This window comes from Squalius cephalus (genome assembly GCF_949319135.1).
Source record: "Squalius cephalus genome assembly, chromosome: 12".
NCBI classification, from domain to species: Eukaryota; Metazoa; Chordata; class Actinopteri; order Cypriniformes; family Leuciscidae; genus Squalius; species Squalius cephalus.
Genome location: NC_137133.1, coordinates 10,659,510 through 10,803,688, shown reverse-complemented (window position 1 = coordinate 10,803,688; position 144,179 = coordinate 10,659,510). Strand labels below are relative to the sequence as shown.

General features: G+C 38.1%; 2 protein-coding genes across 4 annotated transcripts; one reads left to right on the top strand and one right to left on the bottom strand.

The window, feature by feature from the left end:
• Positions 1–24,496: 24,496 nt before the first annotated feature.
• On the top strand, positions 24,497–46,739 carry esr2a (estrogen receptor 2a). 2 transcript variants are annotated; one of them, XM_079888133.1, is made up of 11 exons: positions 24,497–24,674; positions 27,893–28,041; positions 30,423–30,925; positions 31,035–31,201; positions 32,367–32,483; positions 34,364–34,687; positions 35,758–35,896; positions 42,708–42,841; positions 44,631–44,814; positions 45,344–45,540; positions 45,722–46,739. In XM_079888133.1, the coding sequence occupies exons 3-10, from the start codon at positions 30,525–30,527 to the stop codon at positions 45,528–45,530; spliced, it is 1,653 nt and encodes a 550-aa protein (XP_079744259.1). In that variant the 5' UTR covers positions 24,497–24,674; positions 27,893–28,041; positions 30,423–30,524; the 3' UTR covers positions 45,531–45,540; positions 45,722–46,739. The 2 variants fall into 2 exon arrangements, with proteins under 2 accessions (XP_079744259.1, XP_079744260.1); XM_079888134.1 differs by lacking the exon at positions 27,893–28,041.
• syne2a (spectrin repeat containing, nuclear envelope 2a) lies at positions 46,628–143,004 on the bottom strand. 2 transcript variants are annotated; one of them, XM_079888131.1, is made up of 101 exons: positions 142,929–143,004; positions 136,721–136,844; positions 133,507–133,568; positions 132,626–132,721; positions 132,419–132,496; positions 132,220–132,312; positions 130,471–130,661; positions 130,163–130,362; positions 129,148–129,248; positions 128,905–128,994; positions 128,662–128,775; positions 128,430–128,567; positions 127,676–127,840; positions 127,475–127,587; positions 127,057–127,225; positions 126,430–126,526; positions 126,129–126,322; positions 125,695–125,865; positions 123,538–123,675; positions 123,329–123,430; positions 122,425–122,601; positions 122,180–122,338; positions 119,789–122,092; positions 119,513–119,647; positions 117,344–117,525; positions 116,949–117,027; positions 116,438–116,541; positions 115,874–116,012; positions 115,652–115,803; positions 114,340–114,493; positions 113,424–114,028; positions 112,555–112,710; positions 112,289–112,439; positions 112,001–112,159; positions 109,516–109,683; positions 109,178–109,279; positions 108,810–109,013; positions 107,671–108,141; positions 107,033–107,266; positions 103,846–105,540; positions 102,181–102,372; positions 101,647–101,802; positions 100,726–100,967; positions 98,071–100,120; positions 96,751–97,085; positions 96,216–96,360; positions 95,747–95,947; positions 95,336–95,595; positions 95,097–95,247; positions 94,844–94,987; positions 94,312–94,452; positions 93,088–93,270; positions 92,849–92,986; positions 92,548–92,733; positions 91,646–91,768; positions 91,380–91,562; positions 90,014–90,103; positions 89,750–89,836; positions 89,094–89,159; positions 87,985–88,563; positions 87,669–87,875; positions 86,725–86,817; positions 86,194–86,397; positions 85,932–86,093; positions 85,526–85,651; positions 83,811–84,001; positions 83,485–83,608; positions 83,194–83,376; positions 82,912–83,058; positions 81,170–81,349; positions 80,923–81,078; positions 80,632–80,787; positions 79,480–79,650; positions 79,148–79,266; positions 78,659–78,863; positions 77,026–77,208; positions 76,789–76,902; positions 76,503–76,657; positions 75,994–76,141; positions 75,322–75,416; positions 73,953–74,184; positions 73,639–73,833; positions 69,583–69,708; positions 67,908–68,063; positions 65,616–65,777; positions 61,475–61,641; positions 59,059–59,221; positions 58,535–58,722; positions 57,987–58,137; positions 55,596–55,778; positions 55,347–55,484; positions 55,024–55,218; positions 54,424–54,649; positions 51,354–51,451; positions 51,018–51,144; positions 50,073–50,275; positions 49,272–49,466; positions 49,058–49,186; positions 48,742–48,933; positions 47,638–47,687; positions 46,628–47,432 (listed from the first exon to the last, which is right to left on the bottom strand). In XM_079888131.1, the coding sequence occupies exons 2-101, from the start codon at positions 136,806–136,808 to the stop codon at positions 47,225–47,227; spliced, it is 22,185 nt and encodes a 7,394-aa protein (XP_079744257.1). In that variant the 5' UTR covers positions 136,809–136,844; positions 142,929–143,004; the 3' UTR covers positions 46,628–47,224. The 2 variants fall into 2 exon arrangements, with proteins under 2 accessions (XP_079744257.1, XP_079744258.1); XM_079888132.1 differs by having other exon boundaries at positions 46,629–47,432; positions 75,994–76,137; positions 76,499–76,657.
• Positions 143,005–144,179: the final 1,175 nt, after the last annotated feature.

Genomic DNA, 144,179 nt, shown 5'->3' with positions numbered 1-144,179 from the left:
AAATCATTCTATTATGCTTATTTGCTATATCTTGATTTGCTGCCTAATATACATTTCTTATTGGCCAGCAACCATATCACCCTGTAGCCCAAGACTGGTTGCCCACTGAAGGGTTGAGCCTGGTTAGTACCTGGATGGGAGACCTCCTAGGAAAACCAGGTTGCTGCTGGAAGAGGTGTTAGTGAGGCCAGTAGGGGGCGCTCACCCTGTGGTCTGTGTGGGTCCTAACGCCCCAGTATAGTGATGTGGACACTATACTGTCAAAGAGCACCATCCTTCGGATGAGACGTTAAACCGAGGTCCTGACTCTCTGTGGTCACAAAAAATCCCAGGATGTCTTTCGAAAGAGTAGGGGTGTAACCCCGGCATCCTGGCCAAATTTGCCCAGTGTCCTCTGTCCATCATGGCCTCCTAATCATCCCCATATACTAATTGGCTTCATCACTCTGTCTCTCCTCCACCAATAAGCTGGTGTGTGGTGGGCGTTCTAGTGCAATATGGCTGCCATCGCATCATTTGATATAACATTATAAATGTCTTTATTTTCAATCAATTTAATGCGTTCTTGCTAAATAAATGTATGAATTTCTTTTTAAAAAATGTACTGACCCCAAGCAGTAGAGTTTGAACAGTAATATATCTAAACTTTATAAATAATTATAGAATATATTTACATGTTATATATTTCATATATAGCCATATCATGAAAATACTTATCATCTTATCAGTGTATCAATGCATCCTTAATCTCAGTGACATGGAACGCAAACAACTGCATTGTGTTTAACATCTAAACATCACGTTGATTGATTTCTGCATGTTCTTTTGAGCAGGACAGGTGGACAAGAAGTCCATATTGACCTTGAGCCATGTTGTCTAAGACCCACTAATACTAGTCACAACTTTGTAAAAGGAAGGGAATTTGTGTGTATGGCCTACGCTGTCTCACAGTGACCTTATGGGGTGACAAGTGACCTCTCCCTCTGCACAGATCTTCTGAGACGCACCGTTGAAGTGTAACGGCGCAGTGAGCCCAGCTTGAACTTTGACCCCTGGGTCCCCAGGAGCCTTTGCTCTGTCGTAGACGATTCAGCTCACACAACTCACAGGGACTGTGGCTATCAATCAAACAGTGGACGGGGACGGGAACAGAACCGATGTACATCAAGAAGCCGTTTTAACATGTCAGGTTTTAGGCCAGGACAGCATATGGTCTTTTTATTCCTGATGATAGACATAGAACACATCTGTTTGTTCAACACAGCAAGACACGTCCCTTAAGATCTGACAGGCGGGTGGAAGTCTTGAATAAGCCCAAGCCCACGCCTCAAGGGACAGGTTTCTTAACTGGGGGAAGGGGTGATTCTGTTCATCCTTATAAAGCTTTCATGAAAACCCCCAAGAACAGAGGGTCATGCTATTGATTGAACCTATGAGAGGAAGCAGTTGTGACCTATAATTCTTACTGAAGATGGGAGCTGAGAACGGCAAGCAGGATGACACCAAGTTGAAAGGGTACATGCATACGCTGTTGACTTCCCTGTGAAATGTAGATGGGCAGCTGGGATAGTGGAGACGAAATGGTGATCCCCACGTTACGTCTGGGACAGTTGGAATGTTTTCAAAATGGAGATGTATTTGTCCATCTTGGTCTATTTAAATCCTTTATGTGTGTTTAACACCATGTACACATGCTTTAGGGTCGCCGAATGCTTTTCCTGACAGTTAAATGTTGACGTCGGATTCTTGAAATCCTCTAGTGCTCTTCTGTGATATCAGTGGATTAATTGTAATTGAATGCACTGTATGGCTTTAGCTTTACACATTAATAGGTGTCTGTAAAAACAATGTCTTTAAAAGCGTTTTAAAAAATAAAAGTCATAAAAGTGGTTCTTACAACTCCTAGATCATGTTATCTTACTGACGCCAAACTTATGGAGCATACAACATATTTGTAATAAACAGACCAAAAAGTCTGTTTTTAGGTAAACTACTCCTTTAATGAATATCTGAATATATTTAGCCTAATGACATCTAAATACTATGTCTTGACATACTATGTCTACCAAAGAAAGTTAAATACATAAGATATTAGATTGATATTGAGATGCAAAAGTGAAACAAAAAAGGTATAGCACAAAAATAGTACAAATGGAGTGAAGAATAGAGAAGACAGATGCAGAGCAGCCTTCTGATGGTGTACTCAGTCAGAAACCTGATCTTATTGTCTCCATTGAGCTCTGTATGGAGGTCAGAGGCTGCTTTCACAGATGTCCTGCCCTTTGACCTCTGCTGGGCTCATGGTTAGAGCTGCTTTCCTGAAAAGCCGTTGTTAGCGATGACTGGGGGGTCACCTTTGCCACAGTACTTAACCTGCAACAGCTAGTAAAATTTATATCCACTTTTAACTGGTCGTAGAATCACTGATGGTGGCTCTTTAACAGTGACTACTCAGCTCAGTTTCCACTTTTACAAATTGCTTTTACTTAAGAAAAAAAACGAACCAATCAAGTAACTTTGAGATAATGTTTCATGCCATAATCATATGCGGCTTGAACAGTGAATATTTTTTGACGCTCATGTTAACAATTGAGAATGTTCTCATTAGAAAGGATGAGTGTCAGAGTCTTAACATGTGACTTTTATATAGCAGTTTGATAATCAATACAGTTATACCCTTATGTTTTAGATGCAATATTTCCAGTTACTTTGTCTATTTGTCCTCCGCCAGTTTGAAATGAAGCCAAAGCTGTTGCTCATAACACACAGTACACTTATAGAAATTAAAGTTCTGAAAGGGGGGTTTCGCAGTGAAAAAAAAAATATTTTTAAGTGAGTGTAGGTGGTGTTCCTTCTTGAAATAATCCATACTTTTGAATGAATTGGTTGAGTGAATGATTCAATGACTCAATCAACCATGGCTACATCTGAATATGCCTACTTCCTCACTCTATAGTAGGCATAAATAAGTACATGAAAAGAGTAGTATGTCAGAAATCATTTTATTCGTAAAACAATAGTTTGAATAGTACTCATATTGCCTTTTACTTCCAAAGTGCATCCGATGGATACCTTACTATCCCACGAGGCGATGGGAGAGGATTTGTGAATGTTAGTGAACTAGGTCACATGATAATTATAACATGATGTAGTACATCTGGATTACATACGTACACACATTCATACTACTTAACACACATTTTGAACAGCTGCTAAGCAATTACTTATTCAAAAGAAGTACTTACACGGAGAGTGATTTCAGACGCAACCACTTATTTCATTCTGAATTAATCAGTGTTTTTGAACGAATCACAAACACTCACTCATAAAGACAGTCAATCTACAGTTGCCAATGTAACCTGCAGATATGGTCACTGCAAAATGCCCACCACTAATGCACAGTCTGGAAAATACAAACCTGGAAAAGTGGAGTGATACAAACAGTGAAAAGTTCCTGTGCAGTTGGAGCCGACCAACCAGATATGATATTGCCTATATGTACATGGCTCAATATATAATTGACTGATGTGTTCCACCAAGTGTGGGCTGTGATAGACAGGAAGATGTTCGCACCTTCTTGATAAATGGCTATGTCTGCACAGAGTTGCCAGCACAGAGATCTAATAGCGTTACTGCTGTGAAATACAGAGCTTGTGCAGGACTCTAAACTAATTTTACATGCCTCCTACTGACAAGCCCAACACCGGCCATTTGCCATTCAATCCGTCATAAGGGTACAAAGGATACAAACCTTGTATTTTTGTTGCTTATAAGATTATATTTGTCTTGATTTGTGGACGAGTCTTATTTTGATTCAATAACACTTCAGAACAGCATGCCAAGTGTCAATGTAATAAGGACACAAACCACAATGATTGTTCTATATAGCTAGAACAGATGAAATTGGTGTGTAGCGTTGGTGATGTTGTTTAGACAGCAGCATACTGTGTGTGTGACAGAATCTGAAGTGTAATACGTATCATTTTGCACCTCCAAGCAGTTTCACGGTCTGCCATTGGCTTACTGAGAGCTTCTTGCTTGCATTAGCAATATTAAAGCTCCATTCAGAGCGATGTTTCTTATTATCTAAATAATTCTATTTTTACTGCATTATAGGCAAAAAGAAAAAAATCTTGGTGAGGCATTAGACACAATGGACTCATATGGACCATGAGACCATATGAAATCACTCTCATACTATGATGTGGGAACTCTCAGCTGATGTCATTGAGTTTTATGACAACTTGAGTGTGAAGCCAAAGCTCTCAACAGTGGCGTCGGCGTGTGTTGAGGTTAAGACTTTGAAGGGCTGAGTATGGATGGAGACACTCTTGTTTCCTTCTTTTAAACGGATAGTTCAACTAAACATGAAGTATTTGTCCATGCAGTGAAAGTCTGTGTATTTTCGGAACCCACTGACTTTCCTGTAATGGACAAAAGCAGTTGAAATTATTCAAATGATTTTCTTTTATGTTCTACAGAAGAAAGTAAGTCAGGTTCGGAAGTCAAATGCAAGTCTGGAACAAAATGAGGGTGAGTAAATGTGGACAGAATCTTCATTTTTGGGTCAACTATCCCTTTAAGTTCCAGGAAACACTATTCTCCTGTAGATGGTCTTGCTTAGATTATATTGGAAATGTGTGTGGGATACTTGATAATGCAGACTCACTCAGAGAGTCTCATGAGATTTAACCAGGCATCCTCAAAAACACTGAGGTTTTGAATTGGCAAAGGAGACTAAAAAAACATTACATGCATAGTTTTATAATTGCTTTTGATACTGAAAGGATTGTAAACTTTCAACTGCCGATCTCAAGTAGACAAGGTTGCAAGGAAATGATCTTCACCTACAAACCTCAGGCAAGCGCTGGCATAATATTAGTCGATTTCCATGACAACTCTTTTAAGAGCACATTCAAAGAAATCGAAGTGAAAGTTAAACAGAGATCCTTTGAGGGTTGAGTGTCATGTACCACTTAAGATAATTTAGGGTTGAGTTCACTCGTTTATGTGAATTGGATTCGCAAACGCCTCATTGAAACCTTGCAACCATTATTATATCCTCCTAGTATATTAGTCGAGGTTCAGTTGGCTTGGTGATTACTGGCTGGTAAAGTGACAAATGGAGATCTATAGACCTTATGCGCCAAAGAAACAAGCACGCTGCCATCTTTAGGATTTTGTGTTTGAACTTCTGTTTTTGCGGTAGTTCTGTATATTTCTATGGCATCGCTGTCAATTAGCTGGTGAAGTGGATTTACTTATTGTAGAGTTAATGAGAGTTATTATGAGCATTGTAATGTTTGAAGCGGATGTTATAACAGATTTCCAAAAAATCATAAATCCTTAAGATCTTACCTTTATGCTGTGGAAATACAAACCAGAAAAAAGCGGTGGGACAACATAAGGTCTATACTGTAGGCTCTTATGTAAGTGCTTGTTAAACTCCCACAAGCATGATAGAAATCATAGGAACTAAGCTTTCACTTTTAGGGCCCTAGTTTCAGTCCGACGCAGTTATCATTTTCCCATCCTGCGCCACGTTGTTTAAATAGCAAATGCATTTGCGCCTATTTGTGCACCCATGGGTGTGCTGGTCTGAAAATTGTTGGCGCGCTGCTATTTTGAGGCAACTGAAATTGACTGCGCTATTGTCAACTGAAACCTGGTCTAAAGTCAATGGGGCAATATTTTTTTTGTAATTTAAAGAGCACGTTATAATGTGCGCCTATAGGCGGGTCCACAATGCGCGTACACTGCTTATTACACACACACTCTGCTTGTTACACAAACAGGGACGCGCAGCAGCACACAAACTAGCCAAATATTAAAAATAAAAGGATTACAATGTAAAAGATTAATATTGTGTAAAGATATGATGGAATCCGGCTTGTCCGGTAGATGGTCTGTTTGCACGCTTTAACCTCTTATACACACACACAGCTTTAACCTCGCGCACGAGCATATCCGTTTCCTCTCTGAAGAAGCGTTGTTTTTCCGCTTGAAAATTCCATCATGTAAATAGCAATCCACCATGGCGTGAGCGCAACTGGCTTTTAAAGGGAATGGGAGATGAGACTCAGGTCAGTTTATTTCACGTTACACCCAAAACACACCCATTACTCATTAATAAATAGGGATAACCCTTTTAGACCATGCGCCACACACCAACCATTTTTCCCGTCGTTAAACTAGCAAAAGTGGATTCGGAGTGCACTTGCGCCCTGCGCTTTAGACCACGCACTTAGACTGTTAAAATAGGGCCCTTAGACTCAATCTGTCAGGGTTTTGGGTTGAGGAGATGAGGCGAGGACTCAAGTGCAGGAAACAAGGGCTTCTTTATTAATAAAATAAAACAAACAAAAACAAGACAGACTTTACTTTACTTTACTTTACTTTACTTTACTTTACTTTACTTTACATTACTTTACTTTACTTTACTTTACTTTACTTTACTTTACTTTACTTTACTTTACTTTACTTTACTTTACTTTACTTTACAACAGACAGGAGGAACATACAAGGTAGAATTACGACGACGAACCAGCACAGGACTGAAAACACAAGGAGTATAAATAGGGAGAGAAAATAAAGCAGTTAACAAGGGAGGAAATGAATCAATAATCAGGTAACAAGATAGGCGGGGCAAGACAATCGACAGGAGGGCACATGGCACAAGGAAACATACATGACAAGCCATGTGCTCACACCAAACATGACCCGAGCGAACTCGAAACCGCACGCTCACACGACAAAGCACGCGGAGCATGAATGTCGGAATCCCGACACAGAACTGAAGCCAAACTAGACCGAAGTGCCAGGATCCAAACACCACGCCCCGCACATAGTCGAAACCGTGTGCTCAGACGAAGACAAGACAAAAACAGAAGTGTCAGAGTTCTGTCACAAAACCAAGAAATGAACTAGACAGAAGTGACAGAACCCTGATACTATCAATGTGAGGTAAGAGGACTCCTTGAGTGTTTATAGGGCAACACCTTGGCACTCAGAAACACTTCCAGGTAGGGTGAAGGTCTCTATTTGACTGAATCACTGTTCATAAGCACATCATTTATACAGCTTTCACTTAGCAATATTTCTTCTAAATCAAACAAAAGTATGATTGCCTGTTTTCTATGTTGTTTGATATTCATGAAGGAATTTTTAAGGGAGTGTGGGATGGCTTTTTTACAAAGCTGAACTGTCTAGGCATGTATTTCCATGTGTACTCATGTCATTTTATAAATAAGGATGTCCTGGATGATAAAATCATAGAGAATCTAGTTTAAAATGCATGTGCAAATATTTGATTTAATTACTCAAAAATGTCAAGTGTAAAAATAAGTGGCAATGATATATATTTTTATATAATCTAAAATAACAAACTACATTAGCATCATGTCATTAATCAATATGTGAAATACACTTTATACACCACTTATTTCAAAATCTTTATATCCCAATCACATTACCCACTCTCTCTCTTCACCCACCTTTTCTCTACATTTCCTTCTTCAGAACTTCATGACTTACAGGACATGAAACTACTAAATCATTTATTCCTCCCATTGCAAGTTTCCACAACCATTTAACAGATGCTTTCATCCAAAGCAAATTACAGTTTGCAGATTGCAGGAACAGTCCCTCAAGAGCGCTCTGCTTAAGGGCACATTCATAATCTCAGAAACTCTCTAGTTACAGGGTCACCTCTTCTTTGGACACCATCTAGGACCATAACCATCACCCCCATAGAGAGAAAGTGAATAATTTATGCCCCAGATTCTGCTGTATCATGACCCATTGGATGCCATGAATTTTGATGTTGTTGAAAAACACGGAGCTTATGCAACAACTGAAGTTTGATTTTTTATCCCTCAGAGGCAATATAATTCCTCTCGGGTGGAGTATTGTAGAAATGCTGATGGTGAAATCATGCAACGGCATGCCTGGCCTGTAAAGACTCTTATGCCAGCATATGAGCAATGATTAGGAAAGAGAGTAACATCAGCATTCGCTGATTCTTTTACCAGACCTGCTCTTATCATTCGATTTTAAAGCAGATAAGGCCTTTGCACCTAAGCTTAAGACATTACTAATGATGAGTCATCAATCCTGTTATCTATAGCCAATCTTCAAATCACTCATCCATCAAGAGCTCTCTTCAAGTAGGACAAGGTTCTTTTAAACTCTTACTGTTTGCTTATAAGCTTAAAACATTATTTTTAAAGGGACAGTCAACCCAAAAATGAAAATGCTGTCATCATTTGCTCACCCTCGTGTCGTTCCAGACCTTCTGTGGAGCACAAAAGTAAAGATATTTTGAAGAATGTTTCAGCTGTTTTTGCCCATATTATGAAAGTCAATGGGACCCAAAACCTTTATGTTCTTATTGGAGTTTGAAAGTTTTGGACCCTATTGACTTAATATGAACAAAAATAGCATTAACATTCTTGAGAAAATCTTCTTTTGTCTTGCGCAGAAGAAAGAAAGGAATGCACATTTGGAATGACATGAGGGTGAGTAAATGATGAAAAATTTTCGATTAAATTTTTTTTTAAACACCCTTTCAAGTGTTTCATGAAGGTTTTATAATGTTGATGGAGCCAGGCTACAGTGCCAATGGCTGCTATACTACTGTATATAGATAGATAGTCAAACCACAGTAAAAGAAGCACTAAACTTTCAGTTTCTTTCCAGATTTACCACAGTGGTGCCATGTGCTTCTTATTAAGCCTCAGAAAATGTGGGGCCACTCAATCAAAAACAGCCAATTTGTGCTTTTTGCTAGTATGTGTTAGTCATGTTTAAGGTATAGCATACAGTGCAAACTGATCAGATCAAGCCTTAGCCCCAAGGGTTGTGGTTTTGTATATGACGGCAAGTGTGGGTGCAGCGGCTGCGGTCGAGGCTGACGCGTGCCGGCCCTGTGCAGGGTGTGTAGGCATTGTGCTGGCACACCCTCTCTCACACGTCAGCTCGGCCTGTCTCTACAGGAGCAGGATAGCACCCTACGGCTGTACTCAAACCTCCTTTCACTCAGATGGCTACAGCGCAGTCCTGTCTCCCCTCAGGTGGACAACAGCTTGTTTCCCATAGCTTGTTCCTGCTTAACTGATAACCTTCTGCCTCAAAATGAACTTAATTAGCATAATAGTTTACTACTGTTCAGTGAAGGGGTGGGGCTGTTAAAATGACTGGTTCCTCATTAAAATCATTTGCTTAGAGCTCTTTGTGAAGTTCCTCCCTAAGGAAGCATGTCCCAGATACACTACAAAACAACTGTGAATTTAGCAGTTTGTTGTGTCCTTATGCCCTCTTCAGTTCATTCGGAGATTGCAGTTAAACACCATGTGTGAGCCATGTGCATCTATCTATCTATCTATCTATCTATCTATAGATAGCCATTGATCCAGTCTTCAGTGTCAAAAGATCAGAAATTATTCATTATGCTGATTTGGTGCACGCATACATAAAAATGACTTTAAAAAAAAAATCTTGCATAATTTCTCATTCTACAATAATGTTAGTATCTACTATTAGCATAATATCTTTTTGGTATCCAATAATAAAGTCAAGTCAAGTCAATCAACCTTTAGTTATATAGCACTTACAGATTGTTTCAAAGAAGCTTTACAGTGGTAAACAGGAAAATAATGATTCAATTATGCAAAAAGAATTCGATTCTGCCGTAGTGCAGCTCTAAAAAGACCATAGTAAACAGTTATCATTCAGTTGAAATCAGTTCAGTGTTAATTGTGTTGAAGTGTTGAAGTTCAATTATGGAATGAGTTCAGTTCATCTATAAAGCAGCTCTGGAGAAAACCGTGTATGATATCATCATCCAGCTCAGTTTAGTTCTCATCCAATAGTTTCAGTGCATTCAAGTCAATAATATTGTAGAAAATTAAGTGTATCCATCAAAGCAAGCCAGAGGCGACAGGAAAAAAAAACCTTGGGGTTCTCCTCAAGCTAGACGAAAGAATGGTTATGATTCCAGGATGCATCACAAGTCAGATTATGATAATAAAATATTTTTGGAATTATGTACTATAAATTAAATTTCTGTTCTTTAAGGAAATTTTCTTGATTGCAAATGAAAATAATTAAGGAAAGCAGGGCAAACAATTTTTTGTTGATTTATTCAGAGAATATTTCGCCTAATGTTTATATTTATCTCAAACATCTTTGGCATGTCCACAGTCATTACCCGCCATCAAGCAGATCAGTAACTTAACTGAGTCAGTCACAATCAAAGAAATGCACTTAAAGGCTAAATCAGTAATTTAGTGGAAATATTATGGTGTCAGAAGAGGGCGCTATTGTGCTGATCAAACACTGGTCTATTCATGCGCTTGAATATACTGTAGTAGGTTGTGAAGGAAATTACGTTTATAACTAATTTTAATGATAATTTGATGAGATAGCAATAATAATCCAATGGGGTGGTATCTTATTCAAATAATGGCTCAGTAGTCTGAGCTAAATTTTGTAAATAACCAAAGAAAACAAGTGGAAAATGTGCGTATTTGTGGCCAGAATGTCTATCCATCCAAAAGTAATAACCTCTGATTATTTCATGAACATAACTCTGAAACAACATGTCTAAGCCTGGTTATAGTCTCATGGCGTCTCCTTTCACTGCTACACAGATTATTCACAACTCCACCCATCATTGCAGCCTGCCATACTATAATGGAATTGAATTTGTAAAATGGAAATGTTACTGTGATGAAAACAAAACATAAAATACAGATGCGCTTATTAAGGATCCCTTTATGGGTCCATGTTGAGTTTAACATCAGATGGAACTGCAGAGCATTTTTAAAACCCTTGTTAATATACTGCTCATTTTACAAGCACTTAATCTGTCAAGCAGCAATAAATCAAAAGATTGAGATATGTACTGCATTTATCCCTCTACAAACAGATAAAACAAACAATAAAATGGAATGGAAAAACATGAAACTTAAAAAACATACTGTCAGTATTATATTCATTGTCATATATTGTTCCCCAGTAACTTTAGATGAGCAATCATGTCTTCCTATATCTTTTCAGAAACAGAGTGTATTTTACTGTGAAAATATAATCCCCATTAAAACAGGCAATTTATTGAAACTAAGCAAACAGAATAAAAATAATAAAATAACAATAAATTAAATACTGTCTCCTGCTGCATCATCCTTAATTGCCCTTCACCATGTTCTTCCACACTCATGTGGAACCAAGAGAGATTTGCTGCCTTTAGTTCTTTCTAAAGAAAATTATAAATCGTAATCTGAGACCGCAAAGCCATTATGGCTTTCATTGTATTTATTTATCTGTGTTTTGTGGCTTTAATGGTTTTCCAGAATCAAAAACCTACTCCCACATCACAGCATGTTCCCGCAGAGAATGTGAATCATGGCATGGCAATAAATCCAGCTGTCTCATTGCAAGAAATCAGGCCCATAGACCAACTCAAGCCTCCTTCACAATATTGCTTCATGTTTTTCTCTCTGTCATTATCCCTTTTTTGACAGAGCTTTTCTGATTATAATCATAAAAAGAAAACAACTGTCTCACTCTTTCCATGCATGTGAGAGCCAAAATATCCGATCATATTGTGCATGAAAAAAGAGCACTGCTTCTCATTGCAAAATGAGCTAAATGCATTACAGTAAGAATAAAATGGCATTCACAACTCATTTTACTTCTGTAATGCCACGTGTTTTATTAATAAGGAAAAAATATATTTAGGAAGGACTTCATTTTATCCATTGGGATCAGTGTGGATAGTACTGTTACATGCCAGATCTGAATGCAGTTGATTGTGAAGCACTATTGGCCTATTGAAACACATGGCACTCATTTTTAGGATTCTTTTTTGATTGGGTCGTGGAAGCAAAAGGTCAATTTCACCCCAAGATAATTTAAATTATCCTATAATGGTGGATTATTTTATCAAATCTATTGTTATTTGCCATTTGTTGTTGTAATAATGAATATTTATTCAAACTAAATTCTAAAGCTAATATATATATATATTCAGGACCTCAGACCAGCTCTTTGTCTGTTATGGTGGGAAGCTGAAGGGAAAGGCTCTCTCCAAGCAAAGGTTGTCTGACTGGATAGTGGACGCCATTGCTTTGGCATACCAGCAGCAAGGTCGACCATGCCACCTTGGTGTGAAGGCACACTCCACCCGGAGTGTGGCTTCTTCTTGGGCTCTAGCGCATGGCGCCTCGCTAACAGACATCTGCAGAGCTGCTGGCTGGGCGAAACCCAACACATTCACGAGATTCTACAATCTCCAAGTGGAGCCAGTGTCCACTCGTGTATTCGCTTCAACTAGCCGGTACTTGGATCTGCTCAGGTGTCTTCGCTTGCTCACCATTCCAATCCTCGGACTGGATACGTGCGATATTCTCCTCAGGTGAGCTTCACCGAGAAGCCCTGAGTTCCTCCAGCGGCGTTGACATCAACGCCAGAGTTATGCCACCGGCAGCTTTCGCGTTGGCTAGGTGCCTCCATGTGCATGGTTCCCCCCATTGCGACCCCCACATGTGTATTTCCACTGTAAGCCTCTCTGAGCATGTGTCTTTCCCTTGGCAAGCCACCTTGCCACCCCTGGGGTTGAAACATTCCACCCTGCGGGCTGGACACCCCAGTGTTTCTCCATATGCAGCCCGTCATATGTGTATTCTGTAACCCCCCCCCCCCCCCCCCCCCCCTTCGGGCAGGCACTATTTGCATATTTCCACTGAGATATGCTTCCCAGTGTACCTTGGTATTCCTGTGTTAAGTAGGAGTCTTTCGTCCGTGCCAGTCTCACGACAGGGAGCTCAGACTTACGCAGGGCACTGGAAGACAGCCGAGGTGGCGTGATTAGACTGGGAATTGGTGATTAGGTTCCCTGAGTAGGGAACGGAGACGTTACGTCTCCCTGCCACTTCTGCTGTACTGCTGGAACGCTTGAGTTCAGTCTCGGCTCCTCAGCGAAGAAATATATCTGCATGTTGCCAGCGTACTTCCTTATATACCCACAAGGTGGGGCGGAGTTACACTATGCAAATTCCGCAGACCCATTGGTTTGTTTTGTAATACTCGAAGGTGAGAGGCTTTCTAAGCAAAACTCCATTCGTCGTCACGACGTAACGTCTCCGTTCCCTACTCAGGGAACGAGGGTTACATACGTAACGAGACGTTTTGTCTCAAGATGCACATTAGCAATTTTTTTTTTTTTTTTTTCTAATAAGGCAGGTTTATAAAAGCTACTTAGATGTCCTAATTGAACTAAGGACTAATGCTGGCTAATCTAAGCCCTGTCTGTGGAACCAGGCCTATATGTTTATGTTAAAAAAATTTATTCCCAGCTTTATGCATCTGGTTAATCTCTCTACAAAAGTGACAATGCTACTGAAAAAAAACTGCTGCTGAATGAGTGTATTCAGATGCTGATGATTACTTCATGTTTGAAGGGCTTTGGTCTGTAATTGTCTCTGGTAAGACTGTCTGTTGAAACTGGCCAGCAAAAATCTCTATAAAACTCCAGGGATTGTGCAGCCTGGACTGTAGCCCTCTGAAATGTCTTAATTTTCTTTTTCGGTTCTTTTCCCTGTTCTCTTTTTCTCATGAAGGATTTACAATGTTTTCCATTTTACTTTTGTCACTACTTGTAAGCTGTTTCACATTAAACACATTCCTAATTTCTAGTGTGATAAATAATAATATAGAGTGTTTGGGTAGATTCTGTGGTTAATCATGGTTACCGAGTTATAATTCTATGTACTTTGCAACTCATCAGCTTCCCAGAAAGCAATTATTTAACCAGAGGAATCTTATCTATTCATGCCTATATGAAGATATGGTCAGAAGTCACAGTCAGTATATCAACTATAGTGTTTTCAGCAGCTATTCAGTGAAATTTCATAAACTGACTGCGATCTTTTATACAAGATTTAAATAGGCTAATTCATATGTCTGAGGCCTGTAAATTGGCTTTTCGGACTCTGCAGTCCTCTTTTCACTGAAGAACAGAATTTTATTGCATTACTGAATTTCAAAGTTCCTGTCATACAAGTGAAAATTAAATGTAATAAAATACAATAAAAAATGTATTGCATTACTGAATTCACAACTCTGACAGATTGCAAAGTTTCTGTTATACAAGTGAAAATTAAACAAGTAAAAATGAAATGTAATAAAATACAATAAAAATGAAGTCATAAGGCTCACTCAAAGGAAAAAAAATGACTAGAGCTAGAGAGCCTTTGTTTCAATTGACTGTAAATGTAATGACCTGCTGGAATAGCTGTTAAAAGTGTGTGGCTTCACTGCTGCCATTCAACATGTATTCAGTATCATCTTATTTTAGTCAGCTTGAAATTGTAACAAATAATAGAATACCTCTGAACTTTTAATTATCTCAATGTTTTGTGTTTATGTAAAAAAAAACAAAAAAACATTTTAGCATGTTGCATCTTTGCATGTTGTATGTCATGCTGTGTAGGTGCTTCAGAAATCTAATTTACTTCATGTGCATGTTTCAAGACCATATTTGCACATCAAGTGAGGTACAAAGTAAACTGAGTGAGCTTGGGTTTTGACATGCTTGACATGGCTGTGTGTGCCCATTTTCTTTATCTTTGTTACTTATTTTAATATTTCAGCAGCATGGGCATAGAACTTTCCTGAAAATGTTGAAATTAGTGCTGGTCATTATCTAAAATTAATTAAAACTGCTAAAGATAAATAAATAAATTGGACTGATTCTACTAAAACCCGAACTGATGACTGATCCCTTATAGAAACATAAAAAGCACATCACATTGTTGTAATGTGATTGGGTAAGGTTGTTGAGTGTCACTACTTGTCATTTTGATATTCCATTGGTCTAATTTTCAGTCGTCCTCACATTTTTCCCCGTTTTTACTCTAAAGCAAAGGTTTATAATAAAGAACAATGTGCAAATCAAAACCTACTTATGTAAAATTATAGTATTTTATCATTTAATATTCAGAGAAAGAAGAATAAGTTATGTTTATTCTTTAATTTGAATATTTATTCATGACACTATAAATAAGTGTTTCTTTTGACATCCATATAGATTATTGTGAGTTGCCCAGATTTTATTTTATTTTATTTCATTTTATTATTTTATTTTCTAGATATTGTGCTAGATATATATATTTTTTATTTTGCTAGAAATGTTTTGGGTGTAGAAATAAGAGCAGCTTCGTGTAAAACATATTTTTTTTGTTCAAAGAGATCTATAGCTCAGTAGATAAGAGATGGTGGAATACTGGCATTGTTTAATTGTTAAACACAATCTAAATTAGTTAAGAGAGTTTGGCATTTGATGGTTTGACCAACAACCATACGGTTAGACTGAAAAATATTAGCCTACTTGAGTGCGTATCTTATCTGCAGCGCTCAACAAATCCGTATCCCACCATCATTTCATCTTTACCATCTGCTGCACAGGTCACAAGAGCCCCGGAGCCGGAAAACAGCTGACAAGAAAAGAAGAAGTATCAGATTCCAGAGAATGATTGATTTGTAAAGAAGAGGAAGATCCCAGACCCGCTGCCACAAACAACCGTGAAGAACATTGGTTCAGTGACACAAGGCCTCTTGAACAAGGAATTAAAACCTCCTGACTTGTGCTGCCAGGGTCATGCCAATGCCATGGGTTCAAGATGACCCACAAGGGCATCAGAGGTCAAAATGAAGCTTTGTAGAAGTGAGAGAGGAAGTTGTTGATGTTGTGGCACATTTTCTGCACGTTTATTTAAGGAAGGCATTTTTCTGCCCACTGGCATTTTCTCCCTCTGACCCTGCAATTTATGTTTTGGCTTTTATGCTAACAGGAAAATTGATTATATAATTTTTATTGCCACATAAAAGTAGCCTACCCTTACCACTTGAATAAATGCTGATAATTGACGGCAGCGTTATCATGCTGGCAGATATTGTGTTTTGCGTTATTTTTGCAATAATAATATCCAAATAAAATTTATGCAAGAGCTAGTTCTGGTCCTCAAATTTATTTGGTTCAATGGAGTTTGGCACAAGGACTTTTTACTGTAGCCTATCACTTCGCTTGTCTATGTTTACACCATCCAGACAGCCAGTCTGCAATTTACTGATGATGATTAATTTAACTGATTTGTTCAAACAAACTGATTCATGCAGAAACGCCACTAATGTGTGTTGCTCAGAGATGTCCGGCTGCTGTGGCTTTGTTTGTAACTTTTGGCGGAACAAAAGTAAAATAATGTGTGGAATGAAATAACTGTGAATAAAATAACTGAAATGTGTCTCAATTACTCAATAACTTCTTATTTATTTTACTGTTGTATAACTGATTTGTTTAAACAAACATGCACGCCACTAATATGTGTCACACCTGTATTCGTGTCTTCAGTGTAAAAATTGCTTTTGAGACACCATAGTTTCCTTTGCTGCCAGTCATGTCGTTTTTGGTATAGGCAGGCAAATTGAATACTGGGCTGTTCTCCTTATTATAGAGCTTGTTCCCCCTTTTCCCTCCATTTTCCACCTTGCTTCAGAGTTCATGATAGTGATTACTGAAGTAGTCTTCATAGAGGAGGAAGAGGTCTCCATCACTGAATGATGATTATTACTAAGGCAGACCTGTCTCAGTTAGGTACATCACTATTATTCAAGTTGGCCCAATCTTTTCCTTATTCTTCCATCTCATTTCATCAGCAGGGCCCATTTCTTGCAGTAATAATGAGATCTGAAGAGGAGAGAACAGCGCTCCGGGGGTGCAGAATCTCTTCCTCCAGATTACTAAAGCATAGCGCGCTGAGGACGACACATGGAGCACGAGCTCAGGTGTTGCTAACCTGTGGTTTATCTATGCTTGCATTGCTGTTTAGTGTCCAGCTGTATATATGTTTTAATAAGCTAAATGTTATGGCCATCATTTTTAACACCACAAGCATGTATCATTTAACACCGTTTAGCCGGTGTATGCTATAGCAGTGCCTCTCAAACCTGTCCTTGGAACCCCCCCACCATTGCACATTTTGGATGTCTCCGTCATCAGACAAACCCAATTCAAGTCTTGCAATCTGTACTAATGAACTAAGTTGAATCAGGTGTGTTAGATGAGGGAGACATTCAAAATGTGTAGTCCCAGGACAGGTGATGGGTTGAACAAAAAAAAATCATAATATTTGAACTCTGCTCAAATGACTTTAGATGATTTTTCTGGAGTATAAAAGATTGAATCAGTAAAATGACCCAATCTTCTCACCATTAATCAGAATTGATTGCACATTCCACATTGTCTAGCCTTTTTATTTATTTACCATTTACATTATCTATTAAACGCTGTTGCTGTTGCAGTGGGGTTTCTAATAATCTACTGAAATAGTGACAGCAAATTTGACTCCTTTCTCTCTTCTGTCTGTGGGAAGTCATGGAAACGCATTGGATCCTTTTCACTTTTCCCGGATTCTCAGAAATCGTCATAGTTGGGTAAACTTCTATAGTGGTGAATGGAATCAACAACAAATATAATTTATGCGTTCCCACTTGCCCCAATAGCAAAAGAGGAAATAATATAAAGAGATTGATTACATTGGTCAGAAGAGATAAAGATTGTCGTTTTATTAGAAACCAGTGTTTGAGTAACGCAATACAAGTGATGTGAGTTATGTAATCAGATTACTTTTTTCAAGTAAATTCTAAAGTAACACATTACCTTTAAATTTACAACAAAAAAATCTGAGTAACTTTTTCAAATTAGTAAAGCAAATTACTTTTCACATTTATTGACTGACAGCTCTCCTAGTTCCCATGCTGAATGAAATCAGGTGCAGAGGTGTTGTGTGTGCTGTGAACATGATAACTTTTGTAGTTCTAGACTTAAAGGGACACTCCACCCATTTGCATTAAGCTTTGCATTGTTAGAAACCCAGTCATACTATTGAATGGTCGTGCAACACTCTCTCATTTTCCCCTGAGACGGGAGAAATCGTCATTTTGCGTCATTGTAGGAGGAAGTGTAAGAGGGGGGGATTTCTGTTGAGACTACAAGCACTAGTTCCTCATCTTTCCCAGGGGGCGGGACCCGCTCACGCTACAGACCTATTACAGATCAGTGGGTGGGACTTTACTCTCTGAAACTGAAAGCAATATCCTCCATCTTGTTTGAAGCTAAGCTAACAGGCGCTGTGGAGACAGATGTAAAGTAATGACAATAGCGGAGGAGAGTGCTCAATATGATATAGAAGAAGAGGATTTCGGAAGTCTGATGCTTGAATCAGGTGTTTGTGGCTACCTTTACAAGCCGCATTATAGCGAAGAGCAGCCGAGGCAGAAGACCTGCCTGCCGCGGACGAGGAGCCCGGACTGGCTCGAGTTAGGGCGGACTGGTGGCGCCGGTGATCTCACTATGCAACTACGAACCGCTACGAACACAGAGATAGAGTCCGTCTGCGGCAAAGAATTTCAACGATGACAATTTCTCCTGGACGAAATCTCTGAATCAGACGAGGACATGGACGTTTGTGTTGAGAACTATCCTAGTTTCGCACCGCATATGTTCTGACTGAACATCCAGGTACCATGCAATAATTCACCTTTTCGAAAGAAATACAAACGAGGAGTAATGCACTAATGAGTTCGCCAACTAACTAGACATTTTGTGTGAATGTGAAATGAATTTCAAGCTCTGGTGGTAGCTAGCCTTGTAGACGGATGAGTGATTTCTCTTATAGGCAGATATGCGCTGTTCTGGATTAGTGGGAGTGGCTTGCGGAGCTGTGCAATGTGGTGCATTGTGGGAGTTGTTGTCTTTCATACAAATGCGTCCTGAAGTTATTTTTTGTCTTTCCTCGGTCACGAAGGCACCAAATTCAAAATTTATTTTACATTTCGACTGCATATATGACCCACTTTAAATAAAAAACAATGTTCAAATGGGTGGAATGCCCCTTTAATCTGATCGTGGCAAGCAGGACGAGGCCGAGAGCCGTGGGAAAGGCCAGTAGCGCAAGTGCTAATTGAGCGTCTCGAGTCTCACAGAGGATAAAAGGAGGAGTGACGACCAGGCCGAGGACCAGGCCTAGACTTAAGTTGTGTTTTTGTTTTAGTTTAAGCGCCAGTTGTCTGTGAGGACCTGCCGCTTCACTTTCGTTTTGTTGTTTGTTTATTTTATTATTAAAACTGTTTAACGCTTGCCGGTTCCCGCCTCCTTCCCTTAGCTTTAACTTCATTACAGTGAGCATGCATTTACTCATTTGCACAAAAACAGATTCAGTATTCCTCAATATGAATAAAAACAGTGAAATGCAAACTCAGAATATTATGCAAACTTGCAATAATTAAATATGTTAAATAATACAAATATATTTTGTTTTTAATCTCACTTTATTAACTAATGTCTTTGCTGCTGTCCTTCGATGATCCAATTTAACCATACGAGTAAGCAAAAACTATGTTTTGTTTGAGCTGCACCCTCTACTGTACAGGAGTGAATTAGCATTTAGAAATTAAACTTGGTGGGAAAGGGCCTTTACATTTTTCAAAAAATATAATAACAAAAAAACAAACAAATGGAACGATGCCCATGGTGACGAGCAGACTGAGGGGCAGCCCACGAGTGCTCTTGAAGCACAAAGGGGCAAGCTCTTGATTGCCTCAGCCTGCTTCTGAACTGCGGAGAACTGCTGGGCCCAGTCTTCGACAGTGTCGCCAAAAAGGCCACCTTGTGAGATGAGAACATCGAGAAGGCACACTTGGCGATATCTCGCACCTGTGCCAGGTTTAGCCAGGGGGGCGCTTCTTGACCACCAGGGTGGACATCATCTGGCTGAGGGCCAACGCTTTGACTTAATCTCAGTCAACATGCGCAGCTTAAGTGTTTTGGCCTTCCATAGTTTCAGGGTGGCCATCACATACAGGGTAGAGGCGGCCTGCATGTAGCACTGCCACCCCACCACCGAGGGTAGTGAGAGAGAAAATACTTTTTCTGCAGATGTAGGCATGTTTGGCTTGCCATATTGGCGCCAATATGCTTCCATACTGCCAAAGTTCATTCTTCACGCACTCAGCGTTAACTAGTTTTCTGTAATGTTATGCCAAGGTAGTAAAACAAAGTGTAGTTTTATAAATGTACATATAAATGTGCATATATATACTGTAATATATACTGATTGGCTTCATCACTCTTTCTCCTCTCCACCAATAAGCTGGTGTGTGGTGGGCGTTCTGACGCAATATGGCTGCCGTTGCATCATCCAGGTGGATCCTGCACGTTGGTGGTGGTTGAGGAGACCCCCCCCCCCTTCTATATAAACAAATTATTATTTTATTTATTTTTTATAACCAGACACCAGCTTCTGGCAGCATTTCTGAGGAATTTTAGTCTATTCCTCATGAGCAATCAGTAATATTCTTGGGTTTGCGTGCTGCAACTTCCTTCTTCAAATCCCACTAGAGATTTTCAATGGGGTTCAAGTCAGATGACTGTGATGCCACTGTAGAATCTTCCAGGACTTCTTCTGCAACCAAGCCTTGGTGGAATTTGAGGTATGTTTGGGACCATTGTCCTGTTGGAAGGTCCAATGACGCCCAAGCTTCAGCTTCCTCACTGACGCCATGACGTTTTCTCCTAGGATTTCCTGGTACTTCAATAAATCCATCTTGCCTTCCACATGCTGCAAGTTTCCAATACCAGAGGATGCAAAGCAGCCGCAGAGCATCACCAAGCCACCACCATGCTTAACTGTAGACAGAGTGTTCTTTTCAGCATATGCTTCATTCTTCTTCCTCCAGACATACTGCTGATCCATAGGGCCGGAAAGTTCCAGTTTTGTTTCATCGCTCCACAGAACAGAATCCCAAAACTTCTGTGGCTTATTTACATGATTTTGAGCAAATGTAAGCCAACTTTTCTGGTGCTTTTGGGTCAGTAGTGGTGTACGTCCTGGAGTTCTAGCATGCGTTTAATACGGGCCAGTGCAGCTGAAACCTCAGTGTCTGGTTGCAGCCGTTGATAGCTTCCTTTTTCTGTCCTGTCCAGGTAGTGTAACCACTGTCCTTTTAAATTTGAACTTGCAAACTATGCTTCCAACTGTGTCTCTAGGAACATTTAGTGCCTCATTTAGATCTCTTTGTATCCTGTTCCTTGTTTGTGAGGGGCAATGAAATCTTCTCTAAACTTTTTGGACCATTCTTTTGACTTAGCCATATTTCTAACATGCAGTCAAAAGTGACACTCAACAAACCTAGCCAGTTCAGATATTTCAGCTAATGAACCCCTTGATTAGTTGCATCAGGTGTTCTTGAGACAACACCTTTTTTGCAGATTTGTGCTGTGCAGTTTTATTCAGGGGGTTGAATAATTTTGAAACTGCGGAAGTCATTAAAAGTTGCATTTTCAGTTAAATTTGGGGAAACCACTTGAAACATTTGCTGTGTTGAGATATTTCAATTACTTTTGTTTGATTTGTTCATTGTGTGTGTGTGTGTGTGTGTGTGTGTGTGTATGTGTGTGTGTGTGTGTGTGTGTGTGTGTGTGTGTGTTAATAACTGTGGAAAAATGCACTATCACAGTCTGCGAAAAGGGTCCATATATGATTTTTTTTTTTTTTAACAAAATGGTAAATGCACTTTTTTTTTTATTTGCAATGGCCTCACCTTTACCTCTATAGAAGTTTATCTTACTTCCTTGTTGTCAGTCTGGAAATGTGAAAAGGAAATCTTTTACAGAGGACATTTAAATAAGTGAGATGGCCAGAGGTTAGTTGTGAATATTAATAATTTGGGACACAACAAATGTGTTAGGCTCCCTTGGCTGGCAAAGTGGCTGTAATCACTAGACATGTACTAGCAGAAAGCTGGGGCTTGAGAGATGCAAGGGGTAACAGGGGCAATCATCTCAGCAGGTTACATGGCTGTTATCTGACATACTGAATGCAGGTGCACAAGGAAAATGGGAGAAAAGCATTTCGTCTGAGCTTCTGCTTAAAGCCCTGGTCTCCTGTGGCGATGACTCTACCTTGTTACATTTACAGAGCCATTACAGTGCATTATGAGCCCTTGTTAAAGGGCACAATTTACTACCATTCACTTCTATTCCCTGAGGTCCAAAAACTATGACTGTAAATAGGCCAACAACATTAGACCTGCTTCTCCATTTAAATTATTTGTTTGTCTTCCATTTGTGCTGCAAAATGTGCTTTTATTCTTTTTTCATTGTCTTTGGCTGTAGGTTAAACGTTTTGGACAAGTTTTCAAAAAAACTGCATTATCTTCAGTTACATAAATAAAATGACAGGCCTGGGTTTTATTGGATTGAAACCTTTGTAAATTGTGCTGAAATTGCAGATTCTTCATATCATTCGTACATTGGTTTTGAGAGTTTGAGTATATCTAGTAGTTTGTGGCAAGCTTTGCCTCACCGCAGCAAATCACACTGGATTGCTTGTGTATTTGATTAATGAGTTGGTATTATAAGTCAAATATGATACATTTTTCTTGTGAGATTCAGTATATAACCTGCTTATTATTGTTATTATTATTATTATTATTATATCCAGTGAATGTAGATAAAGAGAGGGTGCACGTAATCTGCAATTTTATCTTAATAATTGAATTGTGTTTTCAGCCATTATTGTCAGCATGCATTTGCATAGTTTGCTTTTTAATAACTAATTGATCAGCTGTGAGATCAGATTTTATGAATTTATGCTTTTTGCAAGTTCTCCATAAAATATTATTTGCAATAAAAACTTTTACTGTAATACAAATGTTACACATTATTTTAAGGTGGTTAGAGTGTACTTATATGTTTAAGTATATAATATTAATTAACAACATGTAGTAGCAGTTAGCAGTGGAGTTAGAGTTAGTTGCATGTATTTATGCATAATTTACTGTTATTAGTATAACATGTAACATGGGCACTGTAAAAAAAAGTGTTACCCAAGTAATTTTAAGAGTAGCCTACACCAGTGGTTCCCAAACCTGTCCTGAAGGCACCCCAACACTGCACATTTTCTTTGTCTCCCTAATCAAACACACCTGATTTAACTCATCAGCTCATTAACCCATGTGATAATGAGCTGATGAGTTGAATCAGGTGTGTTTGATTAGGGAGACAAAGAAAACGTGCAGTGTTGGGGTGCCTTCAGGACAGGTTTGGGAACCACTGGCCTACACATTTCCTTGTCAAATTGCCAAAACATGAAAAATAATTTTCTGTATAATCTGTGGTGTTGTACTTGGATTGTAAATCTGGATGAGAAGTCATTAGTGAGTCTGCAGTTCATGTTAATGTAGCCATCATTTAAAATATTAAACTCAACATTTCTTATGTTTCTGATTTGTTGCTCAAGAAACATTTATTATTATTATTATTATTATTATTATTAATAGTAGTAGTAGTGGTATTAGTATTATTATTATCAATGTTGAAAATGAAAACAGTTGTGCTGCTATATGTTTTGAGGATTATTTGATGAATAGAAAGTTAAACAAACAGCATTTATTTACATTCATTAAATTGATTTATTACATTTATTAAAACATTTATTAGATATCTTTTGTTACATTATAAATGTCTTCACTGTCACATTCCATCCATTTATGAATAACGCATTCTTGATGAATAAAAGTATTAATTTCTCTCTTTTTTAATCTTTCCACAAATTTCCACAAAAATGCTAAGCAAAAACTGTTATCAACATTGATGATGATAATAATAACAAATGTTTCTTGAGTAGCAAATCAGCATATTAGAATGATTTCTGAAGGATCATGTGATTCTGAAGACTGAAGAAATTATGTTGACATCACAGACATAAATTACATTTTTACATTTATTAAAGTAGAAAACAAGCAATTTATTTTTGTATTTTTGATTAAATAAATGCAGCCTTGGTGAGCATAAGAGGCAAAAAAAATAATAATAATAATTCTAATGTTTCCAAACTTTTGGCAGGATTTGATCAAATTTGATGTTTTGTGGTATTAGTTTGTTTGTTTCACTCAAAAACATTCTGTCCTGTTTGATAAATGTACTACTTTCCTTTTACATTACAAGTGTAGCCTTTAATATTTTTATCAGGCTTTGATAGGTTTCTTCCCAAGTACCGGCATTTCTGAATGGGCAGAGGCTGGGATTTAGTGAGTTTGAAGTGAAAGTATTTGATGAGCGTATACTATGTGCGGAGAGCATTCACTCTCATTTTTGACATAGGTGGATTTTAGAGGCTTATATATATATATATATATATATATATATATATATATATATATATATATATATATATATATATATATTGTTCAAAATGTGCTGCATAAAAGGAAAGATCCAGCTGTTAAGTGTAGAAAACAACTGAACAATGATCATTTTCATCAGGTTCATACAGAGTAGCCTACATACAGTGAGCGCTTGAAAAGCAGATGTTCAGCAGGAGGAGGTGATTCAGGCGGGTGTGGTCAATGACGTACAGACTAATAAGTACGAGCGTTCAGTGACAGACTGAGCAGAGCACACTTTAACATGTATCCTGACAGCTCATCAAAAGACTGGCCGTTTCCCCTCCCACAGGCTTTTACCAGCGATCAAATCAAGCAATTTTTTTCTCGTCTGGGATAATTATCGACTTCAAGCCTTACAGTGGACCATCTGCTGACATCGATTGCAACAGGTAGAGGCTCACAGTCTTCCAGCGTCCGTTTGTAGCATTGTGGGTAAACTTTCGTCCTACATCAATCGGATTTAATTTCATTCAGCGCGTGTGCTCGATTATAGTACATTTGTTTACGTGTGCACTTTTCAGACTAAAATGGCGTAAACAGGATAATGAATGGAATTATGCAGAACGTCAAATTTATTTACTTTAACTCGGTATGTGGATGAAAGGTTTAACGCTCAGAGACCCAAGCCTTGATACTGTTTTAGGAAACCACTCGTAGGCTATTAAAATAATGATGTATATTTTGTTATCATTAGGCTATATTTCAGTGTTATTTTATACAGAAAGTGGTTAACACTACATTAAAGTAGTTGTCTGTATGACATATGCTACTAAATGTATGAAAGAAACTAGACTGTTTTTAAATTTGTCTAGTTGATAAACGAGGACTGTTTTAAACTGAACTGTGATAATTGATCATATTAAAAACATTGACACAATAAAGATGATCAAGTCCTTCATCTGAATTATCTGACAGTACATCTTAAAACATGAATAGTTAATTCATCAAAATAATAATTAAAAAAAAAACTCTAGTGATTGTAACTGTATATAATGTAGTATATTTAATACCATTACTTAAAATTATGTTATTATTATTATTATTATGAAGCAAAAATGACAGAACAGTATAGAAAACTGCTGGAAATAGTTTACCTATGATTTACTGAATGGGCCCCATTAATGATGACCTGCTGCATTTTTGCTACACCTAGAAAAATATACTCAAATTAATTTATAGTTGATTGCTATAAGTTGATAAACCTCTGGTCAAATAGACTACTTATAAATTACTTGTAAAACTAAAAGTCAGCAATGATGTCAGTGAGCTGTGACCTTGTTGTGACCTCAGCAAGCGGTGACATTTAATATGCAAAATTCTGATAAAACTTTTGTTGTACAGTAATACAACTTTAGTCAACTTTAGTTTTTAGTCTGTGGCAAAGACATCAGTGACAATAATGCATCTACTTTTATTCAGGATGTGATTTTAACTATTCAAACTTGAACGGCTGAAGACTGTCAGTTGGATTAATAACAGCCAGATTGTGCCAGATAGGCTCTTTGCAGTTTCCTTTTATCCGCTCTCAGTTAAATAGGCCATTTCAGCTTTCCCTTTAAACTGGACAACATTTTTTCACGTGAACTCCTGCAGTAGGGAATAAACGTAAAATGACTAAAATTAAAATGCTGAAATCTTTTTTTTTTTTTTTTTTTTTTATGATTAATAAAATAAATACCTAACATACATTCATGAAATACATGATATAAATATACATTCTTCTGTGTTGCCAGTATATCAACAATTATCTTACAGATGGACAAAATCCTGATACTGAACAATATACTGTAAATTGGTACAGAGAAATATAGATATATAGATGGGGCTGCTGCCTCTCTGCTGAGATTTCCAGTAATTACGATTATAGTTTGTAGCATTCACTGAAGAAATATGGAATACATAAAAATTACCACCAGCTGCATCATTTTGCGCAGTGACTATGGTCTAGTCAAAGCAGATCTACCTTATGGACATCTATATGAAATGAAATGCACAAAACGTCTGCATAAAATATTCTTAAATATAAATACGGCATAGTATGTTTTTTGATTTATGTATCTGGCAAATGATTTTATCCAAAGCACCTTTGCATTCAAATGATTAGTTATATCAGTTAATCCCTGGGAATCGAACCTACAGTATAACCTGCTGTTGCTAACATCATGTTTTACTGCTTAAACTACAGGAACACTTATTAAAGCAATAAGCCATGTGAAGCCAAGTTTTACAGAGAATTTAGAAAAGCTAAGGGACGATGTTCGGCACGACGCGGAGCGTCTCAGCTGTTCTAAATTCACTGTAAACCACAGCTTCACGGGGCTTATTGCTTTTATAAAACGGCTTGACCATAAAAATATTTCTTTTAATGAGGTCACAGGTGTATCATTGTAGAGTAATTTAAAATGGTTTCAAACATGGCTCAACCAATCAGAATTATGTACCGGAGCTATCGGTTTTATAAAATAAATTATAGTGCTCCATTTTTATGTGCACTATATTATTAGAAAAGGTTGATAGTCTTAAGGGTTTGCATTAGGCTCAATGGTGGTCTTTCCCAGGGTTCCCACCACTCCTGCACAGGGCATGGTTTCCGTCGCTCCTTCTTTCCCTTATCCGTTTTCCGCCAGAGAAGGGAGTGAGGGAAGCTGGAGAAGGGAGATCACACCGCGGCCTTGGGCTTTTGTTTTTGGTATGCACTGCTGGCCGGTGGCCGGGTGCTCTTTTGCCTCAAGAGCACGCATCATGCCAGACTGGTTGTCAGTAGAGAGTTGATGCAGGCAGATTCAGTCTGTGCTTTCCAAGTCTCCTCCTTCTCTCTGTCTTCCATTCTAACTTACATGGAGTACATTAAAAAATACCTAACTAAAGAGATACCACTACCTGCAGTGTAAAAAATTTCACGTTAATTTTACACACACAGAAGAAAAAAAAAAACAACTTTGTTGTTTCCATTGTTGCGGGATTGCATATTAATGCCTGTATCACACACACACAAAAAAACTAATGTACATTATAGATAACAAAATATAAAACAAACACAACTATTTAAATAAAATACAATCATGTAATGTCACACCTTTTACTGTTTTACATGTTATAATATTCATGTAATTCAGTTTTTTTTACTTCCAAAAATGTACGTTTGTCAATATTTTACAGTAAAATTACATACAATGCAATGTGAAACCATTTACAGTTTTTCTCTGTGTACAATCACGTAACTTACAGTTAACCAATTAACAGGTTTTTACTGAAGCAATTTATACAATTTAGTCTTTTTCTGTAAAATTACACAAAAAAGTACATTGTGTGATGTGAATAAAGTATATCATTTGACATATTTATGACTTGTCATGTTGATGGAAAAAGAGGTAATGAGTGCATTTAGTTTTGGATCAGTTATTTAATTTTAAAACATACTATAATAATCATTATTTATTTATTAGTAATTGTAATAATACTAATAAAACATTAAAGGGATAGATCAAATATTGTTTTAATTATTTATAAAAATAGTAAAAAAAAAAAAAAAAAAAAAAAAGTTTGCTGTTCACAAAATAGGTTGATTTCTATATCATCACATAATTTCCTTTCTGTCATTGTGCAGGTACTTGTGCTCAGTCTGTGCAGGGTATGTTTTGGCCAGTTGCCTGTCTGCACTGAAACGAGGGTTCAAAAGTCCTCGGCTGACTCACGTTGGCAGAGACAGTGTGGCTAACTGCCTCTCTCGCAAGTACAGTCTACAATACTGTGTAGGTAAGAGTCACTTTAACAGACTTCTGTGTTAAAATTAAGAACTAACATGTGATATTAGAAAGACATCACTGCAAAGAGCTGAGAGAAATAGAAATGTATCTTTATTATGCCTTGATTCATTTAAATGGATATTTTGTGTGGGAGAAATGTACGTTCCTGAGGCAGATCTTTAGGCCTCTTTGAATGCAACCTACTGTAGATTCATACCATTACAGAGCTGTATGCAATAGGCTGAGTTAAGTATAACCCTCCGGGGTCTAAGGTGTTTTTGGTGTCCTTGAGATGTTTAGACATGCCCTGACATTTGTGCTTGTAGATGTTTGTATTTTTAAGAGAATAATGTTTATGCATGGTTATTGAAAAAACTAAAAATTAAAGTTTCTGAAATAAGGCCACTAAACACAAACTAAATGTGAACTGGCCTAAAATAGGCAGATATGCAAGACACACAGCTGCTTTTTCAGTGTTCACAAGCTAAACGTTTAAAACAAACATCTGCTATTAAATTGTAGTGAGACCAGCTTTATGAGCGTTCTGGAAGAGGGTGGTGCTAGCAATGTCGAGGTCAATCCAGGGAATGCATGAACAGATAAAATGTATATCTTGAATGCAACATAATTCATCTTGGATAGAAGCATCTGCCAAATACATTTGAATGTATATGAATGTGTAGACGGATCACATTTTACATTTGTATGAGAGTGAGTTAAATCTATATATATAAAGTGGAATTTAATTACATTTTTCAGTTTTTTTGGTGGAACAGTGTGTAATAGTCTAATCCTCCTCAATCTAGTCTTGTCACTCATTCTGCACTATGAATGACTTGCCAGTAATCATTAACTTAAGGATGCATCCTGTCTTGGCCCTCCGCTGTGCAACAACTCCTTTTTTTCTGGCTCAAACTAGGGGTGTAACCCTCATGTCATAATTCGATACATATCACGATACTAAACTCACAATACGATATTATTACGACACTCTAAGACATATAGTAAAAGGTTAACAATTTTTTTGACTGTTAATTAAAATGCTAAATTTGGTATTACATTGGGGGTGGAAATGAATAGGTTTGGACTTGGTGCTGGTAACCCAATGCACAGGACAATAGTGACACCAGAATAAAAATATTCATGATTCTGAAGCTGAAAACAGAATTATTTTGGACGAATATGCTTGCACTCTGTCACTGACTAGATATATTTAAAATAATGTAGGCCACTTTTTACTGGTAACGTAAGACATTTGGCATTATCATACATTATATTCAACGTTATACATAGTAGTTTAATGTAGTACTGAAACTAAAACTCTGTAAACTTGAATTTTTTCTCACACAGTAATTTTTATTTTGGTTGAACTATACACAATATATATTGTCACTATCCACGAAACATATTGTTGCATTTTTGTATTGCGATATATTGTGATACGATACATTGTTACACTCCTAGTTCAAACGTTTGGGGAGAGTATGATTTTTTTGGAAAGTATTTTACACTTTTATTCAGCAAGGATTATTAAATTGATAAAAAGTGACAGTAAAGACATTTACATTGTTCTAAAAAACTATTTCAAATAAATGCTATTCTATTCATCAAGGAATCCTGATCAAAATTAGCATATTAGAATGATTTCCTGAGGACCACGTGACACTGAAGACTGGGGTAATGATGCTGAAAATTCAGGAATTTTAAGGAATAAATTAAATTTTAAATATATTAAAATAGAAAACAGTTATTTTAAATTGCTGTAACATTTCACAATATTACTGTTTTACTGTATTAGTGATTAGTGAATACTGCATTCCTGCTTTGCTAAAACACACAATATATGAATGGCTATGAAATGAAACACAGTCACCTAACTATTCAGTACTATATATATCTAAGCGGTGGCAACAACAATGAACCTATATCTTCTAGTGTGGAAGCTTTTTGATGCCAAAGACCCCTAAATATAACAAGGGACCCTTTCCCCAAATAGACTGTATTTAATTGTATATAAACTCATTTACACTGTGTGTGAAAACAGTGTGATATATACAAATACTGAAAAGTATTTAAAAAGCCTTAGCTACCAGAGAACTTGATAGACATTTTGTGAATACGTTAGAAGTATGTAAGGTTATACCATATTTGGCCATTGATTTAAAAGTTTAAAAGTTCTTCTGTTTCCATTCATTTTGAACCTCTAATTGCATTTGCTTCCAAATGCCATCTTATTATTGATTATTTGAATGTGCTTATTTTCTAGAGATAGAAAGTGAAGAGCTGCAAAGATCCGCTCGCTTGAACAAATTGAAAATGAATAATATGTGCATTTTTTTCCAGTTCAGTTTCTCAACTTAAACTGAAATCTTCTTGTCGATTATGCAATAGGCTATGTCGCGTTTCAGTATTGATGACTAAGGAGTTCAACATGACATACATCAACAGTCCCCTGTTGATGATGCGACAGTGCTGAACTCATCTACCTTCACCATGTCCGAGTATCCCGAGGGAGAAAGCCCTCTGCTTCAGCTGCAGGAAGTGGACTCCAGCAGGGTGGGAGGTCACATCCTCTCTCCTCTCTTTAACTCCTCCTCTCCATCCCTGCCGGTGGAGAGCCATCCCGTCTGCATCCCATCACCCTACACAGACCTCGGCCATGACTTCACCACTCTGCCCTTCTACAGTCCCGCTCTGCTGGGTTACGGCACATCGCCCCTGTCCGAGTGCTCAACAGTGAGGCAGTCGCTAAGCCCCACCCTCTTTTGGCCACCTCATAGCCAAGTTTCGTCACTTGCATTGCATCAACAACAGACTCGACTACAACAAAACCATCCAACTGGTGGGACTTGGTCGGAACTTACACCACATGATCACAGCGAAGAGGAATACAGGTATGCGGAAGCACAAATCTTTTTTTATTTCAGAAGGTCACGTAAAACTGGCTGTCTGTCTAACTAGGTTTAAAGCTGCTCAGATGCATGTGTCCACTCCCCTTTATAGAAAACCGCTGGTGAAGAGGGTAGCAGACGCAGAGGAGACTTCTACCTCTTTGAGAGGTAAAGCTGACATGCACTACTGTGCCGTCTGCAGTGATTACGCCTCTGGGTACCATTATGGCGTGTGGTCGTGTGAAGGATGCAAAGCCTTCTTCAAGAGGAGTATACAAGGTATCACTCTCTCAAAAGTACATTGCACTGATATTCAAATTTTGGCCGATATTAGTAATCTGATGATCATTTTCACATTATTGACAATATCTAATAAATGGCTGGTATAAAAATTAATTTGTCAAGTCAAGTCACCTATTTATATAGCACTTTTTACAATGCAGATCGTTTCAAGCAGCTTTACAGGGATAACAGGAAAATAATGCAACAAAGTTTGTTTCGGCTGTACAGCAGATTTAGAAAAATAGAAGAAGATAGTGTTAGCGTCATTCATTTATCTAAATTAATTAAAAATAAAACACTAAAAACTAACATCAATAATTTTCATGTTATGGTCGATAACAGATAAATGGCTAATAGAAATAAAATTTCAATTAGTCAAAATTAATTAAAAATCATACACTTAAAAACTAAGCTAAAAATATTTTAAATGCAAATTTGTGTGTAAAAATCAGGCAATCCAAAATTATAATCGACAGTATAAAAAAATGGGTATTCATTTTAAGATTTGCTAAAGATTACAGTTAACAGGGTTATTAAATTAATAATGTTTTTAAAGACTAAGTGAGCGATGATAGGTAATCCAAGTGTAAATATATGTATTGTGTGGTATATACTGGTAAATTTAAACAATACTCCATCCCTTCTATGAAGATTAAAGTTTGAAAATCTCCCACATGCATTTATAGAATGTTCAGCATTCAAGATGTAACTGAGAGTGATGATTGCGTCATCGTGAATTTGCATTCTGATTTGTGTTTTGACCTGGGTTTTTTTTCATCTATTTGCATGCTGAATTGTGAGTGGTCTTGTCTTACTTGCATATATTTAACCATACATAGCCATCTTCACAGTGCATACAGACGCCTTCACAGCCATCTTTTCCATCAGAAATGCTAATTTAGCCAATCTTATTACATGGTCAAGCATGACCTTCTGTGGTCAAATATTTTTATATAATGACTTCTAAAATGTATTATTTTTCCATTGTCCCAGACAACCAATCGTGTACACAGCTGTGCTATCTTCATGTCTCTAGAAGACAACTCTGCTTTACTTTGGGGTCCTTTAAACATAGTAGCAGTTTTTTTATTCTCAGACTTGTTACGATTTGAACACGCATCTGTTCAGTGGCTAATAGGGAACATCTGATTCATTTTCTCAGGACACAATGACTACATCTGCCCTGCCACCAACCAGTGCACCATCGACAAGAACCGCCGCAAAAGCTGCCAGGCCTGCCGACTCCGGAAGTGTTATGAAGTTGGAATGATGAAATGTGGTGGGACGCTGTCTCCTTTGTTCTAACAACACCCTTTTTACACCCACACAATTACCAAATACTTAATGAGAGATTGCTGAGTGCTGAATGTCCAAAGTCATTGACTTTATGTTCCGAGATTAAGCAGCTATCGTGCCGTGAAGTTGTGATATGCATCAGCATTTTAATGATAATGTGATAGAGCCCTGATTATTTATAGATGTTGGTCAAACGTTGCACCAAAACAACCCAGATACAATACTCAAAATTCATCTCATCATACATAATTCTTTGTTTTAAGATTTCAAATAATATGATTTCACACAATTTTGAACCAGACAACAGTAAAACAGATCTGGTAGATCAAGATACAACTTCTTAGGTCTTGCATTTTGTCTTTTGAGCTGTTTGTGAGTATCTTGGAGGGCTTTTCCTCCAAAGAACAGTGCTAGCTGAATAAAGTCTGTGTTGCTGTGGAGACTGTTACTGTCTAGCCTCATCCAATCTTGTAATTGCTGTTTCAGGGCAGTCCACTTTCACAGCTTCGCTTCAAGGTTAGAAGAGACTAGTGAGATAAGTACTCTTATCTCACTGGTTGATGTGTTTGGCTTGAGCTCTTTAGACTAGAATCATACATCAAATACACAGTTTTGTCATTTGTTTTTGCAGCTTTCTGGCTTTGCCTTCTGCTCGGCCATATTTTTGGTTGCAACTTTTTCATTTTTGTTGCCCCCCATTTTTCAAAAAAAATTTTGAAGGCCCCCTCAAAATATTACCAGTTTTTCTGCTGTAATTCTGCTTGTTTTCAAACTTTTTTTTAACAGCAACTGAGAATATTTGTATATTAAATAAAATAAAAACAATAGTTACTGAGGGAAAATAAAAAAAGAAATAGCATTTTAATTTTGATAATTTTAATATTATATTAAAAATAATGTATCAATTTAAATACTTTTAAGTAATCCTGCAGCCCCCTGATTGAGATCCTCTGGTTTAAGCCAAATCTGGAATTAAAGAGGAAGTGTATTATTTCTGCACTGCTAGTGACACCAAACGTAACTGCAAAGGCAATGAATGTTCCTGAACACTCCCTCTGTCTACCATTGGTCGGACAAACACACAGTCCCGCCCACATTCACACCATTGGTTGCGGCAGTGTTGCTGTACTGGTCAGGATTATCAAACAAACATAGCAATGTTTTGCCAGAGTGTTTGCACTTTGGGGAAATCAACATACGAATGAAAGATTATACATAGTAGATTGTACTTGCAACTATTTAAAGCAACACTAAGGAACATTTTTTACCTTAAAATAATGTTTCTAAAATCGTATCAGTGGTTCATCAAGTCGTAACAGGGTGAAAGGCACTTCTGGATTCGCTTTACAGCCATATATCTGCTATAACCACACCATGCAAGTATGCCAAACCGGGTCGCGTTTCTGTATTTCGAATGAGACATAGGAAAACTACAAATTTGACTTGCTTTACGTCAAGCGTTACAATAGTCATTATTTAGTTTTTCTTCGTTTCTGATGTCGCAATACATCATACTTTCATGAAATCATGCAACATACTCTACCTTGTCTGTGGACATCGTTCACTCCAAAGCCGGTGCTAGATAAACAGCGAGCGTGCGTGCGACAGTAGGCTGCGGGTGGCGAAATTATTTACTACAGCGGTAATGGACAATTCCGCTTCCAACCTGTAGGGCGACCGAAGAGGAAAAGTTCCTTAGTGTTGCTTTAATATAAAAACAATTACACACTTCCCTTTATTATCATATCAGTTGCTATTAAATGGATAATTACTTGTATATTTAGTCAGCTGTCCAGTATAATCCTTTCAACCAGCATAGACGAGGCGGAAGTGAATGGTGCAATTACGTTGTGTTTTTTACAGGGTTACGGCGAGATCGTGGCAGCTACCAACAAAGAGGAGCACAGCAGAAGCGACCGGCACGATTCTCTGGCAGGATGAGAACCGGTGGCCCGAGATCTCAAGAGATAAAAAGTGTCCCGTGTCCCCTCAGTGGAAATGAGGTGGTTAACATGGCGTTGAGCCCTGAGGAACTAATCGCTCGCATCATGGATGCAGAGCCACCTGAGATTTACCTCATGAAAGACATGAAGAAGCCATTTACTGAGGCCAACGTCATGATGTCACTCACCAACCTGGCTGACAAAGAGCTCGTTCACATGATCAGCTGGGCCAAGAAGGTCCCAGGTGAGTGTATAACCAGATAACAGAAGAAAAACTGATTCAGTTATATCTATACTCAGTGTGTTACCGTATTTCTGTTGGTTCATAGAACTTTTCCAATAACACAAACTGCAAATCCACATGGAATTGAGGTATTTGGTCATAGCGTGTGTCAGTTTGTAGACCAAACCTGGAAGGCTTATTCACTATGGATTCCCTCTGGAATATCTAATGGGTTTTAGAATAGTTTTGGATTTATGTGTACACAACAGTAATGGATGTGGTAATATTACTTGAAGAGAATTTGTCATTTATCATTTATATTAAAAATAAATTGCATTACATCATACCCTGTTCAAGCATGAATTTTCAAACTGTTTTGTGCTTTTGAAATGTTTCTAAAAGTTGCTGCATGACGTATACAACAGTTGTCCACTGAATTTCACATCATTTGTCAAGCACATAAACCTGCATCTTTGTTCTGCTTTTAGCAGTTTGAACATTGCTTGCTTGAACACAGGGTTGTGTGGGTAATAAAACAAAATTCAGTTCTTGTATACATGGGTTAGAAACACTTGTTTTAGAGTTAGTGCACTATGTGCAGTACAAGGATGTGAGCTTATGTGCTAAACAAATGACGTGGAATTCATGTGTCAGCCGTTTTAATCCTCATGTTGTCTCTTGTTTGCAACTTATGTTTTTAAAGCACACAATTTTATATTATATTTGATTACGGTATGACTATGATTCATGCTGTCGAACAAAGTGTCTGCTCATGTAATGTTAGCCACAGACAATACTGAACTCATCAAAACTCACTATAATAAAAAGCAACTTTAGAAATTCATGGCTCAAAATTGTTAATTGTCTTTCAGGTTTTAGGACTTCAAAAAGATCTTTATATTGAACTTTGAAGAAACCTTTCTGTAGTGGATGCATTAAATGAATTAAAATTAATCGTTTCTGAAGTAGATGGATTTCTGAATTGAAGTGAACTACTGTAAACTATGGATTGTGTTTGATCGCTATTGGTTGAATGAGGCTGTTGTTGGTTGTGTGTGCAGTTGGTAACAAGTGCTTATTTCTCCCCTCAGGTTTTGTGGAGCTCAGTCTTTTTGACCAGGTCCATTTGTTAGAGTGCTGCTGGTTAGAGGTGCTGATGCTTGGACTGATGTGGCGCTCTGTTAATCACCCTGGAAAGCTCATTTTCTCTCCAGACCTCAGTCTCAGCAGGTAACTACTGTGAGCTAATTGTGTTTATCCTTCCCATTGCCTAATTTATGAACAGGCACATCCATCTCTCCGTGCTTGAATTCATTTCTCCGTTCTCACATGCTTTAGGTGGTCAGTATTTTTATGCAGATATCCATTTGTTCCCTTTCAGTCGCTCACATTCAACGTAGTCGATGTGTCGACTGATTGGGATCACGCCAGGGAGCCAGTCATCTTTGAGTACTGTTGAAACAAACCAATGGAAATGGCGTGCGTGATTTGCATCACACACTCCGCCCCCGCGGTGTGGGTATAAATACAGAAGTGTTAGTACAATACTAGTTGCCTTTTGTTGCAGATCGTTTGATGTCTCTGAAGAGTGCTGTTGTTTACAACGAGCGAGTGTGTCGGTGTTCTTCTGGAAGACTCTCCCAGTGCTGGTGGTGTCTACAGCGCGAGTGCAGTGGTGATCGTGAGCTTTGAGCTCTCAACTGCTGTTTTAACAGCAACAAATTTCTAAATGTTTGTGTTTGTTGACAGCTGGTTAGAGGGCGGAAAGGTGAGTGCTTCACTGTTTCAGTTCACTGTTCAGTGTTGCCGTGGTCATTCCCCTGTATGCTCTGGCACTGGTGATGGGTCCTATTTCCTGAAAGAGCAACACGGGTGTGTTTGCATCTTTTTCAAGATGTCATTCCACCAGTGCGTTTCTGGATGCGGTCGTTCCCTGTTCCTCTCTGACAGTCACAATTGTTGCATCACGTGTTTGGGCTTACAGCACACTGAAGCAGCTTTTGCGGACGGTTCATGTTCCCATTGCTGGAATATGACTGACGCGGTGTTGATCAAGACTCGTCCGTGAAGCTTGAGTCCCCATTACCATGCCCCACCCCTGGGTCAAATGCTCCTAAAAATTTGTGACTTTAGTCACACCTAAGTGTTGAGCAGTGCTCCTGTCTTGTTTGCGCACATCACAGTCTACTGGCGAAGGACGTGATGCAGCCGCTCCCTCCAGCTGATATGAAGGCCGGCTTCTATAAGCCCGTACTTCATTGTACCCTAGAGAGGTGGGTCACAACCATCTTGGTCCTGTGTTAATTGAGACAGGCCCTTTTTTGAAAGCCTCAGTTCAATTTGTTACACAGAGATGCATTTCCAAATGCTCCGTACTCTATCCTTCCGCACCACAGGCCATCCTGTGTTCGTGCGTTCGAAAGATGTGAAGTATCAGTACAAAGTCCTACCCTTCAAGTGCTTATAGCCAGTTGGGTCCTCAGGTCAACTGGGAAAGAGTAAACTCGTCCACGGGCTGAGGATCTCTTTTCTAGTTTGGAGATGGATTCGGTCCACCACATCTCTGAAAAAGAGTGTGTGGATGGTTAGTGCTGTATAGAAGTGAGAAAGGGTCCCACTGAAACTCTTCAGAGGCTCCTGGGGCATATGGTATACGCAGCTGCTCGGCTTCCTCCATATGAAGACCGCTTCAGCACTGACTTCACGGCCGAGTCCCGAGGTGGCCGTGGCAGAGCGGCACGCTCCGTGTGAAAGCCCCCTGGCCTGCCGCCAAACCCTCAGTCCGTAACAGACCTTTTGTTTCTCCGGGCCAATGGTCCCTAGAACGAGTGCCCATCAATACCGGCTGAGGGGCCACGTACAAAGGGCATGCAGTAACGGAGGTCTGGATGGCCCTCCGACTGCATTGGCATCCATTGCCTCGAGTTGCTTGCAGTTCATCTCGCTTTGAGACACCGCTACTCAGCGAATTTGTACTGGTCTGAAAAGACAACATTGCGACCGTTGCGCTACGCTTCCCTCGCAGGTCCCGCCACCTCCTCCTCAGAGTCAGAAGCTTCTGAGGTCGCTTCGTTCCACTTATTACTTCTGGCCTGCTCAATCGTGCCGCTGACAAGCCTCATGACAGCCTATGGATCAGGGAGAGTGGAGTCTCCGTCCCCAGGCGGTCCAGCTGTTTGGGACCACTTCGGGGCCGCACAGTTACATCTGTTGCCCCTCCGGACTCGTCCCTCCGCCAGTTGTTTTTTCTCCTGTCATCCCTTGCACAGAAAAAACTCTGGCCACAGCTGGCCCCAATGCATTCCCCAGTGAGCCTTCTTGCACACAACTGTGCTAAAGTTAGGGAGGAGATGGAGCAGGTATTGCTAGTTGCCCCTTATTGGCCCAACCAGACCTCTCTTCTCGACAGCCCTTCCTGACTCCTTCCTTTGAGTACAGTCTCAGGGATGGGGCATGATGGCTCCTGTGTTTAGACTGAGGCACGCTCCCCTTTAGAAGTGTAACCTATTCGTTGAATTGAGTCTTCTCCCCGTGAGGAGATCCCGAAGGTGTTCGATCACTTCAGTGCTTCTTTCATGCTAATGGGTTGGAGTGAGGGCTGTCTCCTCCACCTCAAAATGTTGTTGCCTCTGTATAGAGCTGGTAAGTCCCGCCCCTTCCGCAAAACCCCGCTGGACCTCAAAGTTGAAAAACCGTCAATGCAAGTGAATGGGAGAAAATAATTATTTTCTGGTCCCGTTTGAATTGTGCCATGAATGTGAACATATGTTGTCTGTGAATTTTTTTATATAACTTTTCGTGTAAAGAATGATACAATTTAGCGGGTAGAAGTTTGATACGGTTAGACTTTGTGTGAGAGCACTTTGTGGACTACAACTCTCGACGCATTTGAAACGTCAACACCACTAGCACACGGATTAGCTCACGGATCCCGCTAAACATGGCTGTGTCTTTGGTGCACTTCACCGCCTTCTTTCAGGGAGAGGACAAAATCGTTGAAGTTGGTGAAAACCACGGGTAAGTCAACTTTATGGGGTGACGTCACATAGGCGACATGTAGTCTTTCTCGTTATGTCTTTTCCACAACTGCTAGCCGAAGAATCATACCATATACTGTCAAACACGTAACATGAAAAGTTATATAAAAAATTCACAGACAACATATGTTCACATTCATGGCACAATTCAAACGGGACCAGAAAAGAATTATTTTCTCCCATTCACTTGCATTGACGGTTTTTCAACTTTGAGGTCCAGCGGGGTTTTACGGAAGGGGCGGGACTTACCAGCTCTATTGACACACATCATGATGCAGTCAGGTTCCTGAGGGGAGCAAGGAGACCGAATTTGTCTTGCGCCTCCCTTGAGCCCTGCAGGCAGTGAGTTAAAAATACTGTTTTTAGAGAAACAGTCCTCCTGCTTGCTTGGTCTCTATCTAGAGGGTAGGGACTTGCACGCATTTTCGGTCAACAAATCATGCCTGGAATTCAGGCTGGCTAACTCTCATGAAATCTGAGACCCCGGCCTAGATATGTGCCCAAGGTTTCTACCTCTCTTACGGGACCAGGTGGTGAGCCTGCAAGCACTGCCCCAGAGGAGGCAGACCCAGTCCTGGTTTTTCTCTGTCTATCCGCTCCATTGCGGTTATACATGCTCAGAATGCAAAGCCTGGACCTCAGACTAGCTCTTGTCTGTTAAGGAGACCAGCAGAAGGGAAGGCTGTTTCCAAGCAGAGGTTGGCCCACTACATGTGGTTGCCTTCATCTTGGTGAGAAAGTTTTCCCAAGATGCACGTGCCCACCTGGGTGGTGAGCTCCTCCTAAGTGAGAGTATTGCTCCCTTCTAGGCGTTGACACAGAGTGCCTCGCTGAACAGATGTTAAATAGAGTTGGGGGCTGGGCGACACCCATCACGTTCGCTTTCCATGGGCTTTCTTCACATGAAGCCAGTTTCACTGTAAGCCCGGTTCGAAGTGTCGGCTTGCTGCGCCATTCCCCTCCTATGGACTGGATACGTGTTCAATTCTTGCTCCAGTAGAGTTCCCCTTATTAGCCGAACCCTGTCGAGTTCCTCCATACCCTTCGGCAACGGACGTGGCGGAACGTCCGCAGCCAGGCCTATCACTCGAATGGACTGGTGGAACCTGTGTTAGGCTGGGTCCATATGTTGTGATCCCTATGGTGATCACATATGTGTATTCTTCCACGGTACGGCTCCCTGTGGCGAGCCCGTGTCTTCGTCACTGTCCGGTTGAGTCTCCCCCCTGTCTTAGGCTGGAGCCACCCCAGTGACATTCCATATGTTGTACTGCCCAGTCCAAATGTGTTTTCTCCACGTTACCTCCCTTCGGGCAGGATGTGGCTTCCTTCCATTGATAGGGCACGCTTCCCAGTGGTCCTGTGGAACAGCATTGACTTCCCTGGCCTAATCCCTGTCCCATCTCTGCCTCAAAAGAATGCGGGAGGATCAGGAAGCTTCTGTCTAGGCGCTGGAAGATGGCAACACTAGTGGCTTTTTTATAGAGATCCCAATCAGTCGACACGTCGACTCCGTTGAACGTGAGCGACTGAAAGGGAATGTCTCGGTTACGTATGTAACCTAGTCCCGTCGCCACTATTGCTGGACCACCGCGGACTCCGAGTTACGCTCGGCTCCTCAGCGAAAAAGCAACTAGTGCGTGCATCCAATTCCGTATTTATACCCACGCCGCGGGGGTGGAGTGTGTGATGCAAATCACGCACGCCAATTCCACTGGCTTGTTTCAATAGTACTCGAAGATGACTGGATCCCTGACGTGATCCCAATTAGTCGACACGTCGACTACGTCTCTGTTCCCTCCTTCAGGGAACAAGGGTTACATACGTAACCGAGACGTTCTGTATGCCAGTGTAGTATGAAATCATTTATGGGTGATTTAAGTAAATGATTATGTGTTCTGATGTACAGACACCAGTTTCTTGTCATGTCAAGGTTAAAACACATTAGCCATGGTTAGTCAAAGTTAGCATGCCGACCTATATAATCATTCATTAGCGTGATGCTGTTTTTTTTTCTGGATCTATTAATTTTGCCGGTAATGTATGCAAAAAATGCAGTTCATACATACAGTGAAAACATCTCTTCTATGACGAGCATGTTTTTAATCTCTGTATTAAAATGAATTTTGATATATTTTGGGGAACATAAAATAAAAAAATGCCAGGTTTATACAGCCCTCAAGATATAATAATAAAGAAAAAAGCCTCATTAAAAGAACTAAATTCCTTTGGCATAATCTTGTATTAGGATCATTATTTCTAAAAATATGTAATAATAATAATAAAATCACTTTTAGCACTTTTGCTAAAATATGATCAATTTTTAGCGCAATTTTCCACCGGACAAATTGCGATTGTTAACTCATGATTTCTGTTCTGTGCATCTGTGCGCACCAATCTTGCACTTCTATCTACTCCTCAACCAGACCACCTAGAGACTTCGGGTTTTCGGCATTATGTTAAGGAAGGTCTAATCTCGGGAACGCACAAAAAAAATCCAGGAAAAGATTTACTATCTCTTAGTGTTGTGATCCCATGAGGTGAGAAAATTGCGCTAAAACACTCACTGAGTTTTTATTACTTGTTTAAAACTTTTGTCTGCCAAGTCATATAGTGTGGGACCAACATGCAGAAATAACAACATTTTTATTTTACTTTTTTAAAATTATAATCATTGAGATAATTACTCTTACATACATTCAAGTTGAAACGAAAATATGTTATTACTTTTTAATATATTTGTTACGCCACAATTTATTAGCAATAAATATTAATGAATAATAATATTAATATTCATTACATTTAAAATAGTCTTTAGAATGGTACAAACGTTTTTCAAATACATTTGAAACCATCATCAGTACAAAGAGGGTATGCTTCTGATAACTTTGCATGTTAAGGTTTTTACTTTTAAAATGTAATATAAATTGTAACGTGTGTATGTGTGTGGGTGGGTGTTTTCACACTGCAGATGCTTAGTATAAAGAACTGTGTATTCATAACATAAGCTTTGTAGAATAAAGTGAAACATCTCAAAAATACAGCTGTGAAACAAAATCAGTGTTTTGGCCAGATGTGTTCAGATGTGTCACAGCGAGTGTGAGGCTTGGTGTGGTGGGAAATAGAGAGCTGCCAGTACAATTGTGGGAAGACAGAAACTGATCCTTCCATGGCTTCTCTGTTATCATGCCCCCTCTACTCCGCTGCCCTTTGTACCCCCCTAACATGGTGTGTACCCATGTTGTAATGCCAGAAAAAAAATGTGGCCAGGGTTACAGATGCTCTGCAGACTTTATACTGAACTACTCTTCCAATCCGTTCTAGTCATGGGTGGTTTCGCTGTAAATATGCATCTGACGCCAGCCATTCACTGTATTTTCATGGGCTTGGATAAGGAATTCATTGTATCATAGCCAACTGGGTCCATTAGTTGAACTTGGTGAATGATGACAACATCAAAAAAATGTGCCAACAAACAGTGTGATTTTTTTCTTTTTCTTTTTTTTTTTCTGACTACATCTGCCAATTATGACACTCAGTATTATTTGACACAAATACAAATTCCCTAAAATAATAGTTACATATAGAAGTGAGGTACAATGACTCAATTATTTAGCACCCCTGATGTTTAGGTTGTGAATAAGTCTTGTTTAATGCGAAACAGAAGTAGCTGTTTAGGTTGTGAATAAGTCTTGTTTAATGCGAAACAGAAGTAGCTGTAGGCTATCTTTGTTCTCTCTGTTCTCACAAGTTTTAATGAAGACTGTGTTAGCACCATTCTGGTCTCATTCACTGCTGCAGGTCCAATTGTAGCACCTCTTAGCATCTTAGGGTACTTTGATTTTCCATTAGCCATTTCGCTTTATATAGAATTCAGCATTCGTGCTTTCAGTAGGGGCCAGGTTTGGAATACGGCTAGTTAAGTTTGAGATTGATGCTAGGTCCTGTGTTTCTGATGAGGTAAGTTTATTTGTGAGTCTGATGAAGGTCTTTATGCTCGGCAGGGACGAAGGCAGCTGTGTGCAGGGGTTTGTGGAGATCTTCGATATGCTGCTGGCAGCCACATCCAGGTTCAGAGAACTCAAGTTACAGAGAGAGGAGTACGTGTGTCTCAAAGCCATGATCCTCCTTAACTCCAGTAAGTGTTCTTCTTATTAAAGGGCTTTTGAAATGTGCATGCATTTACAATACATCTATTACTAAAACAAATGTATTTTTATTAGATAATGAATGTGCATGTTTTGTTGACCTTCCCCATAGGACAGAAAAATCACAGAGGATCTCATTGTAATATCTCAGGTGGCTCTGCTAGAAGTAAATTGAGACTAGCATAAGTTTTCACTATACTTATATATATATAAAAAATTGCCTTTTTTTAGTCACATGACTTCTAATACCTCATAGCATCCATAAATATGTAATCCCAATATTTAATATTAATCCATAACTATTTTCAGATATAATTGTTTAAAAATGTTTTTTTCATATATACATTTATAGATTTGCAATTCAAAATAACAAATATTTGATGAATAGGGTTAGAAACAACAGCATTTATTAGAAATAGAGATCTTTTGTGACATTGTCACTTTTGATCAATTTAATGCATCCGTGCTGAATAAAATTATGAATTTCTTTAAAAAAAAATTTACTAAACCAAAACTTTTGAATAGTAGTGTGTACTTTTTTTTAAAACAATGTTAACAATGTTAAACACAACCGTAGTAATAGTGCATAATAACCAAAATTGGGAAACTTGTTTTATAATTTGGTAAATGGTGGATTTTATTTTAGCAACAACAAACTGCAGGCAAAATTAAATGTATGCATTCTGTCTCTTGCACTGGATTGTAATGTTAAAAGAAATCCAGCATGATGAACAGCATCATTTCAGCAACAAACAAACTCTTTGCGTTCCTTTGGGTCTGTATATGTTGCCACTCTTTTCTACTCACATCGCTCCTGCTGGGATTCAAACCGGCATTTTTGGCATGGGAGGTGGGCGCTCTAACCAGGACGCTAAAGTCCGCAGCGTCAGCCGCTATTGTGCCTCTTGAGATCAGGGGAGTGAGGTTTAATCGCACAGCTCTTCCTAGCTGGCCCTCTAAACCTTCATCCCATCCGGGTCACGGCACCAATGTAACCCCTCTGGTTCTACTCGCACCACTTTGAGCAGGATTCGAACTGACATTTCTGGCATGGGAGGCGAGCGCCGCAGCCTCTAGCGTGCCTCTTGAAGCCAGGGGAGTGAGGTTTACCTGCACAGCTCTTTACTAGCTGGTCTCCGGTATATTTATCATAAATTAATGTTGTGGTCTAGCGCTTAAGCTCCAAAAGCAGGTTCGATTCCAGCTGGTGTCATGCACCAATCATACTCCCCTTCATTTCCTTTCCTCTCTAGTGTCTCTATCAAGTGGCATAAGGCCAAACAAACGTCTGACCTCCACAGAGCTGCAATAAATAGTGTTGACTCGTAACTCAGAAGGTTACTACTATCCCCGCTTTAATTGAAGGGAGTCTTGGCAAGACCAAAACGCTCACACTGTAAACTCTTAATGGGGACAACATGCCTGCTTTAAGGAGCGCTCCACGCTTTCAACCCAACTATCCATTTCATAGCAAACACTTATGTAAGGAACAGGCAGTACCTGGTTAGTGTTTAATGTCTGAGGGAACCAATCTCTCTTCCTGCTCCGATTCCTCTGAACTTTTGATCTGTCTTTTCCTCATGCATTATCTCTTTATTTTCAGCCCCCAACAGCTGTCTTCACTTTGTCTCCTCTGTCATTTTTTTGATCGCTCCAGATGTGTTGCGTTGTTTTTGACTTGGATATTCTTCTTTATTTGGGGATCACCCTCTATTATTTCAAATGGCTGTAAATGTCTCATCATGGCTTGAATCTCTGTGAACTTGTGCTTCATTGCAGACATGTGTCTGAGTTCGTCGGAGGGAGGAGAGGAGCTCCAGAGGCGGTCGAAGCTGCTGTGTCTGCTTGACTCGGTGACGGATGCTCTTGTATGGGCCATCTCAAAGACGGGCCTGAGCTTTCAGCAGCGCTCCACCAGACTAGCCCATCTGCTCATGCTGCTCTCCCACATAAGGCACCTCAGGTACAAACAATATATGCAGTGCTTTCACTCAGAAAAGGTGGCTTGTGGTCTTGCTTCACACACAGTCATTTGTCTGAATACAGCAGTCCCAGTAGTTCATCTGTTTTTAAAGTAGCTTTTCCAATAGCTAATTTGTCTAGCAATTATCAGTGTAGTGAATCAGTTCTTTTAGATGGTTCATGGAAATGAATTGTCTCTTTTTGAACCAGGTCACAAATGCAGCATTTGCTTACTAATTAAATTAAATTATATCTGATAATTATAGATTTTAAAATATAAAACTTTAGCTTTAATCTGGTTAGCTACTTGTTGAGCTTTACTGTATTAAATGTAGCTATCCTCATTTACAAAAGGTTAGCGTACTATACTGAACTACTTTAAGTATCTTATAGTTTAGCTAACTTCCTTTTCAAGGTTAGCTTGACTGTATTGAAGACTCTTAAACTTGTGAGCTTGTAATCTGTCTCTGTGGTGTTGTGTGCATTTGTAACTCTCGAGCTGTGCAAAACCTTCCACTGACCATCTGTAGTAACAAAGGCATGGACCACCTGCACTGCATGAAGATGAAGAAGATGGTTCCTCTGTACGACCTGCTCCTGGAGATGCTGGACGCTCATATCATGCACGGCTCACGTCTGTCTCACTCCGGTCCCGCTCCCAAAGAGAGCACAGGCGTCCAGGAGGCTTTCACCTGCACTTCTCAGCATGGACCCTAAACTCTATCAGGTGAGATTCAGAAAGAGTGCGCAACATAATGCACAGATTGGGACCTTGAAATAAATACAAATAGACTGTTTAATGATGAAAATGCCTGGTTTATATTTCATTTTACAGGCAGTTGCCAGCTAAAATCTTTCCACAAATCCTAAAAAAAATATCCCATTAAATTGCTCTTCTTTCTCTCCAGTGCTGAAGAATGATCTGTAGTTTTGGGAGGATGGACAACAAAAACAGCCGCACAAAAAGCGTGGAATAGGATTTCACGAGTTGAAAAACATGACTGATGTCTTGAATGTTCTGATGTGAAATCTATTTTCCTTTTTTCAGACAGGATGGACATGGTGTCCAATTTCTACTTTTTCTTTTCTCTTTCTATACAGTAAGCTTTCTGTAAAATAAAACAAATCAGCAGCACGATGATGCCTATAGCACAACTATAGCAACTGCTGTAGATAGAGCAGCTATTGACGACACTCTCAGAAGAAGAAAAAGCTTTAGAAGACCTGAATCAAGCCTGTCGGAGCAAGAGGACTCATGAATGGCAGCTGGATGTGTTTTTGCATTTTTGTTATTTTGTCATTTTATTTTTGACCAATTGTAAAAAAAAAAACAAAAAAAAACTTGCCTTATTTCATCCTGCTCCCTATCCAGTAAACCCCTTTAACACCATAAAGGCCTTGTACAAAACATTTATACATTTTCTAGATTGATCACTAGTTTATTCCACTGTGAAAACCTTTCCGTTTGTAAGATGAACCACGATACTTTTGATATTGCACTTTAAAATTTCTCTGCAATAGAAGAGCAAACCTACCTTAAACATTAGAAGCATAAAAAAATATGTTAAAAGTACTTCATTGTAATAATTGCACAAAATGGACTAAAAGTATTTATAAAAGTTATTGCATCTGCCGGCAGCCATTTGAATTTTAATTGTTTTGATATTATTAAATTTAAGCTGTGTTAATATTAATTGAATTTAATTGAAAATGAATTTACAATTTGTCAAATACTAAGAATTAAAAAACAGATGTAATACAGGTTTTTTTTTTTTAAGTAGACAATGTTTATTCAAAACACACAACATAAGTTTAATTTGTAAAAGGTTTCATCTTTAATTTCTGTAAACTTTGTGTTCTACCTTGCAGCGCATTATGTAACAATGTTATTTACACTGGGATGAATTAAAATGTTTTGTGCATTTGACATTTTTACATTTATTTTTGTTTTGGGCTTTGCAAATACAGTTGATTCAGATCATATCAAAATTGAAAAACGAGACCCCATAATCCCAAAATAGCAGCCACCCATCATGTCATCACAAACTGTGGATGAAAAGATCATCCTTTCCAGTTGCAAACTCTTATAATCTTTAATCAGTGCATGATGTGCTTAAATCTAGAAATATTTCACACACACACAAAAAAAAAGATCAGTGATTTACATTCAAGCTCATACAATGATTGACTTCTTTACAGCTTTTTTTTTTAGATCACATCCAACTCAACATTAACAACAACCAAAAATATCTCAGTAGTATGGCTCTCAAAGGGGAATAAATAGTATAAAATCAATTATATAAATACAACCATTAAAAATATTGCTTGGACATAAGTGGTTCTCCACCGCACGTCATGAGAGTCATGAGAACGGCTCCATTAATTGATGGTGAGAACAGTTGACGAGGGACTCATGTGGGAGGAGGACCGTTGGTGTAGCGTAACATGGGGTGGAAAGAACGGGCAAAATTGTTGGAAAGGGTGCAGCTGTAGTCGTCTTCAGAAAGAGGGACCAAACAGGCCAGAACCAGCAGCAGCAGGAACAGGAGATGCAGAGGGAACGCCGCTCGCAGGACCCGATAGAAGAATGAACGCTGAGGGGATGGCTCACGCTTTGACCTGAAACACAATTTTTTTTAACTTTTACTGCTGCCATTTTTACCAAATCAAAATGTAATGTGTATATAATACTGGGTATGTGCACTTTTGTGCATATTTTTTATATTCTACACTCTTTTAATATATTCTAACTATTGATTAAAAATGTAAAAAGGCTCAAAAATAAAAACGGTTTGTGTGTGTGTGTGTGTGTGTGCAACGGTACCGAGAGCATTCTGTGGATTTCCTGTCTCCTGCAGCATCAGCTGTGTTTTCCTGCAAGCACATGACAGAGAAGAGTTCACAAATGAAAACTACTCAACCAGATCCAAGCACTAATTCATGAGCACGTAATATGCTTTTAATTGAAATATTATTTATAGTACGACTGAAGTTAACTGCCTTATCTTGGTTCATTGCATTTATTTGTTGACATGATGGGGGGAAAATTTGCTCTTACAGCAAAACATTTTAATGTATACAACCATTCAAAAGTTTGGGTTTGATAAGATTTTTTTATGTTTTTAAAGGAAGTCTCTTGTGCTCACCAAGGCTGCATGTATTTGATCAAAATACAGTAAATAAGTAATACTGTGAAACACTACAATTTAACACAATTTAATACATTGAATTTTCAGTAGCCAGTGTCACATGATCCTTCAGAAATCATTCTAATATGCTGATTTGGTGCTCAAGAAACATTTATTATCATTATCAGAGTGGAAAATCGTTGTGATGCTTAATATTTTATAATATTTTTAATCAACTTTTTTATTATATTTATAATTTTATGTTTTAGCTTTTTTCAGGATTCTTTGATGAATAGAAAGTTCAGAAACATTTATTTGAAACACTTTTTTATTTTTATTTTTTTACTTTTGATCAATTTAATGTGTTCTTGCTGGAAAAAGTATTAATTTCTTTATACAAAAACCACACTTATGAATGGTAAAAAAAAAGTAGTAGTAGTATACGAATTAAGCTTAAAATGTTCAAGGTTTTAATAAAGCCTCAAGGTTTGATTAAAATTTTAAACATAAACTGACAATCATTTAACCCTTGATTAAGCTCCATCCCCTCATTTAGTGAAGCTTTGCAGAAAGTCCCATAGGTATCAGTGCATTTTTCAGCAAAATGTGCTCTCAAAGACGGCATTATTTAAATGGATATTATTCATTCATGGGTTGCAATGAAGTGTGACACTGTACAACATTATTTTTACCAATTATGAAAAAAGAAAGAAAAAAATGCAGTGTCCCCTCAGTTAGCTTCCCTTTTTTTACTCTTTGTTGTGTAAATGACTCGAGAATGTTTAGCAAACCGCCCTTACCAATCTCTCCTGAATCATCTTGAGATCCTGCTCGACCTGACGTGACAGCAGTCGTAGCTTGCTTCCAATGACGTGGAGTTTTTCCCTGGCTTCAGCACTGTCCTCCCCAGCAGCCTCTGGGAGCAGCTCGGAGACGATCTCCTGCAGGGAGCTCACTTGCTCCTGCCTGCCCTGCAGCTCCTCTGCCAGATCCTGCCACCAGGGGGTGCAAAACAAAAGCTCAGCACACCAGTAACAACACTAACTAGAGATGGTATCCATGCCTGAACAGTCTTAGATGGAGAAGCTGATGTTTCAGCCGGTATCTTTGGCTCACCCTCAGCGTGTTCCTGTGTTCCCGAAGCATGGAGGGCTGCACGGAAGGGTCGTCCATGTTCACTGTGTAGCGCCTGCTCTCTGCATGGGCCAGCCACAGCAGAAGAGAGTGGACCATCCCGTGAAACTCCTACATGAGGGCAGATGGTCAGTGATGAGGGTTAAAGTTTCATGTGGCATCAAACTCGATAGACGTTCATTGAGGGTTCTATCACCTGACAGCGTCCTAGGGTGTTGCGTAGACTGTCCTCCCATCCCTCAAGGCCCGCACAAGCCTCTGTCCAGCGGCGATTCATGTTTCGCAGGCCGTCCTGAAGCTCATGTCCAGTGGACCCCTGCTGCAGCTCTCGCCCACCCAGGTTCAGAGACAGCATCATTGTCTTATAACAGGCGAATGTCTTCTGCATTTCCTGCGTAATGAGAAACAAACCAGCGTGTGAAGACAATAATATCTTTTTTTTTTTTACTTTCTAGTCACTGTATTTATTCATAGTCTTCACGTGACATCACACCATTATAGCAGCGCCCACCATGAGGGCAAAACAAGGCTTTCCTCTGCTGCCCACCAGTTATTTTGTATCTGGTTTGTATGAAGTTCAAATGTACGAAGACATTAAAAGTCAGAATACAGCTAATTGATGATGAATACTATACAGGCAAGCAGATTTGCCCAGATTATAAAGGCAAAGTGCTAAATTTAACTTTTTCCCATAGGAAATTATAAAGAAAATGCTTAATGTGGCTTAATGTATTAAGACAGTGAAATTGGAGGACCAAATTCATTAGAACTAAACCAGAAAGTTTCACGCATTAAGCATTTTTTTCCATAGACAACCATTATAAAGAAAATGGATGCTTTGCCTTCCAGGTCGCTGTGGCAGTAACATGACTGACAACAATGAATAATCTACCATCAACAATAATATGAATATTGCATTAAGAACATCAATGAAGGTGTATCTGTAATGATTCACATGTGATTAGATGCAGTGTAGTACTGTAACTGTGACACTCACTTTAAGTTGTTTGACCCTCTCTTCTAAAACCTTGACACTGGCAGATGTCTCGGGTTTCTGTAGTCTATCTAGCTCAGGGGTGACACGATCCAGCCAGGAAGTGATGTCGTGAAGGTCAGAGGTCAGCTGTTGGGGGTCTCTGGTGCAGCACTGTTCCTTACTCACTGCTTGAGCCTGCAGCAGCTCCCAGCGCTCGATCACTCCTGCGGAGAAAAGAGGACACATTCACAGGACACTATTCTATTCCATACATTTGTTTCATTCATCTAACCATCTATCTACTCAACCATCTAATTATCCACATATCCATCCATCTATTCCTCCATTTGTCTAACCAACTCGCTATCCATCAATTCATCCATAAATTTGTTGATCTATCTATCTATCTATCTATCTATCTATCTATCTATCTATCTATCTATCTATCTATCTATCTATCTATCTATCTATCTATCTATCTATCTATCTATCTATCTATCTATCTATCTATCTATCTTCATTTTATCTACCCACCCATTTCATTATCCATCCCTTCACATCTATCAACTACCTACTCTTTAATTTATCAATTTATCCATCCAATCACCTATTTACCATCAATCTACCCATCCACCGTTCCTTCATTTATCTACCCATCCACAGATCCATCCATCAATCCTGTTTACCCACCTATCCACTCATCCAACTATTTATCCATCCATTTGTCTACCCAACTATCTATCCATCCATCCACGAGGTGGCATGAGGCTGTAAATACAGTATGTGCTATTTTTGATAAATAAGTCTATGCATATAAAAAAAACAAAAAAACAAGCAGTCCCCTGTACATGTGATCTGCATCAGTGCTTGTACCCAACTATTTGTGAAGAATTTTGTTACATGACTCACTAGACAAAAAAAGGACTATTACTAGACAGACATCCTCATGTCCCTCTGTGTCTGTACCTGACTGTTTGTCTGCAGTGCTGAGGCCAGTGAGGCCTTGTTCCTCCTGCTGTTCTTCATCATCCAGGATCATAGAAACCCTCTTCATACTCTTAATGCTGCCGCTGCACTCAGACATCAGCTGGACCTGCAGAGTGCACAGACACATCACACATGTGCCTATGTTTATACTAGCATGGAACATTGACAGGCCAAAACTATGAATAATCTACTGTACAATCACCCTTCATGCTGATACTACCTGAGAATCCACATTTATGCATGGGTAAAAGGACAACATGCAAAATTATGTAATTATGAAAGCACTGGGTTAAAAAGAAAAGGGTATATACTTACGTAGCCTTGTTTAAAATGAGTGCTAGTGTCCGTAGCTGAGGAGTCGTCCAGCTGGAAGGATTGCCTTTCAGGTATGTTTTGAAAGAGCCAATTCTGTCCTGTGAGTGTGAGAGAGGGAGAGAGAGAATAATTATTATTATTAGTTCAATACTCTGCACAGACATTTCATTCAGGCTGTAAAATAAAAATGGACACAAGTAGTTTAAAACTATTTTGTTTTTACAGGGGTCATATCAAATTGAAAGTTTCAGCACAAGAGGGAAAGAATATTGAAATTGATCTGCATAAAAAATTTGTAAGATACAATGGAAATCTACAAGCTTGGCCATCTGGAGAGAATTTTGCTGGAAGAATGTTATTAGGTGTTTTATTACACCAACACAGAAAAAACCCCAAAAGGTTCAATATGGAGAAAATGAACTGATTATATAAAACCAATTCGCCCAGACTTTTCTTAAAACATAAATGGTGTGGTATTTTTTTTTTTTTTTTTTAAGAATTACAAGTAGCTCCCTTCGTTCCTGTACATAGTTGGTGTCAAAATGAGGAAAATATAATAAATCTTGAGTATTTAATTTCCACAACCATTGGCAGTCATGATGGGTTGTAATGCTGTCTTTGTATTGAAATTTTTATGCTTTTTGTTTTATTGTAAAAAAGCATTTCTGCCTTGATAAATGTACGTATTTTTCCTCTGAAATGAAAAAAAAAAAAAAAAGAAACTGATCTGCATTGAAATTGAAATAATCAGGTAGGCCTACACAACCATTCGAAAATTTTATTTGGGGGTGGTAAGATTTTTTTAAATGTATTTAAAGGGGGGGGGGGGGGGGGTACAATGGTGTTTCATGTATTCAGAGTTGTTTACAGTGTTAAAGAGATGGATTCTCATGCTAAACCTGGCCAAAGTTTAAAAAAAATATTTTGGACGAATAACGGAGAATTTCTGTGCCGAAAATCTTACTTCCGTCTTGGTACAAGTTTCGGCTGTTTTTTTTCGATCGTGGATCTAATGACGTAGACGAGAGTGGAACTCCTTATGAGCATTTCTCTCGGAAAAGCGCGCCCGCGCACACATCGACCAGAGGAGAGCGAGACCGCGCACATCAACGCGCTTCAACAGGAAATCATCGGCAGCGCTGCATAGGTTTTATAAACAAGGCCCAGTTCGACGCCGGATTTGCAGATCGTCTAATGCTTAAGGATGGAGCAGTCCCAACGATAAAGGTTCACGGTCGTGCGTTGGAACCGCAGCCGGTGAGTAAAACTGCTTCAAATGCCTGTGTGTTGTTAGCTATCAGCGCTCCGCCCACACGGCACGCCTCCAGCCGCTCGTTTTTTTCCGGAAAGACTCGGTACAGCCTTTCTTTCTTTTATAAATATAATAAAACTAAAGACTTTTTGGAGATATGAAGGATGCAATACTACTCTATAGGTACTCAAGATTAACATGAGATTGACTGAAACTGAGTGTTTCACCCCCCCCTTTAAAATAAGTATCTTATGCTCACCAAGGCTACATTTATTTGATAAAAAATTTTTTTTTTAAAAACTGCTCAAGAAACATTTCCTTTCAGTGTTGCTTAATATTTTTTTTCCAGGATTCTTTAAGGAATAGAAAGTCCAAAAGAACAGCATTTATTCTTTTGTAACATTATAAATGTCTTTACCTTCGATCAATTTTACTTTTGTAAAATTTAACAGCAATTTAACAATTGTCTTTTACCTTTTGATCAATTTAATGTGTACATTCTGAATAAAATAAAAAGTATTAACTTCTTTAAAAAAATCTTACTGATTCGAAATGTTTGAATGGTTGTGTTCCTGATAATTTCATATGATCTTAACAGTTTGTGAGGAATATTTAAAAGTAACATTTAACATTACTCGTATTGTAACACTTTGTGAAGAGGCTGTTGTTGCAGGATGGTGAAGTTGGAACTATATTAAATCCAACAGCAAATCCACAGCATGAGTCTAAGCAGACAAAGCTCTTTTAAAGTTACCCATTTTACATACAAAATTTGTGTTTTATAAAGGCAGGGGGGCAAAAACAGGCCATTACATTCAAAGGGCCAGAGTGGAAAATGATCATTAAACATAAAATATGTTTTACACAAGTGTTATTGGCATAATAAAATCAAGTATAAGTAAATATCAGGATAAAAGTACAACCCATTTAAAAGCAAAAGCATCAAACAAACATTTTTCACATACTGACATCCTGGTGGTACATCATGTACGCTTCTCCAGTAATGAGAAAAGCTTCAAGTGTGCAGTTTAGATTAAATGAGTGTTGTTATCTTTTGCATGAGCATGAAAGCTGTGGAGGGGGATGAGCAGGTGCACTGAGCTCTGATGAGCCTTGGGGATGCAACCTTCTCAAAAACTCCCTGAGATCTGGACATGCCCAGCTCTCAGCCCTCCTCTTAACCAACAGAACCTAATCACAGGCCCAAGTCTTTCATGATAAGAGCACATAGCAGAGCAGGGTGAGGGGAGGACACTTGCATCTTTTGATTTAAGAGAGGGAAAAAAATTCTGCACTGAAAGGGAAAAATACCAGGCATTTGATGATCCAGCAAACCTAGTCAATACATAAGAGTATCAGCAGTGGTGTGGGAACGGAACAGGATGGAGAGAGAGCGAATAATGTGGAAAGGGAATGAGAGCCTGGGAGGTGTGGGACTGGACACATGTGAATGCATCAAAAAAAAAGGTAATGAGATCTGGTGCGCAACTCTCCAAAAGACGACTTTGTCACCTCAGGTGAAAATTCAGGGATTTCTGTGACCTCTAAATCTGGAGGGAGAGAAAAGGAATGGCTAAAGCAGCAGTATGTCTCGGCCTCAGATGACATGCCAATGGACATACAACTGGCAAAAGTTGCATCTGATTGGGCTTTTTTTTTTTTTTTTTTTTTTTTTGGTGCACAGATTTTTATCAGTCTGCCAGGAAACAATGCTGTCAACAGGTACCAAGTCGATATAATAAGCCATTCTAAGGAAGAACAAGACAATGGATTTGGCAAATTTTTTCCTGTTATCAAAACACTTCCATATGTATTTACCTGACAGGGCAGAGAAGAATGCAGCATCCTCTTCCTCATCATGTGAAGAAGAGCCGCCAACATCCCCGGTGTGGTCCCACTCTAGAGGAATGGAATCCACGCTGACGGGGGTTTCACGGCCAGAGCGCTCCTGAGGCAGTGATAACAAGCACATGGAGGGCTGGCTGGAGGCAGGGGTGCTCTTCTTCTCACTGGACCGCTCAACATCAAAGATGTCTGGCTGCTCCTGCGGTGATTTCAGAGAGAAAACATTATCATTCAAGTCCCTTATGTTTACCAAGGCTGCATTTATTTGATCAAAAACAGATTGAAAAACAGTTGATGCTTAATATTTTTGTGGAAACCAACATTTATTTGAAATAGAAATCTTGTGTACTGTAACATCATAAATGTCTTTACTTTTGATCAATTTAATGCATTCTTGCTGAAAAAAAGCATTCATTTCTTATCTTATTGACCCCAAACATTTAAATGATAATATAGCACAAACACACTTTTCAAGGAAACTATTTCACAAAAAGACTCAAAAATGTCAAAATATGTTAGGGGCCACTATATATTATATAAGAGAATGAAAAGAAAAGTGAATGTGAATAATACCAGGCGGAGGCTGGTGAGGCGCTGGTGGAATCGGGCCACTCTGCCAAACACCTCTTGACAGTACGTGTGCAGTTCCTCTAACTCATCTTCTATCACAACGGCATCTAGAGGACAGCTCCTCTGAATCAGACCCTCCCCAAACACGATCAGAGCATCGATCTTATTGGTGTTCAGAGTGATCTCCTTCTTAAAACTCTGGAGGGGGAGAGTAATATAGTTAAAAAAAAATGTACATTTGGTTGTCATTTATTCATTTGTTATCACTTGTTGACATCTACGGCCCGATTAAATGACTGAATTTAAATGAAACGCTGTTGATTAACCTTGAGCTGTTTCATTTTGTCCTGAAGATGGATCTCTGAGAAGTGCTCCATGTTGGTCAGCTGGAGGTCAATCTCAGTCAGCCAGACAAGAAGGCTCTCGCGGGTTCCCTCAAACTCCTCTCTCTGGCTTGTAAAATGCTAAATGAGAAAGAAAGAGAGAGGGGGGAAATGAAGTTGGGAGAGGTTTATATAAGCATTCAGGGAAATATAAACGCACAGATAACATAAAACGTGTGTCAGTGTTCTCACCCTGAGTCTGCGCAGTATTGCAGCCACTCTCCTCTGGAGTGCGTCCCAGCGCTGGTTCCCCTGATGCACCATGGTCCTGAGACTGCTGGCAGCATCGGTGCGGTTCTCCCGCGCCAGTCGCCTGTAGTGGTTATTAATGATCTCCAGCTGGGGGAGGCTCTCATGTACCTGCCTTTGGGAACCCTAAAACAAGAAACCAAATGCTTCTAACTAATAACCATAAAAACTAACAGGTGTGTTTTAAACATTAGAAACCTTCCACAATATGATTTTGAATGGCTAAACATTCAGTAAATGAGAAACTGCAGACATCCAATACATGATTGCTTGGGGAATCTGATATTCTCTTAATAACAGGGTTCGTACACTTTTTCCAAGGTCAAATTCAAGCACTTTTCAAGCACTTTCCAGGTCCATTTTAAAGCTTTTTCCAGCACCTTACACTACTGTAAATTACATACCAATACATAGTTAAAATTATTATTTAGTGTTTTTATCACATCAAAAGAGATAAACAGCCAAATGTTTCATAATAGCAGAGGGCTGCACGATATTGAAGAAAAATGAGATATGCGATAACTCATTAAATAATGCGATATTCAATATGCGATACGATAATGCTTAAAGTGTGTCAAATTAACTTAAATTATCTTTAAAATATCTTTAAAATGATATAACCTACACATACGTGTTTCACATTCTTTTTGTGATAAGAAAATATCCCTACAACTTCAAGACAGTGAACATCAGTGTTCTGTAGTGTTATTTTAACATCACTGGGGTTTAGGGGTTCAGGTTATCCTACATTAGGTTTATTTAACAACAGAAACTGATTAATCAAATGTAAAAATAAACACTGCTTAGTTTTCACGGCATGAATTAAATATACTGATTCTTATTAAAGCTACAAAAGTTAGCCTATTCAGCCAAAAGCAGTGAGTGATTTTCTTTGTCTTTTGTTCATGACCTCAGTTATTGCGAGCCGTTGCGATATGCAATTATGCATATTGTAATATATACATTTGCAATATTTCGATATATTGTGCAGCCCTAATATTTAAGCCAATCATAAGTTTTATTCTTCAAAATGTATCACTAAGTATATAGCCTAAAACATATGAATAATATACTTTCATTATATTAATGTCCAAATATTGCTTACCAGATAATATGATTTATAGGCTGTAAAACTGAATTAATTTCAAATATGAAGACTTAGGATTTAAACAGAAATATTTGACAGGCCTTCCCGTTTTGGGACACATTCTTGATATAGACAAGGTTTGAACAATATCTGAGTGCACAGGCACCTGCCTGATAAATGTATTTCATTGCCAAGATGTCTTGGGCCAAGACATAACGTTAGCTAATACATTTACTGGAATAGAACAGTGTAAATATTGCATAGGGCTATCCTAAACCTTACAGTAACAGTATATTACTTATGACACTGACTGATTTCAGTTCAGCAATCAACGACTGTTGTTATGCACTGGGATAACGTTTGCAGGTTAATTTGCACGTTACAGTTCTGTAATTTTGGCAATGTTCACTGCATATTCCACAAATGAACGTGACATAACGGACATGGCATGCATTACATCAGGGTTCACCAATCTCGGTCCTGGAGGGCCGCTGTCCTGCAGAGTTTAGCTCAAACCAGCTCCAACACACCTGTTTGAAAGTTTCTAGTATGCCTAGTGAGACCTTGATTAGCTGGTTCAGGTGTGTTTAATTGGGGTTGGAGCTAAACTCTGCAGGACAGCGGCCCTCCAGGACCGAGATTGGTGAACCCTGCATTACATTATCACACCAAGTACTCTCAGTCACTAATGGCCCTTTCAGATAGGACGCGGACCGCGCTCCAATATATTTCAATGGCTTTCGCCGCGCGACTCGGACCAAAGCGGAGCTCAGCGAGCTCGCGCGCACGCCGCGGTCAAAGTTTAAAATAGTTCAACTGTTGCCGCTGCGTGGCCAATAAAAACGGTGCATCCAAACAACCGCGCAAATCAAAATGAAAACTCCGCCTACTTTTGCTCTGGCCAGCGTAACGCAAATCAATCTGTATCTGATTCTGAAGGGCTACATTTTTTTTTCTCCATTTAATAAAGAACTATTTCGTCAGAAAGATATTTCTTGTGAAAGAAATACAGTTACAAATTCAAGCATTTTCAAGCTTTTTATCCAAAATTCAAGCACTTTTCAAACCTTGAAAACACAACATCAAAATTCAAGCACTTTCAAGGATTTCAAGCACCCGTACGAACCCTGTAATAACTGATCATGTTCCTAAAACAGCAGGATTAAACATTTGACATTCACTAAATGATGCATATATACACTAATGGTCTTGTAGCACAACTATTCAAAATTTTGTTGGAATCAAACCTCATATTTCTGGAGTTCCTCTTTGGCGTCAATGTACAGGACGTCTGATGAATTGGGTTCAGCAGCAGAGCGCTCAGCTACGTTCAACCAGTCCTCGAACGAAGAATAATCCTCCTGAAATTTACACCACAGTCTCCAAGTTTCCTCAATCCTGCAAAAGTGATTAAAAACAAGTAGTCTTTTATTTAAATTTATATTTATGCAAAACATAAAATAACAACTTAATATTTTATTTATAATTATGTAATTATTATTTTATATTACATATATGTTATATATATACCTAATATTTTTATACATATAACTGAAAGTATTTAAAATTTACATTAAAGTACAAACAGTGTGTGTGTGTGTGTGTGTAGGGTATTAAAAAAAACAACTTTTATCAAGCCAATAGAACACTTACAGCTATCCAAGTGTCTTAATCTGGATCGAGAGTGAACTGGGATTTCCTTCCCATAAAGGGATGCAGCAGATTTACTAAATATCTGTAAGCAGTGATGGTGTGTTTGAGTTTAGAGTCATCTGGGTATATGACCATACTGTACCTCAGCTTCCTTTCCAGAGACATGGAGCAGATATTTCTCCAGCGCTGGTCCAAGCGCTGTGTGGTGTGCTGGATGGAGTCATTCTCTCGGTCGCTGCTGCAGGCGTCCTCATCGTGCAGAAGCACGTCACACAGGGTGAGCACAGACGTCACCCTCTCAGTGTGCAGCTCAATGTCACGCTGCAGGTCCTAAACACGCACACATAAGCACATATGTTCCATTTCTTTTACCTGTTTATGCATTTAATATAAAAATCTGTTTAATAATTAACAATCTGCCAGTCCCACAAGAAAAACTCACATTCAATAAATATTATCTGAAAACAAGCCTTGTTGGTATTTATGATTAATAGTTGTATCTAAGTGTTGTGCTGTGTTGACATCTGCACCACGAAAAAAAAAAAAAATACACACATACATATATATATATAAGAAAAAAATATTGAAATATGCATTAAGGATATTTAGATACTATTTCTACTGATTGAACCAGGATCTTGTATTATAAATGATATATTTGCTGACCTGTTGCTCTGCCAGTCTCTTCTGGATCTCATCACTATGGCAGATACTGTAGTGAATGGGTTTGGCCAGCTCAGCCTCAATGCGAGTGAGCCAAGAGCGAAGGTTATTCATGTTCTTATCCAACTGCTGTACAGTCACCAGGGTTTCTGTCAGCTTTTTCACCCTGAGAGAGATAGAGGTTGCAGCATATTCATTTAGAATCCAGAGCACTTTTAAAAAGATCATTTTGGAAAAAGTTGTAATACCATAAACGAACTTGAACGTTTTGATGAAAACCTGATTGTGTCCAAAAGTCCTAGACAATCTCTCCAATAGATAAAAAAAAGAAAAAGTATTTTCTGTGAAAACAAACGTTGTGTGCCATATTCTTTTAAGAAGAAAAAGTACTAACCCTATTATAAATCAGTCAAATGGTATCTGAGACAGTGTAGTTTTTGCAGGAACCTAGTAATAAAATCATGTCAAAGTTCAGCACGCTCCACTTGGCGCAAAACATGACTAGAAAAAGGTCTGATAACCCTGGGTCAGATCACCGTGAAACACAGACAAAGGCTGTTTGGCCCATAGGGATTAGATAGAACCATTTAAGTGTGACAGTGCAAAGCTTCTGGTTACGCTGTTTGAGTGACCGCGTGACCTCTCAAACTGTCTGAACAGCCATACCTGCAGATGGCCGGCGGTGATTATAGCGTGCCTGAGTACATACTGTCCATTTAGCCCCATTGTGCCCCTGTTCATAAGAGCTAATATGAGGTGACAGACCATTGCCCCCCACAATCCCCCCCACCCAATCTGAGCTATACAGAGGGACTAGAACAGACTACAGAAGCCTGAACATGCCATATGGCAAAGACGAAGCAAACGACACTAGTGAGGGCTACGTTAATTCCCCCTTCCTTCCAGTATTAGCACCATCTGGCTGTTTCAGAGCACGTCACACCGCAGGACTGACATGAGAGGTTGTTGACGTCACAAACAAATTGAGTTATCCGTTCTTTTCTGTTTGCTTAGGACCACCACATGATTCATGTAGATAATGCTTCTTTGGCAGCACTGTCTGCTTGCTCATTACCAGAGATGCCTGAGTGGCCAGAATACTCCAACTTAAGTTTATTTCATTTCAGTCAGTTGCCATTTTCCAAAGAACGATTACAAGAGCATATGTGACAGCTGTGCTAACCATCCACAGCACTGAAGATCATATCAAATGCTGAAAGAATTATTGAGTATATGCAGACTCAAGACCTTTGATTAATTAAAATAATAATAAAATCTATCATATATTTAACATTAATTTAAACATTGTAACAGCATCAGTGTTATGTTAGTATTATATACAATTATAGCATTTATTCATGTTGAATTGGCTTTTATTTCCATTTATTTTTTCATTTTAATTTATTTTGTGTGCGTGTGTGTGTGTGTGTGTGTGTGTGTGTGCGCGTATTAACGCTTTCATTTACATTTATTTAAGTTTTAGTGATCTTAATACTCCAACAATACTTTTTTTTCCTTTCCTTTTTTTTGGATGCATTACAAAATGGAATATTTGTTTTGTTTTTTCCCAACATTAAGATTTATTTCACGTAATTTGTTGTTTAAGCACTGATCCCATTCCGACTGCCATTTAGTTTTGGTGTATGCAATGTTGGTCTCAGATCTGTGAAAGATATAGAGCATTTTACTGGTTCTATAGATAAGTGGTTCCCAAACTTTTGTCCATGAAGCCCCACCCTCATTACATATAAGAAAGCCTGAGCTGAGAGACAACGTATAGAACCAAAGGAAGTACTGTAATTATTAACTGGTTCAGATCAGTGGCCGATCATTTGGAGCAATCCCAGAAGCTATATCTATGAGTTTCCCATGCAGAAAAAACTGACAAAAAAAAAAAAAAAAAAGAGAAAAGGCTTTTCAAATCTGTATCTCTCAATCATATAGCACTATATGATAAGCCAGTTCTAACAACAGTAGATGTTCATGCACAATTACATGTTTGTATTTGCACAGGAAACGGTTATTTTTCCTATTTACTACTCGCTAACAATCTGTTGATCACAACAGCCTCACATGTAAAGCTTAAGCGCTGTGAGTCTGGACAAAAGCATCTGTTAAATGTCTCAAACATTAATTGAAATGTGTAAACGGTTTTGCTATCACCAAAAGGTCTAAATGAAGAATAAATTAACAAATGATTGAATGAATCAATAAATCCTTGAATGGAAACCAGAAATGAAAGGCTTTCAAACAAACAAAGAGCTTTGATCACTGGGAGATACAACGACCAGCCGTTAATCAATCGAGCAATAGCAAGCACAAGGCCAAAATGAAAGAAATTGATTTAAGTAGCAATTATTATTCGACAAACCATTTTTTTTCAACACAGTTCAGTGTGGCTCATTTGTTATTTGCTCACCTGCTCTCAATGTGGTCGAACAGGTGCTGCCAGCGGTCGTTGACATCACGTAAGGCCCCGTGGATCTCTGCCTCCTTAGCCTTATCGCTGGCCAATAGGAGCTGCTCGCCCAGCTGCTTGAGGTGGCTCTTGTTCTCACTGAAGAGGTTGATCTCCTCCATGCAGTCCTGAAGTGAGAGGTGCACAATGAACACTGGTCATTCATGTGCTTTAGTCATTAACATATCCATCCCAAACAAAACCCACTAACTGCACTTTGTCTCTGGATGGGTCTGACAGCTGTCAAAACTATATTCCTTCTCTCAGCATGAGACCTCTTTAAAAGAAAGGAACAACTATTCACACTGACCCCACAGCCACCCAAATCCTTTTTACTTTCTCCATTGCTTTTAAGGGTTCACCCGTTTTGTTTAGTCTGGCCTGGCTCACTTTGATCAGAAGGTGTCTGGTTGTCATCACCAGTAACACAATATATGTATGCTGTATGTAGAATTCAGAAACCCTTGTTATTAGCGACACCGGTGGCCGTTAAGTGAACTGCAGCTAGCAACTTGTAGCATGTACTCACAAGAGACTGAATGTGATTCAATGTCCTGATATACTCATGGCAAAGTTCTCCCTCTCTCTCTCTTTTTTTTGTCATAAATGTACTTTCCTCTTAATAACATAATAAAACCACACAACAAAAATGACAGCGGGCTTGAAAGCAGCAGAAAGAAAAAATCTGATCATAGTGATGTTGATGTGTTTGCACAAGCTCTGCAATTTACCAGCATCATGTCGACTTATGTCGCGTTATGATGATTATAAAGTACAGGGTGGGCCATTTATATGGATACACCGTAATAACATGGGAATGGTTGGTGATATTAAAGTCCTGTTTGTGGCACATTAGTATATGTGAGGGGGCAAAATCCTCAAGATGGGTGGTGACCATGGTGGCCATTTAGAAGTCGGCCATCTTGGATACAACTTTTGTTTTTTCAATAGGAAGAGGGCCATGTGACACAAACTTATTGGTAATGTCACAAGAAAAACAATGGTGTGCTTGGTTTCAACGTAACTTTATTCGTTCATGAGTTATTTACAAGTTTCTGACCACTTATAAAATGTGTTCAATGTGCTGCCCATTGTGTTGGATTGTCAATGCAACCCTGTTCTCCCACTCTTCACACACTGATAGCAACACCGCAGGAGAAATGCCAACACATTTAGATTTTTAGATATCAAAACGATTTCGATCCGCTCCTCACGTGTTAACCTCTTCGACATGTCAATGGCTGTGAACAAAGAGAAACTTGTAAATAACTCATGAACGAATAAAGTTACGTTGAAACCAAGCACACCATTGTTTTTCTTGTGACATTACCAATAAGTTTGATGTGTCACATGGCCCTCTTCCTATTGAAAAAACAAAAGTTGTATCCAAGATGGCCGACTTCTAAATGGCCACCATGGTCACCACCCATCTTGAGGAGTTTGCCCCCTCACATATACTAATGTGCCACAAACAGGACTTTAATATCACCAACCATTCCCATGTTATTACGGTGTATCCATATAAATGGCCCACCCTGTATATTAGAAGCTATATAGATCTGGTAATGCGAGATAGTTTGAATGAATCTCTTTTCTTTGCATGACACATTGACTACAGAATATCTCTTTCTCTTTCTCATATTATCCTGAACATTGTCCAAGCATTCTTTACAAATGTCAGTACGGAAGAGAGGCTCTCGGGAGTGCAATAAAACATCACATCCTTTTGATTTTCCCTGAAAAAACATCCTGAGTCTTTCACATATAAATCAGTCTACAGGCATAGGCAATCTAGGAAGTCAGGGAAGGTTTTGTTTTTTAAGTTTCATTACAAGCTGTTCTCATATTGGCAATAAAAAAGTGATTAATACATGAAAATTCTCACATTAACTTCATTAAAAAAATATTTGAAATAAATAAGATGTTAACTGAAAATCTTATTTCAGCTTGTTGCCTAGGAACAATTTCTCATTTAGTTCAACTCAATGTACTAAAATAACTAAACATGAAATAAAAATTAACAAAAAAACTTTGTAGACATATCTTTAGACAAATGCCAAAAATTTCAAAAACTATTATAATTATAGTATCTCACTAATACAAAATACATCATCAGTAACTGCACTAGAAAGAGACAATGGCCACCTTTCTGAAAACCTCAATGTTAAACTATGCGCTAATGACTGCAGAGTGCTTGACGTGGCCCTGTTTGATGGTGAGAGAGAAACTGCACATATAAGGCCATTGTTGTGTATGAACAAAGAGGTAAACAAATGAACCAACAGTTATGCGGTACAGAACTCTGCCCTCAGTTTTATAGTACATGCAGTAAGCTATAGATTAGCACTAATCTTCAGAGTTTTTAAATAATGTGCATTTGTAACAAATTTCAGTAAAAATGAACAAATGCAACAGTATGTGAGTGGATAAAATGTAGCCTCTGTGAAATGTAAGATCTGTGGGGCCTCCCTTGGGAACGATTAAGTGTGCTGTTCATTTGAGAACGTTTTAATCCTTCATAGATACTCTAAATAGCATATACCATATAATACCATATTACTGACCTACTTAAGCTCCTTACATATGTACAACAGAAACTCACCATGTCAAAGGCACATAAAAACAGATCCATGTTTCAGCCTTTGAGGTAATATAACCACAAAAAAACAAATAGTCAAGCAATTTTACATATTAACACATAGCAATTACATAATGATTGATTTCAAGGGATAGTTCACACAAAAATGAAAATTCTGTCCTCATTTAATCACCCTTGTTTCAAACCCATAAGACTTTTTTTTTTTGCTAAACACAAAAGGAGAAATCGTGTCTTGATTATGTCTTAAATACCCTTTTCAATGCAGTTACAATGATTGGGCTCTGGAACTTCCAAGCTTCAAAAACGACACAAAAGCAAAATCAAATTATCATAAAAGTGGTTCATATGACTTCCTCAATTTTCTTTATACAGAATAAAGTGTTCAGAATATTCATCAGAATTTTCACTATTCAACTTTTGTGTTACACGAAAAAAGTACACTACCATTAAAAATTTTGGGGTAGTAAGATTTTTTTTTAAAGAATTTAATACTTTTATTCAGCAAGGATCCATTACATTGATTACATTACAAAAGATTTCTATTTCAAATAAATGCTGTTCTTTTGAACTTTCTATCCATCAAAGAATGATAATAATAAGAAATGTTTCTTGAGCACCAAATCATCATATTAGTAATAATAGCTGCTGAAAATTCAACTTTGCCAATTATACTAATATCCCTGTAATAATCAACAATAATAACCATAATAATTTATTGTATTTAAAAAAAAACAAAAACAAATGCAGCCTGGGTGAGCATGAGAGCATATATTTATAAAAAAATATTTAAAAATCTAGATTTTTAGAACAATTTAGAACAAAATGGTGTAAATTAGGCCGCACAATATATCGAAATTCTCGAAATATCGCAAATGCATATAACGCAATATGCATATCGCAATGGCTTGAAATAACAAGGGTCACGAACAAAAGACAAAGAAAAAAATCACTCACTGCTCTTGGCTGAATAACTTTTGCAGCTTTAATAAGAATCAGTATATATATTTAATTCATACAGTGAAAACTAAGCAGTGTTTTATTTGTATTTTTTTATTTTTAATTTGTCTTTTATCTTTATTTGTTTTATTTGATTATTCAGTTTCCGTTGTTAAATAAACCTAATGTAGGCCTACCTGAAACCCTAAACCCAGTGGTTTACACTGATGTAAAAATAGCACTTAATTCTTATGTTAGAGTAAAACACTGCTGTTCACTTTCAGAAGTTGGGTTTTGTGACAAGGGATGTTTTCTTGTCACAAAAAGAATGTGAAACATAATTACATAATTTTGAATATATTTTAAAGATAATAATTTAAGTTTATTTTACACACTTTCAGCATTATTGTATCACATATCACACTGTATTGCATATCATATTCTTTAATATGGTGCAGCCCTAGTGTAAATAAATAATAAAAAGTATGAAAATAAAAATGCCTCAAAACTTATAATGAATTTATCACTTTAAGGTAATAAAAATCAATGACAGGAAATCATCTCTACCTTTTTAAGTTTCTCCACCATTTCCTCAATACTAAGGTTTTCACCCCTGTGTGCCACTTTTTTCTCCATCTGTGTCAGCCAATCACAGAGCTCCTTGTTTTTATCATTGAAGATGATCCAGGCGTTCAGGCGATCAGCTATTTCCTGTTTGCGTAGTGACACCTACACACAAGAGGAAGGTTAAAATGCTTCAGTATGAGAAATACAGCCTAAAATAACATTTTACAGTAAGTAAAGAAATGTTTGAAAGTCCCGGATTTCTACACTGTTAATGACAATTAACAATGTATTTCATTTTGAAACAAAACATCTCTGAGAGCACATGGCCCACTCTTAAACTCTAGAGAGAGTACAGAAGAACTTGCACTCTTTGTTCGCAATCTGGTTCACTACCCTAATCCATGTGTGAGTAACTTCAAAACAACTCAGTACAAAGGTGTAAGGTTAGAACTATGAATTTATTCTTTAAAAGCTGTCCATCTGAAAGTTTTTAACAAAAAAACACTCATCTCATGCTGTGAGATTGATTACAGGACTGTTAGGCAAAGAGTACAGCAAAGGCCCTCTAGCTTTTACTGCTTTCTGTCAGTAAGGGCTAGTCTATTAGTATGTACTAACACCAAGACACACTAGGGGACAAGGCCAGCGCTTTGTAGTTCCTCTTTTGCTCGTGTCATTCCTTGATCGCCATGGCTTACAGTGCCTTTTAAGAAGCAAGAAAGCATTTCCCATGCTACATTTGTCAGTGAATGCAATACATTTTCCTTAAACCATTAATGCCACACTTTGAACTATAAGAGAAAGTGATGAGTTTTCCTTCTAAATACAAATATTAATCATTAGGTTAAAAGAAAGCACAAGGACACAAGGATAAATTGGCTACTTCTATTCAAGGCTGTGTTGTCAAACATAATTCATGGATTTCCTTGGGCTCACAAACCTAAGCGACTTACTACAAACATATGCAACGGCAAATAAAAGCCCTCCTTCCAGAAAAACAAAGCAAGGTCTAGCGTTGCAAGGTCTATGCAACGGCAAATAAAAGCCCTCCTTCCAGAAAAACAAAGCAAGGTCTAGCTTTGCCATCTGTCATTCATTCCAGGGAATGTTTCCACCTGCAACCTGTTGGCAACAGACACTGACGAACACGTAGACTGACCTCATTGGCTTTGTCCTGGCATCCGGCCAGAGTTTTAAAAAAAACACGACTGAAAACTCAAACAGCAACTCCACAAACTGAAAAACGGTTCATTAAACAAGGCTCCCTGCGTAATGTGGTGAGAAGTCCAAGGGTTGGATATAGGCCATGCAATGATCTGTCCTAAATGTGGCCTTTCTGTTTTTAATTGCTCAGGCTGTTTACGGTTACAAGAGCAGCTCCATTCAAATGTCAACGGGCCATTCTGGACACCTGCGCTAGACAGATAATCGCGAAAAAAGGTCCTCAATCAGCCTGGGGAAAAAAACTTCAAAAGTGAGCTACATAAGTAATGCGTATTGACGTGTGTGTTAGAATAGATTTGCACTACTCAGGAGTATTATAATTACAAGAGCCTAACTAATGTAATTATAGTTAATACGTTGCAATGATGTTGAAGGGATCAGTCACCCAGAAATGAAACTCATAATTTACCAAACCCGAATCACTTTCGTTCTTCTGTGGAGCAGAAACTGCCAATTTTTGAGGACTATCCTGGCTAATAATATTTCAATATAATAAAATTAAAGGAGGACTGGAGCTGTCAAGCCCCAAAAAACTGGTCCATGTGACCCATGTGCTATATTTCAAGTCTTCTGAAGTCATACGATAGCTTTGTTTGTGTAAAAACTACTTTTTGATGATACTTTTATGCTGATTTTGTGTCCCTTTGAAGCTTGAATGGGCTTGAATGTGCTTCCATTCCTTTTTGTAATTGCATGGAAAAAACTTATGATTCAAAATTTCTCCTAATGTGTTTCACAGAATGTTTTGACCAACATGTGGGTGAGCAAATGAAATAGGTGAAACATATTTTCTTGTACTATTTATCATGTCAGAAACATTTGTGTTCTGTCCATCTTGTGGCACCTTCTGAGGAGAAACATGTTATCATGAATATAAATCTAGATCATAGAATTCATGTACATTCTTATTTTCCCTCTCTTTTTTTGTGCCATGCGGCACTGTGAAGTTCCCCCCACTTCCAGGGGTGAATCATTGTGTGCCTTTCAATGCTGCCTGGACAACAGCTTCTCTTTCCCTCCTACTCTCACACTCTCCTTCTCTCCTCCCAAACTCAAACACTCACTCACCTTCAAGCACAGTTCTTCCCATTGGCTGTGAAGCTCTTCCACCTGTCCCTGAAGAAGCGCGGTGTCCCCGGGCAGCACGTACTGGGACACGTCTGCCTTCATGGTGCTCAGCTCTTTCAGTCCTCCAGCCCAAATCTGCAGCGAGTCCTCGTATTCCTGCATAACACGGCAACCAACAAGTTAAACTCCCCTCCTCTGCCGCACGCTAACCCTAGCCCTCTCTCTGCTTCTCTCTGTCCCTGTCATTAGCGCACGGGATTAAGGCCCGCTGGATGGGACGGGGGAGGGTTGGAGGCGGAGAGGGGGAGGTGGGAGGGAGAGTGGGGGGAGGGCAGAGCACCCATTACAGCATTGGAAAGGGGTGATGGGGTAAAGGCCAAACATGTTAAGGACACTTATTTTCTTTTGTTTGTCAGTTTCACCCACCTCCATTAAAAGACAATCAGAGCTTAATCAACAAGAAATCAAATCAGTCTCAACAGATGGTTATTAACACATTTCTAAAGCAACGCGATTATATCAACAGGTGTTTTTTTTTCTTCAACAAAGACCTTGGAAATAGATTCAGTGTATTAAAATACAGGAGATTAAAGTACTTTGAGGGTGTGTTTACACAACAACGATGTACTAAAATCAGACGACAACGTTGTCAAAATGATCTCAGTTCACACGGATCTGCGTTAATGACTAAAAAGGCTGTATTATGCATGCCAGGCCAGAAGTTGGCGATGTCACTTTGTCAAGAAACGCACCGCAAACACATAACACATGAGTGAACATGTAATACACATGCGCATGATGTCACTGTTTTTTCACAAATTCATGTTTTTGTTGTTTACATGGAGACAGTAAAGACATCGTTTTCAAAAGCTTGCGTTTTCAGGCCCCCAAAACACTGTTGTCATGCAAATAAACGGCCAAAACGCATAAAAAGTTTTGCGTTTTCAGTTGAAAGCGGTGTCGTGTAAACATATCCTTATAGTTATCAAAGCCAAATAGGAATTGTTAACAGTCTCTACTAATTGACGACTAATTTCCCATGTAATAGCGTGAAAGCTTGGCACTGGCACAATTCATGCAGCAGGTTTCCAAAGCTTGGAGTGATCTCTATGCTTAAAGGAGGTGCCAAAAAATAAACACAAGCAATGTAGAGGTCTGTAACTTTAATGTTAGCTGACTTAACACTATAGAGTAGGACCCAAAAGTCTGAGAACATTAGTGAACTGCTTCTATTTAGCTTTTTTTCTGATATATACAGTATGTAGTTTAATTACATATTACATAGCAATTTGTGAAAGCAAGGTGTATATTAAAATATTCAACACTGTTGCATAAGAAACATTTAAAAACATATTACAAACCTCAAACTTTTGAACGGTAATGTATATGAGTATCAGAATGTCTTAGTATTTGGTTTGTCCCCTTTTGCTTTATTAACTTTACAAGTTTATGTAAAACCAGCATGACTTGAGATGATCTGATGAAGAACATCTGAGCATCTGTACAATACCATCTCAAACTAGCCTACATTTGAAACATGGAACTGTTAAATATTTCTTCATTTGTCATAACTTTTCCTTGAAAAAAAAAACATGATTAAAAACAGATTAATATGGCCAAACTTCCTAAATCCCTAATTGAGTTCACTGTTATCACTGTCAGATGCATACATTACCTTAGTGAGTTGCTCATGTGTCTTTAGATCTTCTAGCTTCTCCGGCAGTGGACTCTTTAATCTTGCTTTTATCTCTTCCAGTTTGAGAGCACAATCAGCCAGTCCAGTTTCACAGAGCTTCCAATTCTGCAAAGAAACAGCAAAATATCTTAATCACTGCGGAAGATCTGTACAAAACCATATTACTTTAGATTTAAAGGATTCTTCCAAGTTCAATACAATCTTAAGCTTTACCAACAGTATGTGCGACATGTGTTTAATAACTTCGACTCGTCTCGTATGTTGTTCCTAGAGTTTAAAAATACTGTTTATAAGTTGTTTTACTATGTTGATTATGAGAGTCACTGGTGTGCTTGTACTTCATGTCTGTCTGCCATTGTTTTATCTCATATCAGATCTCAGATCAGTGAAGAGGGATTTCCCTTTCACATGGGGGATATACCATCCCCCTGTCTATTGTGAGCACATGCTCACATAAACACACTTCTACCCACATCACTCTCTAAACCCCTCTTACTTTTGGCAGTCAAAACAATGATGTCATCGTTCCAAAAGAGATGAGCCAATCAGAGTTGGTTATGAGTGGGTGTGACTGGATAATGTCTGAACTTTTCCACCCCACTGGTTCCCGGTGAACACTGTAAACTAATTTACAAATGGGGAATGTCAAAGTTATTTCTTCAGATATGGCCCAAGTTCTCCAGGGTGCTAATAAAGCAGAAATGATTAGTCATCTGCATGCTCACCTGTAATCAACAGTCCACATGACAATTTATGTTGTTTGTACAACTGTAACTGCAATGCATTATGTTCTGAAGCCTTCATGATCTTCCATTATTGTGGTTTTGAAAATAAAGTAGAATTTAATGAAAGATTGTATTTAATAGCAATTCTACTTCAGGTCTTAGGGCATTATGGGATTGTTTGTGAACAATGACAGATGATCCATGTAGACACCGAACTGCACAGTGGCTTAGGAGCCATGGTTTTCACGTTCTGTGTGATACAGTCCAGCTGCCTCGTTTATGGATTATGGCGAGATTACGGCTGATCTCTCATCCTCAAAATAAAGCACTTTGTTAGTGAAATGCTCAGTAGGGTATGTAGGTCAATTGCGGCTAAGACCCCCACAATAACTTGCTCTGCCCATACAAAAAAAAAAAGAATTCAACAAGACAAGGGTGTCAGCACTAATCAGATTGATCCAAGTCTGTGTTATGTTTATGTTTTAATTAGTAGGCTAATTTTTGTTTGACATTCTAGTGACATTTGACCCCTGGACAGTCAAAAACATTCAAAACAGTTTCGTGTTTTACCAAAAAGTCACACGAAAAAAGATTATGAAATAAAAGATTAAAGCAACAATCCAAAAAAATTAAATACCCATACAATAAAATGAAAATCTCAATTACCAATATGTAAAAAAAAAACAAAAAAAAAAAAAAAAAAAAAAAACGAGGTAAATCCCTACATACTGTAATGTGAATCATTGGTACCGATATACAGTATTGTGAATTTGTCTTTTAGTGTGGACAGACAAATTATTAGTCAATGGAAACTTTCACCTCACAGCTAGTAAAGACACTAGGGGTGTAACGGTACAGTAACAGTTTGGTATGTTTTTGGTACGGCAGGGAAAAAGCAAAACATTTTTTTTTTTATTAAACAGGTTAGGGTGCTACTGTAGTTGGGGGAAGTGATTTGAAGTGCGTACACTTTGGGATGCAAAATATGTTAGCAAGATATTTTAAAAGCAGGTTAGAATCATTGCAGTCCCATTCTAAACACCTCTGTATATTTTATGTGCATGCACGCACCGGCACTCGTTTATTGAAGTCTGCAAATTGGCTGTCAGGATAATTATTACCAGGTAAGAATACAACGATGCAAAACGCATCTCAAACGCATTAAACAACACGGTCAGTAGGGCCATTTAAATTGAAATAAACAAATTATTTAGTTTGAAGTTCTGATTTAGTTTCAAGCGCTTAATATAAAGCAAGTCTCGTGTTTAACACAACTGGGATCGTGCACTTATCCAGTAGCAGTTCACTCTGTGTCATTCATTATTTTTTGAGATGTGTTCGCAACATCAATGTACAGTATATCGATATAAAATATATTGTCGCATCCAAGGCAGGAAACGCAGAGTCTGAAGTTGCATTCTACACACAAGGGTGTGTAAGGCTTTAAGACCTTTTAAGGCCTGCAAAAATAAAATGAATACCGTATTGGTATTAAACCATATCCTAAACCATAAAATGACTGTAAAAATGGTGATTTAAACTAGTGGTCGACCGATATATCGCCGAGGCCGATATATCGGCCGATATTTGGATTTTTTTAGATATCGGCATCGGCCGATAAATCTTTCCGTTTGGCCGATATATTTCAAAACAGTTTGTGACTGTGCATTAGCGCTTTTTTCCACTGACGCGAACAGAGCGAGCATGAATGAACTGAATAACTTACACTCACTCTGCTCCGCCCAGCACCGTAAGACAAGCCACTCAGAAGTGAAGCAGACATCTGACAGACACAGTAAATGACCATTCGCATTCGCTTTCTAACCTGACGCTACGTTGTGTTACACACAAAAACACTCCGGCGCAGCAGAGTCTGTTCAAACAGGACCGTGATGTCAGATCCGCAGCCCAGCGGTAGCTCCAGTGGGGGTCACAGATGTGATATAAACGAATTCAAACAAAACTGAAAACATTTTACCTCACAAACAGTCAAAAATCCTGTGACTGGCTGTTCCTCAGATACGCGCGTTGTTCTCGGGTTACATTTAAACTAGACGCTGTTTTCCAACGGACTCGCGTGCACGGAAAAGCTGGGTCGCGTGCATTACAGATCAGTGGTCGCGTGAGGTGGATGAGAGGAGAACACTATGTAATAATATTACATTTGAAAATAAATCCTTGAAAATGTTATTCACTATCTACTGTATTTATTTATCCATGATTGGCGTAATATCGTGTGTAGTATACATTTTCATATGTTCATGTATGTCATGCAAATACATGACGACTTGCAACGTTTTAAAGAAACAAACAAGCAAAACTAAACACATAAATCATTATTATTTAAATATACTTGAAGCAAAACAACCTGTTTAAAGTAGTGTAAATAAACTATGTGAGATTTATATTTAACTATGTATTGTACATAAAATTTATGTAATTTCACATACTATTTTGTCATTAATTTATGAATATTGTTTAGATTGGTTCATTAATGATACATTTTATTTGTAACCTGCAGTAAGCAGCAGTAATTATTTATGTGACTGAAAAAATGACTGTAAATATTAAAGCAGACAAGAAGCTGCACTAAAACTTTATTTATTGAAGTGTTACCTTGCCTTTTTGTTTACATTTTAATTTCTTAGTAAATATTTTTTATTGCAAAAAGAATTTTGCATAAATAGTATGTACAATAAATGTTCATTTAGTTTCACCAATATTCTTTATGTCTCTCATTTACTGTATTCACATGTATTGTATCGGCCTCATATCGGCCAATCGGCCAGATTGCTTTCTCAATATCGGCATCGGCATCGGCCATTAAAAATCCCATATCGGTCGACCACTAAAACAACTATACAGGTCAAATAATACAAGTTTTGACAAAAACAAGTTTTACAAAATTAAAAACTTCACATTTGAGCCGTTAAACCATTTTTAAGAAAAGGGATGTCAAAATTATAAATTATTATATACATTCATTTCAAAATATGATATATTCTAGATGCTTTATTCTACAATTTTTGAATGCACATTCGCTTATTGATCCACCGGTTAACATTTACAACACTGCGCGTTGAAACATGGGTCAATCATCGCATTGGTCTAAACAAAAACGGCAGACGAGCTGAATGAAAATGCAATTTCACTCTTCACGAGTTTGCAAGTACGATATAAACATCAAGTAAACATCAAAAGACCAGATTAAAGCAATCACTTAGCACAAATGTGGACTATTCAGTGATTGTGAACTGCCAATGCCACCCCTATAAAACGGTCTGGGAGATGTGAGAATTGGGTCACATACATGAGTTATGGTGTCTACAAGAGCCTTTCTTTTCTCCACAAGGCCACAGCTTCGCTCCCACGTCTCCATTAGGGCATCCAGTTCAGACTGCAGGCATGTCTGCGTATGTGCATCTGTTAAGGGAAGGATCTGTCTGCCTGCCACCACAGTCTGCCTGTAGAGTTCTTCATGAAGCTGTAGTTGCTCCTCAGTCCACTTTGGGAAACAGAGCATATAAGATATACAGTATATGATATACAGAAGCTATTTGCATCCAAACTGGCATTCGATGTATGCAGCTGGAAAGACAAAGCCTCATCACTAAATTATCTTACCTCAAAGTCCTTTATAGAGCACAGGAGCTGCTGTAAGCTGCACAGCGCCAGTCCTGCTGGTGGCAGAAGTTCTTCGATGTGTCTGATTAACTTTGAAAGTTTCCTCGAGCCTGCCTCATAGAGCTGCCAATGTTCCATAAGCCCCTCCAGATATTTCCCATGCTGCTGGACCCTCTGCTGTGTCTCCTGCCAACGTGTCTTTAGCTGGGTAAGCCTCAAGATCAGATGACTCCTGCTCACAGTGGAATTTGTCACATTTTTCAAGATATGCTAAGGGTAAAGTTATAGGCTAGTGAAGAACATTTACTTGTGTTAAAAGGGTTTAGTTCACCTAAAAGTTAATATTCTGTCATCAACTACTCACCCTCATGTAGTTTCAAATACATTTGTTTTTTGGCCTTCAAAACACAATATTTTCAACAAAACCAGAGAGGTTTCTGTCGCTCCATTGAAAGTCCATTCATCCAAAACATTGATGCTTCAAAAAGTTCATAAAAACATTGTAAAGTTAAATCGTATGAATCTCTCATAACAAAGGAATCACGTCTCTTCATAAGACTTGGATTGAACGGTGCGATTCATTTGGATTGTTTTTGCAGTCTCTTTTGAACTGTGAAAGTTTTGTGGGTTGGACTCTCAGGTTTCATTAAAAATAGCTTCATTTGTGTTTCGAAGATAAATGAAAGTCATATGTATTTGGAACAACATGAAAGTGAGCAAGAGATGACACAATTGACATTTTTGAGTGAAATAACCCTAAAAGATGTGGTTTTAACAGAGGATCATTTTTGTAAAGAGACCATAGATGTTACAACAGATGAGCAACACATAACGAAGATGATAATATCATAAAAATAACTGCAATTCCACTGGCCATTAGCTTTGCCACTCATCTGAAAAACGAACTAACCACATTTATGTGCCTCTCTACATGACATTTGTTCTTGCAATGAAAAACCAGACCTGAAAAACATCTTGAATGCAACTGTCCAAGAGTTTCATATGAAGCAGCACTTATCGGCTGAAAAGAAAAATTATTTCATGCTGATAGCACATGCAATTTCATTTCCTGAGTGCAAGCCAGCTTGTTCCAGTGCTGAGCTCAAAGAAGCTCTTCCACACCACATAACTCAGAGAGTTATGGCCCCAGCTGAAGGCCGTGGAAAAAAGAAAAAAGAAAAACAGTTGGAGAACCTTGGTTTTAATTACTCATCAGGTGACATCCAGTTCAGAACAAATCATTACACCACATTCTTTGATTTCTTATCCATGGCAGAGTCCCACACTGGAGGTTAGTAAGAAAATTCTGAGGTTACAGATTTTTTATAGTAGGGAATTAATTATTCAGTGCAGTGCTATAAAAGCTCACCTGTCCTCATTCTGCCTGCTCTCCAGGAAGCGTAAAGCCTCATTGATCATGGCATCCTGTAGCTGCTGGCTGATGATGACCTCCACTTTCAGCCTCTGGAAAATTTATTACTAATATATGAGTAGATGAGCTCTGTACAACTATTTTCAAAAAGTACTCTATTACAAACGGTTCATGCTACTCTTATAAAAAAAAAAAGAAAGGGAATAAAGTAAAAAAAGCCAATCAAATAACAAGAATATAACTATATTTATTCATAATTAATCAGAATATAACTATATTTAAATGTTAATCAGAATATGGTTAAATTCTAATTATGTATGTGTCATGTAAACACCATCTCAAATTATATAAAATGATTAGGTCAATATTCTGGTTTCTACAAATCCTTAGCATTTGCTTTCATAAATTCTTTATCACGTAAACTCCTTATTCGGAATGTCCACTGCAATGGAATATTCATTTATATGAACATGTCTAAATGCAAGATATTCTGTGTGTTGTGTGATAGAAATGGAATTTCTGTGTGTTCTGTGATTGAAATTGAAAAAAATATAAATTCAAGCAGTAGCGGAAAAACAAACCAGATTGCTATGTATACAGGAATATTCCAGCAGCATATACTACTGTTCAGAAGTTTGGGGTCGGTAAGACTTCTTAATGTCTCATTACCTGATGCGCAGCTAGCTGCTCTCTTACAGTAGCATAGTTTCCAGACGTCTGATTGGATAAACCAGCCTCGATTTTGTCCAGGAGCTCCATCCAGCACTGGCACTTCTGTTGGAAGTTCTGAGCACGCAGTAGCTCTCCATTCATCTTCCTACAGATAGAGATGTGCATTGGCATTCACCAGACACAAGGGCTGAGACAGTTTAGCTACAGCTAATGTTAGGGTGTTTATTTAGGGAAAAAAGTAATAGTTCCCCCAAACATGAAAATTCACCCTCACGTCATTCCAAAGTATTTCCCCCCCATGGAACACAACAGGAGAGTTTTTGAAAAGGTTTGAAACAACCCAAAGGCGAGGAAAATGACAGAATTTGCACGTGTAGGTGAACTAGCCCTTTAATAAGATGGAATGTCCATATGGATAGATGCATAAAGCATTTTTTTGTATATTTCAGGGCTAAACCAAAATGTTTGAGAACTGAATGGCATTAGTGCAGTGAAGTTTCACTTGCCTGTGTCTATCAGTAGCCTGAGAGAAGACCTGAACCCACTCTGTGTTGAGGGTCTGTAACCTCTCTTCCTCCGTAGAGCTTAAGGAGAGTCTGAGTTTCTTTTGATTCAGAGCAGCAAGGTTAGGGGTCAGCCCACTCAGATCTAACAGAACCATCTTTCAAACAGGAAATAAAAAGAAAAACATTTACATAAAATCAAACTATAACCTTTTAGTTCGCTCTGAAACAAAGAGGGGGATGAAAAGAAAATTAATGAAAATAACCTCAAGAAATGCCACAGATTCACCTTTAGTCTTTCCATGCTTGTAGTGGCAGAGTTCAAAATGCTTTCAAAGTTTTTAAGTTGTTGCTCCATTGATTTCAAATCAGTGCTGAAACGGCAGTGCTCCTCTAGCTCCTCCTATGGACCGGGAACAACACAACACTTTGCCATCATGTTTGCCATCGGTGTGCAGATCAATCAGATTAGTTTTACGTAATGTCGTATTTAGTAATTTAAAAGATCTAAACTTGTTTCCCTCACCTCAACTTGTGCCCCAATCTCAGAAAGCGCCTTACCAAGATGCACATGGTCCCGTGATAGCAACCTGGTTTCTGATTTGATTAGTGAAACTGACTGGGGTTTCATCTGCCCAATGAGAAGCTTTGAGGCCTCCAGGACTTTTCCCAAACTGCTTTGTAAGGCCGCCATGTCTTTCTCCAAAGTCTGTGAAAGACGAGCCACACAGGACATGACATAATTTATCATCTCATAAATTTGTTTTCTTAATGATTAAACTAGCTTTCAGAATTTTGGGGTCAATAAGATTTCTAATACATTTATTCAGAAAGCATTAAATTGACAGTATAAAGTGACAGTAAAAACATTTATAACATTAAAAATATATATTTTATTTATCTATTCAATGCAGTTTCCACAAAAATATTTGAGCAGTAAATCAACATATTAGAATGATTTCTAAAGGACTATGTGACACTGAAGACTGGAGTGAAATAAATTCTCAAGAAAAATTTGTACGCTGCATATTTTCCTTGAATGCTTTCTTTTTATAATGTTCAACGTTTTATTATACAGCACTTTGGTTCAACTCTGTTGTGTTTAAATGTGCTATAGAAATAAATTTTGACTTGACTTGCTTATCTAGGAAGCCACTATTTTTGGGAGATAAGATGGAATTGGTAGGGGAAACATTACAATTAAATAACTCAAGAAAGATTTAAATGAAGAGTATGCAGACAGTGAGGGAGATTCATGTCATGAAAACAAAAACACACCAATCAGGGCTCAGGATAGATCATTTCACAGAAACATACTGATGTGCTTTTGATAGCTTCAGAGTGTTTCGCATTTCTTCATCATTCCTTTTATTTATTTTAATTTTATATCCACACATATTTGTTTTATTCAGACGATAAATTAACAAACAAACAAACAAAAACAAAAAAAACAGAACACCAATGATTAAACAAGAATGAAATAAGAACTGATAAATAAAGAACTGATACATAATTCAATGTTCTTTTCTGTTAAACATTTTTGGTAAGAGTAGCGCATTGGTATTTTTAGTCCACTGAGAAAAGCTCCAGCTCAGATCTCAATGTTCCTTCTTTTCAAAACAACAAGTGAACTGAAGTACAGCAGACTCATCTGCAGGACTCAACAATTTAGCACTTAACAGACACATGCTGAAATTGTTGTTGTTGTTTTTTTTAGATTTGTTTTTCACTGAGCATTATTACTTTGCAAAATATGTTATTTTCTTAAAGGTAAAAAAAATAGAACCCAAACCAGTACTTTTGTACTGTCGTTGATTTGGCCATTAAGCTGTGTACTTACTGTGTTTTGTAACTAACCTGTTGTATTTCGCTTGATTTCTTGTCTGCAGTGGGCTCTCACCTGACATTAGCATGCATTTTCAGTCATTTTTAGGTAATCGAGGCCAATAATCAAATTAGAGTTCACATCTAAAATGACCACCTCATTTAATTATCAATATTTTTTTTTTTTTTTTTGGGTGAGTGCGATCATTCAGCATCTCTCTACACTGGAGATGTGGATGCAATGAATTTGTAAATGCTTTCCAGCTAAAGAATATCCAGATACTATCCGAATGGGAAACGGTGTGGAAGGGGCCTAGATACTATAAATTACTCACACTGATGCTCTGCATCCTGCTGTTAAGAAGCTCTACAGTGTTTTCTTCTCTGTCTGAAGAACTCATAAGCTCTTCAAGCCTATTCCAGTGCTGATTTAGAAGAATACAGCACTCTCCTGTGAGACGCTCGTATTCCAGCCAGAGCCGCAATTCATTCTGGGCCATTATTAAATCTGCATGCACATCCTCAATCACTGATAGATGTCTGAAAACAAACAAAACAGACATTAATACCCACATAGGGCCAGACAAACACAACCAAAAAAATCCAACATGTTCTGTCCTCTCTTTGCATCACAATTCCTTTTAGTGAATCAATTTGTTTGCATTATTCATTATTCAACTAAAACATCAAATGAAGACTCATCTGATCATTTTTACAGCTTCTGGCAAAAAAAATGATGTTGACAATATGGTGCCATTTCAAAGTGCAATTTCAGATTAAACGGCAAATATAAAGGAGATGGACTGGAAAGTAAAATTGCTTACCGAGTTCTCTCCTTCTCGAGATGATCGGACAGCAGTTTAGATGCGCAAGGCTTGAATTTGTCTCTTAAGTCAGTTAAGTTGTTCCAGGTCTCTGATTGGCTCAGCTCCCTTTCAAGTTCCTGTTAGGAAGTATGCATGATATCATATTCTACAAAAAACACAGCTCCTGTAACACTGATGGCAATGTTGAATAATAATATTATTTGTATTCCCATGTTGGGAGAATAAAGTTTAACATTAACGTTTATAATGTTAACTTCACAATTTACAAGTACAACATTTACTGTACAATGTTTTTCCAACGGAATTATTTTGTCAGACTGTTTACTCACTTGCAGATGTTCCACATGAATTCGGTTCTGCTCAGATGAGAAGACAGGAACTCTGCACATGTGCAGTCTGTAGGCCATCCTGGTTGTTTGCAGTTCTGCTGCACTCCTTTCAGATTCAAAGTGAGCCCACTTATCCTTGATTGGCTGCAAATCTAGCCTAAGAGCATTTATCTAAGAAAAAAAACACACATGCTGCTAGGAAAAACATTTCTTTGGCCACTCAAAAATAATGAATGAACTCTGGCTGGACACATCTGAAGGTGTTATAAAACACAAATCAACTGAATTCTTATATTTATGAGGAAAGTATTATGCTTCTTAACTGTATTTCCTGAGTAACCGAACAAAGTGGAAAAAAAGAATAAAGAAAAAAAACACATGTACAGACTGCAAATATTTGGAGGGACAACCGCATTTAAACGAGTGAGTGAATCATATACATTTATTTATTCTGTGTTTGCATGATCAGGAGAGACTTCTGTACAGTGTTTGGCACAGTGATTTCGCAACATTTCTGGCATCTCATGGCTGTAAACAAGACACATGGATGCAAAAAGTGCTATTAGTGTTACTGATAAAATATTATAATATAAAAGAAAAGAAAAAGAAAAGAAAATATTGATAATGTATTTTTTATAAAATAAATAAAAATATTAATAAATACCAAATACTTAAGACCATTTACAGGAGTGTTTTATGCTGCCTTTAAACATACATGGCATAAAATGTAGCTGCAGTATATACTGTTCAAAAGTGTTGGGTCACTAACATTTTTGTATTGTTTTAAATGTTTTTGGAAAAAAAGGCCTCTTTCGCTCATCTAGGCTACATTTAGTTTATCAAAAATGTACTAAACTATTACAATTTACTTAATGTCATTTATGATGGCAAAGCTGAATTTTCAGCATCATTACTCCAGTCTTCAGTGTCACATGATTCTTTAAAATCATTATAATATGCTGATTTGCTGCTAAAGAAACCTTTTTTAATCAGTGTTGAAACCAATTGTGCTGCCTAATAATTTTGTGAAAATTATGACACACAGATACATTTTATGCATCCTTGTTGAATGCAATCTGACCCCAAACTTTTGAAAGGAATATGGCCAATGTGCACAAATTTACTGATGCATTCCAGGGTGTAAGAACTTGCCTGTTGACTCAAAGCTTGGCAGTCCTGGATGGCTGAATTCACCTGCTTGGAGAATGTTTGATCTCCAGGATGTTCACCATCCTGCAGCCCGAACAGATGAAGAGCTCCCAAACCCTTCAGCTCAGAGGACTTCACCTGCAGCCTTTCCTCTGTCTCCTGGAATGAAGCAATGTCAGATTTTCCTGATATCTCTCACTTCCCTTTTTCAAAAGCAAGTTATTTCACTCTCACACCCACAAACAACATTTGCAGCATAAAATCTTCTAGCTAGTTGTGAGATAAGAGACTCACCTCACACTCCTGTAATGTTTGCTCAATCTGCGAGCAGCTCTCTGGTCTCCAACTGTTTCTCACCCATTCCATACGTTGAGAGATCCAGCTGTGCATACAGTGCAATCGCTTTTCTTTATCTGTGCAGACCTGCAACTGGTCTTCAACACTGTGTATCTGGAGACAGAAGAACCCATCACATTTCAAATATGATAGCTTTGGCAGGTTATACATGTTACTACAGCATTTGTTGCATGTCTACACTCACCTGACTTTCAATCTTGGCCTGTAGAACAAGCCAACTCAGATTGAGAGCACCCAGTCGCTCAGCAAAGAGGATGCGCTCACTGCGATTGGTGGATTCGTTCACTGACCCCACCCCCTCCACAGACTGGTGGTTCAGAAAGTCAACACACGACTGGTGACTGCTTACTTCAGCCTTAATATCCTAATATGTAAAAACATGGAATATAATACATGTCAGAGTTTCCTACATCATTCATTTTTGTTGCAGGGTGATCAAAAAGTGACAGTAAAGACATTTATAATGTTACAAAAGCATTTTTCAAAATAAGAGTTTCCTGAGAAAAATATCCAATCAGAATTTTAGAATGATTTCTGAAGCTGCAAGTATAAATATTATTTACCATCACGTGGTTTCAGACTCGATCGGAATCGGACGTTACCTCCCGATCAGGACTCGGATATATATGTATATATATATTCTCATTATTTTTTTAACACATCTATAGTTATGCGGTGGCACAAAGTTAGACCCTTTTGACTCCACACATAAACAGCAACGCGTGCGGCATGACATCACTTTGTTGCAGAGACGTATGATGTATAAAACCAAGTGAAAAACAAGTGAAAGCGCGGGCGCGCCGCTGTCTCCTTCTTTCCACAAGCGCTTGCTCTCTTTGGCGTCTGTCGTTGCTATGCAACCATGAACTGCGCTCTCCATGATGACAAGGAAGTATCAGCAAAAGATTAATAGTTTTCTAGCCCTGGCATTAGCTTTACTACTAGATATATTTATGGAGATGAAAAATAATAAGGCGCCCTGTACAGCTATGATCAGCTGTTCGGCCGAGCATTCAATGTTGTTACGCTGCAAGCTGATCAGTTGGTTCGTTGCTGCCGCGCTCTATCACTCGCACACCATAAAGAGCAAAATGGTTTTTAATGTTTCAGTTTCTTAATGTTTCAGATTAAAATGACATAATTTGGAAGCGGATAATTTCTTCACAAACAGCTCATTATGACTCAAAATGATAGAATGCTGCACCTACTACACTCGATAGTGTGAATAAGATCAGCGCAACGCAGACCACTGCATTGACAGCGTGAAACATATGATCTGTCTACGGCCAGGGCTCAGCGGAAGACAGAGAATTAAATTAGAAAATAAAAGACAGTTTGACACATTTTTTCTCGCATCTGTGAATTTTTTTTAATCATTTGCTCTGAGATGAAGCAAATATATTTGTGCGGGAATTTCTCGCACTATAAAAGCTAACCTTGCGGGAATGGTTTAAATAATTAATTTAATTAAATTAATTAAAAAATAATTAAATTAAATCTCCGCATTCCCGCACCGAAATTCAAGCCCTGCAAAAGTGAAGAATTTATGTTATTTATTACATAAATGCTTGTTCAAGCTACCTCACAGAAGTGCTCTGTTTGTAAGAGTTGTTGAATCTTAAAATAAGGTGAATTAATTAAAAAATAAGGAACATCCTGGATCTGTTTTTTCGTTCTTCTTTATTCTTTTTTTATGTATTATAGAAGTATCGGATCGGGACTCGGTATCGGTAGATACTCAAAATCAAATGACTCGGAGGCAAAAAAACCTGATCTGGACATCCCTAATATATATTATATATATATATATATATATATATATATATATATAGATGAACCAAACTATATTTTTTCCATTCCTACCTTAAAATAATCAGTAGGATTTTATCCAGAAAACCAGAAATAATAAAAGAATAGGTGCAATACCTTCAAAGCCTGCAGATGTCTAGACAGCTCAGAGGAACCCAGGGCACAATGGACCCGTGAGCTTTCATCCTCCAGTCGTCTCTCTACATGCTCCAGCCAGGAGGTCAAATCAGCCAAGACTTGACTGTGAGACTGGCTTATCAACATCTAACAGGATGGCAAAAAGATGTTTACAAAAAATATATATCTGTTTGCTAGAGCTTTGCTTCTAATAGATCGACGAGGGAGGAGATGGAAGGAGAGAGAGAGAGGAAGAGAGAGAAATGGAGACATTATTTGTACTTGTTGCTGTGTCTGGTGGAGGGTGGGTAGCATGTTAGTCAGGTTCGTCCATTCCTGCTCAAGTTGAGCCAGTTGTCTGCGCAGACCTGGAGGTTTCCTGTCAGTCAGCTGCAGGATCTGCATGCCTGCACTTTCTGCAGAAGCTTTCTGTGCAGAACGGAACCCCAGCTCCCTGAAGAACTCCTGTGGGACACAACCAAAACCAAGGTCTCATAGTTTGCATTATGGGCATGAGGCATGTGGTCACATGATATAAAAAAGAGAGATGAACACTAATAAAGTTCTAGTCACCATGATCTGGGTCAAGACAATTCTGGAGTCCAGTAGACCAGAATCGGTGAAACTGTTCCACTTCTGAACCCGTTCATGAGCACAACTCATCCACTCCTCTAGTTCTGTTGAGTCACGCTGAAACCTACACACACACACACACACACACACACACACACACACAGAAATACACACCTTTATGTTACCTGATATAACAATGTGTCTTCTATACCAGTATTTCTCAACTGGTGGGTCGCATACACCACAACACCATTTAATTCCTCCAACGAAATTACATTTTGCTAATTTTAATCATTTCTTATTTGGTTACTGTGTTTTCCTCAAACCTTTCATAATTCTTTCTGATCTTCTGTGTGGAATGTATCTTCTGCTGTAGTTGATTATGCAGATCTTTCCAGCGTATTAACAGTTGTGATTTTGGGGAGGTCTGGCAGCAACCCTTTTTCTGTAGGGTCCTGAGTCGGTCTTGGATCTCCCACATCTGAGATCTTGTGTCATCCAGGACTTTGTGCAACCTCTGACAATGAGAGAGTGAAAAAGGAAAGGAAAAAAAGGAAAAGTTCGCAAGTTAATGGCTAAAATAGGAAAACCATGGCGAATAATATATATTTCAATTAACTCAGTTCCTCAAAACCGATTGTGATTGTTAACTTGAAATAGTTAAAAAAATCATACATTGTGATTTCTGGATTTTTTTTTTTAGATTATGTCTCTCACAGTGGACATGCACCTACGATGACAATTTCAGACCCCTCCATGATTTCTAAGTGGGAGAACTTGCAAAATAGCAGGGTGTTCAAATACTTATTTTCCTCACTCAGCTTCACCCACTTGCTCAGATGGAGCGGCTTGTGGGAATGGAAGTGAGATGTACATCTATTACAGACACAAAAAGGGTTGATTGATGTTCCTCCTATATCAGTCCAGAGTAATGAGCTTTGGTAGTCATAAAGGGGAAAATAATATGAACGCAACCAACCATATGCTGCTGACTGCTCTGCGTGAGTCAGCATAGCTGAGAAATTAGCTTTCGTAATAGTGAGAGGGACAATCATAAAAGAGCGGCCAACGCAGGCAGCAGAACATGAAGTTCCACAGATATGGCACCTATCGTTCTGAGTAATTTAATCTGGAACATTGTGTACTGGACCAAAAAAGATTCTCATGCAACATATAGCCAAAGAAAGGAGAAGACCCTCTCCCTTAACTTTGCTCCCCTCACACACCTCAGATTTGTATTACTTCTGCTGCTTTAGATGGGTAGTACTCAACCAAATAACTAATATGGACAGGAGTCCTCCATTGCCAAGTCAATAAGAACTTCTTTGTGACTTAATAATTCAAACAAGAGTAAATTGTGTTGCATCTAATTTGAATAGAATGTTTATTTTATCGTTTACCACACGACATGGGTCAGAGTACTGAAAAAAAAAAAAAAATCTTAATCTGCAATTGTCTTATTTTTCCAGTAAAAAGAAATTACTAAAAAACAAGAAAAAAAATTAATTCGATTTTTCTATAGGTTTATGTTTTTTAAAAAGAAGTTTCTTATGCTCACCAATGATGCATTTATTTGATCAAAAATACAGTAATATTGTGAAATTATTACAAATTTACAAATATATTTATTCTATTTTAAAATGTCATTTATTCCTGTGATGCAAAGCTGAATTTTCAGCATAATTACGCTAGTCTTCAGTGTAAAATGATCCTGATGTTTTGCTACTCAAAAAACTTTTCTTCTTATTATCAATGTTGAAAAATAGTGCTGATTAATATTTTTGTGGAAACCGTGATATTTTTTCAGGCTTTAAAAATAAGTAAGTAAACAAAGCATTTATTTGAAATATCTGAACTCTTTTGTAACATTATACATGTCTTTTCTGTCACTTTTGATCAATTTAATATACCTTTTCTGAACTCAATTTCTTAAAACAACAACAAAAAAATATCTTACAGACAGCAAACTTTTGAACAGTTATTTTTTCCAATAATACCCAGGAGGCAGCCATTAGCATTCCCATAGATGTGGGAAACTAACCTCATAGGACTGCTGTTGACCATTAAGGTCTCCTTCCGGCTCTAAATCCAGACTGGACAAGTCCGTCTCCATCTCATCCAACTGCTTGCACAGTCTCTCAGTGACCTCCTCGTACCAAGACCACTCCTACAAAACACATACAGAGCGCTAAGAGAGTGATTTTGTCGCATAAAATGGATCAACAAAAATGCGCATACTCCTAAATATACTCCTATGAAATATCTGTTTAGTAATTTTGAATTATTCCTAACTACAGTGTTAATTGACGCAAAGAGTGCCCGTTTGTAAATTGGATCAGTAAAATACTAAATTATGAAAGCATTAGAGTGCTTAGATAATTAGAATGTTTAATGAAATGAAAAAGATTGATAAGATTAAGGTCTGAGGAAGTATAATTTCTCTGTACCTGTAAGCTGTGTTGCATTTGGATCCCATGACTTTGTGCTTGATCCTGTAGATCTGAAATAAACTGCTCCACCTCTGCTTGGCCCGGCAGTGCCCCCTCTGGCAGCTTATGGTATAGCAGCTTTACCGTTACAAGGTTCTGCCCCAAATCTTGGAAGTATTTCTGTTACCAGCCAAGTGCAAACATTATGAGTCATGTAAGAGGTCAAAAAAATTAAAATGAACTTATCTCATAAACTGGTCAGTTAAAATATATAGTGAACCTTGTGTCCTCTGAGCTGACTGTGCAGCTGGCTGTAGTTTTGTGGCTGTGCATCCTGACTGCGCAGCAGCCGCTCTGAGCCCAGCTCCAGGAGACCCTGTAGACCCTTCAGAAGAGCTTCAGAACATCTCTGGTGCTCAACATTATTCTGTCCTGCTGATCTCCACCGGTCAAGTGCCAAAGTCCACGTGCTGCCCTGCAGACTCTTACAGAACAAACACTTGTATTAGTACATCAGAACTGACCCTTCGCTAAGCCGTGCTTTACACGTTACGAATCGATCCTACATTAGCAACTATTGCTAAGGCTACTATAAGACAAGTTTGTGAACTTTCTAAAGTACAATGTGTATTTGGAAAGTTTTAAAACACAATTTTATGGAAATTAAGCAAAAAAAGAATTTGTTTTAATTTTTATAAATCTTTAGAAGGTCATGCTGTGTATTAAACTTACAAATTAAATATCATTTAGATTATAAGGAGACAGCTTTGTACCAAGTTTTGTGTGGATTTTTCAAGTGAATTGATGATACCTTGATGCTTGAAAAGAGTTTGGTCGTGTCTCTCATCTGTATTTCACTGGCATTCAATGCAGACACAGGAATCTCTAACAGATGCTGTTTAGTCTTTGTTGGCAGGAAATAAAAACACATAGAAAGGCAGAATCAGTCTCATAGCTTCTGAGAAATGTGTTCTATGAGCCACTTGTCTGATTTTTCCTGATATAAATCAGAATAAGTAATTTTTTTTTTTTTTTTACTAAATTAAAAAAATAAGAAATTTTGCTCAAATTGCAGATTAACTGCTTCACGTTGTCCTTTCTTAGTTAACTACACTACCGTTCAAAAGTTTAGGGTCATTAAGATAAAAAAATAAATAAAATATATGCTTTTATTCATCAAGGATGTTTTCAATGCATAAATGTAACCGTTAAGACATTTATAATGTAACAAAAGATTTATATTTAAAATAAATTCTGTTCTTTTAAACTTTCTACTCAAAGAATCCTGAAAAAAAAAAATGAATCATGGTTTCCACAAAAATATTAATCAGCACAACTGTTTTCAACATTGGTAAGAAATGTATCTTGACCTACGCATCAACATTAGAATGATTTCTGAATGATCATGTAACACTGAAGACCGGAGTAATGATGCTGAAAATTCAGCTTTAGATCACAGAAACATTTTAAAATATTTTAAAACAGACAAAACTTATTTTAAATTGTAATAACATTTCACAATATTGTTTTTTTTTTTTTTTACTGTATTTTTGATCAAATAAATGCAGCTTTGGTGAGCATAAGACACTTCTTTCAAAAACATTCAAAAAACGTCACACTTGAATGGTAGTAAAAATGTCAAAGACTGGTGAATCCTGAATTCTTGTTAGATGTTAAGGGGACACACATGTCAGAAAATGCACACAGACACTCATTCACTTGTTGGTTTTAATGAGCATCAGGGCTGAAACTGACCTCTGAAGAACTGATATCCTGACATGACCCCAGTGTCTCAGATGTGTCCTTCAATGAGGTGAGAAGCTGGACCAAACTCTCTTGATATTCACCTCCTCCTTCAGACTGTGAGAGATCACTGAGAGTTGCAGTGTGCTGAAATGAGTGTTCCTGAGACTGGCTGCTGCTCTGGCGAACGATTGCCTCAATCAGATCTCTCTGTATTTCCTAGAGCGTTGGAAGGGGAGTTTTTAGCCATACAAATAGTTCAAAATAGACTGTACTTCAAAATGAAATGATACATGTGAGTTTAAAGTTGGATTTCACATAGAATTACCAGCATTGTATCTTCCTGTGGCACACATTCTTTATGCTGGGAGGAGAGCAATAGAGGAGCTGTGGCGACTATGGGTTTTGTCTCTGTCTGGGTCTGGTCATCATCAGTAACATTTACTGCCTCTGTGTCAGATGGCTTTGGGGTCAAACCTTCCTTATGAACTGCCATTTTCACTTGATCACTTGTACTCATTTCTGTGTTTATAGATACTTTGTTCAGATCTACAGATTCAGATTGTTTGATCGATTCACTGGCATCACTTGCTTTTAACGTGGGGATTTCTGAGTCTGTTCCTGGCTTTGCTGGTACTGCTTCAGTCACCTTGGTTTCTGGGCACTCAATTTGTTTTTCCTTAGCTCTAGTTGCACTGTCAGAGAGCAGATAACCATCATTTGTAAATTTTTGGAAGTGTTGGGATGTTATTGGAGGTAGATGAGTTCTCTCTTCAGTAACTGGTCTGTTGTCTATGTCTATGGCAGGCATTTCAGAGAATCCAGGAGGCTCAAGTAAACAACTTCCAGACTCCTGTAATACATGCTTGATTGCAGCAAAATCAGTTTCTTCTTCAGGAGATGATTCCTAAAAATGAAATAATGATTGATGAACTGAGATAATGAACTGTTAGACATTGATAATAAGAGGAAATGTTTCTTGGGCACCAAATCAGCATATTAGAATGATTTCTGAAGGATCATGTGAAACTGAAGACTGGAATAATGATGCTGAAAATTCAGCTTTTTCTATCACAGGAATGAACAAATACATTGCACCAATTGTTATCATAAGAAACTTTCTTTCTTTGTGAAAAGAAAAAATCATTCAGACTCAAGAACTTTTGAATGGTAGTGCAGTCCATTATTCTGATGGCAGACAGCTTGTGGTTGCCAATCAACATTGCAAATGATTAAATTCATACAAAATTCATATAGAACGATGCCTTTGAACAGGGCTCATCCAATCAGTAGTCGGTATTACACATTTCACAAAGAGGAATATGAGGAATAATGATGATGAATGATGATGATGTCTGCCTGCCTGCCTGCCATTAACCAATAAATCACAAAGTTTGTTCCTGAGAGCCAAGTAACTCCATTGGGGCCAGTCTATACCTTAGTGGCACACTCTGTTACAGCAGAGGCAGCATCTGTCTCCTCCAAAACTGTCTCATCTGGGTCCTGGTACAGAGAAAGAAAAAAAATGATTAGAGATGATGGTCCAGAGTATTAGAAGAACAGACTTCCAAAAGACAATGGAGGACAGTTAGCTGTTACTGAAAGAAGTGGAGGGGTTATATTCGGCATTCTGCAATGAATGCAGCCTTAGTCCACAGAAAGGAAAAGCAAAAGAGCTTGTTCGCAAAGCTGACTGAATTATAAACAAATTGAGACATTAATAATAGCATGAACTCAGCAGTATTGAGAAAATTGTGATCATGCAATTCCAAGACTAACAAAAGCATGAAAGTCATTGTAACAGGACCAATCCCTGTGAAAATATAGTGAAAATAGCATAGCATAGAGATATATAAACATAAAACATAAAGATTCGCAAACATTTATTTATATTTATAAGAATAGTTGTATTTGTATATTTGTATAATTTCCATTGATACATTTAAAAAAATAAAATATTAAATGCATGCAAATGAACAGCCATAGTAAAGAGGTCCAGAGTGTACAAGAGTACAGAAATGTACTCCAATTCAGGGTTTGGCAAAGGGATGCATCAAGACTGGGAGATAAATTGGAGGTTTTGGAGGCTTTACCTCTGGAACACTGCATGTGAGAGTTCCTGAGGATGAAGACTGACTGTCTTCATCTTCCTCCTCATTGTAAGGGCCTTCCATTGACACCTGTTTCACCAGGGTTATGCGAGGACATATTATTCTTTAAGTTTTTACAGTGACAGAACTAATAAGCTGATTTAGTCTTATTTAGTCCTAAAACGGACTTATCCTCATCTTAGATGTCGTCTGAGCTTGAGTGGGCATGATTTTAGGTGTATATTTTGATTGAGCTGCTTGACTTACCTTCCCATCTCCAGAGAAAAAGAGTGGCATCGTGAATTCTGTGGTTTGGTCTGAAGGGAGAATCATTTCAGATGGTTGTCCAATAGAGGCCTGAAAATAAAATCAGCAAACTATTCAGTTTCATCAAGTTTTAGAACTTGGACAAACCAATGCTACATGATAAAGATCATGAGAAAAGCCATGGGAGCATCTTTACTGCATACTACTGCCTTTGCCAATAAAGCCATGTCTGTAATGATTTACTGATGCACCATATTGAGGTTTTAAAGCACTTAATTTTTTAAGAACAATCAGAAAATTCAAGGTTCCCACACATCCCGTCTCTGAGTTGGCTTTAAATGCAAGGCTTTTCTCCTCCTCTCATTCCCATAAACATGAAAGTGAAGAGGAGAGGTCACCCGCCGGTCACTAAAAACTTGAACATGTAATATTGTTCAAACTAGATTTAAAAAGACCTTTGGTCTATATTTCATTATAACTGTCTGCGCTTGACACCGTGTCAAACGCAGACAGTTATAATGAAATATCTAACTAGACCAAAGGTCTTTTTAAATCTAGTTTGAACATATTACTTGTTCAAATTAGATTTAAAAAGACCTTTTGTCTAGTTAGATATTTCCCTTTAACTGTCTGCGTTTGACACTGTGTCCTAACCAGACGCGATGCGATAAGATTCCAGCGACAAATAATTTGTAAAAGTTATAATTAAAAATGCCATTTCAAGCAGTGCAACATAATTTAAAATTCATCATTAAAACTCATCTATCATTAAAAACAAAAACCAAAGTATAATTATTGTGCACGCAGTTCTTGTGGGCTCATATTAATTAAAAGACTGATGACAGAAATATTTGAAAATTTAAAAAAGCCATTCACACCATGGGAATATTTAAGTGATCTGCGAAGTAAAATAGTTTTTTAGAAAATGGTTAGCAGTTAATAAGGGAGCAGTTATTTTTTCTCTCAAGAAATGAATACTGAAATTACTTTTGAAAAATGTTTAAAATAGTGAGCACTCATGTGAGATGAAGACTCAAGTCATATCAGGAGACTAATAAAAGGGGTTTTATTTCGCATGAAGCAATTACTATCAATGAATATGCTGCATACATGCCTCTAGGTGTCATTAGAGATGCGACTCTCATATCTACTAGCTCAATATCTACAAAAATGACTCTGTGAACCTTTAAAATTGACATTTTCCCATATTATCTTCCTTATAAGTTGTAACTTAAAATGTTTATGCTGTATAAAAAAAACAAAAAAACATAACTACTGAAATCTGCTTTTCATTACCTAAATAAGCTAAAATGCACTCCAGCTCAGTAAACAGGAAACCTCTGAGCAAATTATTAAAGTGACAGACCCTTAACGCTGTGCTCCGCTCCACACTGAGCTGCTGTAACTCCTGGATGGGCTGCAGGAGCTCTTGAGCCCGGTGGAAGGCTGTGAGAGTTTGCTCTGCTTCAGCAGGAAGCCCTAAGCCTGGCCTGCAGCTCTCAATCTCATCAATGGTCCTCTTCATGGACTGGATATTATCCAGAATTACCTGTAACAGAAATTAGGAGGGATATGAGATACTGCAAATGTTTACAGTCCAAACAGAGGATAGAAATATATGACGCACAGTACCTGTATGTCATCAAGACATTCCTCAGGAGAAATGTTCTCTGTGTCAGTAGTGGAAAGGATTGTTCTGATCTTGGCTATATTTTTCTCCATTGTCTTCACCTCTGTTTCAATGGCATCCATCTCCTACACATAAGTTATAAGTGAATTCCAATTAAAATATAAGCAACATAATTAAAAACATTTTTTATCACAGTATTATATACTAGTATAAGTAATTCCAGCAATGCTTCAGTATGTAGGTCTCATAAAACCCTCCAAATTATCTATACATTGTTAGGGATATCAAAACAGCTAATACTTCTAACTCAATACTAATATTTAAAAAATGTTATGATACCAGTTTTTCTGGTATCCCGATTTGCCCAATGCCTCAATTTGATGTACTTCCTGGTCAAATTTCCCATATTTATGAGATCTTAATGCAAACATAGTCAGCTACACTATTGTTCAAAAGTTTGGGGTGAGTAAGATTTTTTTTCCCCAGTAAGATATTAATACTTTTATTCAGCAGGGATGCTGGATTTTGGAATTATTACATGAATACTTGATTTTATTGAAAATACCTGGAAAAAAAGTCAAGCATGATTTACTTAACTTGTATTTTTTTACTATTGTAATTTACTGTTTTCAATAAAATGTTTACTTCACACAAACACTACTGTTTTAATTACATTTTCAAAAATGATGTTAATATATTTTAAATAAAAGGACCGTATTCACTAGCATAACTGTTTTGCTGTGGTATCAAAATGGGTAACAGGGATCATAAAATTTCACTGGTATAGATACAACTAAAAACTTGTTATAGTGACAAACTTAGACACTGTAAATCTTAAGAAAATATGTAAATCTTACTGTAAATACATATACAATTCTTTATTGAAAGTAAAGATATTTCTTACAGCCGCCAGGTGCTGAAGGTGGGAGAGAGGGTCCAGGACGCTTTGCTGCATAAGTGTGATATTTTGTATACAGAGGTGGAGGAGCTGTTGTTGAGCAGTGGTGTCACACACCGGAGTGATCTCCTGCAGGGCAGGCAGGAAGGCCTCCAGAGCTGCCCTGTATCCCTCCGATTCATCCAGCATCATCTACAGACACACCAGAAGAGTTGCTAATAAGTTGCTACATACCATCTACATAAAGTATGGTATGTCTCACTAGAAGTGGCCTGTAAACGGCTTCAGTGTGAGGCTTTGACCTGACCTTGAGGGAGTTGGCGTGGCAGTGGATGCATTTTGCAGTGGTGTAGGTTCTTGGTTCGACCAGCCAGGACTGAGCCTCTTTCAACCAGCAGTTGGAGCTACTGAGTAAACCCTCATAGTCTTGCAGACAGGCAGGGATCTGATGGGAGCAAAACACAAGGCACAAGCAGTCATGGTTGCTATCAGTGGCATTATGTGTTGGCTTATGTTGTGAAACAAGGATTATGGGTAAAGGCTGACTTTGCTGATGAGGGCGGTCTTGTGCTCGGCCTGTTTGGCTGTGGTCTGGTAGAGCTGCAGTGGCTCCGTGAGCTGGTCCATGAGGACGTGTGCTCTCTCAGGCTGTTGCTCAGCCAGATCCTGCACCTCAGCCTCCAGCTCGGTTATCCGAGTGTGCCACTGGTCCAGCTCATCCCATATTCGCTGCACAAACGCACACACATGCACATTAGACTTTAATTAGTGTAGACATCATATTTCACTGGACACAAATGTAAAATGTGAAAGATGGAAGATCAGTTCATTAAATATGTCATGAGTAAAGCCTTAATATTTTACTATTTTTATTTTTATTTTTATTTTTTACGATTCTACTCATTTATTATACTTTACAGAAGTTTTCTGTACATACAATAAGTGTTCACATTCTCTCTCTCTTTCCATACATAATTTTTCAGAATATTTGTTGCTTTTTGCATCATCTGAAACGTGCTGCGACTTGTATAATGCAACTAACGTCAAGCACGCAAAACGCACACATTTGGACCTGTGCTGAATGAGAGAAGTATGCGAGCCCAAATTTATTTGTATAGCGCACTTCCCACATGTCGGTAGTTTTGTTTCGTTTTACATAAATTAGTTTTGGCATATATACCAGATGTTGTTTATAATGAATGCCACTGTTTGTTTTATACTTGTATTTTTCATCCAGGGCTGCGTTTTCCAAACGCATCATAAGCCTAAGTTGATCGTAGAACAATTGCCACCAATTGTTGCTGTTGGGAAACACAGCCCTGTTCTGTTCTGAAATGAATACTGTTAAATGTAAAGGATTTGCTGTGTTGTGAGGGAAACTAAAACTAAAACTTGTTTATAATGTTTGTAAATGCTTTGTTTTAATTATTGGTATTATTACAGTATTTCGAAATATAATAATAAAATGTGACTCATACATCTGTGTTTTTTCCTCTCTCACCAATGCAATTTTGATCCATGCAACTTATTGTCAGGTGCAACTTATGTTCCAGAAAATACGGTATATACATAAAATTACTAAATAAAAAAAATACAATAAAAGTATAAGAAAACAAATAAATAAGAGAATAAACAGAACTAAATAATAAAAAAAACTAAGCAATGAGAGAAAAAATGAATGTTATGTTTTCCGGAGTGTTTTGTCCACTTGTAATTGGTGGAAATATATTTTCAATAATGTGCATGTGGAGGCAAGAAGGGAACAAGTACCTTTTGTGTACGTTCAGCCTCAGAACAATTAGGACTTGTTTGCTTTAGCAGGGCATGCACACAATTCAAGCCCACTGTCACCTCTCCAACCTGTTCAACCATTTTACTAAGAGGACCACTTCTCTCCATGACCATGGCCAACTGAAACAGAGTTACATTTGTATTAGGTTTTATTTAAAAACAACACAAAGACACTCCAACTTAAGTAATATATATATATATATATATAAAATATGGCAGTTATAGTTTGAGTGTCTGTGTTATGTTTTGTGTTATATTGAGTATATAAAACAATTTTGGAGGTTATAATGGAGACTGACTGCATTTTCAAAAGTTCAAAGGGTTGTTTTATTTTATAATTTATTTTATAATCCCTTATTGATATCTATATTCATATAAACATGCTCATTAATAATATTCACATACATACACACACAATACGCTTTTTCCAACATTAAACACACTCTACCTATAGCTTAAACAGTGCTTGATCTCACAGTATAATAAAATGAAAGATAAATAAAGTAAATACTTTGTCCTTAGCCTCCTGCAGGGAGACGTTGAGCTCGTTCTGTAAGATCTGAATCTCTGATGGTACACAGCTCCATCTGTTCTGCACTCTGTCTATGACGTCCTGCAATCGAGCCTTTTGTGACACCAAATCCACTTTGACTTCCTACAGTGTGATACAACACAATTAATACAATATCAACAGCAAACACTGCAGAAACAGACTCTCCCCGTAAAAAAACAAAAAAACAAAAAACAGGCCATAAAGCACCAACCTGTAGTTGTTCAGCCGCTGACTCGGACTGTAAAACCGTCAAAAGAGAGAGAACGTTCTGCTGAATGGCACTCATCTCCTCCTGCACACGACCCAACTCCTGGATCTCAAAAAGCACCTCCCGGCGGATATTATTGCTCTGATCTCTGAGACTATGCATGAAAATAAGGTCTGTAAATGTAGAGTCTGAACATTTCCTCAACATATATGTGTTTATGTGCAAGTGTGTAAAAGTCTTACCTTCTGCACTGACCCTGTAGAGACTGCAAGTCCTGACAGATTTGAGGAGAAACTTTCAGCTGCTGCAAATTTGAGACCCCAAGCAAACGTGCCACATGGTGTTGTAGAGAGGCAAGTGTATGATACTCCTGCTCAATCCTATCTTGAAGGTGCTCAGTGAGGCTCAGAACACCCTGAAGATCCACCAGGGATCCCGTCACCATAGATGAGTCAGGGAGATTATTCTGCAGACTGCCAAGACCTTCCTTTGATTTATTGAGCTGCACAGCAAACCCCAAAATGAAGAGAAATGAATTAATGCACAGCTTACTTCATTAATCATATTACAAGCTGGATATGTAATTCAAATATATTATTAATTGTCTATTTTATATTATAAAATACAGCAAAATAAAATAGAAAATCACATACACGTATCACAAAGTCTCTCCACTCTGCTTCTTTATGAGACGTGCTGGCTGTGAGTGATTCCACTCTGCCCTGCAACACTGCCCAAGACCTCCACAGATGTCCCAGCATCAGATCCACAGGAGCATTGCATCGACGACCTGGGCAGCTTTCCCTCAATTCCTCCAGTCTTTTAGCAATGTTCTTCAGCTCTGTCTGGAGCACCTGCAGATGAAGACAACTTCAACGTATGCTAATCTAGCATACTAGAATTGTTACGAGATGAAAAGTAGCACAAGGAACCATTCATACACCATAAAAACTAAAGTATCCAGTATATTCTCAAGCAAGTTTTCATTGGTCCCCAAATCATTTTCAAGAGTTTCAAGGGTATTATTGTAATGCATTTAAACCAAGCCCAACATGCATGATAAACAAAATGGATTAGATTCTTCTACATGGTGACTATTAATGGCATATAATGACCACAAACCTTTACATTCTGCTGTTGTTCTTGGCAGGCTTCAGAATCAGTCGGTTTTTGACTTGAGCATTTTGAGATTTGAGAATCAATGTTTTTGAGAAGTTGGCTCATTTCTTCATGGTGACTCATGTGCACAATTTGGTCTCCCATGCACCTAAATTGTAGCAAAAAGAGTGAACCATTAAATGCAGCTAATTAAAACTGCCTTTAGTACATTTCATTTAACCAAATAGATGCATTCCATTCAAACTAATTGTTTCAGACCATGGTTTCTGAGAAAAATGTTTCCAAGTAACATACAGTATATGGCAGACATTTAAAGATTATTTGTAAAAGTATTATTTTTTCCTATTTTCCATCCCCCACACAAAACAATTATACAATGATTTTCCAATTTGATAAGAAAATCTCAACAACGGTCAAAGAGCATTGTGAATGCAACAATCTGAACCATAGGACAAGGTCATCAATTTTGATAAAAAATAAAATAAAATAAAAAAATAAAAACTTGTGATCAAAAACATGCTTATAGAGTACGGCTAACCTCTGTAAAGCCTTGAGTCTGAGTTGAGCCTGAGCTTCTAATTTGGCATCTTGTACCAGAAGGTGACTAAAAACCTCGATATGAAGCTGCTCAGTTAGAGGGATGGAGAGGCATGTCTGCTGGGGTACGCAAGCACCAACTTCAGACAAGCGGGCCTGGGAACCCTCAACCAGAGTGCTGAAAATCTGCTGAATATAACGATGCTCCTCTTTGTAGCCTTTGAAGCCAGTAGATGGAATCATGAGATTGGATCTGATTTGCTGAAAAAAGCTCTCTGCACCCTGAACAGCCCAGCTGTAATGCTTTAGTGCCTCCCGAGCTTGGAGAAGCTTGTCCTGGAAAACCCCAAAAAATGATTAGAAATCATAAAAACAACATTCATGGTTTCTAAAAACTAGTTTTCACAAAATCGATTTTTACTACATGCCTATTTGTACAGCGATTCCCCTCCTGCAGGATGTTAATGCGTGATGCTTAACTAATTCACAAATTAAATTCAAAAATTGGTATATTTCAATGTATCAGTGTTTCCTTCATATCTGAGATGCAAGTTGTGAATGTGAGTTCACCGTCTTTTTTTCATCAGATTGAATATAGACTATGTACCATGATATTTATGACAAGAAATGTCTTTCAAATGAGTTTTTGTTGAGGACTGCATGCAAAAACAGACATGACCAGTATAGACTAGTGCAAAAAAAAATTACTCTTATGAGCTTTTTTTTTTTACGCATTTTGTGTGACCAGTTTTGCCCAACTGTTGATGATGATGATTTACTCTTGAGCCGATTCTTTTAATGAAGTTAAAAAAATAAAAAAAATAAAAAACCGAGTTACTGGTTCAAATCAGTCTAAAACACTAGGAAACAGAAAATGGACATTACAACAACTGAATCAGAATTAAATCGAATCAAAATCAAAACGGATCAGGAGCTTGTGAATTCAATTAAGTTGAATTAGGAAATCTGTATTAAAGGGATAGTTCACCCAAAAATGAACACTACCACTTGATTTACTCACCCTTAAGCCATCCTATGTGTATATGACTTTCTTCTTTCAGGCGAATACAATCTGAGTTTCATATACACCTAAGAAAGTCATATACACCTAGGATGGCTTGGGGGTGAGTAAATCATGGGATAATTAAAATTTTTGGGTGAACTATCCCTTTAAGATGCAGCCCTACTAGAAATTCTTCAAAATAACAATGCTGTCACATACATATTTGAAGAAAACTACAACAGTTACAAAAGCAGCATTCTATTGGTCAAGAAGACATAATGACAGTCATTTTAACATGCATGGTCACATGGAACTTACCATATGCACATTGCAATCATTAAGAGTTCTCTGGCCAAGATCAACTGTCATCTGGTAGCTTTCAGCCACTTCTCCTTTCTTGCAGCCCTCCAACATTTGAATCACTGACTCAACGGTCTGGACAAGTGTCCAGTGCTTTCTCAGCTCTGCATCAATAGTCTTATTATCTGGCTCCATGCAGATGGTCTTCTTCAGCTGCTGCCTGACACTGTTGAAGAGCTCAACGAGTGGACTGAGGTCTGTGGGACTGCCAAGTCGCTCTACCAGAGAGCAGTGGAGGGTTTTAGCCTCGTTTTTGACTGTGAGCTCCCAAGAAGCTAGCTGCTCAGTGACCAAACAAATCTTTTGCCTTTCTGCTATCAGCTGGGATGGATAAAGATCTTTTGAAATGGCCTCCAGGTGGTCAGCGGCCTCTTGACATGTTATTCTCGCCAGAGGCAGCTCCACTAGGACAGCCTGACAGACACAGAGCCTAACGTCAGTTCCTACATGCGAGTCTACAATATGCGACAAGCTCTTCTTGACTGCCTCTCTGGAGTTCTCCATGTGCTGCCTTGAAGTGAGGTACTCCTCATGCTCTTTGGCTTGCTGCTCCAGCAGATGTATTCTCCTCTGTAGGTCTAGTACAGCATGGAGCATCTCTTTCCTCCGAGGTTCTGGGCAGTGTGGAATTTCCTGCACCTTGCACAGGAGCTCCATCAGCATGTGCTTGACAGGTTCAAGAGCCGAGAGCGAGTCTCTTGTTACAGGATACTTCTGCCTCATGACATCAGCATTCAACTGTCTCAAGCTCTTCTGAATGAAGTTATGTTCTTCAGCAGACGATTCCTGAGAATGAAGGAGCTCTTCAAACACCCAGCACGAGGCCCACTTACGGTTCACAACTCTAGAGACTTCTTCTTGTAAGGCTGTAAGCCTGTTGATAAGCTGAAAGCTTTCGGGTACACTCAAAACGTTATTCATAGTCTTGGTTTCATCTAACAGAGACTCCAAGTTTTTTGCTTGTCTCTCAGCATCCTTCAAAGCCTCAGTGGATACCTGAAGCTGAACCCTCAATTCTGGGATCGTAATTTTAGGTTCAGAGGCCACCGGTTTACCAGACTCTTTTTCCAATACTGAGGTCAACCAAGAACTGCTGTCAGTGATCTGTTTCCACAGTCTTTCTCTGATATGTAACATTCTGTTCATTTCTACAACCGCACATTCAGTCTTCTCAGAAATCTTAACATACAAATCCTCTAAGGAATCGAGGGTGGGCAACATGGCTTTGGAATCCTTCTCGTCGAGACCTGTAACTTCCTCTCTAAGCTCTTTCAAAACAGAGGCCAACTGAAACCTCTTAAGAGATGTTTCAGACTGCAGTTTTTTCATGTGGTTGACCTCGTGACTTGCCTCTTCAGGGTACAGGGACAACCTCCTTCTCCTACTGACTTTGCTTTCCGTTTGTTTAGCCCATGTAACATAGTCACTGATGATCCTAATGATCGGTGAACAATCATTGCCATTTGAAGTCTGAGAGCTGAGCTTCTCCTGAGTCAGAGCAAGTTGAGAATTCAGACCCTGCACTGCATCCTCCATATCTCTAAGCTCTTTCTTTCCCAGCGGACTTGTGGAAAGAGCCTGAGAGACCTCAAGAATGTACGAATAGCGCTCAGTCAACACTGCCAGGTCTGCAGTTCTGACCGTCTCATGTAGTGCACTTTGCCAGTCTATTGGTCTGTGAGAGCTGTGTGAAAGACAAACTGACTTCTCCAGAAGATCCAGTTCACGTTGCAGCTCTCTGGCCTCTTGCAGGAGTCCAGAAACTTCTGCTGTGCAAACATTAGCGTGCCACAGACTCTTAGAAGCAGCCCACTCCACAGTCTGCCATCTCTCCTGTAAAGTCCTAAAAGGTTCAATGCAGGCCACAGGTCCCTCTGCCTCATCCAGATGGGCTGAGATCTGAGAGCATGTCTGTAGGAGTTCTTCAAGTATGCGTCTCTTCTCCTGCATGCTCTTTAGGAATGCACTCAGCTTCTCTGCTTGCAGGGTGCTGCTTTCAATGCAATCTCTTCAAAATGGTGAGAGAAATGGGGATTACTTTTCATTGTCTACACTACTCTTACTCTAAAATTTGGAGAATAGTCATGACAAGTAGGTGTGTCTAAACCTGTACTGGTAAAGTCATCAATGAATAACAGGTATAGGAAACATGTAATCATAAAAAAAAAAGTATAGTGTGTCAACATGAAATCTTAAAACATGTAATTTTATCTTTAATTTGCTTTCTTATATTTCACTGTTTCAGAATATTAATTAATTACAAATCATTTATTCCCAGTTGATCATTAAAATACAGCATGAACACTAGAGCCCTATCTGGACAGGACAGGACTAAGACTAAATTTGTGACCTATGGAAGTCAATGGCTACAGTTTGGTAATGAATATTCTTTAAAATAACTCCTTTTGTGTTCAACTAAAGAAAGAAACTCATGCAGGTTTGGAACAACATAAAGGTGAGTAAATTATGAGAACATTTTCATTTTTGAGTGAACTATCCCTCTTTATGGAGCGTAAAAATATATATAAGATCAATACATTTTAGAATCATCGCATCTATGTTAAAGATGAACTCACAAACACACACACAGAAAATGTCAATAAGGATACTCACAGTGTCAGTGTGCTGAGCTCAACCTCCAGGTTGTGTAGAGTATCCGTGAGAACACGTTTTTGCTTGTGATACTGTGTGACCTGCTGTAGCTGTGCCTTTTTAAATTCTGCCATTGTTGAGGCATCCAGCAGTACTCCGTTCCATCTCCTCTCTATGGCCTGCTCAGGCTCTGTAAAGCATCCTGCACCAGATTCATTCTGAGGCAGTCTGGCCACCTGATCCATGACACATTGCTGGCAGATCTATGTATGGAGGGATGTAATGTCATAATGTTTGTCAGTTTTATTTTAAATACTTACAGTTTGAAAGTTTGATTTGTGAGCCAGTTTTGCATGCATAAGCATCATGGCTCATTGTGTCAGATATGTGTGCCAACTATTAGGCCACAGAACCAAGTGATTCTTGTACAGTGGGGTCCAAAAGTCCACTAATGAAAATGCTGATATTTAGCATTTTTATAATGCAATACAACATTTTTACATTACAAATTATATTATCAACATCATAATATGAAAGTACTGTACATGAATTTCAAAAGCTTTTAGTATTTAGTTTGTCCCTTTTGCTTTAATTACAGCAGCACTCGAGCTGCATGATGTAAAACCTGATGATAATGTTCTCCAGCATGACTTGAAATGATTCAAATATCATCTTGAGCTTTAAAAGAAGCAAAAACATCTGACCTTTTGATTTGACATGATCAGTGCCTCAAATCTGATTTCATGTGACTTGGAAATCTGATTATGTTCTGCTTCATTTAAAGTCATATGTTTTGTCATCAGACATCTCCTGAAGGTAGTGAGGGATTGTTTGGGCTGTTTTTAGGTTAGCTCTTCATGACTACTGACATCTTTTACTGTCAACAGCTGTTCACAGCTGGAGGTTTTGGAGAAACCAGTCCAATAAAGTAATGTACTGTACCTCAGCTTCTTTTAGCTGAAGAGTCATATGTGCAATGCTGAGTTGGGCCGGTCGGTACCGGCATCTGAAAACCTGCAGGACAGTCCATGCCAAACTGTTCTCAGACTCTGAGAGTAATGAGTTCCGAAACCAGGAATCCTTCCATGGTCTAGTTTCCTGTAAAAAAATACAAGTATTAAAATTTGAAACCAAAGTGAGAAATTTTTTACGCAGACAGAGAAAATGGTACCACTCAAAGCAGCACAGAGCAAAGGAAATCCTTCCTTCCTGTGCAATTTCCTCCCAGCCTTGAGGGAATATAGGGTCTTCAAGTCAAAGACCAAAACGAGTTGATTAACTGATAAGAGTCAGTAATATTTGAGAAAAAAAGTATTTCTTGGTTTCACTTTAACAGAAACAGAAATGAAAACTATATTTTTCCTGAATTCCTTTTCTGTTAAAAGCCCAAAAGTTGAATGCACCAAAGTTTCTTAAGTTCTTCAAGTTGTTCCTTAAACAATTTAGAACAAAACCATAATGTGTTCACATACGTACCTCAGAACTGTGACTGGTCACCAGAGGTGGCTGAATATTAGTGATGGTGTTCAGTAAAGTGGCCCACACATGTGTCCCTGTAGGCTGCTCCGCATGGCTCGTTTTATCCTCGCCGGTTGCTCCTGATCCTCTGTTTTCGGATGATTTGTTCCTGGTAGATGAATCTGAATTGGCTCTGTGCATTTCTTCATACTACAATAAGGAAAAAGTATCATAGTTCATATTTCAGGGCAAAAGTTCACCACAACACCGCTTGCACCTGCTGTCAGAGCTCGTTTAAAATAGAAACACAGTTCTGTTCTAAATTCCTTAAGTCACAGTTTCAGAAAAACTAGGAATGCTGCCCCATTGGGAACTGAGTATTTCCTCTAAAAGGCGTGGTGTGCCTCCAGGGCTAAAACAGACTTGGGAGAAGCAGTACTGCAAGAACTAATGCCAACAAAATGTAGTTGGTATAAGGAAGCCAAGTTCTTGCTCATTGAAAATATTGTTTTGTAAGACAAGTATTGTAAGGCAACTTCTATAGAGCTGGTAAGTCCCGCCCCCTCCGCTAACCCCGCTGGACCTCTAGGTTGAAAAATCGTCAATGCAAGTGAATGGGAGAAAATAATTATTTTCTGGCCCCGTTAGAATTTTGCCATGAATGTGAACATACTGTATGTTGTCTGTGAATTTTTTATATAACGGGACCAGAAAATAATTATTTTCTCCCATTCACTTGCATTGACGATTTTTCAACCTAGAGGTCCAGCGGGGTTTTACGGAAGGGGCGGGACTTACCAGCTCTATATGAAATCAAATAGATGAAAAAAAAATGCATACGTGCCACAATTTAACCATGATAAAGGGTAGAGGGCGATATCTGTTAGAATGCTAACACATGGAATTATGTATGAATGATGCAACAACGTGCAAAGGTGGCCTATGGAGAATCAATCAAATGAATAATATATATATAAAAATAAAAAGCATTTGTTAATGTATATTATAAAATGTATTAAATATATATAAATACATACAACTTTTAAGGAACAAATGCTTTTTGCCACTGCAGCTTAACAATTACACCAAAATATAAGAGGTAAGGATATAAATACCATGCATGCACAAGTAAGAAAACAACGTTCACCATTGTTGAACAAACAGCTTTGAGTGCACATAAAATTACACAATGAATTCCAGCATTTCACACAGCTTGGAATAATGATTGCACAATCAGATAATGTAAGATCTTTCAGATAATTTTTTGAAACCATGGCCATCCTACATATTCCAATAGGAGACAATACATTTAATTTTCTCAGAGTGAATTATAGAGCTTTTAAAATCCTTTTTCTTATCCTTTCAATGATTTTCATTATCTGATATTTTTTAACAAATAACTTCTTGAAATGGTGCAAAATGTAAAATGAAAGGCATACATTGAACTTGAAAAGTAATAATTTTCTGCTTTCAGTAAAAGCACTGTAGGTTCACAACTTCTGTGTTATACAGCTATTACAATTTACGTTCTTCTGAAACCTGTTAAACAATAAGGTTAAAAAAGTTTTGAATGAACACATTAAAAGTGCTTGAAAAGCATTTCATTCAGGTACTGAACATGACCACCAAGATTTTTGTGAGTGATGTCACATTTTTATAAGAACACATCCATGTGAATCTTACCTGCAAAGGGAAACTGCCTTCATCTTCAACTGAATCATCTGTCCTCTGAGCTTCAGCATGGCGGAGCTGTGACTTTGATGGCACTGCAGTAAGGTTTTGTGTAATACATTCAGCTCTCATAAAGGGTGAAGCATCTGTTAGCATTGTTTCTGAGTCCTCTGTACGTGCTGAATTTTCAGTCTCCATTGCGGCTAAGACCACACTATCTGTGGCTTCTCCGTCAAGTGAGATGCTAACAGTCTCAAATTGTTCATCCTTAGGCTCAGTTTGTAGAAGATTCAAGGTCTCTGGCTGCACAGTGTCCACAACCTTTGTTAGTTTGTCTTCTGTGCTCAATGGCTTTGCATTATTTGGGTGACTATAGTCTGAAGACACAGTCAGTGAAGTATCTGTGATGTCCAGCAGACTTACCTCAGAAGTTTGAAGGTTTTCTGAGTCAGTTTTATTCTTCTGTTCCGATCTAGATGTCTTCAGCATTCTACTACTGATATTGCTTGCTTGTTTCACACCAGCTGATTTCCTGTTCTTCTTCCTACCTTTAGCAACATTTGTAGGCTTTTTAAGTGTGTTTGCTTCATTTGAGGGCTCTGCAAATTTGTTTTTCTCATCCTCATCATGACTCTCCAACATTGTGACATCCTGCTGATGAACTACAGAGCCCGAATTATTGCCTTCTCCGGTTTGGAAATCCATTTGGCTTGATGTTTCTGCTTCTATGAATTCATGTTGCTTCTCTTTTTCACCTTTTTGAATGTCAATCTCCATGATCTCATGGGTTTTGGGCTGGATTACTTCCTTCTGTCCTGGCTGTAGCTCAGAACTACATGATTTCACATTGTCCTTCTCTGAAAGGCCTCCTTTAGCCTCTTGGCCTTCAGGTTTCCTCTGTTGATTTTTTACCTCTGTCTGGGAGAATTTATCTGTGGACGAATCTTCAGGGACCGATACATTTTCACCAGACAGTAAATGACACCTGTCTGATGAAAATGTAGGAGAATCAACATTGAGGATGATGGTAAATACTTTCTTTGCATTTCCAGAGCTTGCATGATGGTTCTCTGGGTATGAAACCATTGGGACAAATGCTTGAGTAGATGAATCCTTCTCAGGTTTAGGCCTGGAATCAAGGTCTGGAGTAGAATGGGTGGGTTCAACATTATCAGTGTAATGGTTTTCATTAAACTGCACTTCTGATGTGGATTGAAAATGAAAAGGCTCATCAGAAGAGCATATCACAGCATGTTTTTCATCTATAGCTACATCAACATTTGGTTTGGCTTCCAAGAGTTTCAAACCATCCTCTGATCTCTCTATGTTCCTATCATGAACAACTGAAACAGTATCCCATTTAGTTGTAGAAGCTGGGATAGCTTGTGCCACTGGGCTCTGGTTGGGTTTGGTAAGATCAGAGTCCAGCACTATGGTAAAGACTGGCTTTTGGCTTCCACAAGATGAGCCATGAGAGGATTCACTGTCATCTTCTCTTATTACGGATCCAGTTTCACCCCTCTCTTCAGATCTAGACATCAACTTCTGATCATCTGTGTCATGGCCTGGTGGGAGGTTCTCAACATCTGCAGTTGCTTGTTGTGTTGAGAAAGATAAACATGATGTGTCCTCTGTTCCACTGACTTCCTTTATGGGCATCTTTACATTCATAAGATACAAGTCATCCACTACATTGCCAGTGGCAACCTGCAAAACAAGGAAACTAACTACTATGACTCAAAAACATATCATAATTCAGCAATATACAGTACTGTATGTGTTTTTTCAATCCCTGGGCACTTTTTTATAATCTATAATGAATACTGCATCCTTCGATCAGCCCTGTTTTCAATAGTCTAAATCAGGAAAGTTCTACACTGGTCTCAGAAGATCTTTCAATTCAGTGCTACAGAAGAAGAAAACCATACATGTTTGTACTGACATGAGGGTACGTAAACGATGACAGAAATTTTCCTTTTACGCAGAACTATCCTTTTAAGACATGATTTATTTAACTTATGGGCTTTCTTCTTTAATTTTAAGATTTACACTACCATTACAAGTTTTGGCTCAAAAATGAAATACTTTTAATTATTTAATTAAGAAAATATATATATATAAATATAAATATTAATTATATATATTAGCAAGAAGACATTGAATTAATCAAAAGTGACAGTAAAGACATTTATATTGTTACAAAAGATTTATATTTCAAATAAATTGTTCTTTTGAACTTTCTATTTATCAAATAATCTTGAAAACAAGTATCAGTTTTACACAAAAATGTTAAGCATTTAATCAGTTTTTAGTATTTATAGTAATAAAAAAAATATTTATTGAACACCAAATTTGCATATTGGAATGATTTCTGAAGGATCATGTGACACTGAAGACTGGAGTAATGATGCTGAAAATTCAGCTCTGCCATCAATATATATATATATCTTAAAAAAATATTAAAATAGAAAAGAGTCATTTGAAATTGTAATAATTACTTCCGAACTGTTTTGATCAAATAAATGCAGCCTTGATGAGCATAACAGTTTTGACATCAAAAAAGCAGAGCAAAACACAGCAAAACAAGGATTTTTTCAAAATAGAAAGTAAAAAACAAGCACTTAAAAGCAATGAAGTGGCGTCCTACATTAATGGTCTAGAGTCAGTACAGAGCGGGCACTCCATTTTGAAGGCTTTAGCTAGAACACACTGATTCTGTGCCCACACCACAGTAGTACACTCAATGACTGCACTCCTGCTGACCCTAAAGCCAGACCCACAAAGAAAAACCAAACAAATGTATGCCTGTGAAAGAATAATCACAGGCATATTTTCCTCTTTAAATAAGTTCTGCCACCATTTACTCATCCTCATGTCTTTCAAAACTTGTATAACTTACTTTCTTCTGCAGAGCACAAAAAGACATTTTGAAAAATTTGTTTTTTGTACATACAATGAAAGTCTGTGGGGTCCAATGCTTTTTTGGAGCACACTTACATTCATTGTATGGACAAAAAAAGTTTAAACATTCTTCAAAATATCTTTTTTCGTTTTCTGCAGAAGAATGATATTCATAGAGGTTTGGGACAATATAATAAGGCAACTAAACTAAACTATAATTATACCCGAAAAGAAATATACCATAACTGATCGTAACTGTTTTCAAAAAATTCCTGTGCAAAAGTGACATAACACTAACCTGAACTGAATGGAGTTCCTCTGTGGATACTCCAGGCTGCTGAGGCTCATAGCATTGTATAGAGCTCTGAACTGGATCAGAGCCCCCTTCCCAAGTCCTCAGGGCTGATGCCTTTCCAAACAGAGTCTGAAGGTCCTGGGAGACAGCAGCCTGACCCTCTGGGGAACAGCTTGTCTGCAGGACTTCCGGCAGTTTCTCAACCTCCAGAAGGTTTCTTTCCACTTGCTCTACGGCCTACCAAGAATCCACCAAGTTAGTCTTATTACATTAGATGCCTGGACTAATCAACAAAAAAGTAAAAAAATAAAATAAAAATAAATAAAAATGATATATATTTATAATCTGTGAGCTATGTTGCTGACAAAGCAAATAGAAATCAAGTCTCTGTAGCCCAGATAATTTCAGCTGTTCAAAAATAAATTTCCTTTAGTGCGTCAGATGTTCCTTTTACTATATGACAAACTGAAACTGAATTGAATTGCTGTTAACAGTCAGTCAATAACTCTTACTACAGTAGTTACTAAGAAACAAAGTTCTCAAAACTAAAAATGTTCTCAAAACTGCTTTGTATTTCATTTCAGGCCACTTTCAAGATGCAGACCCTTAGAGAACAAACAGACGAAGGACAAGAAAATTACCTGTACAGCTGTGAGTCTCTCCTCAAGTTTGACCTGTTTGTTCTCATCCTCAGAAATCTGAAATTCCCCCTTGAGATACAGTTCACTGGCCCAGCTGCAGGCCTGCTCTTTGAAGTCCTTCAACTCAAGAACTTCAACTTCATATTGTGCCTTCCCTCCATGCTTCTGTTCCTCTGTTTTACCATTAGATTCAGACTTTAACTCAGGCGCATTATATTCAGTTTTTTTAATCTGAGGTTTGATGTGCTTAGGGTCTTGGACCATCTGATTTTCAGGCCTGTCAGGGTTCATTGCTTGCTCTCTCTTCTCTATGACCAGCTCTCTGGCCATGCAGATGCTTTCTTGAAGGTGAGCTCCATCTTCAGCCAGTGCCTGGAGGTTTTCTAGACCTGCAATGCTGGCCAGAATATCGATCTGCTGTAGTAATGCATCTGCCTGCTCGGTCTCCGTTTGCAGCTGCTCCGATAAGCCCTGTCAGTTGAAAAGGTTACATTAAGGGATTAGTCCATCAAAAAAAACATTTTTGGGTAAACTACTGAAATTGAAAGTTTGAACATGTCGTTCCAAACCCACAAGACTTTCGTTCATCTATGGAACACAAATGAAGATCTTTTTGATGAAATCGGAGAGCTTTCTGTTTCTTAGTCTCCAACTACCACTTTAGTTTGACACTTCAAAAAGTTCATAAAGAGATCGCAAAACTAATCCATATGAATCAAGTTGTTTTTGAAGAGACGCAATCGCTTTGATGAACATTACATTTGGACTTCTATTCTGGACTAAACCGCTCAATTCATATGGATTAATATTAATATCATTAAGAATATCTTCATTTGTGTTTGTAGAAGAACGAAAGTCTTACAGGTTTGGAACGACATGAAGATGAGTAAATGATGACAGAATTTTCAATTTGAACTAAACCTATAACAAGTTTACTGGCACAAGTCAACCTGTCACTCACATGACATCACAGCAATTGCAAAACACAACCATCCAATGGTCCAATCAATTCCCCATGGACAAAATCCTAATTTTTTTCTTATTCAAGAAGGGTTTTCACTTGGATATACGTCACAATAGGGAAGAAAAGACTGTCACAACTTCCATTTCATGTAGATTTTAAAAATGTAAACGTTCACCTGGATGATGTTGAGGGCATGTGGGCTTTCAGGTGTGGTCAGTGTGCTCAGAGCATTTTTAATAGTTTGGATGGAGGACAGGTGATCAACGATCTCAGACGCCACCTGGCCTTTGGCAGCAACCAGCTGTCTGAAAACATCACTGGTCTCAGAAAAGAGCTCCATCACCTCTGCCATCTTCTTCCTCAGTTGGCTCTCAATCACCTAAAAATGAACAAATGAATTTGATGAAATATGATGATGAGCTAGGCTGTTTAATACATGTGATTTACCAATAGAACATGACAGATTACAGCATTCTTTAATAAAAATTTCATTAATTGAATAAATTAGTATCGTGAAAAGATCCTGGTCTGTCCAAAAATCACCTGCAGCTCCAGTGGGAACTCATGACTCTGCAGCAGCTCCTGGATCTCTGAAGATCTGCGATGGAAATGTTCAATGTTCTCCTCTTGAACCCTCATCTCATCCTGTGCAAAATATAAATATAATATAAATATAAAACACCACAAAAGGAAGAGCTGTATTAAAAAATACACAACTGTTCAAATGTTAGATAAGTTATAAGATATAATGATACTTATTTTGTTCCATTTTTGATGGATTTATCTCAAATAATATCCAAAATGTTCAACATTGGTTTCAAATTCTAAAATAAGTGTATCTGAAAGTTATACCTAAAATTGTCATCTGACAAAGGTTTTACCTGCATTGCAGACACGTCAAGTTCCGTATGAAAGGGGTGTGACTGAGCAAGTGTCATCAGCTTTTGGTTGCTCCAGCCCTCTACCTCTCCAGCCAATAGAAGGAGTTTTTCCCAAAGAGAAAACCCAGCTTGAAGGTTGTCCAGATGACAGTCTGTCTTCTCAGTGACCTGAAATAAGAGCATTTATAACAGGTTAATGGAAACAAAGAATATTATTAGAGAGAAAGAGAGAGGACATATATGTGAAGAGATGACTCCTGCGAGGACTTGAGATGAAGCAAACTCTGAATCAACATGCACCAATGTAAAATTTTCTATATATAGTAATCATTATGTTCACAGCTTGTAATAATTACTTCAATTAGTTCATTGTTTTTGCCTAAAATTTATATATGATGTTAGCTAACTGAGTGATTTGTATATGTACTGTACATTCTGAAATACATTACTTGGACAGTCACCTCTGATAACAGATAACTCTAAGGCCCTGTTTACACCTGGTATTAACATGCGTTTTGGACGATTGGATCACAAGTGGACGCCACTAAATACGGGTGTAAGTGGGGTCTAAAAAGTTTTGAGCTTGTCCATTTTCGACTACTTCCTGAGGTAGTCGAAAACGCATTTCGACCGCATTGCTGTCGTAGTGTAAACGTTCATGTAGTTGAATGCGTTCAAACAGCCACAAAAGACCGCCTACTCTCCACCTACTGACCTAATGCCTAAACAAAAGTACCAAGCCCAATGTTTCCTGACCATTCCTTATTTCTAGCACACACTCACAGCGTTCAGCGTGGTCTTGGAGCTGTCAGAGCAGAAACGAAAGCTGCTGTTCTCAGTCAGAGTGTTTTCCAGTCGTCTACAGGCGCGCTCATATGTGAATTGTTCATTAGATCGAAAGATTTGAAAAAAAACATACATTTACCCACCCCCTCGAAGAAATCAGAACAGAAGTGGTTAAAAGTGGACAAAAGAGATGGATTAAAACACCAGGGGCCTAATGTATAAACGTTGCGTACGCACAAAATGGGCATAGAAATATGCGTACGCATTTTTCCACGCACATATCGGGATTTATAAAAAATAAACTTGGCGTAAATAAGTGCGCACCGTAAGGATGCTCTTGACCGTGCGTACGCACTCTTTTAGAAGAGTATGTGTTTTGGCGACACCAACTGGCCCAAATAGCAATAACTATTTAAAATTAAAAACTTCTAAATTATCCTATTACATCACCCAATAAATCAAATTGCATCAACCTGAATTATCATTATGATATGATTATGATGGAGTTTGATGGATTCATTGATTTTAATAAAATTTGGACTCTATTTCATTATAGCTCTGCACTGGTGTCTTGCAGAAGATCACTTTTAGACAGAAAATCTAAAGAAATACAAGATAATACAAATATAATTTCGCTCACCAACCTGTCACTTGAAACAAATATCCATCCCTTCTTAAATGTCCGCGCCAGCGAGCGCGTTGGGCCGTTTAGTGAAACTGACGCAAATAACAGTTTAAATAAATAAAATACTTCTGATATAAACTATGTTTTACTTATGATATAAACATTTAGATTAAATATGCCATTCAAATTAATGGAGAACACTTAAACATGAAATCATTACTGAGAAGTTACAACATTTTTTATATTCAAATTCAATCAATAGAAATATTTGTTGTGGATGCGATGTTTTTGAACACGTTTCCTGTAGCGTGCTGTGTTTAAATGTTTTAACCACAGAGATAATTGCTTATCATGATAATACCAGATTGTCTGAGAAAATAGTTTCGTGCAAATAATGCCCAAGGCCTATCTGCTTCCATTAAAAATATAAATCAATTAAAAATACTATTCGGCCAGTGGAAAAGATTAAATGTATTTTACACTATTTGATTTATGTATTCAAAAACAAGGCAAGGATAGGCAACTACATGATTTTTATTAATGTAATGTGTCTTGTACCGTTAAACGTTATCACGTGGATGAATAATCATATGCAAATGATATGCAGATGAGGATCTGCATAGTAAAACTAGGCGTTGTAAGCTCCATATATGGTTATTTCAGGGTGGAGAGCATGTGCGCACAATCTTCCGCTGACTGGGATTTATAAAGTGAATTCTGCGCAGGTTCTGGCGTACGAACGGTTTTATAAATCTAAAAACTTTTGTGCGTACGCAAATTCTGCCTTATGTGCGTACGCACACTTTAAGGATGAAATCTACGCAAAGTTTTATACATGAGGCCCCAGGTGTAAACAGGTATGCATCTGCTTCGTCTACTTGTGATCCAATCAACCAAAACGCATCTTAATACCAGGTGTAAACAGGGCCTAAATTGTAATGTAGATACATGCATTTTCTGTAAAGCTGCTTTGAAACAATATGTATTGTGAAATTCACTATACAAATAAATGTGAACTGAAATGAATTGAATATATATAGTATATCATACTATAGCATTACTGAGGGCACTTACATCAAGCCAGCGGTCCATGAGGGTGTCAGCCTCACTCTCAAATGGGGCATCTACACAATCAGGGATCTTTCTCATCAGAGACTGAAGCTGTCTGCACACAGCCCTGAACTCCTCCACTCCGTCCCCAAGACCACTGAGATCTGACTTAATACTGGTCACCTAGACACACACAAAATATATAAATTCATTTATACTACTAAATTCAACTAAATGATGTAGTTAATACTGCCATCTGCTGTCCACTAAGAATGGAAGCCCTGTACCCAGGATTTTCCAAAAGCCCTGTACCTTGCTGATCAGGAGCTGTAGGTTGTCTTTTCCCATGTAATAGGCCTGATCACCGATAGTCTGCTCTGCTCTCTGTAAAGTGCTGCCCAATCGATTTCGGCAGCTCTGGAACTTCTTAAGTAGTTCAGTCAGAGAGACACATTGCTCAAGACTGAAATAGAAGCATGAAACAAATGTGTCTAGTTAGCAATATGTGCTGTCTAATTCCATCAGCGTAACAGCATTTAACAAATAGCTTTCCTATAATCACGGGCATTTCTCGCCACCTTTCTGTGACTGCTCTGTGTGCGTTTTCCCATTCCGCCTGCAGCTCGCTGAGGTCTGTGTCTGAGGTGCTTGTCTCTGCACATGTATCTCTCAGATCCTGAATCTCTGAGCGTAGTGCAACCAGTTTACTCTCCATGTCTGTCAGGAAGCGCAACCTGAAAAAGAGAGAGACACTGGTGAGACTGAGACGTATCATCTACTTTATTGTAATAAATTGATATATAAGAGAGAAATCATTTTTACAAAAATCTCAGAAGTCATTTCACATTTTTTTTTTTTAAACTCTCTGAAACAGATCAAGTGCAGATGTTACTGTGAGAAAGAACTCATGCATCATTCACAGCATTATTTATATTTACATTGATATTTTTCTTAATTGTCTTCATGTCTATATATATATCGTGGTGATAGTTTATTTCAATTATATTGTAGATAATTGTAATATAGTATATTATAATTAACATAACTAGGACCTTGTTTCATTATTTGGAGTATAAAGTATGCTTTAAAATATTTTATGAAAAACAAAGAAAAAAGTCCTGATTTATTTTATTATTATATTGCATTTTATTTGATATTGTGTATTACAATTGTTATTTTAAATAACATAACTCCTTGTTTAACAAATTAAATTAAATTAAATAAAAATGATTACTTTAGAAATATTGTGTAAAACAAAGGAAAAAAAGCAGTACTGTTTTATTTTATTGCATTTTATTTTATATTGTATATTGCAGTTGTTCTTTTATTTAACATGACTAGCACTTTTTTAAATTTAAATTTAACTTAATTTGATAATTTTCACAATCTTGTATGCAAGTATGCAAAACATGAAAGAATAAAAAGTCAAATTTTGAAGTATGTTCACCTGTGCTGTAGTGCAGGAAGTGTGGGCTCCTTCAGCCCGTGTCTTTCCAGTGCCGCCAGTACCTCCCTCAGGGCGACCTGCAGGCCCATCCTCTTCCTACCAAACACTCTCTGCTCTCCCTTTTTTCTTCCTTTCCCACCTCTGTCAGGTCGCCTCGGCCCTACAGCCATTTTAGTCTCAACTTCTTCTGCATGCAGAGCCAAAGATGACACCATCTCATGACAGCTGCCTGGTTTATCATTCAAAGTTACTCCCATACCAGCATCATCTAGCAGTCGGTCTAGCTGAACCGATTCTTCCCTGGCTTGTTGAAGGCTTTGCTGGATGGAGACTAAGCTGTAGCTGCGGTCTGAAGTGCTGTGAGCTGTAGTAAGGTTGTCATTCACCTGGTGGAGTTGGAAAAGGAGGTTCTCGAGGGCCACAATGGCCGATTCACTCTTTCTCAGACACTGTCTTTGCTTCTCCAGGCATTTCGTGCGGTCGTGGAGAGTTTGCTGCAGGGGTAGACGGGCTTGGAGCTCAATGTGACTCAGCTCAGCATCGTCACTAACTGAACCATCACTCTTAAGCAGAAACAGCTCTTTCTCAATACTTTCATCTAGACGCTGAACAAATAACAATGAGGTCACAATGAGTTTGAACAAGCAAATTTACATCAATCAATGTTAAGCACATTACACAAACATTTCAAATGTCCCATTTTCTTAGGAAAGTCTAGCATTTTAGATATCTTCCACATGTGATGATGTGAACAGTAGATGTTCTACAATACATAACGTCAAATAAAATAAGGGCATCTAAATGAAAGGATCTAAAATACACAACTGGTGAGAAGGTGGAGGTGAGAAAAACATTTAGGCATACAAGTGTCTAAAAGTGTCTACAGGTGTCTAAAAGCATGAACATTAATTTGTACCTTTAGGTCTTCATGTAGATTTCTGGCATCAGCAACTGCAAAGTCTCTAATATTCAGAGGTTTCTGACTGATCAGTTTGAGCTGATCAGAAATCAGTCTGATCTGTATGTCAGTTGACTCCAGCAGCTTTACTGCAGTTTCAAGGGACTTCACCCTGAACAATATATAAAATAATATTATTATTGTGCTACTTATGGCTAACAGTATCTCAGTTCCACAACCTAGTGAGCTCGCTTGCAGTATCCCAATAGCCCAATGTCCTCATAAGTGACAGATTTGGACCTGCTTTACATAGACAACAGCTCTGTAAGCCAGACAAATAGAGCACATGAGAGACCTGACAAATGCTTTCAATAAATATTTATTATTTACTGTAAACTATTTTTAATAATACTTTTCAGAAATGAATGACAAATCTTGACAAAACTGTTTTCAACATAGATAATGATAAGAAATGTCTCTTGAGCACCAAATCAGCATGTCAGAATGATTTCCGTAGGATCATGTGACACTATGTAATGACTGAAGAAAATTCAGCTTTATCACAAGAATAAATTACATTAAAATTTGTAAGTTATTTTGAATTGTAGAATCAAATTGAACAAATAAATGCAGCCTTGGTTAGTGTAAGAAACTTATTTCAAAAACATTTACCAAACCTTACCCCAAACTTTTGAACTGTAGTCTATGAGCCAGATTTACTAACAGCTTGCGCCAGAACAAACCCTCTTTTGGCATTAAAAAACTACTGTCAGGATTTACTAAAGACACGCAGTGAACAATTAGCACTGAAAAGCCATGTACACAGTTGTTGTGGCTGACCTTGCATATTGCATATGTATTTGTAGGAGTTTCCCTTTCAGACGCAAGATGTATGGGAGGAGAGTATTTAAATGAATCATGCAAGGTGATTTGCTAAGGTTTGACCTCAATTTACTGGCATTTGCGCCATTATTTACCACCCCCAAAAAAGCATGTCTTAAACCTAATTTGTGCTGCTCTGGGTAAATTGTGTTGGTCACTATGGAAATTATCCGGCTGCGTCTGTGTTCTTCAATTTGCGCGTCGTCAGTAGATAAAGCGCACAACTTTCCACTCCCATCGGTATATTTATGGGACTGCGCTCTCGCTAATTTTCCCTGTTTAGTAAATCTGGCCCTTAGGAGTGATGCCTTTTGGACAAAAGAACAAATCTTAACAGGCAGCATTATTTAGTTGTTAACTTTGAAACAAACCTAAACAGACTTCCTAATGCAAAGCATCTGTAGGCAGCTCACCGGGTTTTGAAAGAGACCATGTACATATGTCTTACCTGGCCTGAATGCACATCTGTTGTCCCCTCCACTGTTGAATGAGCTGAGCTCTCTCCTGCTCCATGTTACAGCCATCCTCCATGTGCTGAGAGCTCTGGGAATACTGAAGCTCAAACTCACACCACAGACCCTCCGTCTGGTCCTTCAGAGCCTAAATGAGCACACAGCCATTTGTATACAAAATGCACCCTGAATGCAGGAGAGTGGTGCATGAGACTTACCAGTAGGTGCTTGAGTTGACTTCTCAGTGAGTCAGCAGAGATACTGGTGCTGCTGCCGGGGCTGATGGGAAACTCTGATCCCAGCAGCTGACTGTTGTTAAGCAACTTCTGATGGAGGACTGACTGTGCAGCACAGTAACTAGAAAAAAAAACAAAAAAGAAAAACAGTCCCAACTATAACATATGCATATATGGTTAATTCAGCTACAAACTTGTACTCATGTTTAGGTTTTAGGTATTAGCTTTCACTACAAACATTATGATAATTGCATTGGATGGCTGTTGTTTTCAGGTTTATCTGTGTATATTGTATCTGTCCCTATTCAAATAAACCATAAATAAATAAATATAAAATACTGTAATTTTTTTTTAAATAAATAATGTGTTATTTATATAAAAAATATTTTTTATTAAATTATTTATTTACTTATTTCATTAAGTAATCATAATGAGCATTTTAAAATGTAGCAACATATAAGCTACGTATAGGGTCCTAAGCCATTTCCAAATATATATACTTCTTTAAACAACTTTAAGGCAGAGACTTGCATCAAAAGGGCTTACCTGCTCTTAGATTCAGTAACCCTCTCTTCCTGTGCTGAACAGGGGTGGATGATGGTTCTCTCTGGTATCTGTTTAATCTCCACAATGTTGGTCTGGACAACAGCCTGAGAGAGAACGACCACAGTGTCATTACAAGTAGGGTCAAACTACCCCAGAACAAGCAAATACACTCTTCAGCAGCCCTAATCAATCTCAGCAGATTAACTCCTCTGAGCTGTCCATGTGCTTAAGAAGGTCGACAACATCCAATCAGAGCTGAGAAGTTCTCACAAGGTTTAGCTCCATGTTTGGCTACAAGCAAACTCTCGACCATGCCAAGAAAACGTGCCATGTTAACACCAGGCAGATATAACGCTAAAACAGATGCTTTAGTTTCTGTTAGTGTAAAGTCATGTTGGTTTGAGTGACAGAGGGGAAAAAAAACACTCTTAAAAAAATACTGCACTGATCAAAAAGAGATAAAACAGTCATGTCATGCACACACAGACATGCAACACATGAGCACGTGTACCTGTGAGTGGACGAGGCTTAGGTCATCTAGCAGTAAAGTCTCTCCCAGCAGGACACAATCCTTGACTGCTCCCCCCCTGCTGAGAACACACATGCACGTGTTCACTTAGCAGACTTTTATATAAAGCTAATTATAATTATAGTTTATATACATACTATGACTAAATACAAACATAGAAATACTTAAGAGCCCAAATTGGTTAGTGTAGTCTGGCTATAAGAAAGGCCAGAGTTTAAGAGGCAGGTCTTAGAACAATAAAATTTGCATTAAAGTTACAAAGGTTTTTTTTTCTAAAGCATACAGTATACTGTACTAAAAAATATATTATTAATATAATATGTTGACACATGCAACTTTTCAGTATATAAAACCAAAATGTGCCCTCCATTTCTCACCTGTCTTGGCATGGTGCCAAGTCACTTGTGGAGTCTGTGTGGTGCTGAATGCTCTCCACTCTCTTTGTGTCTGTCCTCAAGTGGGCAGTGCTGAGAAGAACACTCTCTGCAGGCTGCAGACTCTCTTTAATTCTTCTCAAGGCATCCAGATGCACTGAACGCTCAGATGCTTTGGCACATTCCTGAGATTTGAACCCAGATCCTTCATTAATTAACTACTTCCAAACTCTTCCACAATAATGATATAATATATAATGATGATATATTAAAATGTACAATAAAATTATATAATAAAATGTATTTTTATCTATACAGATGGATTATAATGATAAATATAAAAACTTTGACTACAACTGTTGTCTGGTAGTGTACAACTACGTTTCAGCTAATATGAGTTAATATTCTAGTATCAGATCTAGATCAGATCAAAGGAGTCCTCTTTGTGGTGCATTTATAATGGCCACTTCGAAAGAGTGCTGAAAAGGTTTGCTAACTTGACTAACCTGGTTAGAGAGCAAAGCAGGCAAAATGTGATTATATAGCTGAAAGGAAAACATGTAACGGTCTATATCAACCTGTCCAAACATGCATGCAGTCAGTAAATGATCCCTTTTACAACAAATCAATCCTTGATGATTCAACCATTATAAAATGATAAAGGTTTTTTTTTTTTTTTTTTTTTATACTGAATGTGGTTTAATAACTAATTTGGATTTAATGCAGTTATGCTCACATGCATGTAGATTAAGGCATGTGTTAGCTGCATGCACAGTATTATATTGCTTAAATAACACACAAAGTATAGTTCATATTTATATTAGTTCAATCAAAGGGATGTTGATTTAATCAATTATGCTGGGACAAGGTCACATAAGAGTCATGGTGGCATTGGCCACCCAGGAGAAGGGTCTGGCTGCAGACTTGCAAGTGATGTCACTGACAAAGGAGGTGCAGGTGACTGAGAGTGCAAGTTGCAAAGTGCAGGGGCAAGTCTGCAGCCAGATCCTATTGGCCACCCAGACTGCCGGCTGGTTCACCAAGAGTCTGTGGTCCGCGGACCACTAGTGGTCCGTGAGGGTACTGCAGGTGGTCCGTGGAAAGGCAAAATTAAATATAAAATAATATTTTTTTACCTTCATTTTACCAGGAAATTCACATAAAAAATGTAAAAAGAATATGTAGGCCTATATTGATGTAACATTTTAATTAAATTGTCAAGTTATTGTGTGATTACTAAAAAAGCCTAGTGGTGTTCGGCCTTGACATTAAAGTTCAGTGCCGTTAGAACCACAACATTGGTTCGGTGGATAGCAACAGGTTCTCTGAAGAGAAAAGGGCAGAGGCAAATATGTTTTCATTATCACATCACACGCATAGCCTTTAATGGTGCGTTCACACCGGACGAAATTTCGCTTCAAACTTTTGTTTTTATGCGCGTCAATTTCGCTCTTGACGCGCGAATTGATACAAAGTGGTCAAGCGTATCACTAGACGCGGCAGGCGCGAATTTGACATATGATCCCTTTTTGAATTTGACGCGCTATTCGCGTCTGGTGTGAACGCACAGTTAGGCATAGGCAGTTTATATGAAACGAAATGTTTATAAATGGAATGAATAAGGCCTGTTATTATTTAAATTTCCGGTTAGTTTCTTGATCTCGCGTTTCTGAAATGTTTTGCGGATGTGCTGTTAAATGGACAAACTCAAGCCTAGGTACTTTTTGAGGACTTGTAAAACTCTGAAGATTAATAATCCCCTAAAATCACCAAAGTTTTTGAAATGTTGACTATATTCCAGTGTTCTTATTACTGTATAGATTTCATACTCCATTGCTATGGAAATAAGCCTGTTGTTCAAATGAACCTGATTATGCCCTCGGGCGCTTGAGTAAATAAATAAATTAAATATGTGGCAGCCGTTGTGTGCAGTAAACTTTCTTTTAACAAGCCTGTTGTACTGATGTGATGACCAATGATAGTTTTAAAGCTAGTAAGCCTATTTAGAGGTGCAGATTAATTCAGGTAGGACTCTGTGTAGACATATTTTATTATGTGTATTATGAGGTGGTCCGCAAAAATTCTTGATTACAAATAGTGGTCCACACACACAAAAAGTTTGAAAACCCCTGGAATATACTAATGGTTTGGAAATAAATAAACTACCCTTACCTCCCATTGGGCCCTGACTGACTGAGACAGGAGGTCCATGTCTTTGAGCTGGGCATCAGAGCAGAAATCGCCCATTCCTTTCACAGCTTCTAGAAACATCTCCAACACTGCAGGCCTCAGAAGACGTGATATTGTCTATAGAACATAAAGACAGCAGCAGACATTAAGACATGTGTGAATATGTTTTGGCCAACAATACGTTTTATTTTTTAAGTCATTATTTGATTGCAAATAATTATTGGATTGAAAATTCACAAGATTTTGAAATGGTCTCACCTGTTTTTTCTTAGATTGTTTTTTAGATTTGTCTCTGGTACTGATTACAGTGATGACATCCTGTATGTGTTCATGCAGGTGCTGTTTGGCTTTATCCAGTCTGCTCCTGGCTAAAGCCTGAGCTCTAGCGTACACCTCATTTTGTACTGGGACATGAGGAACACCTGGAGCCTCTGATGGCTGTGGAAAGCTGTGACTTTTGGCTAGAACAATTTGTCTCTGGTCTAGGGTTGTCACTGAGGTCTGAGGTTGCCATTTTGTTGGTGAACAAATGTGCTGTTTGATTGGCGTTCTTAGTTGAGTCACTGTAACCGGTCTATCCATACAAGTGCTTGAACAGGATAAAGGTGAGGATGGAGACTGGGTTTGTGATGGCTCACTGGGCTGAGGAAAGCTGAGGCTTCTGGCTAGAACCCTTTCTCTTTTGTGTGGGGATGCCAAAGAGGTTTGAATAGCAGAAGATTTAGGCAAAGTGCTTTGGCTGAAAGTAGCTGAAGATGTAGACTGGAGACGTTCTGATGGTTCAATTCCACTGGTTTGTCCCAAGTCCGTAGAGATAACTTGAAGGTCTGTTGATCCAAAGCCACTGGTTTGGCTTGAGCCTGTAGAGAAAACCTGGAGAGGGACTGTTTGGCTTGAGTCTGCGGAGATAACCTGGAGAGTCCCTGACGGTCCAAAGCCACTGGTTTGGCTTGAGTCTGCAGAGATTACCTGAAGAAGGCCTGAGGGTCCAAATCCACTGGTTTGGCTTGATTCTACAGAGATAACCTGGAAAGAGCTTGATGGTCCAAAGCCACTGGTTTGGCTTGATTCTACAGAGATAACCTGGAGAGGGCCTGAGCGTCCAAAGCCACTGGTTTGGTTTGAGTCTGCAGAGATAACCTGAAGAGGGCCTGAGGGTCCAAAGCCACTGGTTTGGCTTGATTCTACAGAGATAACCTGGAGAGGGCCTGAGGGTCCTAAGCCACTGGTTTGGCTTGAGTCTGTAGAGATAACCTGGAAAGGGCCTGACAGTCCAAAGTCACTGGTTTGGCTTGATTCTACAGAGATAACCTGGAGAGGGCCTGATGGTCCAAAGCCACTGGTTTGGCTTGATTCTACAGAGATAACCTGGAGAGGGGCTGAGCGTCCAAAGCCACTGGTTTGGTTTGAGTCTGCAGAGATAACCTGAAGAGGGCCTGAGCGTCCAAAGCCACTGGTTTGGCTTGATTCTACAGAGATAACCTGGAGAGGGCCTGGGGGTCCTAAGCCACTGGTTTGGCTTGAGTCTGTAGAGATAACCTGGAAAGGGCCTGACAGTCCAAAGTCACTGGTTTGGCTTGATTCTACAGAGATAACCTGGAGAGGGCCTGATGGTCCAAAGCCACTGGTTTGGCTTGAGTCTACAGAGATAACCTGGAGAGGGCCTGATGGTCCAAAGCCACTGGTTTGGCTTGATTCTACAGAGATAACCTGGAGAGGGCCTGAGGGTCCAAAGCCACTGGTTTGGCTTGAGTCTACAGAGATAACCTGGAGAGGGCCTGAGGGTCCAAAGCCACTGGTTTGGCTTGAGTCTGCAGAGATAACCTGGAGAGGGCCTGAGGGTCCAAAGCCACTGGTTTGGTTTGAGTCTGCAGAGGTAACCTGGAAAGGACCTGATGGTCCAAAGCCACTGGTTTGGCTTGATTCTACAGAGATAACCTGGAGAGGGCCTGATGGTCCAAAGCCACTGGTTTGGCTTGAGTCTGCAGAGATAACCTGGAGAGTCCCTGAGGGTCCAAAGCCACTGGTTTGGCTTGAGTCTACCGAGATAACCTGGAAAGGGTCTGAGGGTCCAAAGCCACTGGTTTGGCTTGATTTTACTGAGACAACTTGAAAGTTTGATGGTCCAAAGCTACTGGTTTGGCTCGAGTCTACAGAGATAAGATGAACTTCAGTCTGGGGTTTCATTTGAACCTTCCTGACAACAACAGATGAAAGCAAAGGCTGTTTTACCTCTGCTTGCTGTACTTGGTATATATCTTTCCAATGGTCACTGGGAGATTTATCGTGAAGCTGAGGAAGAACCTGGGGATGTAAGCCACTGGTGGCTTCCAATTCTGACAGCAGCTGAGAGGAATGATGTTCTTGGTTTTGAGGTTCTATAAGGCTCTCTAGAGAAAGTTTGCTGCTTTTTGAGAATGCCTGATCCGAATTGTCTTGAAAGGTTTCAGTTTGGGATTCAAGCTGAGAATGTGCATGGACAAAAACTTTGGTAGCTGGCTGTTCACCTTCAGGCTGTCCTTCACGCTTCACTCCATGAGAACTGAGCATCTCAGTAACCTCCTAAAAGACATAGGGGAAGTTGTGAGAATTTATAACATCATGATTTTAAACATTCCCTAACTGATAGTGGTCTGCAAAGAAATGCACCTGACAGTGAGAGACAGTCCTTTTCAGTCTGTCTTGTAGGGCTGATGTGCAAAGGTAAGGCAAGGAGGATTTATTTTGCACCGATGTCACAAGCACCTGAAGGTCCTCACCTTCTGTCACCACCTGTCCTTCCAATTGTAGACCTCTGGAGATCAGCGCCTGCAATGGGAATCAAAAGAGATGACAAATGTGAAATCTCTGCTTTGATCAACCAAATGAACTCAAGAATTGTTGATTCTGCTCACTTTAGTCCTGAGCTGTGGCCCCCAGTGGCCCCTATGCTGCCTTTCTTTTAGGAGATGCCAGACCTCTTGGGCCTCTGAGCTCCAATTTTCAAGCTCAGACAGCCTGCCTTCGAGCAGAGAGGCCCCTCTCTGGAGTCTCTTGCACACCTGATCCACCCGGTTTAAAGTTTCAAATATCTGCACAGAAACATGTACACAGATTTGCTCAGTTCCTAGTTTAAAAAAACTACTCTCATTACACAGGGTGTTTTAAATGGATAGTTAATCCAAAATTATACATTCCGTCATTGTTTATCCGCCCTCAAGATGTTCCAAATTAAGGGTGACGCAATTTACCCATCTTGATGATAACCAATATATTGCGTTAATACTACATATTAATAATGAAAATAATCAAGCACCAGTAATTATCTGGTTGACCTTAAACATAGAAGAAGTCGGCATTGCACCTTAACTCTGGTTCCCACCCATCAAAAAATTAAAGAAAAAAAAGACGTTGAGTCAGTGTGTAGCTACTAATGTCATACAAAATCCTGTCAGAGAAGATTAACTTTACTGATATGTTTATTTTATAAATTTTTTATTATTTACTTACAAAATTTCTATAGATATTGCGATAATATTGTTCTCCTAATTCTTTTGGCCACGATAATAATTTAGTGAAAATCCAAATGAACAAATGTACAAATGTACAAATGAACAAATGAACATGTCTGATTAACTGTTTTTTTTGGAAAGACTGACTTAAAATTAAGTTTCTTTAAAATTGTATTTGTGTGTTCAACAGGATAACTAAGGTCAAGTAAATAATGACAAAATCATTTTATTTTTGAGTGAACAATTTTGTTAATCTACAACACATCTAATATGTTTAACCTGAACACTGGACAGAATATTGCCTAACCTCTGGGAGAGTTTGTCTGAGTTTCTGAATAGTTTCCTCTTTGCAGTCTGGAGATGGAGATAAAGAGTGCAAATCAAACTGGGAAATCTTCTTAGTTATGCCCTGAGTAAAGGATAAAACAAACATAAAAATTAAGCATTTAAGAAACATCTAGTATAACAGTAGGAACTGCATGAAGCACTATAGCTAGGACAGAAAGATCAGTATACCTGTAGTTTTTTCCTGTAAATACGTAGAGGTGCAGATGACACAACCACAGTCTCTCTAAGCATCCAGCCAGCTTCCTGCATTAGGCCCTGAGCAGCTTGAACACCCAGGACTGCACAGATGGGCTGAGGGGCCACTGTCTGAAAACATGCCATTAAAAATAGCATAATAATATATATTTAAAAAATCAGTGGTTCAATGGTTTTCAATGGTGTAGAATGTTAAAAGACAAAGAACAAAACGTTTTTATGAGGGTAAATTGATGTCATAAAGAATTGCATGCGCAGGGTAAGATTTGTGAAAGTGTACATAAGATTGCAAGCATAAATTAAATTTGCATGCGCAAGAGAAAATTTGTAAAGGTGTAAATCGCCTTTCAAGTGTAAGAAAAAAATATTTGCAGCATTTTACTGTTATTCGTAAGTGTAATTCATGTATTGTGAAACTGCAGCTTCATGCTAACGCAAAATAAATAGGATCTGTATTCTTCTGACTTCCACGCTTACTCTTTTGGCACGGTTTTTGTGCACAAATACGACCAAAAGCACTGCAGGCCTGTGAACAGCAATTTGCAACCGAAAGCAACAGAGTCAGGAACTGCAAAACAGATTAATTGCGTAATTAATTGCGTTTGTGTAAAAAAAATAAACTGTTGCAAATGTCTTAATGGCTTGTTGGGTGCACGGGGCAAAAAAGTTCCCAAAATAACCCGATTTGTACAGTGGCGTCTTTCTTTTTAAAAGTTTAGGTGTATCGGGTTATTTCACAATACATGAATTACACTTACGAATAACAGTAAAATGCTGCAAATATTTTTTTCTTACTCTTGAAAGGCGATTTACACCTTTACAAATCTTCTCTTGCGCATGCAAATTTAATTTACACTTGCAATCTTATGTACACTTTCACAAATCTTACCCTGCGCATACAATTCTTTATGACATAATTTTACCTTCATAGTTTTTTTTTTACACATGCTTTGATCAATAGTAAGGACAGGTGATGAAACAGAACAGAATGCTCCTGTGTTTTTGAAACACAATAGACTAAAGTACCGGCTTGTCAGTGTATTACTCAAAGAAAGTGAAAAATAGTTTGTAAAGATCCACCAAGTTGTGCAACTTACAGAATAAGAAAAGGCTGGGTGTTGGAGGTTTAAAGACAAAACTCTTTACTCAATTCAGTAGAACCAGTTTTAATTGAAAAATTGCCAGGATCCAAAATAACCTTTTTTGCCACACCTTCTTGTGAATGAATCTGCCTACAGAACAACCACTGGCTCTGCACCCCTATACCTAAACTCACTACTTCAGACTTGTGTGCTTGCATTCTGCAAGTGAATGTCGCCTTGTGGTGCCATCACAAAGAGGCACTTTCACGGAACATTACTTTGACACTTCCCTGCTGATGGAATAACCTGCCTATTTCCACCCGAACAGCTGAGCGGAATCTTTAGCCATTTTCAAAAAACAGCTAAAGACGCATCTTTTCCATCAACATTTGACCCATTAATACTAACACTTTCTATTCTATTTCTATATAACAACTTGGTACGTGTACTATGCTAGACTATTTGGAACTTGTCAGATCACTTACATACTGTTGCTCTTTTGTTGGTACAACTGCTTCTATTGTTCTCTTCAAGTCACTTTGGACAAAAGCATTTGCTAAATGATTAAATGTAAATGTAATTCACCAGCCATAAATATTTCTTACCAGCTATGAAATTTTATTTTGTATTATTTTTGTCCTTAACATTAAGATTATTTAGCCTTTTTCCTTAAACAATTGTGAGAAACAATGCAGCCCATTGTATCATCGTGTTTTGCAGCTGCTAATACAAAAATGTTTTGATCTCATACTCGAATTATATTCTGAAATTGGTGTTGTAAAGTAAGAAATCTTGTGAATAGTCATGTGACACTATGTGTGTTAATTTTTTTAACAGGCATCCTAGAGAAACGCATGGTGAACTTTCCACTGAAATGTTGGTGTCGAAGTTGCGAGAGATAGTGTATTATGTTGCAGTTTCTTATAAAAGTTACCAGAAACTGCTTTATTTCTTTGTCAAAGACAACTTTTACACACATTTTGGTGCTTGGCAAGTGCTATTTTAGACCCTGCTGAAAACTAGATGGGTCTGTCTTTTACAAACTCACAAACTTGGTCCTTTTTATGAAGTCAGCCCACTGCATGTTGAGTCTGCGGAGCTCTTCAGTCAGAGAGTGGCTGGTGGAGGCGTCACTCATCTCAATGAGAAAGTTTCCTGCCTCGTTCAGCTGTGCTTGATGTGAACTCCACTCATTCAGGCTGGCGGAAAAATGCTTCTGCTGCATTATGAAAGAGATCACAAGATGAATGACAAATGAACCTCTGGAAAAAGCAACCATGAACAAACATCATGCCCAAACCTAAGCTACAGTATCACCCTCATGACTTGAACCAAACAAACATCATAACAAAGATAAATGCCATTTGCTTTAATATTTTGGTGTCTAATGAAAGGACATCAATACATTTTAAACGCAGCTTAGGTGTTCAAATATTTTTGTGGCCACTGTCTTTTGATATTTTTTAATGACAAATGCTGTACCTCTTTCCCCTGAGCCTGTGATTGGCCCTCCTGCCCCAACCAGACCTGTAATAGATACAGGCAGTCTTTGTAGGACTCCCACGCAGCCTGCACACGCTCCATGGTGGATCTGACAACTTCTGCAGCTTCTGCACTGACACCTGTCTCACTATCAGCCTCTTTTACTTGCCTGTTCACCACAGGTGTATCGTCTGCTGAAAAAGAAAGAGAAGAGAGGGCAAATCAGACATAAGTTACAGGAAGCAGCCAACGGCTTTCATCAAACCAAAGTATGACAGAACTTCCATCAACACAATCTTACCCAAAGCTGCTTTGCTTGTATAACTGACTGCTGTGTCCTTCAACTTATGAAGTGCTTCCTTCAACATCCACACCAGGCCTCGCTTGTCAACAGTGTCCTAATTGGACATATACACATTGCTTACAAGTCAAGGAATTAAAGAACATAGAGTGCTGTAGGAATGAGTCCTAAAATCCGGAAACAATTGATCATTTTAGCACTTACGGTTCATTCAACCTGTCAGTGGGTTTTTTAATTGGATTTTGGTTAAATGCTTGAAATAAGGCCTGTGGTGAACACAAGCTCAAGATATTTCATCAACAACAACGAAATACATCAGTAATAGTCCGCTTGAGATTTTTGAAAGCTTTTACATGCTTTGAAAAAGGCAGTTGCTTAATAAGTGGCTAAACGGGACTATAGCGGTTGTCAGGGACATTAAACATCATCAGGCGAACAGGAAAACTAATTTACTCATGAAGATTAAAAGAGATGTAGGAAGTTTAGTGGTGGTGATGTTTAAGTTGGGCAACTGTGGTGTAGTTATAGTCTAACTTTACTACTGCTTTTTACTTTTGAACATTGTATTTAGGCTTTAAAATTCATTAAAAAAAAACTACTGAAGGAAACCCATAAATGGCCACATACATGCCAATCCTGTAGCAGAGAGTGGACAGACTCCTGGGAGCCGTAAGGTCCTCTCCACAAGCTCAGCTTAGACTTCAACTGTCCCAGTAGGTCAAGAACATGGTGCATCTGCTCTCTGTATTGTAGCTTGATGCCGTGGTATTTGGCTGTCACTCTGGCACTGGTGAAACTAACAGAGAATAAGGAACATTAGGAAGGAACCTGGATTTCTGAAGAGGACAACAATGAGAAAAAATGAAGGACGGCCCTGCTGAAAAGACCTTTTAGATCAGCAAACTGTGCTGGTTTGATGCTAGTCTAGGGAGTCTTGAAGCTATTTAAGAAGCCTGATAGGGACACCAGCATCCCTTGTTTGTTCAAAACACAACATGTGCTGGTCTTTTCAGCAGGGAGGACTAAATAGATTTTGTTTTCCAACCGTCTCTTGATTTCCTCTAGCTTCTCGATTGGAACTTGAGGACAGCCATTATCATCTGTGTTACGGTAATGATGAAGGGTGTTCAAGTGCTGACTCAAGTCCTCAACCAAGACCTAAAGAAACAGAAAGCATAAAAACAGAGACACACATGTAATTGAGAAATACACATTGAAGCATGAAAATACATGGCAGCAAACTGACCTTCAGCTGTTCTTGCTTGTGTCTGGCATCTCTGGCAGCAAGAACATGATCTTCTGTTCTCCCGCTGTCTTCAGAGAGCACAGTCTCCATATGCTGGAGCCACCGGCCCAATGTGTTCAGAGGGGCTGGCAAACCAACATCGAGCTCTGTTCTATACTCTTGTAACTGGGAAGGAACAAAAAAGTTCACAAAATAATCTGGCTGTATTTTTACTAGTCCCAACACAAAAATAAGTGATACATATAATTTTTTTCGCACATATATATTACATTTTAAGAATATATTAGAATTATTTTTCAAATTAAATGTTACAGGATTAATTTAGATTTAAATAATTTATTATTAACATTTATATTTATGCAATTAGCAGATGCCTTTTATCCAAAACATCAATGGAGAAACAAGTAATTCATCACAGACCCAACAATATTCATAGTACACAATGTCAAGTTTATTAGAAAGTTAGATTACTGTAGGTTGTCATGTTTATTTAATTTATTTAGTTTTTTTTTTAAGTTTTTTTTTTAGGTTACTTTATTTAGGTTGTTACTTGTTACATTATTCATCTTTTGTTTATTGTGTTTTAAAGCTACTATATGTTTTTTCCATGTCAGCTTTAAATTTATAAACTCTTTTGCAGGAAAAAATGGTATATGGTGATTTGTTGGTAGTTTCGAACAATTCGAACCAAGACTATCAGAACTGACACAGTTTCAATATGTATTTGGAGACATATTTAATCAGCAGAATTTACCTTCTCCTCCATTGTGTCCCAGGCCTTTCTCAGTGCCATTTGCTCTTCACTGGGTTTAGCACAGCGTCTCATTGCACTAAGCACTGGAATAACTGGACGTCGCTGATCATAATAAGTTCCCACAAAGTTCTGAAATGCCTTGGATAAAAACAAAGTCACTCATTCAGGGCTATTCATAAGACTTCTGTTTTACATAAGGAAGTGATGATTTATGATTTAACATTCAGCATACCTGATGCCTTTCTGCATATCCTTCCCCCCCTGCAGAGGCCCATGCCTCCAGTAATTCCTGATACGCTCGCTGTAGCCAGCATTTCATCTCTCTGGCTTTTTGATTGGGTGAAGCCTTAGGGCAGGGCAAGGAAACAGAACCGAATCAGAGATTAATTGTCAAATCAGAAAACATGCTGAAACAAGTAAAGGCTGACTCTGGAATGATATTGAGGAATTCATAAGCGCTCGGTGATGCCTATACCTGGTGCAGTGGGGAGGCCAGTACAGCAGGAGTGAAGTATGTAGGGAGGTTGACAGGAGAGAGGCATGTGGGAAAGAGCAGAGTTTGGAGCTGCATCCAACCAGGAGGGGGTGACAGAGTAAGAGGAAGCAAAGTTGGAGGGCCATAAAGGCCAGGGGTTTAGAAAGAGAGAGAAAGTGAATATATAAAGAAAGACAGACCAGCAAAAGCACAGATCTGGCTGGGAGATTTAGTTGGCCTCACCTCAAAACCATCATCAGCTAAGGGCAGATCATTGGAGTACTGCAGGAACTGAGCAATGTATGTCATGATGGACTTCTCATCGGGGTTACTGACAACAATGTCTGAGAAGAGATTTTAAAAGTGCATAAAGTTTCAAAAAACATAAAGAAGCATTTAACTTTTTTAACATGAACACCATTCCAGGGGTTTTTCAAACTTCTTAATATGATGATCCCCTTGCCAAGGACATTCATGAGATATATATATATATATATATATATATATATATATATATATATATATATATATATATATATATATATATATATATATATAAAGGCACCTGTATATTTCCATGTATAAATATTCACTTATATTGTAGAAATAATAATAATAATAATAATAATAATAATAATAATAATAATAATAATAATAGAGACAAGTACATTTCTAAAATATACACAGCTTTTCCAGAAGTGACATTTTTCTAGAAATCACTTTTAAAATTAGGCTATCTCATTCAGCATATTCAGGTTTTATTTAGAATTATCTTGAATCAGTTCAAGTCATTTTGAGGCCACCTTAGAAGTGTGAACCACAGTATTACAATAAATAAAAAGAATTGCTAAAAAAAAAAAAAGTATATATTAATAATAATAATAATTAAATAAATATAAATAAATAAATCTAATAAAATATAATAAATCTTTTTTTTTTTTGAAAAGTGACAAATTTACAATCAAACTCACAAGTGATGTGAACAGCTATCATATTAATAACATGACTTACGACCAGTCTTTAGAAAGCAGGATGAAACTAAATAATTTATTACATTTAATCAATCTTTTTTCCCTTTAAAATTTCACAGATCCACATGCATTTCCATTGTAGACTCCAGTTTGAAAATACAGACTTCACAGCAGACTATTACCCAACAGCCTATGCAAAGTGTGGAATTGGAGGATGGCCGCAAGGACTGAGGGTGGCATTTGGGACTGAGACAAACTGGGATGCTGCTAGTGCTAATAGTTTTCACCTTCTGGCTCAAGCAGTCTAGGAATTCCAAGCTCCTTCTCAGCAAGGTGAAATGCTTTCTCCAGGTTTTCCAGGTGGCTGCTGGTCTGGGCTTGGGAGAGGTCCACCAGGTCAGGTCTAAGGGAGCAGAGGATGGCCAGGAACACTTCACCACTCTTCCAGCTGGACTTAAAGTCCCTCACACTGGCTGAGCAACCAACTCTGGAGAAAGAATATATTTAGAGAAACAATTGGAGTGGCCATCAAATAGACTAAACAATTTGACCAAACTTTCAAAGTGCTTGAAATCATTAGCTAGATGAAGCTCACTTCTGGCACTGGTCCCGAACCCACAGGAGCAAAGCCTTCTTAGCAGACAGACGGAAGCGGTTGTGGAGCGGTGATGCTCCTCGAGGAACAGGACTACTGCCTGGAGACCCAGGAACAGAATCTAGACTGGACAGAGAGTCCAGGGAGGATGAACGGGATCCAAACGAGAGAGTGCTGGCTAGCTCCTCTATCTGTATTAATGAGGAGAAGTGAGCATGTTTAACACATATATATTGGCAAAAAGCAAGCAAGAAGATTTATTTTCAGGAAAATATTCACAGGAAGGCAACAAGGAAGGATCATAATTTCTACAGTAGATTTCGGATCACTTTTCCATAAGAATATGCATATAATATACATCATAATTTATTTGTACAGTACCGTTCAAAGGTTTGGGGTCAGTAACATTTTATTTTATTGAATAAAAATGTATATATTTATTCAGCAAGGACATATTAATTGATCAAAACAGTAAAGACATTTATACATTTACAAAAGATTTTGATTTCAAATAAATGTTGTTCTTTTGAACTTTCTATTCGTCAAAGAATCTTGAAAAAATTATCCCATTTTCCACAAACATTAATAAGCAGCATAACCATTTTCAACATTGATAAATAATAATAAAAAAACTTTTCTTGAGCACCAAATCAACATATTAGAATGATTTCTGAAGGATCATGTGACACTGAAGACTGGAGTAATGATGCTGAAAATTCAGCTTTCCCATCACTGGAATAAATTACATTTAAGTGAAAGTGAAAGTGAATATATGGTGTCCCATACTCAGAATTTGTGCTCTGCATTTCACCCATCCAAGTGCACACACACAGCAGTGAGTACTGAACACACACATACACACGTCTGGTTTACTATCTTTGTGGGGACTCTCCATAGACTTAATGGTTTTTATACTGTACAAACTGTATATTCTATCTCCTTACACTAACCCTACCCCTAAACCTACCCATCACAGAAAACATTCTGCATTTTTACATTTCCAAAAAAAACTCATTCTGTATGATTTATAAGCTTGTTTACCCATGGGGACCTCTATTTAGGTCCCCACTGTGACACGAGTCCCCATGAGTCTGTGTGCATTCAGGTTGAAGTCCCCACTGGGATAGACACACACACACACACACACACACACACACACACACACACACACACACTGAACCCAGACCTGGAGCAGTGGGCAGCCATTTTTTGCTGCAGCACCCAGGGAGCGACTGTCCCTGTGCATGTCAACTGTACATGTCTCTAACCATTAGGCCACAACTTTTAAAATATTTTAAATATATTTTAAAAAAGAAAAAAGAAATATGTAATAATATTTCTATAATAATATTACTGTTTTACTGTATTTTTGTTCAAATAAATAGGTGAACATAAAAAGACATTTAAGAAATCTTACAAACCCCAAACTTTTAAACTGCAGTGTATATAAAATATAATGACATACATTTTATTATTTTCATACTGTGCACAAACTTAAACTAAAAGCACTATATGACTAAATAAAACCACTAAACTCATTCAAGCCAGTTTCCCTGACATAATAGAATCTTCTGAAGGATACATAATACTATATGTTTCCTGTATGCGTCATTATTTTTATGTTCTTTTCTCATCTGGAGGAATCTCAAAAAGTACAGCCCCTCTCTGAATTCAAATAAAGGTCTTAAAGTAAACGATGAAAAAAACAGCTCAAGGCAAAGAAAGATGCATGTATATATGAATACGCACATGACAGTGCAGGATGATGGTCCATATCAGACCCAGAATGATGGAAGGTTTCCCCTCGATGATGTCTGGGATGTGTATGTTCACCAGCTTGATCTGAGAGAACATAAACAGCTGTTTATGCCATTTGTATATAAATCTTAATGTCCAAACAGATGGAAAATCATCATCAGTCATGTGAGAATCACAAAAACCCTCTTACAGATTTATTCTTCAAGAAGTTCAAAGCGGTCTCGACGTTGCCTCTCTGCTGAAACACACCATGACCCCGCTCGCGCTTCTACAGAGAAACAAACAAACTCCGTATTATGCTAATCGTGACTGCTTGCAAAACATTTCTATGATTCGCTGTAAATAAATAACTTCTTAGCTGAATCTCAGTGTTATGACAGTGATATTTAGCACTCACCATGCGTTGACCGCTCATCACCTCCAGTAGGTCAAGTAGTCGAGTCCCATCTCGAAGATCCGAGAACAGATCCTGGACAGCGGTCGGAGGGCTCCTCTGAAACACACATCAGCATTTTATCTGAAAGTGTTGATAGTGTTCACACGGCAATACATCGAGCATTTCTGATGTCAAACTACAGTGGCAAAAGTAGAAAAATAATCAAATAAAGATCAAGGATTAACTTTTTTTTTTTTTTTTTAAACGTAGAAAACATTTATATCATTTTTTAATTAAATAATATTTATGTATTAATTCATTAATTGTAAATGGTTAGTATTTAAAAGTTGAAGTGTATAATATTTTCCATGTTAAAATATAAGAATGCATAATAACTAATTCAGTATGACCGTTCTTTCTATATGGCACTGTTTTGTTATGAATGCAAGAGCAAACTGACTGACAACAGTAGTGATGCACCAGGTACCTTTGGAATATCTACTACTATCTTCTGTTGCAGAAGACTGATGTTAAACTAAAAAAAGTTGCAGTTTGGGAATGAGTAAAGAGTTAATCTGATATAAAATGATGCAACAGTCTGTAGCTGGAGGTCTCCACAGGTTATCACTTGCAGGTTTAGGGCACCTGTGTTTAAAAAGCGGCCAAGTGGCAATAGATGGGCTACATGGCTCATGTTACAGCCTGTTGAAGTGCACCGCTGCTGGGCGGAGAGCTATAAATAAATCAAGCTCCTTGCCATATGCAAAGCTCAAAGGCAGACAGTGCAGAAAAGACCTTCCGTACTGACCAGTGAGTCAGCGATTCAGCCACGGCCTCAGTTTAACCCGATAACATACAGTAGACTCCACAGTCAGAGTCATTAACGTAAGTTATGAGTTTACCTTGGAGAGCTGTGCATTGATCCAGTTTGTGAACGTCCTCTTCTGAATCTGCTCCTGTTCCACTGTTAAAAAAATATAATATCAGAAATGATTTATTCCTGGACCAAACTCACAAGTTGAAAACCAGTGTGTGTGTGTGTAGGAATCAGTATGAGTACATCGGCATAACTAGAAAACATCCATGCAAAAATATGTATACATCTTGCCAGAGAACAGCTTTGGGGCTTTGGGGGTTTATAGCACATCAAAAACACAGCATGTCTTAATACATAACTATTTATAAGCAGAGAACATTGCATGACCACTGGAAACCTGGCTCGACTTACCGATCTCTGAGCCACCAACAGCCTCCACCTCAAACAAGGGTTAGAGAGAGACACCATATTCCTTTGTTTCTGTATGAAATTTTCCTTCATTAAGTGTTTCCCTGAAGACGCTCAGTCGGCTCAACCACCCACCCATCAAAGTTGTATTTAATTTAAACTTCTTCCCATGCTATTAAAGGTAGACTGGCCCATTCCCTCAATATGATATAGATATAGATCATACACTATTTGTGCAGAAGCAGTATGTCTTAAATGTTCACAGCAGTGTATCGGTGTATGCATTGGCAGTAGCAAGTTCCTGTACTTGCTCTGCATCAGCAGCAATAATCTACAACAACAACTACAAATAATCAACGGCAGCAGCAGTGTAGCAGATCTATTCCGCCAAGACCAAATACATTAACTTTGTCATATCCATAACCTTTAAAAATCTTCAGAGAGTTGTCATGACATATGTAGATATAAGTGTATGTAGAATATTTTTATAAGTGCTTAGTTTTAGTGTTACTGAATGTGCTCTTGAATGTACTTCTAGCTTTAGAAATTAAAGAGGGTCATATAAAAAAAATATATATATGCATTTAATCTCAGAACTCCATTGCATTCATAAAATCTGTTAGAACTAACCCAAACTGGTAACTTGTTGAAAGTAATGTGAGCTAATCTTTATTCAAACGACATAAGTGTCATCATTGCACTAAAGAGAGAAACATGTGATGTCACTCAAACATTATTTCAGACAAACTGTCGTCATAGCAAACATTCGGCTGCCTGGAAACCATGCACCAGTGAGACTGTCTGAACTGAGTCGAGCAAACACTGCAATGGTTTTTATTGACAGAAATACTGACACACATAGTGGAAAAGGAAATGAAAGTAGAGACAACAACATCAGGTTCAAAGGTCTTCAAGGGGATTTTGCTTCATAAAACAGCTATAGTTGAACTGAGGAAAGGTGGTAATCATTCAGAAAAAAGAATAATACATTAAAGAAGAAAATATACATATTATAGTTCTCACAATTGATGCCTGAGGTGTTAAATATGAAAAGCTGTGAGTTTTCAGTGGGACTAACTGTTTGGCCAACCAATGGCAGACACGGAGAGTGTTCGGGAAAACAATCATTATTTTTGCAACGGGTTTCATGGAGCAGAAATTATATACTTTAACTGTAAAATTAGTGTGTAAAATTAGTGTACTCGCTAAAATGTTTACTCAAGATGGTAATCAACAGGTTCCAGAAAAAGGAAAACGAGTTACTTAAGGTCAATTCATACCGCACCGACAGACACGTTCGTCGGAATTTGTCGGATCAGTGTGTTACCCCTGTCGGCGTTTGCTGGCATTTGTCGGGGGGTATGTTTTCACCCGACTGAACATGTTCAATCGCCGTTTGTCAGGTCTTGGAATGTCTGAGCAGCAAACTCCTTTACAGACATGAAAATACTCCAAATCTCATGAAAATCAAATCATATACTATCATAATCATGTGTTTATTAGCTTCATGTTTCATGCGTATAAATATTTCTCTGGGAAGTGAAAACACAGACAGACAGCGCAGGAAGCCACTAATGGTCATCAGATCACATAAATCAGCAGATAATGAATAGAAATTATGATTCTGTCTAATAAATATTAAGCTTGTGTAAATATCAAAATCAATATTTCATCAAGTATGCACACTTTTGGACTTAAAGCTCTGTTCAGTGCAGCTATTTGAACACAAATAAACCACAGCACACGTGACTGAATATGAATGCGGAATAGTTTATTCTATTCAAAACATCATAAGTTACCGATTGATTATTTTGCACTCCTGACATAAATTAAGAAATAATTGTCACTGCAACTGAATTTTATCATAAACCGTGGACAAATATTGAAGCTGGAGTATTTAATCTTTCCAATGAAACCGTTTGTCCAGATCAACTGCAGTTTCGCTGTATAAATTCAAGTAAGCACCCTGTCTTTCCCATCACAGCAAACACAGCTTCACCCACAACCTCTTTCATTTAGTTTACCGTCTTTTCAGGCGAAAAATTACACGTTAAGACATTCTGACTCAATATTTGTCTCTGTCTGTTGGGGCAGTGTGAACATGACAGCTATTTTTCATGAAATTCTAAATCCAACGGCCAACTTGATTCTCTGTGTTTGTTAGCGTGTGTCTGTGCGGTGTGAAAATGATAAACTTCTAGCACACCCTTTCAGAACATGTTTTTGTATGAAAACTTAGTGAGTCAACAGTTCACAATGTATCTTGCTGCCTGGAATCCGCCCTAAACCTCAGAAAGAGGAGACAGATGGGAAGGAGAACAAATAACAAAGCAAACAGTCTATCTCAGGTGGTGATAAGCGCATTTATGATGGGATAGATATTTTACCCAAAAGACATCGGAGAATCATTTCAGTAAATGACTCCTCAATTATTTCAAATTATTTCCTTTTGATTGATGTCAATGCTTATTCTCTTGATTTAATATATATATATATATATATATGAAAATCAGCCCCACATCATATCAAAGTTTGGTGTATATATGCAGTAAGCCGTACAGCCACAGTAGCCCAATTATTTCACTCTCTCTCTGTCTGTGTAACAGTGTGTGTGGGTGGTTGTGAGTCACCCCTTCATTTCTGTGTGTGTTCGTTCAACATGTTGATATATACATTTTTACACATTAAAAACAATTGCTGTGTTAGGGTCTTTCCCATTAATTTCCTACGGTCGGTCAATTTGGACCGCAAACAGCCAAGGTGTGACTTTTTGTCCATTTTTTTTTTTTTTTTGTTCAGATAGCACATCTAACCAGACAGATTAAGAAAACCATTTTTACAGAAAAAACACACAAAACAAACACCAAAAGTGTATAAGAGTTAAGACTGACCTTGTAAGAGCAAGTGTACATCATCAATGTCCAGCAGGACTCCCCTCTCATCCTCAGCAGGAGCACAGGTTTCTCCTCCTGATGCCATGACTGTTGTCTTGACACTCTCACACACTCATTCCCACTGAAATGGTGGGGGGGAAAAACAAAATGATGATGTGCATTCATATATAGTATTCTGCTATTATTATCAAAAACACACCGCAATGGATTTAAAGGCACAGAAAGTAAGTTTCACCGCTAGAGGTCGCTTATTCAAAACAATAACATCATCATTTTTATTTAATGCCATGTCAGCAATCAGAGCTATCGTCATGGCAAAAATTCAATTACAAAAACACAAATATCATATAAATACAATAAAAACAGAACAAAGATAACCAGCAAGTCATATTATACAATATATTTTTTTAAGTTAACATATGATAAAAAATCCAAAACCTTTTCAGGTATAATCTCATTAAAAATGTCCTTAACTTAAATAACTTCATAAAAAAGCATTCTACTTGTGTTGAGTCCAGGACAATCTAATAAAATATGTTTGACAGTTAAAGGAATCCTACAAAACATACATAATGTTGGGTCTTCACCTTTAAGTAAAAAAACATGGGTCAAATTTGTGTGACCTATACGACATCTTGTGTAGACCACCTGATCAAGTCTAGTTTTAAAATTGAGAAAAATCCTGGTCTTAATTTCAAAACAATAACAAAGGCGTAGCTTGATGACGATGTGAATGAGCGTGGAATCATGGGAGTTGTCCTCTTCAACTCCACAGATGATGGAAAGCAATCAGACGGGACCTCAGGAAGAAATCATGTTCATGGATGAGCTAATGTATTAAAGTTTTATTAACGTAACTGTCGTATAAAGCGGGAGATGATCGAGGCCGGTGGAGCAAATTTTAATGAGAGACACCTGCGCAAGACACTGGTCTCGAGTCCCATGGAGGACCTCCGGAAGGATATCCACCTTATTCCTACGCCCCATGACGCTTTGCGTTAATTATGGGTGTAACTTCCATTAAGCTGTAAACAATCAACGAAAAGGCTCGCTCTATGAACGCAATATGTTAAAAAAGTGTCTCAATGAGATGACATTAATCTACTCACCCTTCAACCATCGAACATTAAAAGGAAGTTTAAAAGTGTAAAAGCATCAACAAGGTACTTTCAACAGACCAAATAACCCCAAAAGAGCGAGTCTTTCCACAGCAACAACGGACGGGTTAAATATCACTGTAGTAATATATATCTGTATTATGCAACTAATTTTGCCTTAATCAAAAATGTTAACTTCAGCATTACGTGATACTATTTCAAAGTGATTTCCATCATTTTGACAGATTATAAATCACATTTACAGTACCTGTGAAAACAAACCTGGAAAGAGACGAGAGGATTTGAGGAGAATAACGAGAGATTCTTTGTGCATTCCAGTTAATTATTAATGGAATATATCATAAATTAAATTCGGGAGAACAGACCACAAATGTGCAGTATATGTTGTCCTTTTTCATACTTTTACAGCAGATTGCAAAGGGAAAAAAGAAAATAATCACGAGGAAAAGAAAGCAGCGACTGAAAAGAGCTCTTATAGATATTCTTGTTATAACATGTCACGTTAAATTACCAAGTATAACGTTATTCTCATGATGTCTGAAAATAAATCATGAAGGAAAATTGACAGCTCATCCAGTCAAACTGACGGATCAGCTTTATTTGTAGGACATACTTATGATTTGAAATGATTTGTTTCAGCCTCTTTGAATGGAAGTTCCCCAAACCGGAAGTGTCACCCATAATTCAAAACGCAGTAAGGTCGTCAGGAATAAGGTGGATAAGAAGGAATGATGACAGTGAAGGGCGAGAGAGAACCAGACCTAGGACATCTTACGTTGCTGTTTTTAATATGCCGTAGTCAGTCGTAGTCAGCTCCTTTAATGTTTATTTTACGAATAAACGCTGTTCCTGCCTCTGTTACAGTAACGTTTGATCACTTAAATTCACATTATTTATTTAACTCTAATGAAATAGCCACAAGTTCTGAATTACTAATCGTAGAGGTCAAAAATGTAGTTGCAAAAATGTGACGAATTAAAATTGTGGGGTAACGCAGTGCTGCTTGGTCAAAAAACTGCACTATTTTGTTGTAGATCATTAAATCGTTACGCTGCCATAGAAGCCTGTCCTTCGTGTGCAAACAATGCCTACAAAGTCATTAACTGATAAGGCAGCAAGTCAACTAGTCAGCTGCCTAAGTTTTCAGGGCAGGCAGGTCATTTTGTTCAGGGTTGGAGATAAACTCTGCAGGACAGCAGGTCTCCAGGACCGACACTGCCTACCCCTTATAGGTGTTAGAGTTAGAGTTAGTAGAATAAGTTGACATGATCTGTTGGGAAGCATCAAAATATTGTTAGCAGATATTAAGCAGACAGTCTACTAATACTCTAATGAGAGTTAGTTGACATGTAGTTGCAAAGTATAAAGTGTCAAATGAATTCAGCATTAGTCAGCAAAGACAGCAGTAGTTTCATATGACACAGAGATTGACCCATCTAATAATGTATACATTAAAAATGGCAAAACCAAACATCTGAGGCGGTGTCTCACATTTTACATGGCAGTGATACAACATAAAGAGCTTCGTCAACAGACTCTTAATTACACAAATAATTCTGATGGCACTGTGAATTAGGTTGAGGGGGAAGGGGCTTTTGAACAGATAAACAACATCAGCATAAAGTACCAACATGAAGAAGGAAATCAAAAAAGGAAGTGTCCTGGGGAGATTAGGCTAATCATATTTCAAACCCACACATAATACTGCCTACCATTAAAGTCTAATAAATGAATACAGAAGAGTTTGTTACTAAGTGAATTAAGACGGAAGTATGACTCAAGGGAAGTACATAAACACAGACACACAGGCAGCCTGAGGGCTTATGACTTAATCTAATCATTATCATTGCTGAAATGCTACATTGACAAGTGCATATGCAGGACGGGTTATATGCTTAAACATTCATACAAATGGTATTTTAACTGATTTTAATTGGTTAGCTTTTAATTGTTATTTTAATTGTATCTTTCCATACTGTTTTTATGACTGATAATAATAATCATAATCATCATCATTTAATAATAATACTTATTATTATTCTTTTTTAATTATTAATATTATTATTATTCAATATAATATAATACATTTGTATAATACTTATTAAATTACTATTATTACTCACTATAATATAATATAATATAATATAATATAATATAATATAATATAATATAATATAATATAATATAATATAATATAATATTTCAAGTATTTCTGTAACACATTTTTGGCTGTTAGGAAAAAAAAAAGTATGCAAACACCACTTGACATTACCTCTATTGTTTCCTGTTTTCCACTTTTATATTTATAGAGAACCACCAGGTAGACCGAATATTAAAAAAAAACTTTTTTTATTTTTACTTTTTAAAAAAAAATTCTAGAGGAAAAAAGGTAAATACTGTCTAAAAAGCTTGATAATGGGACACACAAAAAAAAAGCTGTTCTTGCATGTTAACACAGAAACAAAAGCTAGTGCATCCTTCATTTGAACTTTGAATGGGTTACTTGTAAGGATAACAGGTAGTGGCACAGTGAAGGACAGTCCTGAACACTCATGACCTGGTTAATCAATGTGAAAATTACTAAGTAGTTCTTAGAAGGCACTGTCTGAATCACTCCTGATTCTTCCAGAATACAGTCACTCTTTCCGCACACACACACACACACACACACACACACACACACGCACACACACACACACGCACACACACACACACGCGCACACACACACGCGCACACACACACGCGCACACACACACACACCTGTTGTTTCTGGATGAGATTCAGAGTCACCATCTAAAACAACCAGAGAGGTGTGGAAACAGCAGCCTCACTCACTGCTGCCAATACTGACATCAAAAGAGCAAATACAGACTTGGGAATATGCAGACATTGTTATCCATGCAGACATAAGTACCCATGTACTTTTTTCCATACGTGCACAGATGAACCGGGAGAGGAGAAAAAGAAAGGGCAAGATAGATGGACAGACCGGCGAGGAATCTGATGCTATTAATAGGATAGATTGATGACCCGTAAAAAGCATTCTGTGTCAGCCAATACTTGCACTGTGTGCAGTACGTGTAAATGTGAATCACCTTCATTTACCTTAATTCCCATTTGGCACTAAACCTATTGTATTCTTTCTGAGAAGAGGACTTCAACATGCTGTCTGTCAGAGATGACGTACATGCAAGTATAAATTTGTTCTTCTCTGGCTGAAATTGAATCGGAATGATCAAGACACTAAGTCAAATACATCACACTGCATGCTAAAGAGAATAAACACCAATCCAAATGAAAAACTTCACTGCATGGGTTAGTGAACTGAACATCGTTCAACGTGTGTTGGTTTCTGACAGGAACAGAAAGTTGTACGTTATATTTGAATGAACATTTTTCATGCACAAACTACGCATTCTGATTCTGACATTCCCAATTAATAATATTCTATTCTTGACTGATCTTTTTTCATAATTTTGGCAATAGATGAACTGTTTAATTAGTGATCTTGAGATGAGTCCCTGTACTCATATGCTGATGTAAGATTTGGAAAGTTGTTTAAAAGATTAAGGCAATTATCAAAGTTTGATAAAATGTTTAATTTCCCAATAAAATATTATCAATTTGTTACATTTAATTACTGGTGTGGGAGTCCATTATTATATTTTTGTATATTTGGAGCTTTAGTGTGGCAACTTTCTTCTTCTTCTTTTTTTATAATTTCCTTTATCGAGAAATCAGTATGAATAAGTCCAGCAAAAACCAGTTTACGACTGACTTTAGTCCTTTAATATAATTATTAGATTAGGTTATATGTTCTAATATTATATATTCTAATTAATTCAATATAATATTTTTGAATGTAAAGTAAAATACAAAAAAACAACAAAAAAACACTACCATTAATAAACCACTCATAATGGACCTAAAACAGCCTTCATTCTCTTTATGAAAGATTGTTTTGCTTTTGATTTTTGGGTAAAATATGACCCAGAAATGTTCTTGACAGGCTTTGTGAGAATCCCCAATTAAAAGTCCTAATGTTCAGTCAAACAAATGCCATCTATGTGCTAATTAATTTTTAATTCCATTAATGAACTACAGAGCTGGCTATACATGAGTGACTGACAATACAGCACAGCTGTTTTGGGGTCTTGTAAATGCAACTCATAACGTGCCACATGACACATAGGATGACATACACGTCCTCATTCTTACTGTTCGACTTTGAGTGAAACTGTATCAGATGACACTGCCTGTGGTGTTATTATTATTGCAAGGACACAGTTTCCAATGTGACACTCTTTCAAAGGTGGCTTCGGTTTCACACACAACTACTAAACACACATTTCTGAGTCATAATGCAAAAGCAGAAATTCTGCTTATGTGCATCCTCTTAGAACATGACATAACAATGACAGTGCCCCAAAACATATAGCTAATTAGTGGAACAGCAAGACCAGACAAAGCCTCACACTGAAAAGACCTGTTAGGTGCGGTGTAATGCAGGCATGGGTGGGGATGGCATTGATAATCACAGTTAAAAAGAATCATATTACTTAGACACAAGGACAGTGCTATTAAACTCATGCCCCAGCAAAAATACTAAGACAGGATATCATAGGACATGGGGTGGGTGACCACTGACCATTCCTGGTGTATGTGTTTGGTACAATCTGTTCATCAGACTGCCATACAGTCAATATGAAAAAAAGAAAAAGAAAATGAGCACAAAAACACTAACTGTTTAACATTGGAAAGCACCATTAGTCCATTAATGTGAAACTAATTACAACCTGTATGCACTAGTTTAATTGTATAACACACAGAAATAATTAGCATTGTTGCAACTTGCACTGTCAGGCAAAATACAAGTCGCCTCTCACACTACGTCTGTATAGTCAAAACTTTTGCATGAAATTAAATAATAATTATTTTAAAAAAAAATATTCAAACCATGAGATGTGAAAACCTCAATGAACTAATGTTGTGGTTCATTTGAATGCCTTAAGTACCTGACAGTAAAGGTAGACTGGCACATATGGCAGTTCAACCGTTCATTTAATAGAATGTTTTGCAAACTTACAGTGAATAAACGCTGTTTGCTGTCTCAAGTTGTTGACGATTCCTCTCAGTTATTTCTCAAATAGCACATCTGGAAGAATTGGAAATCGAAATGAAAACAAACGCTGAGCGCGGCGTCGCGGCAATGGTTTGTTTGAAGTGTTTTAACTCCGCCTTTCAATCCTCTCGAACTTGAAGTTGAACACACACCTCTTTGATCCATGCGAAGTTCAAATCATTTTAAAGAATCGGCTCGTCCAAACGGTTCAAAAAGAAGAATCGTTTGAATCATCACGTGTGAGCGCGTGGCATAAGGTGTTCTGGTTAAATGCTAGCTACATCCTGCTGTTTAGCTTTGTATTATTTGCATATGTGTGTTGTTGTTTGTGATTTCAGCATTTCAATTCTAGTTTTAACTCTCGAAGTTAACGTTTTTGCAAAATGGTTCATAAAAATTAACCGATATTTTAACCATTCATTCGCGAAATAGAATAGGATCATGTAAACTATTTTGAAAGACCACTAGGCTTGCTTTTATTATTTGGTCATCTGAGACAACACTCTTTATTAATGACAGATTAAATATGCTATTAGCCTATATCATTACTACACTGATGTTTGCCTCCACTTGGGTATGAACCATGGCGTCAACAACTGTAATCTGACTGCATTATTAGCCCACTAACACTATTATAAAGTGATATACAATGTGTGTGGAAACGCAGCCTAACCACACACTTGCATTGGGCTTATGAGAGAAGACACCGTTCAGTGTGTGTGTCTATGGAGCCCCCTGTTGTCTATAGGGATGCAAAACAGTGATCTGATGCATGCATTTATGACCAGCAGATGGTGTGATATGACCAGTCATATCAATGATACTGACAGAGAAAAACAGATTATTATTAAAAAAAAAAAATGTGTGTGTTAACTAGGTTTGGCAACTGCTAAACTGTTATATTGACCCTCCTGGGTCCAATGGACATTCATGTTAAAAGATCAAATTATGTACACACCTTATTAATATGAGCCCAGAATACGAACATGCGTTTAATTGCACATTAGGCTAAGCGTTTTCCTCCCATAGAAAAACCTTAGAATAAAGAAAAAGCTTAATGTGGCTTAATAGGCTACCTCAGTGATAAAGATAAAATGCTATACACACCTTATTAATAAACCATATCCTACAGAAAAGCAGATGAGCCCAGAATATGAACGCAATGCAATTAATTACACGTTAAGCGTTTTCCTCCCATAAAGGTGGCTCTTAACG

What these genes read in the sequence shown, in the direction of transcription:
- syne2a (XM_079888131.1), bottom strand. Translation starts at nt 136,808, where the DNA reads ATGGCATCAGGAGGAGAAACCTGTGCTCCTGCTGAGGATGAGAGGGGA. An exon ending in ACCTTCAGCACCTGGCGGCT is followed by an intron (nt 91,769 to 92,547) that starts GTAAGAAATATC and finishes ACTTATGTGTAG; the next exon opens with GAGATGGATGCCATTGAAAC. An exon ending in GGGAAGAACTGTGCTTGAAG is followed by an intron (nt 65,778 to 67,907) that starts GTGAGTGAGTGT and finishes TCTTGTGTGTAG; the next exon opens with GTGTCACTACGCAAACAGGA.
- esr2a (XM_079888134.1), top strand. Translation starts at nt 30,525, where the DNA reads ATGTCCGAGTATCCCGAGGGAGAAAGCCCTCTGCTTCAGCTGCAGGAA. An exon ending in AGTTGGAATGATGAAATGTG is followed by an intron (nt 32,484 to 34,363) that starts GTGGGACGCTGT and finishes TGTTTTTTACAG; the next exon opens with GGTTACGGCGAGATCGTGGC. An exon ending in CTGGGCCAAGAAGGTCCCAG is followed by an intron (nt 34,688 to 35,757) that starts GTGAGTGTATAA and finishes TTCTCCCCTCAG; the next exon opens with GTTTTGTGGAGCTCAGTCTT.